Here is a 137,860-nt window from a genome sequence, read left to right on the forward strand (position 1 = left end):
GAAGGAAACCTGTCCCAGAGCCCACCCGGTGCGTTGAGGCGCAGGCCCCTGGGCTGGCGCATGTTGGGGGGTGGCTCTCGGCAGCCGGTGGGTCCCCTGGGGGGCGTGGACAGCAGCATGGCCACGCTCATCTGAGAGCCTGCCTCTGCTGGGAGGCCAGGCCAGCATCGGCCACAGTGGGGGCTTCTGCACACACCTGGCCAGATGTCAGAGAACTGTCCACAGCTGCCTGCTCGTTCCCGTGTTCATGTCCAGGGCCCCACCCCACCCCCAACACACACACACACGTCCGCTGCCGGCCATCTTCTGTCCACTGAATGACTCAGAGGAGGTGACCTTCAGGGTCCATGCGCAGAACCCACACCTTGCCATCACTGTGTCCTGGAGGCCTGGCAGCGTGGCTCTCCTGAAAGGCTGCGTACAAGTGCTTCCCAAGATGCATTTCCAGCCATGGTGCACAACTGAGACACGGGCTTCAAAAATGTCCAGGCCATGACCAAAAGGCTGCATGCTGCACGATGGACACCATTTATGGGACGTTCTGGAAAATAACGTAGGGATTGGGAGTGACCGTGCTGCAGGGGCAGGGCTGGGGGGAGGATGGATCTCTGTCCCGCTGTTCTATTCACGTTGGGCAGGACCATGGAACTCTGCCCAGAAATGGTGAGTCTGATTATGTGCACCTGACACCTCAATTAACAGTCGACCAACCAATAAATGTGTGCCTGTATACACACACAGATATATGCACATGCACATGCACACACACACATACATATAAACACACATTATAAAACATACACAGAGAGACAGACACACGCATATACGCAGACACACACATACACATACACACAAGCATGCACACACATGCACGCAATACCAAGACACACACACACACGGATACACACATATATAAACTTGAAACTTAGAGACTTAACATTTTATTAGCTGAAGAGATTAAAACCGTAGACTAGGTAGAAAATGATGATGTTGAGAAAGCACCCAGAAGAGACTGGCCCGAGAGGCGAGACCAGAGCTGTCCCGGAGGGACCCCCACCTGGTGGTCGCACTTGGGGGAAGACGTTTCAGGGGCAGAGAACCCAGGAGTGGGAGCCTTGGCTGCAGCTCTGTTCCAGGCCTGTCCGTCAAGCCTGTCCACATCTGCCTCAGGGTCTTGTGTGGACAGAGTGGAGCTTCGGGGTCCTTCCCTGCTCTGTGAACCCCGGGGGCCTCTGATGACTGAGGGTCCCCAGGCTGTCAGGTTCCAGCCCTGCCCTAGCGGAGCGGAGCAAGAGACCCTGTCCCACATCACTGGCCAGCATCCTGCTTCGCTGGGAGGCCCCAGACTGTCCTCATCTCTGCTCAGACCAGACAAGGAGCTCCAGCCGATGTGGTATTTCCTGCGGCCTGGGAATGTCTAGAAAATTCCAAGACAAGACCAAAAAGGGGGAGAGAAAGCAGAGGAGGCACAGTGAGGAAGGACAACGCTGTGGTGATTTACAGGTAGGAAAGTTCCTTGTGAACTGGAGACCCAGCCGTTATGACAGAACCCAGAATTCTGCCGGGCGGTGGGTTCCTAAGCAAATACATCTGCACCAGTCACCGTGTGTCTTGGTTTTGTGTTTACATATCAACATAGTTGCAAGATCTGTTACAACGGTAACAAGAAATGTGGACATATACAAACAAACTTCATGAACAATCCCTCTGGAACCTGGATGAAAAGACTGGACACCATAAAGGTGCCAGTTCTCAGCAAAATTATTTATAGATCTGGTGTCTTTTCTTTTCTTTTTTTTTTTTTTAAGATTTTATTTATTCAAGAGAGAGAGCCAGAGATAGTGAGAGAGAGAGCACAGGCAGGGAGAAGAGGGAGAAGCAGGCTTCCCACGGAGCAGGGAGCCCAATGCAGGGCTCCATCCCAGGACCCAGAGATCATGACCTGAGCCGAAGGCAGACACTTGACCGACTGAGCCACCCAGATGCCTGATCTGGCGCCTTTTCAACAAAAGCATAAATGCATTGGGGGAAAGTTCCCCAAATAGTTTACATATTCATCTTGAGCAAACATGCAATGGACAGAAGGCGCCCAGAAAATACTGAACGGGACTGGGTGGAGGAGGGGGTAGGGCTCCCATCTCCATCTGTCCTGGAGAGCATCCCCTGCCTGGACAGCCTCCAGAGCACCCAGAAGAACCCCCGGAGGTTGTCCAGGAATGAGGTGTGGCCAGGTGGGCCTGCAGGTGTGAGACCTTGGTCCCTGCTGTTCCCCCTGCACTATGGGAGTGGAGGTGGGGAAGCAAGGGGGGGGTGCAGAAAGGAGTCCTCAGCATCCAACACCCTGGATCTTTCTTTCCTCCTGTGCTCGCTTTGCCCTAATATCTAACTTCTTATTCCTCCTCATTAACAGAGCCCCCAAACGTCAGCAGGCACATTTCCCAGCCTTCTTCATGGGCAGGTGTGGCCATATGACTAAGTTCTGGCTAATGGGGCAAACAAATGTATTGTGTGTGGCTTCTGAGTTGTGCTCTTGGGAGTGGGGGCTAATCGCCCTTCTCTGGATGCCTCTTTCTACTGCTGGAATGTAACTGTGATGACTGGACCAGGAACAGCTATCATGGACCAAGAGGTAAGTGAGTAGAAATTACACAGAGCTGATCCCTGATCTTCTTTAAGTCATTACTCAGATACCATCTTTTCCTGGGGGCATCCTGGACACCCCATTCATAGTTTCACTTCACTAGACCCCTTCTTTGTTTGCTTCTTTATCACAGCTCTTATCTCTGCCTCTCTTCTAGAATGCATGCTTCAAAGAGGCAGGGATTTCTGTCTCCTCTGTTACCTGCATGGCCTGGCATAGCTAGGCACTAGTGAATATTTGTTGAACAAATGAATGTGCAAAAGATGTTGAATATTGTAAAGTGCTATACCAAAAACATGAAGTGGTAGCAATATTAACACAAAATTAACACGGGGCTGGTACATGTGTTGCCAGTGCCCATAAACGGAGTAGGCTAGCTCTTGCCCACATTTCCTATCTGGTGCATTGCTCCCGAACCTCCCGGTCTCACTCCCCTCCTTCCTGACTTCTGCTCCAACCAGGTAGAAGTCTGAGGCTGAGACCAGCGGCCTGACCTCCTGGGCCAAGTGCTGAACACCTAATGGTCAAGAGGCCAGAGTTGGGGGATGGGAGGATGCCAGGCCAGGGTGTCCCTCCCCCGGACCCCATGGTCCAGGAGGTCTCCACCGTCCTCACTCCAGGAAACTCTGGCACCCACTCCTTGTGACTGGTCCCTGGCTGCCATTCGGCCGCTGGGGGTGGTCGCTGTCCCAGACCAGAGAGGTCTCCAGCATCCGCTGGCAGGCTTGTCCCAGGCCCTGGCACTGACCCCTGCCGCCTGGGTCCGGGGAGGGGTGTCTTCAAGGTCTTGCAGCGGGATCCCCCAAGGCGCTGCTGTTCTGAAGGGACACTCCGGCTGGGAAATCGAGGCTGCCGTGCCTCACGGAGGGAATGTGCCCCTTTCCCGAGTGACCGAGTCCCCAGGCACACGCTCCTACTTGTCCCGGCCGCCGCCTCCGCGCTCCCCGCCGGGTCTCCTCTTCGCGCTCCATGGCCCCCTCCCGGGTCCTTGCAACGCTGGGTTCCTGAGGCGGGCTCTGCCCCCGCGCCAGCCCCGCCCCCGCCCCCGCCCCGCCCCCGCCCTCCCAGCGCAGACCCGGGCCCCGCCCTCGGCCGCACCGGCCCGGCTCAGCCCCGCAGCTTTGGCGGCGGCCGGGGACCTGGAGGCTGGGGCTGGCGCTCGGGCCACCATGTCCCAGCGCTTCGTGGTGACCCCCGCGGCGAGCGGGGCGGGGGACGCGGGGCTCAGGCCCGAGGGCGGCGGCAGCCAGCTCCCCAGCCCCGGCCGGGCCCCGGATCGCGACCCCGCGGCCGCCCCCGAGACGCCGAGGGTGGACGCGCTGCCCATCCTGCGCTACTGCCGCGAGCCGAGCCGCTACGGTAGGTGCGGGCCACGCGGGGACGCCCAGCGAGGGCGCGCGGCCACCCCGTCTGCGCGGCGGAGCCGGGCGGGCGCGCACCCGGAGGGTCGCAGACGAGGCCCCAGGGCGCCGGGCCGGCGGGAGCGCTGCCCGGGCGCTGGCCTCGGCGACGGCCGCGGTGGCTGCGTCGTCAGCGCCGGGGTGAGCTGGTGTGGCGCGTGCCCTGCGGGCTCCTCTGGGGACCGCGGCGGGCTCGGCCCCGACGCCCCCGCTTTCTGCCCAGTCCTTCGCCCTGGAGGGGGATGCGAGTCCCTGGGCCCTTGTGAAAGCTCCCGGGCACCCTCTGACCTCACTGCCCCTGGAGCGCAGGGCGTGCAGTGCAAGTCAGGGTGCAAGTGTGCGGGAGTGGTGGGTGCTCAGAGCCCACGGCGGCAACGCCGCCGTTCCTCCTGTCTGGGTGAAGACACCCAGGGGTCAGCGAGGCCCGCCGGGGCCTGGACAGCGCTCTGGTCAGTTACTTGGTTTGTGCCCCCAGTGGACTCCCCACCCCCTCGCCTTTAATCATCAAACTTCTGCCAGCAACTTTCCTTTGGTTTTGAGGATTGTGGTCTGAAGGCCCTGAGAAGTGCAGGTGGGCAGCTCAGTGATCCCTGCCCTGACCGGGTGTACTGGGGAGACCTTGCTGCATGGACCGCGGCCTCTCGCTCAGGCCGGCGCCCCACAGCCCTGGGTGGGGGAGGGTGCAAACAGGCAAAGGCGGGTTCCCAGCAGCTCTGGGTCTGACTGGGTTCTGAGAGGCCCTTGCCCTCTAGCCTCAGGCGGCTCCTGGGGGCAGATGGTCCTGCGGCTGCCCTTGGTCTGTGATTTGCCTGCCCCTTTGGGAGCCAGAGCTTCCACCTCTGGGCTGATGTCTGAACAACCTGCAGCTTCTCAGGAGCCCAGGCGTTTCCTGCAGGTCAGCAGGGGGAGGTGGGTCTCTGGACAGAGGGGCCTCAGTCTGCGACGCCCCCAACATAGGGGGCTCAGTGCACGCAGTGAGAGCTGAGAGTGCCAGGGGTTTTGAACTCTTTCCCACAAGGCCTTTATTGACTTACTCGGGAAATTCTTTGACACGGAGATGAACTCTGAGCCGTGCCTCCCTCATAAGCTCAGGCGTTCTGAGGCGCTGGGTGCGTGTGTGCGCGCACGAGCACACGCACACATGTGCACGTGCCCTCTCTCAAGGACTGCATTGGTCCAGACAGGTGGTGGGCAGTGGGGTGTGTGTCCACAGGTTCCGCTCTGAGCCTAGCTGTCACCTGGGGGCAGCCGGTTCTCGGGTCCTGCTCCCCGCCCATCGCCCTCTTAACCTTGGGGGCCATTGTTTGCGCTCCAGGAGGCGTAGTGGCCGTGGGCAAGGCAGAGGGGCACCCTCCCGCCTGTGCCCCTGCTTACCCGGGAGCACCCTCCTCTCGTTTGCTCTGTGAGCAGTGATTCTGCTGTTAATCGATTTCTATGAGTCAGAACAACTAATTATTTCTGGGACTGCCGGCTCCTGTGTTCTGAGGGAAATCGCTTTGACAAAAGGGGTCAATAGAGACTTCTTGGAGACCGTGGATGAGAAAAGAGCCCCTGGCCGGGGCAGGTGGTCCTCCTGACGTGTGGCTGGCAGCAGGGAGAGAGCGGCCTCTCCACTGCCCGTCCTGGGAGACCCCGAGGCCCCAGCCTGGGCTTGCTGGCCCTGCCATGGTCTTCCCCCCAGGAACTGGGGCCTCAGAGGCCGTGGCCTTGCCTCTTGGCAGGAACATGGACTCTCAGTGGGCCCTGTCCTGGCGTGGAGCTGTTCTGCCCAGCAGCGTGCAGGTCCCGGCTCCCCAGGACTGGCCCTCCAGGTCCTCCTCAAACCTCGTCCCCTCTCCTGGCCCCCTCTGCCCCGCTTGTGCTGGGCCCCTAGCATGCTGGCCTGTCCCACTCGGGAAAGGGTCTGGTGCCGGGAGACACGCTCCGGTCTCAGCTTGTCCTCTGCCCTCCGAGCTCCTGGTATGTTCATCCTCATGCTGACGAGGCGAAGGGCATGGCTCCAGAGTCCTCGAGGTGGTAGATGGGAGACAGGGGGCTGTTTGGGGCCAGGGAAGCTCTCCCGACCCTACAGCCCCCCCACTCCCACCTTCACCTCTTCTCGTGGGCCTGCCGTCCAGGTGGTTAGACCTCCCTCCCCCCCCATCCGGCCGCGCCAGCCCTCGGGTGTGGGGCGATTCTGAGCCGGGGCCTCGCTGTGCTCTTGCCCCTGGCTGACGCGGTTGCCGATACACCACCGGGCTCCAGTGGGGCGGCAGTTATAGGGGCGCGGTTCCAACCAGCAATCAGTCAGCTGATAGTGTGCCCTGCCCGCTGCAGGAGAACAAAAGACTGATTATTTGACGAGACGCTGCCGATAAGACAACGTGCACCAAGTTTAAAGAGCAATTCGGGTTCTGTGGAGCACCTTTGCATGGTGGGGCACCCGCCCTGCATTGCCCTCCCGGAGACTTCTGTGTACTAATGAGGGGGCTTTCGAACCCAGGACGACGCGCAGCCTCTTGGCGCGGAGACGCCTCGTGCTGTGTCAGGACCCCGCCGGCTCCGAATCGGCCAGGCCAAGCACCCGACTTTGCCCTTCGACCAGCTCCCCTCCAGTGAGTCTGCTTGTTGTGCATTTGTGTATGACAGGTGCTTCGAGTGGGGGGACGCTTCTCTCTGCCGAGGGACCGGACATGATCCCAGCTCCTGGCGCCCCCATCCCTGTGTCCCTGCGAGCCGGTGTTTCCTGGGCACACACCGGTCTGCTGCGCACTGTGCCGAGTCCCGTTCCTTCGTCGAGGGTGGCAGGGTTTGTGCTGGGGGTGAGGGGAGGCTTCTTCACCCCAGGAGGCGGGGGTGCTGTCGCCAGGCCACCTGCCTGCCCTTCCTGGCTGCACCACGGGTCTGCATGTGCCAGGCGGGAGGGAGATGAGCTCGGGAGCGTGCAACTGGGCAGGGATGGGCTGCCATAGCACCGCCACTTTGGGAGGTGCCAGAGGTGAGGTGGCTGAACTGGGGCTGCCCCCCACCCCATTCCCAGGAAAGCTGCCAGTGCCGTTCCTTTGTGGGATCGCAGTGGGGGCCCCAGATCCAGAGTCAAGACGTGGAGGACCTGCCCTGCCCGCCCAGCCTGCCCTGCAGGAAGGGCAGGGACAGAGGGAGCCTGGCCTGAAAGGAGGCCGCCCTGAGGCCACAGCCACCCACCTGCCCCTGCAACGCAGGGCCACACTCCTCGGAGCTCGGCTCCCCAGAGGCCCGACTCCCCTCAGCCCCCTCCCCGTCTCAGGTCTGGGCAGGTTGGGGGGGGCATCAGACAGAGGCTTGACCCTGAGACAGGTCCTCCGGCCCCTGCTGTCTCCGCGGGCGCTCTGAGCCCGTGCTCCTGGGGAGGCCAGGGCAGCCCCTCGCTGAGGCAGGTGGACCCTCACGCGGCTCCTGGTTTCCGCCCTGCACTGGGGTGGAGGCCCGTTTCCAGCCCCTGTTGCAAGGTCGACTTTCTGTTTCTCTGAAGGTGCCTTGGGGGGGAGGCCTCAGAGTCCCACAGACGCTCAGATGACACCTGGGGGGCTGGTCGCGCAGGCCTGTTGTTCAGAACGTTCGAGTGGGTTTGCACGTGCGTCTGTGTGCATCTGTGTCCACGTGCGTGTGCCTGTGAGTGTCTCTTGTCGTGTCGGGGCGTGACCGCATGTGTGGCTCTTCGCTGCTGGAGGGGGAGGTGAGGCTGAGCCTGAGAACCTGCTTGGCCAGAGGGGCATCGTGTGTCTGAAGGGGGACGCTCCCTCAAGAGCCGGGACCCGGGAACCTGGGAACACGGGACGAGGCTGGGAGCCGTCATCCAGCACGCGGCTGGCCCCCCACACTGCTGTCCCCGGGGAACGGGCCCCCCCGCTCACCGTCTGAGCCAGGCCCTCCGCGCAGTCTGTGAGCCCCAGGAGAGCCCCCCTCCCCACCCGGACCCTGCGTCTGCACTTCTTGCGACTTCACAAGTGGGTCATAGGTTTCTGCTTCGGGTTTGTGTCAGGGGCACGTCCCGGTCCCCCGACCGATGTTGGTGCTTTCTCGTCAGGTAGGAGGCTCAGCCCCGCTCCTGGCTGCCCAGGAAGCCATGAGCCCGAGTCCAGGGTGTGGGCTGCCCAGCTCTGGTGTCAGAGAACCCGCCACCCCGCTGGGCAGACTCTGTTCTCTTTTTACTTAAATATTTCATGGGTGCAGCCCTCGTGTTGGTTCTTATGGAGCAGCTCTGTCCAGAGCACACTCCCGGGCTCTGTCAGTCGGCCGGGGAGCTCTCCCCTTGGTGGTTTCTAGCTCGCTGACAAAAACACTTGAGGGCACGTCCCTCACTTCCCTCCTTGCTACTTCTGCTCCCTTTGGCGTCCTTTTCATGGGGTGGTGTCGTGGTTTTGGAGGCACTAACTCCCATTAAACATCAGAATGACACTGTGTCTGTGTTCAACTGGCCACACCGCCGTCCTTAACCCACGGGGGCTGCGCGTGGGCAGGCCCAGGACCCCGGCAGGAGTCCTGTGTGCCGTGCCTACCCGGGGCCCCGAGTGGCCCTGCATGCGCCTCCTCCCACCTGGGCCTCTGGCCCCGTGAGCAAGGGCTGCACTGTACAAACATGGGCTCGGGCTGGGGGTCCCAGACGTGTGTCCGCGGATGTTGGCTACCATACAAGTGTGGCAGAAAGGTGGACCGAAGATGTGGTCCTGCCACGCGCTGGAGTATTGTCCCGCCTTCCAAAGGAGGGACGGACGTCCTGACACCTGTTACAGCAGAGACGGACTTGAGGACACTGCTCAGTGAGACCGGGCTGTCACGGGGGACACAGGGCCCCTCACCGGAGGCCCCCGGAGGAGTCCCGTCCACAGAGACACAGGGGAGGGCCCGGGGGCTACAGGCGGGCTGGGAGAGAGGGTTTCACGAGGACAGAAGTTCAGGAGAGGGGAGGTGGGGATGGCTGCACAACGCTGCACGTGCTGAGTTCCACTGTATACAGAATGGCTTTAGGTCAGATCTGTTTTACCACAATCAAAAGAGCGAACAGGAGAGAGGGTGAGTGGAAACCGAATTCGTCCCCTCCCTGACCCGCTGCTACCGGCAGGCAGGCCAGCAGTGTCTGGTTTTCCGGGGGAGGGGGAGGTCACTTTGATTAAATCCCTTCTCCCCGGTGGGGCTCTCGCCAGGGTCCTTTTCATCTAAATTACTCTCTGCAAAAGGTGCGAGTTCAGGCCTTTTGCAGGAGATGTTTTTGTCCAGGGACCTTCCTGCTTCAAGCAGGCGCTGGTGTGGCCTTTCCGGGCTGGTCCTGGAGTAGGAGAGGGGCGGCAGGCTCGCAGTGCTGGGGTCGGGGAGGGGCTCGGGCGTGGCTGAAGGCCTGGGAGACCCCTCCTCGCCCTATCCCCCTGAGCCTGCTTCTGCAGGGACCAAGAAGGAGCTCTAGGCCTCAGCCACCCGGCTGGGAAGGCCCCTTCTCCCTGGACACCCCAGGGACAGCCCGTCCTGGCCGCTGGGCCCGTGGCCCCCCTCACCCAGGAGCAGGAGGCCGAGTTCTCCGGTGGGAAGGAAGGGCAGGTGCAGGGCACTGGGGTGGCCCCTCCAGCCGCCGGGTCCTCCCTCACCAGGGGCTGCTGGGTCTGCCCTTTGCTCGGCATGCTGGCCGGTCCCTAGAAATGGGGACAGCGCTGCGGGCTGCACTTCTACCTTCCAGATGCAGCACAGAGGGGCTTTTTGCCCGAGTTGGCCTTGGGGGGTGGGGGGTGGGGACCCAGCCTCCTGCCCCTGGAGAGACCTGAGCCCCGCACAGGGGGCAAGACGGGCCGTGGCCCCAGACGGCCCCCTGGGTTGTCTGGCCGTGTCTCAGCCACAGGCAGGATCGGGTGTGTGCGTGCGTGTGAGTCCTTCCTGCCTGCAGAGCCAGGGGACAGGGCTTGCCCCCTGGTGGAGACTGCTTCTGCATGATGTCATCAGGAGTCAGGCAGGGGCACCTGGGAGGCTCCGTCGGTCAAGCCTCCGACTCTTGATTTCGGCTCGGGTCATGACCTCAGGGTCGTGGGGTCGAGCCCTGTGTAGGGCTCCGCGCTGGGTATGAAGCCTGCTTGGGATTCTCCCTCTCCCTCTTGTGCCCCATGCCCCTGCTTGCCCTCTCTCTCTTTCCCTCCCCTCCCCCCTCAGGCCCACGTGGCCCCCAGTCCTCGCTGGTCACAGGGAGCCTGAGCTCTTCCTTCTGCCGCAGCCCTGGGCCTGGTGCCACCCCCCAGTGGGCAGAGTGGGTGCCTCAGGGCATCGGGTGCTGGGAGAGGTTCCCTGGAAGCTGTGATAGAGCCATGATGCTCACCTGAGAAAATGTGGACAGTGTTGTATTCCGGGGCCCCAGAGAAGTGGAGCCAGCAGGATGTGTGCGTGGAGAGAGAGCGATTCCAAGGATTGGAGTAGTACGTGCAGCCGTGGTTTAGTGTGTCCAAAGTCTGCAGGGTGGGCCAGCAGGCAGGAGACGCGGGGAAGGCTGCAGTGCCCACGGGCCGCCTGCCGGCAGGGTTCCTTCCTGCCTGGGGAGGTTCCCTGTTCTGCCAGGCCGTCAACTGATGGGACGAGGCCCACCTGTGTCAGGGAGGACTCAGAGCTCATCACTTTCAATGTTAATCTCATCCAAAGCATCTTCACAGAAACACCCGGAATGTGTGACCTCGTACTGGGCACCGAGGCCCAGGCAAGCTGACACGCACAGTGAACCGTCACAATAATGGAAAGAAAACATGCTCAGAAGTAGTTCCTGTGAAAAAGCCTCTTCTGGGCTGTGTCTGCGTGTCCACAGTCACGTGGCTGCATCCTCATGGTGTACCTGCTCTTTCCAACTTTACCTCTTAATGTATTGGAAATGCTTTTTCTGAATAAAAATGCCTTTATTCTTTTTATTCTTTGGCTCTGGCTTTTAGAGGACGGCATTAGAAACCAACAGAACACAAAGCTCAAGGCAGTAAGACTTCTCGCTTTCGGTGAGTCTACCTCAAAGCTGGCTGTTTAGTTGCCAGTCCTTCTGGGTGTTTTAGGTTTTTTCCAAAACCTGTGCTGCTGGCTACTCCTTTTAGGGCTGTGGAGAAACACACCTGTGTCGCATCTCAGCGGCCGCTGTTCGGGAGGGACCCGCTTCCCACACCGTGACCCCTGCAGAGGGGTGCTCCCACGTGTCCCCAGCCGCTGGCCGAGACCTGTGGCCGCCGTGGACACAGCAGAGCAGGCTTTGTGGGAGTGGGGCTCGCCCGTGGCCGTGGCAGGTGTGCCCTGGCGGTGGTGGGGCCGGGTGTCCCTGACCCATCATGTTTGTGGCTGACGCTAGTCCCATGGGCTCTGTGTCAAGGGCTGAACGGATACCTTAGTATTCGTTCGTGAGCTTGGAAAGTCTGTTACCTTCAGAGGCTCAGAGAGGAGACACGGCCTGGGGGTGGCAGTGAGGTTGCCTCAGATGGCAGGGAAGGGCGGCAGGTGGGAGGCTGGGACCCAGGGCCTGTTTTTCCTGTTTACTCAGATGGTCACTTCTGAAATACCGTTGCAGCAACTTGCCGCGTGTCTCCGTCGGGAGTTAAGTGCCCCCCCTCCCACCGTGACCCGTGCACACACTGGGTGGTGAGCTTTTGCACTTAACTGACGGTGCGGGGCTGTGGCGTCTGCTCCCTGGGCGACATTTGGCAGTTGCCCACGGGCAGTCGGCCTGCCCTCCACCCCTGCGCAGTTGGGGCTGGACTCACGTCTCTCTCTGGTTCAATCCCTGGGACACCGGTGCTCAGACCCAGGCAGGCTGGGCTGGGGAGGGCCTGGCTGGGAGGCCATTTAAAGTCGGGTTGGAATGGGTGACGCCAGCGGGTCACAGGGCCCAGGTGGCCGAAGACGCCCCTGCACTGGCCTGGGGGCCAAGGAGACGTGGAGCCGGTGGGACCGGGCGTCTCCCTTGCCGCCGCCCGCACCCCTTGACTGCCCTCGGTGGAGGCTGGCGGGCCTTTTCGGATGCTCTCTGTGAGGACAAGTGGGGTTCGGCCTGCCTGAGCTCAGGACGCAGGTTCAGGGCACCGTCCGTGGAAAAGCCAGGATGTCAGGGAGAACCCCACAAAACCAACGGAGCTCACATAGGCTACTTACCTCAAAGCGTCTCCTGTTTTCATTTGAGAGGAATGCCATGGAATGTTCTGGAGCTCCAAAGGCTTACCTTCCCGGGCTGTGGGAGACTCTGCCGTCCAGAAGTCGCTTCCAGGGCACGTGTGTCCCCCGCGCGGCTGTCTTCTGACCGCACCCCCCACCCTGCTTCGGTGCCTTCCTCTGCCCTGTCCCCAGCCTCACCGAGCTCGCGCACGGAAGTGGAGAATGGGCCGGGTGAGGTCCGTTGTAGGCTTCCGTTGTCCGTGTGCTTTTATGTGTTCTGAACTCCGCACACGTGGCCCAACGAGCAGGAGCCGCCGGAAGAGTTGGGGGTGTGGGGGGGCCGTGGTAACCCCTCCGGGTCGGTGGTCCGTGTGCGGCAGGCGGTGCTGTGGGCCGTGAGCTCAGTGGCGGGGAGGGGAGACAGAGCTGGAGATGAGGAGGGGACGGCGGTGACTTCCGTCTCCCCGTGGGGTCGTCCCTGCCTGGGGAGGGTGTGGAGGCCGCTCAGGCTGGCAGCGTGGCGTGGCCCATCCTCGGGTGGCCAGCAGGGCCCAGGGGCTGGGAGGCCGGGCCAGGTGCGGCTCGGGAGGGACACGGTGGGCATGCTCGCGTGGCTGGGCAGTGCCTTCTTTCGGGCGCGGGGAGCGGTGGTCTCTCCAGGGTGACACAGTCCACGACTCCTTCATGCTCCAGCAGGACTCGCGTGGTCGCGCCACAGCATCCAAAGAACAGACTCAGAACAAAGCTCCTTTCTCTCCTGCCACGTGGCGCCAGAGCCCCGTTCCTTCCTTCAGTCATTCCCTGGCTCACTCATTCCTCCATCCTCGGGGCCTGAGCTGTCCCACACACCCATGCTATATCCCCTATGGCAGCTGCCAGCCACGGGTGGCCGTGGAGCTCGTGGAATGTGGCTGGTGCAACTAAGAACTGGATTTAAATCTTTTGAATTTTTAACTAATTCGAATTTAAACTCAACCAACCGCCTGTGCTCGGTGGCTGCTGAATTGCACGGCATGGGCCTGGTGCTGGGGGCGGAGGGGAGCACATGCCCAAGCCCGCAGCTCCAGGAGCTTGCACTCCAGGCCACGGCCCGTGAGCAGGGGCGCGGGGAGGTGGTGCGGCCCAGATGGCCGACGGCTCTGGGGGTCCTGGCCCCGGCATCTCAGAGTGGGACTGCGCTTGGAGATGGTCTTTAAAGAGGTGATGAACAGAGCCACGGAGGGGCGACCACATGAGGACACAGGCCACGGACAGAGGCCTCGGGAGTAACAGCCTCCAGGATGTGAGACCACGCAGGAGGGTTGTCTGTGCCCCCAGCCGGGGCTGTCCGTTCTGCTGCTGCAGCTAAGATAACACGTGGGCTCTGGTAGCCAGTGCACGCCCCCTCCCCCGTTCCCCCAGCGGGGGCTGAGTCGGCTCAGCCTCCTCCGCCATGAAGCTCCCGCGAGCAGCCTCCCGCTGTGGTCCACCATGAGGTCACTGAGCCCATCAGAGCCAGCGCAGGGACCCTGCCTCACCTGGACCAAGCTCCCTTCCCTGCTCCACCTGCATCGGGCTCCCCTCCCCCTCCCCCCCCATGGCCACCTGAGCCCTCCCCAGGGCCCGGCTCCTCCTCACTGCCTCTTGTTGCTTGGAGACCTGAGAGTTCTTGTCCCGCTAGACTACAGAGCAGAGGGTGGCGAGGGCCAGCTACGCCGGTGGTCAGGCACACTGGTCAGCCCCCACCCGCCTCCCTGGGGGGCTGCTGGGAGGGGCTTGAGGGGAGCAGGTGATGCCAGCAGCCCTCCTCCATCCCATGCACCTGTGCCCACCAGGCCTGGGGACGCTGATGACCTGAGGGATAACCAGACACAGAGCTGCCCAGGGATGCAGATCAGTGGTCAGCATCACCCTTTGGAGACTCCAGGGCCCCCCACCCCGCCCGATGCCACCACCTGGGGAAAACTGGCCAAGATCAGGGGCTGCCTCCTCCGGACAGCAGCCTGCCTGAACTCACACAGACCTGTGGCTCCCTACCCCTGGGTGGGGGCTGTAGGGTCCTGTGGGTCTGGGTGTCCCCTTAGAGCCATCACAAGGTCACGTCCCAGACGGCTGTGGACAAGGCCCCCCACGTTGGGCCGTAGGAAGTATGGACCTGCTCCCACGCACACACCTCTCTGCAGGGTTCAGAGCCACCCGTGAATCCGGCCTAGGCTGAGGGACCCCTGGGAGCTCGCCAGTCAGCTACAGACATGGGCCCCTGGTCCACACAGCCAGGCCCTGGTCGAGAGCTGTGTTTCCCGAGGGTCTGCTGAGGATGGCTCCTTCGGGGGTGCTGACCGATGCAGAGAAGCAGTGAACCCCTTGCCCCACCCCCCCTCGAGCACCCTGGCCCAAAACTGCTCCTCTGGCGTTAAGCCTGTCCCATGCCTAGGATGCACGGGGACTCAGCGATGTTCTGGGAGGCAGAGGGCATATTCTGGCATGCCCGGCACCTGTGGCCAGAGGCTCCGCTGAGCCCTTCCTGGGACTGGTGACCCGAGTCATATGCGTCAGAAACTGCTTTAGGGACGTGGAGAAATTGCTCTGGTTGCTTCAGAGCCCACCTAGGTGTTCCAGAGGGTAGGAATGAGATGCGCCCTAGGACAGAGCGGGAAGGGGGCTCACAGGACCCCACCCCCCAAAGGCAAGCAGGCCTGCTGGTGGGAGGGGGCAGGGTTGCAGAAACGGCTGCCCGAGGGGCCAAGCAAGGCCATGCTGTCTGCTGTGGGCAGGGGGCTGAGAGTGGATGCCTGCCGAGGACTGTTGGGGTTTGCTGAGCCCCCCTCTCCTCTGTGCCCACCCTCCAGGGACCACCTCTTTCAGGCTGGGCTGGGCCTCGCTGTCCCCTGCTCTCGGCTGGGGGCTGGGACCTCCTGAGGATGAGGTTGCCTTCCTGCCCTGCCCCCTCCTGCCTCCCCGTGTGCTGCCTTCAGCCCCCGCTCTGTGTGTGGGCCCATGGGTCACCGTCCCGGCTCCCCTCTGTGGGAAGCCTTGCCAGCCTCCTGCCAAGGCCCAGGAAGGCCCCCCTTCCCCTCCTCCTGCCTGTGGACTGTGAGTGGGAGACAGGACTGGCCCAGAGGGAGAGAATGGAGCCTGGCTTGTGGGACCATCGGGGGTCCCAGAATGCACCTGCTGTGGCCTGAGCCCCTCCAGCCCAGCAGCCCTTCCAAACTGGGGACCTCAGCTGTCCCCCTTTGAAAGGCCAGACGGTGGGTGGGGGCCCACTAGGGACAGGGCACAGTGGATCTCTTGCCTGGGAGCTGCTCCCTTGAGGACACATGTTTTATGACCAGAACTGTGAGAATGTGGCAGAAAGCCCAGCATTCCAGGTGAGATCATGGCAACCGGGGTTTACCAGCCCATCCCACAGTCCGAGATGGTCCCACTCTGTGCACAAGGCTGCAGAGGAGCTTTGGGGAATGATCCTCCTTGAGCCCCCTCCCTGGGAACCAAGTTTTTCCAGGTTTGGGCCTTATCCTGCGTTAGTTTTGAGGCTGGTGGTAGGCTGAATGGTGGCCCCCCAAAGATATGTCCACATCCTAACTCCTGGCTCCTGTAAATGGGACCTGATTTGGGAAAAGTGTCCTTGCAAACGGGATTAGGTTAGGGACATGGGGGTGAGAGGTCATCCCGGGTTATCTGGTGGTTCTGAGTCCAACAACCAACGTCCGTAAAAGAGACCCAGAGGAAGACACAGACGCACCGGGGAGAGACCACCTGAGGAGGAGACAGAGGTCGGAGTGCTGGGCCACCAGGCAGAGGCAGGAGGGACCATCCCCTGCGGCCTCCCGAGGGAGTGGGGCCCTGCGACACCTGGCTGTCGGACGTGTGGCCCCAGGGCCCTGAGAGCCAGCCTCGCGGTCTGTGGCTCTGCGTTACAGCCGCCCCAAGGTACTGGTCCAGGCTCTCAGTGGTGCTGGAGGGGCTGTTTGGGTTCACCTGGGAGCTGTTTCTGGAATGCTCCTGGGCTCTGGGGATGCGGGTGCAGAAGGAGAGCAGAAGAAAGTCCTGGCCCTCCCTCCCCGGACCCTCAGCGTGCCCCAGTCCGTGGCATCTTTGTGGCCGGCACAGGGGCTCCTGCAGGTGCTCCTTCTCTGGGGATTGGGCTCGGGCCCCACTGCATCTGCAGGAATGGAGGGGAGCCAAGGGCGAGCAGCCCCCAGCCCATCCTGGAGCACCCACCCTCGGCCCGGGAGCTGGGCAATCCTCCCGAGTGCCAAGCCCACGGAGGCACCTTCTCTCAGGCTTCGTGGGGCCTCAGCCAGCAGTCCCTGGAGGGGGAGGCTGGACCCCAGCAGGGAAGTGACAGCTGTGTCCCAGAGCAAGTGGCCAGTGAAGAGGGCTGAGGGGCACTGGAGGGGCCTGCGGAGGCTGGGACCCGACCCTGAAGTGCAGGCCGCTCTCCAGCCTCCTAGGAAACCCCGGAGCAGGTTCCTCTGCCGCCGAGGCCGCGGGGACCCCTGTGTCCCCTTCCACCAGAGCCCCTCCCTGCGCAGACCCCACAGGACCCCGCGGTGGGGTCCCCTGCAGAACCAACGTGGCCGGCCCTGCCTGCCCCTCACGCGCATCTGCACGGACGTGCCGCGGAACACGGGCCTGCACGGGCCTCGGCCAGCGCCCCAGGGAAGCCGGGCAGGCTCCTAAGTCAGTGACCGCCTTTACAGACACAGAGGCTGCTCCTCTCCCCGTGCTCCCTGTGCCCCCCCCCCCCAGGGTGGCCCGGCTGTGCTTTATCACCAAGAGTCGTTTGACCTTCGCTGACACGGGGTGACCTGCGCTGCTTGGAAGCCAGGCTGTGACTGTGGCATCGAGCCCCTGGTGAGCTCCCCGTGGGGACGCTGGTGTGGAGCCTGCAGCAGAACCCGAGTGGGACGAAGGATTCGGGGTGCTGGCGGGGGCCAGGAGGGGCTGTGCTGCCGGCCACCTGTCCTTTCGTACCTGTGTGCACACAGCCCAGTTCCGTGTGCAGGTGCCTGGGGGTGAGACCGCTGCACAAAGCAGGTGTGGGGGTTTCGGACAGGAAGGGCCCAGCAGGCTGTGTACGTCTCTCTCACTTTATGTGCAGGCAGGGTATTTGTGGGCTTGGGGCACCGGCGTACATTTTAGCTGCCGTGTGCTGGCTTGGTGCTTTCCCCTTCCTGCCGGGCTGACCGTGGCAGAGCGCCAAGGGCAACCCCATTGAGGTGTGGACTTGCCCAGTTCCGGGGACACGTCCGGTTGTGCACTGCATGCTGTTGTCTTGGGAGGGGGTCGCACACCCGCGAGGGGCTCCCAGTCCACTTTGCAGAGGGTGGCACCTGGACGGGCCCCCCAGGCCGAGGGGGGGTGCAGGAGAGGCCACTGCAGGTGCAGGATAGCCGGGGGCAGCGTGGCAGGTGGTCTGAGGAGTCTGGGCAGGGCTGGGGGACGAGGGCACGGCAGCAGGGCCTTGGGGCTGGCTGAGGCCCCGGCGCGCACCCACCACCCTGGGGCTGGGCGGGTCCGGGTTGCAGCGTCAGGTGTGGGGCACGGCTTGGAGAACGGGGCTGGGGCTTCTCCCCATGAACGGCGTTCTGCACAGGTTTTCTCAGCCCCAACGTGATGATAGTCACCCAACCCAAGTGAAGGATGTGTGGCTTTAGTGATCATGGGAAATGGCCCAGCAGAATGCACTCTGTGGTCTCAGAAACGTGTGTGTCCCCTACCAAGGGTCAGGCCCTGAACCAGATGCGAGGGGGGCAGGCCTGGCTCAGATCCAGGCGTGAGGAGCCGCCTCCCTCTCAGCCCTGACTGTGAGTTCAGATGATGCGCTGGAGCGAGCAGGAAGGGCCTTGAGTGCAAAGGCCGCTTCCGGGAAGAGGTGCCCTAAGCTGCCCAGATGTCTAGCCCAAGGGCAGCAGTGCAAAGGTCCTGGGGCAGTGCTGATGTCAGGATGGGGCCTTGGATGTGAAGAACACCTGGGGTGGCCACTGGCAGAGCATGCTGTGGGGAGGGGGTGGTCCATCACCTGTAGGGCACACGGGCCCAGGCAGGCCGGGGAATGGGAGAGCGTCACGGCAGAGAGGGGGTTTCGGTCCGCTCGGGATGTGGGGGTAGTGCGGCGGAGCCAGAGACAAGGAGCCAGCCTCCTGTGTGGTTGGTTAGGCGATCGAGTGGTCGGTCCTGAGTTGGATGTGGGGCAGTCACTGACCAAGTCTTGACCGTCTGGACTGATCGCTGCCAAGGTTGTGGGCAGGGTCCCGTCGTCCGTTTCTGTGTGGTGAGGGGAGCAGGCTCTGGGTCATTCCTGGACTCGGACTTCTGTTTGCTTGTTTGTTTTCAGGTTTCTGAGACGTGGGTGGACAGCCCTTGCAGTGGAGGGGAGGGACACAGCGGCCTCGAGGTGACCGGTGGAAAGTGGCTGGCCGTGAACCATGGGGCACATCCGCCACAGTCCCCGAGAAGTACTTTCTCCAAGAGCAAAGGCCCTGTGGCCGCCAGTGTGGGGCATGGTTTGCAGGTGGAGGCTGACTCCTGAGAATGGAGGCCTCAGTGCTCGGCAGGAGACACCGGAGGGCAGTGCGGAGGGCTCACTCTCCAGGTTTGGGGGGTTCTTCCTCCCTACCCCATGCGCTGGCAGAATGAGAAAACAAGCAGACAGACAAGGGCCTGCTGGTTTCTTTCCCTCTCTGGGCCCCAGTGGCCTCCCTCTCGGCTCCCTGGTGGGGGGGGGGTTCTGTTCTGAGGAAAGGTCCCGCGGATGCTGAGTCCTGGGCGGGGTGACTGGCCCGCGGCTCCGCGGCCACGACTGTGGCCTGTCCTTCGCACCTGGAGCCTGCCCGGGAAGCGTTCTGCTGGGGGCACCCTTGCCTGTCTTGCAGGAGATCCTGTTGACTCTAAAACATGAGGAAAACATGCGCGTAATTGCTAGTCCAGGCCGCACCGGGCTCTTGCCTAATTCCCTCCCGGGGACCTGCAGGGCAGGGTGTCCAGGGAGTCCTTGAAAATCTTCCGCTCCCTGGGAGAGGCAGGCTGGCGGGGACCCTGAGGCCGCCACACCTCAGAAGGCCGAGCCTGTCCACCTGCGCGCCCACCTGATGCCCTGAGCACGGGGTGGCCAGACCCAGCAACCAGCCGCGCAGGCGGGACCCGTGACACTCCCGTTTCAGTAGACACAAGTAATTCTTGGCACAAGCAAGATGCGGGACCGACCTCACCCAAGCAAAGCTCAGTATTTATCTGAAATTCCAGTTTGGCCCAGTGCCCTGTGTCGGTCTCACAACCCCCGTGGGGAGCCCTCCGAGCACGAGGTTCTTGTAGAGCTGGCTGGTTTCAGGGCTGGTGATGGCCCTGGGTCCTGAAGGGGAGGAGGCTGGGAGCCCGCGTAGTGAACGCGACCTGGACTTGTGTGGATGTTGGGACAGGCCCAGCCGGCAAGCGTGGGCTCCAGGGCCGGTCCCGAGAGACGGTGAGGGCTCCTCACGTGGGGGGGTCACCGCAGAAGGGCAAGATAGGGGCAGGAGCTGGTGCCGTTGACGCAGGGGGTTCGGGGCCCTGAGTCCAGTGTCGCTTTTGGGGGTCGGCTCCTGGGGTCACACTGCCCATCTCCCCGGAGACCGGGGCTGTGCGGAGAGGAGACCGTGGGCCTGGCCCGCTCTGCTGCCCCCCGGGACCTGTGGTGATGGCCCACAGGGGGCTATGCGGGGCCCTGCGGGCCTGTGTGTATCCCAGGCTGGCGAGATGCGGAGTTTCCGGAACCTTCTGCGCGCAGTGGGGACACTTGGCTCTCTAGGGCAGGCTCCGTGGAGGTGGGAGGTTTCTGAAACTGGAGGGCAGCGCCGGGCCCGGCAGGCGAGTACCAGGGCGACCAGTAGGGGTCAGGCGAGCACCGCGGGAGGAGGGGTCAAAGTCAGCCCTGTGTCCTGTGGCCCGGCCGCCTTGTCCTTGGGTCACCTCTGAGAACTTGTCTGCACACCAGACCCCTTGTTCATCTGAGATCCTGCCGGGAGGCCAGGGGTCCAGGGAGGAGTTCCAGAAAGTTCCAGGCCAGGCTCCCACCCCTCCCCCAGCAGGGCTCGGGCCTCTCCCCACCCTGCGAATCCAGCCCCACCACCCTCCCTGGTCAGGGTCCTGCCAGGGTCTGGGGCGCTGCCCCTGAAGCCGTGGAGGCTCTGGCCCAGGACACTCACCTGGGGACCCCGCCCCAGGCTGGAGCAAGTGCTGTGGCCTCCAAAGGTTCTGAGGGTCCTGGAGCTGCCCATGGTGGCAGCCTCGAGGGGACAGCTGGGTGGTCACCACGGCAGCCTCGTGTGCACCAAACAAATGCAGTTTCAGGTGGTTTTCTGCGTATTTTCTCAACTAGATCCAGAGATAAAGTCATGGAGGGGGGTTTGCTAACTTCCTTCTTTGGGACAGAGGTGGGGTGTGTGCGGGGCTGACCCTGCGTGGACGCCCCACCCCCGCACGTCCGACCCGGGCCCGTGGGCTCTGCGGTGGCACTGGCACGGGAACCTGAGGACCGGGTGACCACGGGCAGCACAGGACCTCCCACCTCTGACCTAGCAGCTTTTCCTCTTGCAGCCCCAGGTCTGCGCAGGGCTCCGCGGGATCTGTGAGCACCACCGCCCAGAACCTTCTGTTCCCGTGGAACACCCACCGGGGTCCAGGCTGGGGCTCTGCCCTGGGGCAACGTCCCTGTCGCTGGCTCCTGGGGGCCTGCAGGTTCACCCGTGTGGGGCTTGGAGGCTCTGGCCAGGCCCCTGGTCAAGGCCGGTGGGACCCTGGGGGCCCTGCGGCTTCTCCTACTCTGGTGGGGCCTGGTACCCCAGGGGGGGCTGGAGGGCAGAGCAGGAAGCCCCAGAAATCCCTGGGGTCTCGGGCTGACCCTGCATGGTCCCTAGGTGACTCTCCTGATGGCCTGGGGCAGGTGCAGGGGCTTCACGGGACCCCGCCCCCCGGGGAGGAGAGGTGTCAGGTGCCCCTGTGTGCTCCGGCTTTCACTGCAGGGGCCCGAGGCCCTGCCCAGCCTGGCAACTCTCCCCACGCTCAGACTTGCTTAGTTGGAACTACACGGACTTCCAACATTTAGTCTTCAATTGCGGCAAAATACACAAAGCGCACTCATGCCCGGCCCTGCGTGTCCGTGGCCCCCTCCCCACCTCACCGTCCCCCGGCTGACCCTCCTCCACACAAAGGCTGGGGCTGCTCCTTGGACCGGGGGTCCAGTGTCCCTGCCCGGCCACTGGTGTGGTACATGTGGCCACAGAGCCCAGCGTGGGTGTATTTGCTCAGACAGAGCTGTTTACTTTCCAAACACTCGCAGCCCCACCTGGTGCCACCCGGGCGTGTCCAAGCTGGATACAGAGGCAGGAGGCAAGGCTTTCCCTGAAGCCGTGAGGTGCCTAGGTGGATGCCACATCCGGCCTGTGCCACGTACCCCGGGAATGCACAGGGGGGCAGCAGGATGGCCTCGTGGTGGCTGGAGGAGGGCCCTTGGACGGTGCCCTGACGTCCAGAAGACATGGCTGTATGCCAGGAAGGGCAGAGCCCTGGGTGGACCCGCTCACACATGCTCACCCGCACACGCACACACGCGGGGATGGATGAAAACCAGGCAGGCTGCCTCCCACCCCCCACCTCCCACCTCTGGCAGAAACAGTCTTGGTTAGCCAAGCTCAGTGGTTGGCAAATAATCGTTGAGCACCGTTGGGTGAGACACACTTCCTGCATCTGAGAATTAATTCTAGAACCTTCCATCAACAGGGTGAGGAAGAAAGAAACTACCGTCCTGGGCCTCCACGCGTGGGCGTGGCTCAGGGCATCGGGAGACCGGGTGGATGGGGACCAGCCTGAGGCGCAGGCCTCCCTGATTGGTTGGTGGTCGGCTGGGCGCTTGTTTGCAGTTGATTTCTCGGAGACATGGTGTCGGGTCTCCACGGCCCCTCTCGGACCGAGGGGTTCTGCGTAAGAGCTGCACCGTCCTGCAGGTCTTATTTCTCGTGCTGCGGGACAACAAAGGCTTTATCTAGGCAACTGGGACCAGCTGACCTTGATTCACTGGACTCCGGGTACCGCTAACTTCCTGCCCCACACGACCAGTTGGCTCTGTAGCAGCAGCACCTGCAGCCTCGAGCCCGAGCGCACCCCTGCCACCACCGTCCCTGCCCGTCCCTCCCGGGGACACATACTTTTTTTTTTAGATTTTATTTATTTGAGAGAGAGAGAGTGAGCATGAGTGGGGGGAGCAGAGGGAGAGGGCCAAGCAGACCCCTGATGAGCGCAGAGCCTGATGCTGGGCTCAAACCACGACCTTGAGATCACCATCTGAGCCGAAACCAAGAGTCAGAGGCTTAGCTGACTGAGCCACCCAGGCGTCCCTGGACACATCCGTTTTTAAGTAAACTTGTACCGACAGGTAACACAGGTAGTCAGGAATACACAAATCCTGCTTTTACTTCTTCTTGAATGAGCATAGGTGCTCATAGATCACCTATGAGCAATAGGTGATCTCTTGAGAAACCATCCCTTGGGATAAAAATAGAACGTTGAGCCCCTGCAGTTAATAGCGTTGTAGATGTTTTCACGGGGTGTAGTTCGTCTCATCGCGGTTTCATCTTTCGGTTCCTTGATGACAAACGTTGATTTGACAAAACGAGTTAGGCAATATTCCTTCGTTTTTTTTTAACTGGAGGAGTTTACTCTAATTGGCGTTATTTCTTAAGTGTTTGGAAAATCAGCAGCGCTGCTGTCTGGGGGGAGTGTATGCGTGCGTGCGTGTGTGCGTGCGCGTGTGTGCGCGTGTGCGTGTGTGCGCGTGTGCGTGTGTGCGTATGGGTTTGACTCTTCTCATGAGATATCGCACTATCCAGAGCTGCTATTTCTTCTTGTGAAAATTTGGGCAGAGCATGTTTCCCAAAGAACTGGTGTATGTCATGTACAATTTCAAAATGCTTCCGGGGAAGTGACTCCTAACATCTCCTGACGATCAGCAGCTATGTCCTGAGGCTGCTATAACAAATCATCGCAAACCCGTGGCTTCAGACAACAGCAGGTTCCCCTCTGACCTTCCGGGAGCGACAGGGCCTGAGTAAGGTGTGGGCGCTCCCTCCAGAGGCTCCAGGGGGTCTCGCCTGGATTCTTCCAGCTTCCCGTGGCTCTGGGGCATCCCCAGGCTCTGGCAGTGCAGCCACGAGCCCGCCTCTGTGCCCCTCCGCATTTTCAAGCATCTCTCTCTCCTTTCAGCACCACCAGCCATACTGGCTCGGGGCCTGCATACCCCAGTGTGACCTTGCCTTAAATTGATCACTTCTGCAAAGACCCTGGGTCTAAGTCCATGTTCCCAGCTTGGCAGGGGAGTGAGATTTGCCTGTGGTGCGCGCTTGGCTGTGCGTGCGTCTCTGGCATCTGTCAGTTAGGTCACTTGCATTACATGTGTGGTGCAGAGCTACTTTATCTTCACTGGTTTTTTTTTTTTTTTCCCTCGTCCACTTGTTCTATCAGTTCCTGAGAGGCGTGTCTGAAACCCCTATTGGCGTGGACGCTCTGTCCGCGTCTGCGGCCACGGCGCAGAGCGATGCCCTTAGAAGGGCTGGTCTGTGGCGTGCTCACCCGGTGAGTCGGCGCAGGGCCCTCTCTTGCCTTCTTTGGTATGAAGCGTGTATTTTCGATATTCCGTTTTCTCCCTCCACGGGCTCCCTGTTCTCCTGTCTCGGGTGTGTGGCTCATTGGGGTGTGTGAGTGAGCGCGGCAGCCAGGAAGCCTCTCGGGCCCGTGTCGCCAAGGAGCTTCGTTCAACACCTGGACTGCATGTTTTGTGCATGAGAGTGCCACGCCATGTGGCCACTGCTGTGCGCGCCCTGACCCCACACCAATGTCCTACCTCCCTGCTGAGGCTGCATCTCTGGGCTTCTACCCGGAGCCATTTGCCTTCAGCTGGGGAAGAGGTTCTGTCTCCCGGAAATGCCATCGTGTTGCCCCGTGTTTAAGGACTGTGTTTGGTGGCGTGGGCATCGACGTGGGCATCAACGTGGGCAGCCGTTTTCCTTGCGCATTTCACTGAAGTGGCAGATCTTCCTGTTCTGCCCTTTTAATGTGTGGGTCCTTTCTCCCCAGAAGCTGAGATTGGCAACCAGATGCTCTCCATCAGCCTGTGTTTTATCGCCTTTCTCCATGCGCGTCACCCGCGCGCACGTTCTTGGCCTGTGATGTCGGCTCTGGGAGGACCTGACTCCTGCCAGGGTGGACAGACTCCGGGGTGCTGAGCTGCCAGGCCCAAGTGGCCTTGGTATACTTCAGCAGCAGTCAAGCTTATTTTTAAAATGTATTTTTTAACTCACTGCCCTGAGAAAATAGAAATTAATGACTTGTGGTATTTACACAAAAAGTAGTTCTCCGTAGACCCCAGCCAGGCTCGCTAGCGCTTTCCTCCATCGGGTCCCACTGATTTGAGCCAAATAGTTAATGTTTGAACGAGGTACTCAAGCCCTGAGATGGTTATCTAACTCAAACTGTGGCTCACACACCCTGCCCCTTCCCTCTCCTCCTGCGGGAACAGAAGAAAGTAAAAAAAAAAGCTGTGGATTTTGGTTCAGGTTGCCGAGCAGAACTGGCCGTGTCAGCTTGAGGCCCCCCAGCTGGAAACCGTCCGGCAGAACCAAGTGCTGGGCCTCCGCAGGCCCTCGGCCCCGGCTCCACGGGGTCCACCACCTGCAGGCCCTGGGTGGGCCGAGTGGCTCTGTCAGCCCGTGGTGGGGGGCGGCCTCTGCTCGGGCCTTGTCTTCGGCCTCGTGGCCTTTCTGTGCGGGGGGCCGGGGACGCGCTGGCCGGGAGGCTTTATTCATTTAGGTGGAGGGTTCTTCTGCCTCGATTCCCGAGGCCAGCGATCAGGGGCGTGGCGGCTGGTGTGGTCCCCAGGGTGCCGGGGCCCACCCCCAGTGCAGACCCCTCCTCGGGCTGGGGTCTGAGCAGTCACCCCCCACCCTCCCCCAGACAGAATCCAAAAGCCCTGGGCAGGTCCCCACCTTCCTGGCCTGGTAGGTGTGACCTTGAGGGAGGCCGTTGGCCACCTTATCTCCTGTGGATAATAATAGGATAGAAATCACCGCCCCGGGCGCCTGAGTGTGACCTGCTTATCTCTGGGCAGCCGCTGTTTAATTGAAATGGTGGTGAAGTATTTTTGTCTCGGCATCGCTGGCTCTGGCCACCAAAGCAGAAGGTGCTGGGAGCGTCTCCGTCCAGTCCCGTCTCCTCCCAGAGGGCTTGCGTGGTGTGGGATGCCTTACAGACACGGCGATGTACTTTCGATGCCTTGTCTCTTACTTAAATGTATTCTCTGGAAACTGTTACACCTCACTCCATACAGGGGAATCCTATTAGTGAAGCAAACACCACTCCCGGTAGCCAGAAGGTAGAAACAACCCCAGCGCCCATCGACGGACGATTGGGTCAACAAATGTGGTCCATCGGCATGCTGGAGTATCGTTCAGCCTTAAGAAGGAAACGGACAAGTACTACACGATTCCTGTCTGTGAGGTGCTCAGATTGCCGCCGCCAGAGACAGAAAGGAGGACGTGGTTTCCAGGGGCTGGGGGCCGGGGTGAGTGTTCCCTGGGGACAGAGCTTCCATCTAGCAAGATGGAAAGCCTTCCGGAGACGGACGGTGGCGACAGTTTGCACAGCAACGTGTTGAGAGGCACACTGAGGCACATCACAATTTTTACTTTTTCAAGAGTTCGTCTGAGCAAACCTCGGCTGGGCAGAAGCGGCTGGGGGTGTCCCCGGGAGCGGGAGACGGGCGATGATCTGATCCGCCGTGGTGTGGGTGGCTGTGCGCAGGCCTGCTTTCCCCCAGGCTTCAGAGCCCACCCCACCCCGCGGCCTCCTCAGTTGTGCTAGGGAGCGCCCCTAAGCCACTGAACTACACAGTTAAATATGGTTAAAACAGCCAATTTAATATTCTGTATGTTTTACCACAATTAAACAAAGTCAGTTTTTTGGAAAGGGAAAGAAAGGTCAAAACGAGTGACATTTTTGTCAAGTCCCTGAGGTTGGTGGAGGAGGCCCAGTGACCCACAGCACGAGGACTCAGCACCCTCAACCGCAGGGCTGTGCGTCCCGCAGACGTCACGGCGCGGCAGTGGATGGCCTTCACCCCCACCGGCTGCGTTGTCTGAGGTCCCAGGGCTTGGCGGGTTTGGAAGCTGCCCCCTCCCGAAAAAGTTTGACCCCGTTGTCACCACAGCCCTGTGAGTGGGGGTCCTGTGCTCAGAGGGGACGCTGGTCTGGTCATGGGGACTCTAGGGTGACCCAGTGACCATCGCCATGGGACTTGGGGACTGCGGGGTCACCACCGGCTCCCATGGACAACAGCCAAAGGATGGCACAGCCCCGCCCAGGCCCTAGGCCTCGGTGCCCCACCCTTGGCCTTCCCCAAGACCCCTCAGGAGCGACAAGCTCGCAGGAGCGGGGTGCCGTCACTGTGGACCTGCGGGCGAAGCTGGTGTGGCAAAGCAGTCTCCAAGGTGGTGCCCTCAGTCCGGGGCTGCCTGGAGACCCCGGGACAGTTTGGCACTCCCTGAGTACCGCGAGCCCAAAGAAGGAACTGGCTGGGGGTGGGGGCGGTTCCCACTGCGCCTGCCCAGGGGGGATTCCTGTGGATGGTCCCCTGGGGGTGGCTGTGCAGTGGCTTCCGGGGCCATACTCAGCCTCCCGGGGATGAGAGTCCAGGGAGCAGACCCCCGAGTGACCAGCCGAGACACCTGGAGCAGATCCTGGCCCCAGAGAAGGCAGCTGTCCCCTAGGACAGGGCCCTGTCCACCCACCTCCTATCTAGCTCCTTATGCCATGGTCTGATCAGGGGTGACACCTGAAGTCAGCTCCGCTTGGCCTGGTCCCCAAGGTGGCACCCCTGCAGGCCCGTGGCCAGGGCCTCCTTCCCCCAAGTGCCTGCGCCTCGAAGCACTATGCATAGTCCATCTCCCTCCCCAAGGCCTGGAGACCTCGTCTCCTACGCAGAGAAAGCCTGGGATGTGGGACCCACTTTGCCCCACTTTGTGTGTCCAAGGATGGCCACAGTTCCTGGCACAGTGATGCTCGGGGATGGAGCCTTGAGCCCGTGGAGGAACTGGTCAGTGAAGGAGCTGATCTGCCCTGGGGTCCACATGACCCCTACCCTCGCCCTGCCTGTCGGGACCCCACCGCCTGAGGGCCACAGGACGAAGCTGCTGCCCGTTCCTGGGAGAGCCTGCACCAACTCCTGAGGGTAGCCTGTAGACGGGCGTCCGGGGCTCCGCACTGCGGGGCCTAGGCTAGGTGTGGGTGGGCAGGGGGCTTGAGTCCCAGGAAAGGCAGAGCTCCATCTGGACACACCCAGCTTTTGCTGCCACCTCCTGTCCCAGCCCCACCACTGTGCTGGGTGGTGTCTGGCATGCCACATAGCTTCTCCCACAGAATGGAGGTCATTATTGTGCCTACAGATGGCTGTCTTTTTCTTTCTCCATGACTACTTTTCACAGAAAAAGATCCCGAGTAGTGCCTGCCATATAGTGAGTATTGGGGTAGTCCCCACCCTGGGGCTTGGGGTCAGGATGAGGGAAATGGGCAAGAGGGGCCTGGACGTTGGCCTCCCTTCCCCCACGAGGCTCTGGGCCACTTGAGGGAGCAGATGCAGGTGCTTAGGCTCTCCTGTTGGCCTTGGTGCAGGCCCCTGTCAGGGCCAAATATCCATGGGGCTGACAGCCCATCACCCACCCACCAGTGGGAATCCCCTCTGCCACCTCCAAGCCTTGGGACCTTGTGGGGCCCTTGTTGGTAGAGGTCGTGAGAGGCACGGCCCAGGTGGCCCCCTGCCCGGGAAACGAGGGATTCAGGCAGGGTGAAGGTGCGTCGGGGCTCATGTGCATGCTGCCCCATCCGCGGGCATCAGGCGGAGCTATGCTTTCTTTCTCCCACGAGGTGTAGCCTGCAGTGAGAAGCACTCATGGGGCTACACTGGTGAGTTCTGTGCTCTGGGCCCCAGCAGGCGCCCCTGGAGCTGCCGTCCTGACGTCTGGCCTGGACTGGCCCTGTCCGACCCGAGCTGCCGGTGGCCAGGGTCACACAGCCTCCTTTACCGACGCGGTGAGGGGCTGGCCAGCCGTGCACGTGGTTGGCACCTCTCATGGACGCTGCCGTCCCTCTGCCCGTTGTGTTGATGGGCTTGTGGGCTGTCTCCGGTGTGGCCCACACGAATGTCCTGCTCCGAGCGTCCTGGTGCATGTCCTTGGTGCCCGTGACTCCTTGCAGGGAGGGGGCTTGGGGCTCCTGGCCAAGGCGAGTGTGGGTCTCCCAACGTGGCTGCACACTTTCCACGCCCGCGCTTAGCCTGAAGTGCGGCCGTGGGCTGGGGTCCTTGCCGGCGGCCGGGCGACCTCGGTCCTGCCGCTGCCTTCTCTTTACTGATCTGAGGGCTGTCCTTTCAGAATCCGGACACGCCTGGCCGGCCGCGTGGCTCACAACTGTCTTGACACCCTGGGGCCCTCTTCTCCACTCTGCATGGAGCTCTGTGAGGAGCAGAGACCACTTAGGCACTTTCTCTTTCAGGAAGAGCACCTTCGAGGCCACAAGGGAATGCCACATCCACCATTTTTAGCGTAAATCTCTGTCTCGTGGCCCCTGACTCTAGGCTGTGCTCCTGCAAGCTCGGGGGCTCCCTGATGGCGTCACCTCACATGCAGGCCCAGCCCAGCGTGGGGGCCCCGTAGCATGTCCCGTGAGCCTGCCAGGGGGCTCCATGGCAGGCTGAGGGGTGGACCCCGACCAGCCCCGTCAGCAGAAAGATCCTGAGTGGACCGGAACCTGGAGTCACACGTGAGGCCTTCAGAGGGATGGGTGGCTGGAAACGGCCTGCGTGTGGGCCCCGGGGGGGACAACGAGGCGCTTGGGTCTGAAGCTTTTTGGGCACCAAAAGGCCCAAAGCCGGATGCTCCTGTCCCCACCTCGTCCATTCTCAGGAACTTCCTGGAGGAAGTCCAGGAGAACTGGGCACTCCTGGATCCTTGACAGCCTCTGGAGTAGGGTGGGGCCTGCCCTGCCCACGCCGGAGCCACGGAGCCAGGGCCTGGGCTGAGAGTGTGGGTGTAGGAGCCTGGTGTACAAGGGAGGGCCTGGCACAAAAGCCCTGTTGCCTGAAGGTTTCTGGTGCTCCTCACCACCAGCACTGTCGCCCCAGCTCCTGCAGGAGGGGCTGAGGCCGGGGCACTGGCCCGTGTGGGCCCTGGGACACTTGTTGTGGTGAGATGGGCAGGAATGGATGCAGAGGTCACGCGGAGGCTACGTGGCTTCAGACGTTTCTGGAGGGGGTTGCACTGCCGAGCTGATGGCCCTCAGGGGTCTGGGCAGTGCCGTGTGGGGGCAGGGAGGCAGAAGGGTCCCCGCCGGTGCCCGGTGCTGGCCTAGCGGCGAGGGTGCCCTGCGTCCAGGCCCCGGGAGGGGTCTGGCGAGAAGGTGGCGGTAGCCATCAGTGGCAAGCATGCTTTCAAACCCCACCTGTGTTGCAAGGGGCTTCTCGAATTTCCACCAAGATTTATTTGAAAAGAAGTGACATGTGAAACCAGAACAGGGTGTGAGGGCAAAGCAGTGTTCTGGAGTCTGAAGCTCTAAAGAAAGTGGGAAGGAAGCCTTTCTTTGTTCTGTAATCAGTGTCCTGACTGCGAGGTGGGAACAGGGGCACAGGGTTCCCACCCGCTCCCTGGAGAGGAGGTATGAAAGTCTCCGCCAGCCACCATGGGGTCCCCAGGGAGGGGGGCTTTGGCTGAAGTGGAGTCCCTCCGTGTTAAAGGATTATAAACCCTGTTTAGCACTCAAGTTCTATATGCTTTCTAACTTCTAGGTTCTCTTAACATGACTTTCTTATCTCAAAAAATAAAACCCAGCAAAGTCTCCAAGGAGCTCTGGCTTCCGATTCCTGGCTGCAGGCGCACCGCCTCGGCGGGAGCTGCCCCCCAGAGTGGGTGGCCCCAGAGTCCCCCACAGGACGTCCTGAGCTGGGGACTGACAGCGGCCATCCAGGGGGCACTGGAGGTCATGCAGAGGACAGGGTTTTTATGATCTGGCCATCTGTCCCTTCAAAACCAGGAGGTTTTCCTACAGCTATAAAATTGTCTTATTTTGAAAGATTTCCAACCTACAGAAAAGTGCAAGACGACTGTGACAGCCACACAACCCAGCCTGCCCCATAACGTCCTCCGCAGCTTTCCCTGGCCGGGCTGGCAGGTTCTCGCCTCTGTGTCCTCAGGTGACAGTGACGTTTTGGAGGAATCAGGCATTGTTTGCAGAACCCCAGAACCGGTCCAGTGCTCAGGGCGGAGAGCCTGCCCCGCCCTCCTCAGAGCCCGAGCTGTGTCCCCAGGGCAGGCTGCAGGGCTTGTGAGCCGGGAAGCCACCCAGACGCAGCCGTCACAGGGTGTGCGCCTGGGGCCTGGGGCCTGGGGCCTGGGGCCGAGGGCTCCTGCTGAGAGTCGGGGCCGGGGGAGGGGCAGACACCGAGTCTGGCCTGTGCCCGTCCACTGCCCGCCACCCCCCACTGCTGCAGCCCCCTTCCTGAGCCACAGCAGGAGGGCAGGAGCCATGGGATCTTGGGTGGTCCCCTCAGAGAGAATTCTCCCCGCCCTGCCAGCTAGGAGAGTCCAATTGCCACAGAGTCGTGAAAGGCTCCTGAAGTGACCTCTCCCCTCCTGGACTTCTGTCCCCTGCTGTCCTCACCTTGCCCCCTGCCAGATGGCTCACCACACACTGTTTGCTCTGAAGAAGTGACTTTGGTTTTAAGTAAAGGGGCCTCCCTCCCCTCCCCCTGCCTCTGGAGCATCTGGGGCTCCTTCTGCTCGCCCCTCTTCCTCCCCTCCTTTCTCCCCGCCCCCCATTTCCTCCCTCTCCCGTCTCCCTGCCCTCCCGCCCTCCCGGCGGGCTGGGCTTTCAGTCCAGTAGCCTTGTGGGGCATCTCCCTCTGTGGCAGGAGCTGACCTTTTCAGGACTGGCCCCAGGCCCACAGAGGTGAGCACCCGCGTGGGGGCCAGGCTCTTCCAGCCTAAAGGCGCCGACTTCCTGGGAGAGGTGGTCTTGGCCTCCTGGACCCGGGGCAGACAGCACCCCATCCCTCGCACATCCTCCCTGGTGGTTCCTGGACAGCAGGCTCCCAGCCCGGAAGGATGAGCTGAACTCTTGAGCCAGGAAAGTTGGAGGATCAGCCATGGCCTTTGAAAAAGGGAGAAGAGAGTCACCCCCCAGCCCCCTGTGAATGACCCTTCACCTCTGGACCTCAGTTCCTCATCTGTAAAGGCGTGGGTCCCACTGGTGAGCTCCTGTGGTCACCTGGCCCTGGTCACAGGCCACTTAGTCTTGCTCGAAAGCTCCCCACACCCCAGGGTCAATAGCTTTGGTGACCAGCGGTGAGTGCAGAGGCTCGGTTAGGGCCGGGCAAGCCGTTTCCACACTCCTACCCTTCAGCACCACACTCTGCAGCTTTGCTGAGCAACGCCCAGACTTCAACAAAGCCGACCCTTCCCTGAGAAGGACCCCTGGAAACCCTTCTATACTCTGGGGGGGGGCTTCTCCCCACCTTTCTTGCTGCTGCCCTAAGAAGGCAGCTGAAGGCACCTCCACCATCTGACACTCCTGACCCCTGCCACAGGATTCCGTATCTCTCTGTGGAAGCTGGGGTGTGAGGGTACACAAGGGCAGCCCTGGGCAGCCCACGGGCCCAGGTCCCCCCGGGGAAGCCGGTGCTGGTGCTGGTGCTGGGTGGGGCCGGGAGCCTGGGGACACCTGACCGACTTCTTTTGATTTTAATTGAGAATGGACTTTCTGAATTTGGTTTTATGTTGTTTGTTGTTAATATGAAAAAATGCAAAGAAAATGCAGATCTTTGTAATGCCAAGGCCCAGAGATAACCGCTGACCTTCCGGTGGACTGTTCCGGGCGCATTTTTCAGCTGTGATGGCCCCTCCTGGTGATCCGTTGCAGTGTCGTGACCTTGCTTGCCCTCCTGTGCTGCTGCTTCCTGGCTGTGAAACACAATCTGCTCAGGGCTCGTTGCACCTAGTCGCCATCACTGCTTGGATGTTGGAACTTATTTTCACTCTGATTAACATTTTATTGTTCTTTCCACGTGTCCTTTGTTCAGGAGCTGGAAGACGCAGGCCAGTGGCGGCCTGGGGGCTGCCTGGCTGGGGTCCGAGCTGCCCTCCCTGGCCCTTCCTTCCCTTGCCTGGCTGGCCCGGCAGGGCCCAGGCAAGGAAAGGGAGGGCTCCCCAGGGTACAGGCTGGGAATCACTCCCTTGAGCAGAGGGGAGAGGCCTGGGGTCCTCTGCGGGCCGGGGCCTGTCTCAGGCCCTTGGTAACTTGTCTGGGTTATGTCCCTTGAGGACGGAGCCCCCACAGCAGCCCCGACAGCTGCCCACACAGCGGCCTCCGCTCCCCACCCTGTGCCTTTGCTAAGCATGGCTCCCTCCGGTTGGAAACCCCTGCGCTGGGGGCGCCTGAGCCAGGCACGGAGGGAGAGCCGAGACCAGATCCCAACTTGGTCTGGTGGGTGGGTGGGGGCTACTGCTCTGTCCTCTAGGGATCCAGACTGCGTGTGGGGGGGACCCTGCGGGCAGGGGCCAGCTGGGGGCACGGTGGCGGGGAGGATAGGGCGGGCAAAGGCCTGCTCTGGGCGGGCTGGGTGACTCTGGGGGAGGGGGCGCCCTGAGGGCGCGGGAGGTCCCGGAGGGCAGGCTGGGGGAGGGGACCTCTGCGGAAGGCGCCCCGCCCCGTCCCGCTCCGCCCCGCCCCGCCCCGCCCCGCTGAGCGCAAACTTTCCCGGAGGCCGAAGGGACGGCAGGTGAGGTCACGTGGCCAGGGGGCGGGGCGAGCCAGGCCGGGGGCGGACCGCGCGGACCCCGCCCCTGCGCCCAAGTCCCGCGGCGCGTCGGCAGAGCGCGGGCCGGAGCGGAGACCGGAGCGCCATGCCCACCAACTTCACTGTGGTGCCGGTGCAGGCGGGGGCGGACGGCGGCCAGGACGAGGCGGCCGAGGGGGCCGAGGCGGCCGAGGCGGCCGAGGGGGCCGAGGCGCCGGGCCCCCCCGAGGGCGAGCCCGACTGCCAGAGCCCGGGTGAGCGCGGCCGCACCTGCCCGCCGGACAAAGGCGGAGCCGGGCTGCGCGGGGCCCGGGGACGGCCGGGAGGAGGGGCGGCCCCGGAGGGGGGCCGAGGGCGACCCGGGGGGCGCCCAGAGGAGGGGGACGCAGCGAGGTCGTCCCGAGGCAGCCTGCTTTCCGCGCACTCTCCCCAACCCCTTCCCTCCGGGGTCCCCCCAGCCCTTCCTCCCTCGCCACTACGTCTCACCTCCCACGAACCCCCTCTTGGCGCCCCCCGCACGCCTCTTGCCTGCAAAGTCCCCTCACCAGGCTTATCCCGGGGACGCAGGGCTCCTGCCGCGCCCAGTGCTCCCAGGGGCTGTGGGCTCAGCTTGGCTGCTCCGTGCCTGGCCCACCCCCATTGGGACACTGGAAGCACCTTCTGTCTCCCACTCTGGGTGGGACGCCCGGGGTAGCGATGGGAACGGGGAGAGGCCTCCCCCTCCGTGAGAAAATCCAGGCCCCCCAGGTCCCGGGCGGGTCGGGGTAGGGCCGCCAGAGTGCCTTCCTGCTTCCTTCCTGTTGCCTTTGCTCTTGCGCGCTGGGGCAAAGGGCCTCCGGTCCGATAAGCCCGGCTGAGAGCCCAGGTCTGCGCGCCGCCCGACTCGCCGAACCCGCTCTTTTGTGGGGTCATCCGCAGGAAGGTCGGCCGGTCCCCGGCGGGCTGGGGGAGGCGCCGCCCCATCCGCGCTGAGCTGTGCTCTGCCCCCGGGTCCTCCATACCCTCTTTGTTTCTGGACTCGGGAGGCGTCTAGCGCTTTCACTTTCTCTTGGGGGGATCCCCCAGGACTGCTCCCTCTGTCCTGCAGGCTCCAAACCCCAGGTCCCCTGGAGCAGATGAATGGGTCACCCCCAGTAGGTATCCTCTAGAATTGGGGGGTCCTCCGAGAACAGCCCACAGCCGCGGGTCTCACTCCACTGCGTTTGGGTAGCGGCTCCCTGCTCCCAGTGGCCCAGACCCCTGGGTCCAGGCCAGGCACCTTCTGAGAGCACCCACCGTCAGGTGCACCCCCTCCCTAGGTGTCCCCTCTGTCTGCGGGGTGAGGCCCCTGTCTAGCTTTCCTGTGCGTGTCCTGGGGCCTGGGACAGGTCACCAGACCAGGTGTCAGATGAAGGCAAGGTCTGTGCACCCAGCCTCCCCCTGGTTCTGAGCACGCTCTGGCATTGTCCTGGGTGAGCCGCGTCCTAGCGGCCAGCAGAAGTGCATCACATTTCCCCGGGGGGCCTCCATGCCTGCACATCCTGCTCCCCGCCGCTGGCCCCTTCTTGGGCGGACTGTGGTCCCTTCTTTCCAGACTTGGAGTGTGTCTTGTTTTGAAGCCGGGGTAATTTTCTTCCTGCTCGTTTCCTTGTCCCTCCACTTAGGAGCTCCACACGGTGGTCTTGGGCCCGTGGGCTCAAGAGTCAGGTGCTGCAGCTGCCAGGAGGGCTGGGCGTCCTGCCCATCTGGGCCGGTGGGAGGCCGGGGTCTTGAGCCCCCGCCCGCCCTCACTTGAGTGCTGCCCAGGGTCTTAACCTTCATCCCCCTTCTTTCCTGCCAGGGGCTTGCCTGGAATCTTAGGGCCTCGCGTGATCTCTGACTCCCGGAGTGTGGGCGGACGCAGACAAGGGTTTCATGCTCACCTTGTAATGACGCTTGCCGTCTGAGCTGAGCCAGCACAGAAGTTACCTGGGTCTTCGACATTTTGTGCTCTACACTCTTCCTTTTCTCTCGGAAAGAGACGGGGTAGCGTCCCCCGCGTGTCACTGTGTGGTTGTCTTTCGGGGATTCTGCTACGGTGGGCTTTGATGTTTCACATGAGGTTCTGGAGTGTAGTTGGTGCTCAGAGGTGCCATGTGACTGGCACCATGTCACCAGCCTGACGAGGGGGCTGTCAGGGAAGGTCCTTAGCGAGCTGGGAAGGCCAGACTGGAGCCCCTCCTGAAGGCCCACTTTGCGGTTCAGGGTGCAGGGTGCACGCCCTGAGGTCCCAGCAGTGGCCACGTCTGGCCCCATCACAGGATTGCTGGCACTCAGGCCAGTCCCCCCGGGGATGTTCCCGCCTTTCTGGGTGGACCTCCTGGTGGTGGTGAAGCATGGCTGGGGAGACCCTCCTGGGGTGTTTCTGGAAGCCCTGGGCTGTCTGGAAAGAGGAGGCCTGAGACCCCGTAGGTTGAGGGCCCAGGGTGTGCTGAGAGTGACTGGCAGGCCCGGAGGAGTGGCGCTCTCCTCAGCAGGCCGACCTGGCCTGGCAGAGCTCAGTGGGGCCGTGGGGTCTGCCCTGCCTCGGTGAGGGCCAGTGAACCGTGACCCAGGGCTGGAAGGAGCCTGAACGCATGCCCCTCCTCCCCCCCCGTTGCTGTTCCACACACCCCAGGCAGATGCTGGTGTCAAATGCCTCCTGAGGCCGGGGCTTGTCTCCCCCCACCCCCAGCTACAGGCCCTCAATGCGCAGGCCGGAGGAAGCCAAGCACTGACCTTAACTGGCCCGCCGCGTTACCCCTGGCCCTGCCCCTCCGGTAGGCCTCTGGCAGGTGCTTTAGAGCCAGGAGGACGGGGCTCTTGACCCAGCTGGTGCTCTGGGGAGGCCTGGGCCCAGGGAGGGTTGGCACAGGAGGTGGAGGCCAGGCTCAGCATCCTGCTGCGGACCCTCCCCACCCTCTGCCAGTGAGGTGGCGGTGTGTTCTGGAATGACAGTTTGCCTTGCTGGGGGTCCTGTGCCTTGTCAGGACATTTATTCTGTGTTTTCTTGTGATTGGAGCTTGCAGGTGGGCAGGATGGACTCTGTGTGTCTCTGTGGCGTTGGTGAGCTACCTCTCGGGGGGTGGCGAGGAGTAGGGTGCTTTCCTAAGTTCCAGGTGTGGGGTTTTTACCGACTTCAGGGAACCCAGGTGGCTGTTGGGCCTGGGTGGAGCCCCTCCTGGGCCTTGGGGGGGGGGGTCCCTGGATCAGGCAGGTGTGCATGTGAGGCATGGCCACAGGTTGTGGGCCCCCAACGGAGGTCGGGCTCAGCCCGTGGAGGGCTGATTGGACCGCTGCCCTGTGTCCCCGTCCCTGGCTGAGACTGTCCAGCTGCCTCGTCTCCTTGGTGAGTTCCGCTCTGCAGCTCAGCTCCTGCTGGGCACCCAGGGGTCTCTTCCCTTTAAGAGGCGGGAGTACTGTGCTTCCCGGAGGCACTCACCCGGACGGTCCCCGGGCAGCGTCACCCACGCTCTGCCAGGGCGTGTGGCGGGCTGGCCATCGGGCAGTGGGCCGCACTCTGAGGCCATGACCCCAGACCTCAAGCAGCGTTTCTGTTGGCGTGTGGCTGCTGACGGGCTGTGCAGGGGGATCCTGGAACAGGGTGGTCAAGGAGTGAGGACAACATGGCTTCCAGGTTTGGTTCAGGGCAGGAGGACGGTGTCGCGGTGGCTGTTTGAGTAGAAAGGACAGGCCATGCGGCTGTCCTGTTGACAGCGCCTCCGAGCACCGTCCTGGGGAGTAGCTGTTAGCAGTCCATGTGCTGTTCAGGGAGATGTCACAGTGTTAGACCCCGGGTGGGGGGCAGGGCTACCACACACGGTTCTGTGTGCGAGGAGCAAAGGGGAAGTTTACCGAGTAGTGTGCAGCTGAGTGCTTGATCACACAGCCTCTGTGCACCTTTTGACGTTCCCAGATGGTCTTCAGGGGACAGGCCCTCTTCTCGAATAAGTCCCCCTGCCGAGTCCATGTGTGTGTGCATGTTTGCGTCTGTGCGCACACGTGAGTCTGCATGTTTGCGTGTGCACACGTGTGAGCCTTGTTTGTATGTGTACACATGTGGGTCTTAGTGTATGTGGGTGTGTGCATGTTTGCACATGTGTACATGTGGGTCTCTGGGCACGTGTGCATGTTTGTGTGCATAAACACGGAGGCGGGTACAGGGGCTTGGTGGTCACGTGGTGTTGGGGTGTTCTTTCCCTCAGCCCCCAGCGGACCCCGGCTCATGAAGGGGGCTGGAGGTGCGCCTCCGGGGGTGCCAGCTGGGCTGTGGGAGCAGTGGTGAGACACGTCTGTGCCTCTGATCTGAGATCTGTTTCCGTGACCAGTACAAGGAGCCTTGCTACATAGAGCTAGGTCCGTGTTCAGGAAAGTTCCTCAGAAATCCTCAGTTTGATACCCACTGAGCTGGAGCAGGTATCTGAGCTGTGGACACCAGCGGTGGCGGTCACTGCTTGGGGAAGGGGGTTGTCCGCCATGAGGGGAACGAGGGACACCTCTGAGGGTCTGGCCCCCATGGCAGCCGCCCAGGGGTCCGCTGGGCGCTGGTCACCGGCAGCTGCCGTCCATCCTGTGAGACTGCATGTGTGCCACGCTGGTCCATCACGGCCTTGGGTGCGTCAGTGAGCAGAGCAGTCTGTGCCCCCCTTCTGGGCGCGCAGAGGCTGCAGGGACCGGCATGTGATGTATGGTGCCCTGGGGAGGATGGAGCGCCATGAGGTGATGGCTGTTGGCGTGGCCTCTCCTGAGGGGCGGTTGGGTGCTGGGCATGGCGGTGCCAGCAGTGAGAGTGGCCAGGAGGAGGGCTAAGCCCCTCCATGCGGAGACCGTGGGCTTTGGGGCCTCTTCAGTTCTGATGTCTCTGGCTGTGTGGCGTGTCGGAGCTCCCCGTGGCGTGGAGGCACCCTGGAGCCTGGAACTGGCCCCGCCTGGTGAACCCGCCAGCCACCAGCTGCTGTTCATAAGGTGGGCTGTGGCTGGGAGCAGGAAGCAGCTGGCCCCGCAGACTGACCCTCTGCCCCGCAGCGCTCTCCGGTGATGGGCACGGGGGGGCCTATGGCTGGCTGAGGGTGATGGGGACCAGTAGCCTGCCCCCCGCAATGCAGCCCCTGGCTGAACGTGAAAAGCGGCGGCCTGGGGGGTGAGCCTGGCCCCAGACAGAGAGGCGCGATGAGTCAGGGTTTGGACACTGAGATGGCCCAGGGGAATTCCGTGGAAGGGCCGGCGGGGGCGGGGGCGTGGCTGGAGGAGCACGTGTGGTGTGGGGTGTGCAGCTCCTGGGCCGCTGGGCCGTGTGCTCAGCTGCGCTCTCGAGCCTGTTTGCAGGGAGGAGTGGGCTCGGGGGGCTTCTGTGCTGTGTGTCCTTGGACGCCTTCACCCTCTCTCTCTGCTGGGCAGATCTGTGGGGCCTGGTGGGCCTGTGGACCCCCCATCACTGCCAGTGCCTCAGTGGGGCCGGTGCGTTGTGGGTGTTGTGGGCACTGTCGGAAAGCGGGAGCAGCCTCCTCACCCTTGCCGAGGGTCTGGGAGCCATGGTGGCATGGCCCACGCCTCCCGCTCTGTGGTTGAGGCTCACGCAAAGTTCAGGGTGTTTAAAGTAAATGGCCCCAAATATTTCGTACTTAGAGGTGTGTGGCAGGCTCACCGTGTGTCTCTGGGGGTGTGGACGGAGTTCTGGGGGGCGCTGTAGAGAGGGGTGCGGGCCCCGTGTGAGCACAGAGCTGGTCAGGGCTGAGGCCACACGGGAGCCGGGAAGGTGGCTGGCTCCGGGGTTGTCTTTGCTGCAGGTCAGTGTCCCACGGGGTGGCTGGAGTGGGTCCGAGGTGCGCGTGACTGCTGCCCCCCCCAGCCCCCTGGAGCCCCCTCTGTCAGGGTCACCGGCCCTGTGGCTCCCGGGTTGGCCCAGGCTCCTGCATCGGGACGGGTGAGCTTGGGCCAGGGACACCTTCCCCGGGCTGCTGTCCCTGCTCCTCACCACGGCACCTGTGGGGCGCTGGTCGGCAGGTGGGGAGGCCGAGGACGTGGGGCCTGCAGTCTGCTGGTTGTGTGTGTGCTGCCGGCCTGTGTCGGGGGTCTCCTGCTGCCCCCCACGTTAGGACATGAATTCAGTGTCAGCCGCTGCAGATGTGTGCCCAGAGGGCAAAGTTTGACGTTAGATATTAACTCCCGTTCACAGGGCCAGGCCAGGTGCTTTCCATCTGGTGGGCTTAGCCAGCTGAGCACTCCTCAGGGTCGCGTTCCCTGGTGCTGAGCAGGGCAGGGTCTCCCCGCGGCTCTGGGGTTGTGAGCCCGTGGGGGTGGTGGGAGGAAGGCCCCTCTGCTGTGGGGTGGGGGAGGCTTTGACGGGAACCCCGTGGGGCAGGTGTCCCAGGCTCTCAGGTCGCTAGCTGCGGCCTGCGGGGGGCCCTGGGGCAGTGGTGGCGGTGGAGATACGGCAGACGGTTAATATCCTTCTCTCAGGAGAAAGGGAAGTCCCCTCTTCAGAGAGAGGTCTGGTCTGTGCAGATAAGCCTGGCAGCTTCAGCAGAACCAAGACCAGGGACAGACGAAGTGAGGTCCCCACGCAGCTGCCCTGTCTGCACCACAGCTCGTGTGTCGGTGCTGCTGCTGTCATGTGGGTCCTTGAGCCTCCTGCCAGGAGACCCGGTGAGGGCCCCAACCACGCGGCCCCTGTGTCCTGGGGAGACGGGGGTGGTCTGCAAGGCTACGTCCCTGGTGGGGGGGGTAGGTGCTGGGGCCTTGGCCTGGGCCTGTGCAGGCTCTGGAGCCCTGGGGAGCCTTGGGCGTGTTCCCTTTCAGTTCTTGGGTGGTTTCTTCCTGGGGAACAATTGGGGGAGGAGGCCGAGGTCCTGTCCTGAGTCCTGTGTGGTCTGGGCTGAGTCGCCGAGGGGGGCATCCCGGGCGTGGTCAGCCTGTGTGGCTCTCGGCCACGTGCATCTCTGTGTGGGGGAGGAGAGCACACGGCCTCGGCCTGTTTGCCACTTAGAGTTGCTTGTTGCTTCCGATTCCACGAAGCGGGAGCTGCTCTGGGCTCTGTGCACAGCGGGAAGCTGAGCCTGTGTCCGTTCAGTGGCCGTGGCCTGGCGCTGCCTGCGAGGTGGGGGCGGCCGTGCGCTGGCGTGAGTGGGGGCTTCCCCTGTGGGCACGGGCCACCCCGCTCCCAGGGTGCGGCGGGGCCCTGAGGAGGGCTCCTCGTGCCTCAGTTTCCCCGTCCGGGAGCTGGCCTGGCCCAGAGGTGGCCCTGCCGTCCCTGCTCCGTCTGGCTGCGGCGCCCGCGGGCTGGCTGATTCCCAGGGAGGCTGGACAGTCACTGGGGAGGGATCGAGTGGGGCCGAAATCGGAGGAGCTGCAGGTCAGTCTTGGGTTCCCTCTTCCCTCTGCCGCGGGGTCTCGGTCGCCGCCAGACGGGAGCCGGTGTGGGTAACAGGAGCCACCCCAGGAGGCCGGTGAGGGCTCGGTGCCCCTGGCGGACTCTGGCCGCCCCCTCCTTGGGGCCCAGCTCACCAACTCCAGGTGCTGACTGAGGAGAAGTGGAGAGGTTGTGGGAGAGGTCAGAGCAGAATGGGCGCAGATGAGGGACTAATGGGGGTTGGGGGTCCCCCCGTTTCCCACGCTGGGGGCACACCCTTTAGGGGGAGAGGCTGGTGAGGCCTTCAGAGTGCAGGTCCCCAGAGATGCCCCGTGTGCACATGTGGGAGGAAACATGCGAACCTGTGTGCGTGCATCTGCGTGCACACAACGTGTGCAGTGTGAATGCTCGTGTGTGTCTAGCCGGCTGGGATTTTCCAGGCAGTGTTTCTGTGTTGCTGCCCCTCGGTAGCTGAGTGTCCCCTGGGACGTCCCCTCTTTTTCTGGACCAAGTCAGATTTAAAGAAAATGTGCTGCATGTGGGGTCTCTGTCTGGGCTTGGGGACCAAGGACCCTTTAAGTGGCAGTCATGAGTTCCTGTGGTGGCCTTGGTTTGGGTTGGAAGGTGGCTGTGTTTTTCCAGTGTCCAAAACCTTCCTGACCCCTTCAACCCAAAGGTCCCTGAGGTGTTTCCCAAGGGAACCTTCCCTCTGGAAGCATGGGGCAAGTGGAAGATGGGGGGAGCCTTGTGGGTTGTGCTGGTCGGTGGGGAGTGTGATGGGATGCACCTGGATGCAGCTGGGCTTGGAACCGAGGCCACGCCGCCCTCCGGCCATGAGGCTGCTCGTGGGGGTCGGCTGGTTCGGGTCACACCTGGTGTCACAGGAGTGTGCTGGGTCAGGATGCTTCTGATGCTTTACAAGTGAGGCTCTGTCCTTGAGGGGAGGCCTCTTGGAGCGGTAAGCAGGCCCAACTGCCCCTGCGGGCTGGACACACCCCTTCCGGGGTGCTGGGCTCCGTGAGATGCCATGCACACGTGGACGTCACTCATGTGGGTGGACCCCGGCGTTAGGGAACTCATGCCTCTGTCCTGCATCAGGGACCCCAGAGCAGAAGAGACGTGTGACGCGGCCTTAACGTACAGGGCCTTGAGTTTGGTGAGTGTACTGGGTGTGGGGGCAAAGGAAACCAGGCTTAATGTGCTGATGTGGAACCCAGGAAAGGTGACTCTGGCATCCGTCCCTTCCCTGTGACCCCAGTGGTGGCCCCGCAGGCCCAGGCAGGCAACCTTGGTGGGCACCAAGGAGGCCCTGGGATGGGCCAGTGCCGGGCAGGCAGGAAGGGCGTCCACTTTCCTGCAAGCCTGAGGCCCTCTGCTTCCTAGTGGGGCAGGCACGCTCCCAAGACGTCCTTCCTTCCGCATTCCCGGAGACCCAGGACGGGAAAGGCTAGTCCGTCCTCCCCACAGAGGATGTGCGAGGTGTCAGCGGCCGTCTCTGGCGTGGGGGCCCTGAGGGTTTGTCCTCATGATACTTCCTCTGATTTCAACACAGTGTTTCTGTGTTAGACAGAAATTTGCCGTGAAAGTCACGGGGACTCTGACCTCGAGCCTGGTCTTGGTTTTCTGGCCTGAACGCAGAATGCCGGTGCCACAGCCGCCGCAGGGCAAGTCCCACTGGCTCGGATTTCAGATTGCAGCGGAGGTCCTGGATGTGAAGCATTGAGGGTCAGCAGGGGCCGGGGGTCACGAGTCCACTTGTCAGGGTTGCGGAACCTAGAAACACTTCATTCCGGCCATAACCGTGTCAAAGAGATCTGGCCGCTGGGGCTGCACTGGGGGGGTCCCCCAGGGGGACGCCGTCCTGCTGGGCGGCAGGGAGAGGGGTGACCCGCCTCGGGAGCCATTCTTGGGGGGAGGTCAGTAACATCCTAGTTACACACGCAGAAGCGGAAGGAGCCAGGGAGTGATGTCTGGCACACTCCGGAGGAGGCAAGATGAGCTGATGGACGCTGTAACCTGAGAAGGGGCCCGGGTTGGGTGTGCCTGGGGCCACGTGGGGTTGCAGCCCTCTGCAGGAACGTGGGCTCTGAGCAGGCATCCAGGTCCAAGGTCGCCTCCCTGCCTCCATGAGCCCCCACCTCTCTCCCCCGGGGCCTTGCCGCCCACCCCTCATTAGGTTCTGCTGTGTTTGCTTGGGCATGACGGGGGTGCACGTGCTTGTTTCGGGGAGACGGAGCCAGGCCGTGCAGCAAGCGAGCCTGGAGTCTGGGGAGTAACCCAGTTAGGCTTGGGGGAGGGGCGCAGTCTGCCAGAATGAGCTTGTCCCTGGTCACATCTAACGTTCACGGACCTCGGGGTTACGTGTGCGTTCAGTGGGGTCCAAGTGGACGTCAGAACTGATGGGGGGCTTCCTGGACTCTGTGTCCCAGCGGGGTCAGGGACTCAGCCTTGGTCGCTGCTGTAAGCTCAGAGAGGCGTCTGGCAGAGCCCTGCTTGGATGTGTGCCCCACGCTGGGGGGCGCGGTGGCTTTCACAGAACGTGTGTTGAACGTTTTGTAATGGGGCGGCAAGGTGAAGCCACGGTCGTTCACCCGAAGCAGCCCTCGTGGGGACAAGGACGCAGTGACAGCGAGGGCCTCACAGCCCGTGCCCACCTGTGCCCCTTCCGGGCTCCAGTCCTTCCTGAAACTGGTTCTGGCCCAGCAGACGCCACACGTCTGGTCTGTCCCGGGAGGGCCCAACTGTGGCCTCTGGGTCCAGGGCCTGGATGGGGCCTGCTCACCGGTCGTGTGCCCTGTGATCAGGTGCCGAAGGTATGCTGCTGGGTCTTCCCTTAGAACCCGGGGAGACCAACAGTTGTGTGTGGTCACTGCGGCCCCTTCGGGGTGCAGAGAGGAGTGCTCCCCCGTGAAGCCCTGGTTTCCACAGATGTCTCTGAGCTAGGGGCTTTGAACAGGCTGATCCTCCCTGCTGTGAGGTGGAGCAGAGGCAGAGAGCTACTGAGGCTGGGAACATGCAGGGTGGGTGGCAGAAGGACGGTGGAAGGACGGCCACTTGCCTGCTTTGTGGCCTCCTGGAGAATGGCGGCAGACAGCTGTGTGTTGAGAACCTGCTGCTGGGCTCTGCGAGCCAAGGCCTGGCTGCTTGCTTTTTGTCAATAAAGTTTTATTGGCACACGGCCCTGCTGTTGGGCTTGTTCACACCTGATCTTTGGTGCTGCAAGTGCTTGTGATGGCACTGTGGCCTTTTACAGAGGAAGCTTGCTGGTCCCGTGTCTGGAACCTTCCTCCATGTCTGTCCTGCTATCAGCATGCTTGAAGGATGTGGGTCAGGAGTCTTTACTTGTAAAACGCTGCAGAATTTATATGTGGCGGTTTTCCTGGGGTGGTTTTCAGGAGAAATGCTTTGTAGCAGGAATGCCATAGGGTGTCCTGTCACTGTCTTACTGCCCAGGTGACCCCAGGCGACCCTGGTACCGGACATCTCCCCTTTGTCCTGAAGCTGTGGGGACCCACGTCTCTGCCTCTCACCCAGCAGCTACAGGGTCCTGTGGATTTTTGCCCCGAATTGCTTCACGTGGTGGTTACGTGGACACACGCACCCGCGTTCATGAATGGTGCCTGCCTGTCTGTGTCTTCCAGGCTTCAGTTCTTAAGTTTCCTCTTTGTGGTTTCTTTGAGATAAAAACTACCTCTTCATTTACTGGGTGAGCTTTATGTTTGGCACAGCTCTGGACTTGCGGCTACGCTCCCCAGCCCCGCGTGGCCTGCCCCCGAGTCCTCCCTGTGTCTCTTCTGCCCCAGGAGTCCTTGCGGCATCTTGGCCCGTGGCAGTTTCTCTGGCTTTGCTTCCTCATGAGGTTGTGGACTCGGACCTGAGTGCTCAGAGGGCCCATGGCCGTGGGGCAGTGGGTGAGCGTGGGCCGTGTGCTGCCGTGGGGCCCTTCAGCGTGCCATTCTGGGAAGGGGCTGCCTGGTCACAGAAAAGCAGGTCCAGTGTGGGAGCACCTGGAGTCCACAGCCAGCCGTGCGGTGGGACCCCCGAGAGCTGCAAACCCAGAGCCAGGCCGGGCGCTGCTGGTGTCTGGGGTTCGGCGCACAAGACCTGCCCCCCGTGGTGCTGCCCGCCTCAGGGCCCCCCCGCCCCCGGCAGTGCCGCCTGCCTCGGGGGCCCCCTGCTCCCTGGGGTGCTGATTGTGCTCTGCTCTGGCTTCAACATGCTCCGGGTCGCTGTGTCTCTCTCCGAAGGGATCGCGGGGCTCAGCTGAGTTGTGACATCGCTGCAAACAAGCATTTATAACAAACAGGTTTTAAAATGATTTCTGTAAATGGGAGGCGAGTGAGTGTTTTCCGTCCTTAGACGTGCAGGTGAGCCTGACGTGGGTTCCCTGTGGCAGAAAGTGGGAGAGGAGCTTGCCACAGACGGTGTGGGGATGAGTCCTGTGACCTCGTGCTGCGGCACTGGTGGACCCCCTGGCCGGCCCGGTGCGTTGTGTGTGTGTCTGTCCCTCCGCATGGTCCTGGCAGAGGCCACCTAGGGGAACCCGTCCCAGGAGGACGCGGTGGGGCCTGGTGGGGCCTGGCAGGGCCTGGCTGCCCTCTGCCCAGGCTTGTCGTTGGGCCCGTCATCAAGCGAGCAGAATCTTCAGACTCGTCGGGAAGGCAGGGGTCTTGGGAGCGCCCGACCCCCCAGGATGACGTGGCTTTCTTGGGTCGCGCCCGCGGAGTTGCTGTGGGGGTGGTGTGCCCCGCGCAGTTGGCAGGGTTCAGGTGAGATGCACGGGGGTCTTTGGGCGGCCGTCCAGGCCCGCGTGGCTAGCCTGGGCTTTCTCTTCAGGGAGGACTCTTCTAGAAGCGGTCTCCCCTCTGTTGGAATAGTTTCTATTTTTAAGCTTGGTTTTGCCTTAGCCGTGAGTTCGGAGGAGTTGTGAGCGCGGAGGAGTTGTGAGCGCTTCGAGGATCCTCGCGTACCCCGTTGACCCGAATTGCCTGATGTCGACGTTTGGCTACATTAGCTGTGTCTCTCCGTCTGCCGCCCTTCAGGGTGTCCCTGAGCCGCTGGGTGGGTGGCCGACAGGACGCATGGAGGTGACACAGCTGTCCTCTGGCTCAGCTGGCCCTGCCGTGTCCTTTATCAGAGGACGTGCTGCTCTGCTCTCCCTGTCTCCCACCTTCCAGAACCTTCCGCGCCTGTCTTTGTCCTCTGCGGTATCGCTTACCCGAGGGGCAGCTTCTCTCTGCGGTTGTCACACGCTTCCTCATGTCATGGCTGGCAGGAGTTTTCTCCCCTGGGTGTGACCCTGTTGTTAACCTTGACCTTGGTTAGGTCAGCGGGCGGCTTCTCCCCTGGGGTGTCCCTGCCTTGTGATGTGCAGCAGGTGCCGTGGGCCCGGGCCCTGTGTCCGCTGCTGTACACCTCAACTTGTGTCTGCTCGCGGGTCTGGTGCACGCGGCCATCAGTGGCCATCGTTCGGTGGCCTTTCCGTCTGTCCTCGGCTGGGTGTGGCTGCCCTTCCCCAGTCGTTCCTGGATCTGTACCATGACCTTTCATTCTGACTCTCAGTGTTTTGGAGGTGGCCAGCAGGAGCCCTGTCACTGGTGCCCTGTCGTCCTGATGCGGGTGTGTGGGTAGTGGTGAGCCCACCCCCCAACCGCCTGTCCCAGCAGCGAGGGTGCACTCACGTGACGCTCGGATGCGCACGGTGCGCTCGCAGACTCATGCTGGTTTTAGGAGTGCTCACCCGAATCTCTGGAAAGGGCACCCCCTCCCAGGGTCCCCAGTTTCCCGGAGTCTTCAGCACTGGATTTAGTCTCGGTACTTGGGCCGTTTCCTTGATCTCTGCGTGGGGTGATTAGTGTCCAGTTGAAATATGGTCGTTTGTGTTTTGTCCATCGTTTTTTTCTAAGTGTGGGAAACAGAGGGCACGGTTTCGGAAGCCGAGCAGGGAGGCGGTCCCCTGACAAGCGCCGTGTAGCACAGACTGCAGACCAGGCGGGCGAGCGATGGTTGTGGAGGTGTGGGGGGCTGGGTGCCATGAGCTGGGACCCTGAGGGTCTGGGGGGCCTTGCGCAGCTGGGTGTGCCATTCAGGAGCAGGGTCTGCCTGGATTTCAGGGGCTGCTCAGCTGACGGGGGGTGAGGGGGGTTCTCTACTGTGCCCATGGCGGCCCACTATCGCTACCCCTTGTCTCTTGAGCCACCACTGGGGACCTCCCCACCCCCACCCCCAAGCATCCGGGCAGGATGGGGACCAAATCCCGGCAGATGACAGGTCTTACCAGTGACCCTGCGGGCTGGGGACCGTGCAGTCCAGACGCAAGCGCAGTGTCCTCAGGTGACACTCCTGCACCCACCGTCCCCATGGTTATTCCTCACAGGAACCGTGACGCAAGCCTCCCCACTCACGAGGTGATTTTGGGGATCATTAGGAAGTTGGACCAACAGGACCTGCCGTGAATTCTCCCAGCGCCGGGGCCCTGGAGTCTCCGTGCTAGGAAGCCTTCCGTGTGGTGTTGGGTCATAGGTCAGAACACCAGGTGGCCTGAGCTGGTGCTGGTGGGCTTGAGGACCTCCTGCCTCACTAATCAGGAACAGACCTGGGGGGAGGTCCTCCTGCGTGCGAGTGTCCACGTCCGCACCCCTTGCGGCGTGCGCCGCCTTCCCTGCCGCGGCCTCCTGACTCTGGACATCCAGGCAGGAGCCCCCCCCTTGGGAGTGGTGACTCCCTGGCAGGGACGGTGTTGAGGGGACGCGAGTGGGTGCCGGTGAGGGGGCACGGCCCCTGGGCTGCTCATCTCACCCGACCCTGTCTGTGGCTTCTGCGTGTGGGGCGCCATCACCATCCCTGATGAGATGGGGCTGAGCTGGGGCTCCTGTCACCCAGGGCTTGTGGCTTTTCCCTACGCTTGGATTTGGAGCCCGTGATCGGGTGCTCAGTCTCGAGGTCTGGTACTGGATTGGGGCCTGAGGACTTTGTGCTCCTCCGTGACCTGGTGGCGTCAGTCTTCTGCGCGGCCTAGTGTGAGCACCCTTTCTTGTTAGGAATGGTTCTGGCCAGGCCGCGGCAGGGTCTGTCCAGATGTGTGTTCCGGGGAGGCGCCGCAGGACCCGAGGGGGGCAGCTTGGGACTTGAAGATCCCGAGTGGGCGGCCGCCCGTGGGGCCCTCTCACCCGACCCCCTGCAAATAGCGCCGGCGCTGCCCGTGAGCCCGGCACTGGGGGCTGGGCGCTGCTTGCTGCTCAGAGGCTGAACCCCCGTGATAGGACACATTCTGGTCCCTGCTTTTCTCCTGACATCCGTGGGCTTCGTTTGTGTCCACCGTTGCCCGGCATCTGAAATACGCGCAGGGCTTTATCGTGTATGGAGCCATGTCTAAACCCCAGTGCCCGGGAATGGGCCACGCGGGGGCAGAGGGTTTTTTCTGTTCTAACAAACGCAGGGTGTCTTGGTCTGGAGGTGTCTGGCTAACTGGGGGGGTCTGCAGACGTGGCTGTGGCATCTGAAAGCCCGTGCCAGTCTGGAACCACCTCAGCGAGCCGCACTGCTGGGACTGGAGCGCCTGCCCTCCCCTGCGCCCTGGCCCCTGCGCTCTTGCCAAGGATGGGGTGAAGTTGTGGTGCTGCTCTGTGAACACATCACATGTGAGGTTGACGTGTTTCGTGTGTGTTGGGCATGTGCATTCTTCTTAAGGCCTGTCTGAGAAATAGGGAGAAGTGGTGGCCGTCCCTGGCTTACTGGCCAAGGGCCTGGGCATGACCCCTGCCCACACGGAGGTCACCTCCTTCCTGACGTGGTCACTGGCACGGGGTGGTGGCTGTGCTGCGTCCAGGCTCTTGGTGGAGGGTTGATGGGATGCAGAATGGTTGGGGGGGGCCAGGGGGGCAACGGGCTGGGGCCGGGACCCTGGCTTCAGGGAACAAAGGTCAGAGGTCAGCAGCCCCTGGGCAGCGGGGCTCCGGCAGACCCTGTGGGTGCTTGTCTTGCACGAGGACACACCCCATGCCCATGTGTGGGCTGCTGCCCTCCTGCAGCCTCACCTCGGCCCAGCCCTGGGGCCTTTGTAGGGGCACCAGGGCCGCAAGGTGCAGCTCCCGCGAGGTGGACTATCTCCCTGCGGTCAGGCCACTGTCCGGGGGCTGGGGAGCTGTCCTGCTGGGGGTCCTGGGTGTTGTGTTAGCCGCCCCCAGTCCTGGCTTCCAGCTTGGGTCTCGGTGAGAGTCAGTGGGGGCTGAGCTTGACTTGGTGGGGAAGCACAGTTGGGGGGTGGGGGTCCTGCCTGTCGGTGGTGGGGGGTGGGGTCTTCCCTGCCAAGAGGGTGGTGGTGCTGCTGCAAGGGCCTGAACGTGCCAGACCTGGGACTGGCTCACAGGATGGTGTAACTTCCCCGTGTGGGGGTCTGATATCAGGGGGGCACTAGGGTCTGACTTGCTGGCCTGGACCCCAGGTCGGCAGGGATGGGGCCCTGACCCCTCTGCATTTGCTGAGGCCGCTCCGCTCCCCTGTGGGCCTGGGCTCACATCTGCACCTGGCCTCAGCTTGCCCTGGGCATGGCAGCCCTTCCCATCCTGCCCCATCAGCTCCACCTCTGTTACCTGCCCTCACTCTGTGTTCCTGAGTCTTGTCTCGTAGGTGGGGAAACTGAGGCGGGGAGGGCCGGGCTGCTCAGGCACAAACAGCTGTCCCAGCAGCCAGGGCTGCGACCTTGAGGAGCATTGCTGGCAGGGGTCCCAGGCACGGGGTGACAGCTGCAGGTGACATGCATGTCTGTGTTCTTGGAGCCCAGCGGCCTCCCCCGCTGCCCCGCGCCTGGCTGGGCGGAGCCGACGTCCTGGGGTTCCACAGGCCCCCCCCTCCCCAGGCCTGCAGGGGCGCCGGTCCTGTTCACAGCCACTTCTAGGAGTGACCTGAGCGGTTTCCCCTCCAGGAGATGGAAACCCTCGAGAGAACAGCCCGTTCATCAATCATGTGGAGGTGGAGCAGGAGAGCTTTGAAGGAAAGAACATGGCGCTTTTTGAGGTGACTTACACTTCCTCCTACGAGACGCGTGAGGGCGGTGACTTCAACGGACACGGCATGGGGGCTATGGCCCTGAGACCTGGGGGTCGGGCGGAGGGCTGCCTGCCTGACTGGACGCCGCGCACGGGGGGAGCCTCTTTGGCCACCACCTTCTCGGGAGGGGCCGTCGGGGAAACCCTGGACCCCTACTGAGTGGCTGGGAGCCCCGAGCTCTGCCCCTGGCCCCTGACCCCTGACTTGGGGCCTGGTGTGCACGTGTCGGGTGACGTGGGCCCATGTCAGCCCTGTGGACCTCGGATCTGGAGCTGGAGACACTGGCAGCTCCGCGGGGCGTTGCTCCCGTGGGTTTGGGGATCCAGGTCACTAACCACATCTTGGCCCCAAACAGGAGGAGATGGACAGCAACCCCATGGTGTCCTCCCTGCTCAACAAGCTGGCCAACTACACCAACCTGAGCCAGGGCGTGGTGGAGCATGAGGAGCACGAAGACGGCAGGAGGCGTGAGGTCAAGGTGCGCCGCCCCCGGCCCCTGCCCCCGTCCCCCCCCCCCCCCAGGCCCCAGCCCTTCCCCCTTCCTCCGTCTCTCTCTGCTCTCCTGCCCCACGCCCCCCCTACCCCGTCCCCCCATCCCCCTGCCGTCGTCCTCCCTGGGGCATTCCTCAAGTCCCAGTTAAACGTGACCCCTTTCCTCTCTGCTGCACGTGGCTCGGTTGCGGGTGAAAAGTGGCCTCTGCAGTGAGCGGGACAAAGGCAGCATGGGAAGTGCTGAGGTCGGAGTGCCTGGCCCCACGAGGGGGTCGGCGTTCCTGCGGGGCTCCCGCCATCGGGCGCAGTAGCGTGGAAGCCGGTGAAAGGCCTGGGTTTCCTGACAGCCGGCCCTTCCCCCTCTGTGTCCACCCTGCCTGGCAGCAGCCACGCGGCTGGGGTGCCAGGCCCCCTGCGTGCATGGAGGCCTGCCTGCTCCCCGAGCACCTGTGTCCAGCCTGACCTGGGCCATTAGGAAGTCTGGCCACAGAGGAGACTTCGTGTCGGAAATGCAGCAGGATAGATCCTGCTTTTCCTTGACACTCGGGGGTGTTTGTCCTGCGTTCTGCACGGAGCGGTAGACGTGGGGTGTGAGGGCTTCCTGGCCCAGCCTCGCTCTGGCCGCCCTCCTGGGGCAGAGGACAGTGGGGACAGCGGTCCCCGTGACACCGTGTGGACAGGCGACCGTCGTGGACGCTGTGGGATTGAGCGCCACGGGCCTTTTCTGTGCGGCCGGCACAGAGCTGTCGGTCTGTCTGTCCAGTGGAGCTTGTGTCCCAGGGTGCCATCCACTGCCTGCAGGACCGGGCTTTCCTGTGGTTGGCCCAGCTCTGCTTGCCTTGTGGAGCCCCCGCTGCCCCCCCGCTGGCCCCTCGCTGCCCCCCGCTGGCCCCCCGCTGGCCCCTCAATGTCTCCCCTGTCCCCTGCGGTCACAGGAGCGGCCAGCACAGTCATCCTGTAGACAGGTGGACGGGTTCTGGTTGGGATGAATCATCCGCCCCACTGGGGACTGATCAGGTCCTGGTGGTGTGGAGACTGCCCTGACGTCCACCGTGTCCCCCCGAGCACAGGAGGCTGTGTCCAGAGACCCAGCCCCCCTGCAGGGTGCCATTTCCAGGGCTCTGGACCTCACGTGCAGCTGGGCTGATCATCAAAGCTGCCTTTAGGAGAGAGTGGGAGGCCCTGCCCTTCCAGGGTGACTCGGGGTCTGCCCAGCCACTGCCTGCAGGACATCAGTGGACACCCTGCAGCGGCTGGGGATGGCTGCCTAGCGCGGGAATCGAACCGTGACCGAGAAGCCGCACCCTGCCTGGCACCACTGTCCCATTTCACACAACGGGGAAGTCCCTGGGGTGTTTGCCGGCCCTGTGACCACTCTGGGGGCCCTGTGGGTGGGTAGGGTGTGGGCTGGGGGCGCCACACAGGCCCTGCGTTAGAAGGGAGCTGAGTGTCCTGTCTGGACCCAGGGATTCCCTGTGCCTCAGAGTCTTTTCGGGGATCCCATGGGGCTCTGCGGCCCTGACCCCTCCCGGCTCACGGGGACGGGCGTTCCTGGGTGCACGCCAGTCCTTGGACCGAGAAGCCCGCCTGCCTCCCTGAATGTGGGTGCAGGCCAGCAGAGCCGCCTCCTGGGCCCTTGAACTCCCAGGCCCTTGTCTGCAGCCCCTCTACTCGCAGCAGATGTTTCCAAAGCAAATCTTCCCCAGTTGTGTGGATTCTTTTACTCACCTGAGTTTGAGATATTTTCCCGTTGAACATTGTTTTCAGTCAGTCTCGAGATCTCGAGTGTGCCCCTGACCGCGGTGTTCCGCCACCTGTGGGATGGGCTGGGACCCCAGCGGGGTCTGCCCTCTGTGCTGGCTTCTGGCCTGGTTGCCGGCCGCCTGCCCGCCCGGGTGGCGTGCTGAGCCCTGGTGGCCTCCAGGATTTCAGGGGACACCCCATCAGGCACCTCCCAGCGCTGCGTTCTCGGTCACCCTGGAGACAGCCCCCTGGGCTCACGCGGCCTCTTGTCCTGTCGGAACTTTCCGGCGGGTTTGACTGAGGCACTGCTGACTTTGCGGGGACTTCGGCGTGGTTAGGGGGCAGCCGCCCATCTGCCGCCTGCGTCAGTGGCCGCCTGGGCCTCCGGGACCCTAAGCTGCTGCCCGCCTGCTGGACAGGGCCTGGCTCGTCCTGCTCTCGGCTTCCCCGACATTGCCGTGGCTGTCCTCGTGGCACTGTCCCTGCTCCCTGGCAGCGACGTGGTCTCTGGTCCTCCCGAACCCGCCCTCTTGAGGATTCCTCCCAAAGCCTCCCTTCCAGGGGTGGCCTGGCTTCCTAGAGCCGTGCAGCCTGCACGGCCTCCCGTCTGCATCCGCCGTCCCCGGGTGGCTGCCGTGGCCGGCCCCCCGGAACTGCTGTGCTCTCTTTCAGAGCCCGCGCATGGGAACCTTCATTGGCGTCTACCTGCCGTGCCTCCAGAACATCCTCGGGGTGATCCTCTTTCTGCGACTGACGTGGATCGTGGGGGCGGCCGGCGTGCTGGAGTCCTTCCTTATTGTGTTCATGTGCTGCACCTGCGTGAGTGCTGAGGCCCCCCCCCGGGGCCCCGCCCAGGGCAGCCTCCTCGAGCGCTGCTGCCGCGGAGGGAAATCGGGGCTGGTGGGACTCCATCCCTGCGCCTGGGGGGAGGACGTGGCCGGGGGCTTTCGGGGGCACGGTCAGCATGCGTGAGGACCCGCGTTTTGACACGGTCCCTTCCAGTTCACAAGCGCCTGGGCTTCCTGTTGGAAGGAGGGGCCCATGCCAGTGGCTTGTCCAGCCCCAATCCTGGCTCCCCACCCCCGTGCGTCCCCAGGCGTCTGTGTCCAGTGGCGCTCAGTGAACCAGGCCCCCTTCCCACCACTCCTGGGTTGGCCGTGGCCCCCGCACGTCCTGGGCACCTGCTGTGGCAGCCTCAGGCTCGCCTGCCCCACTCTTGCTGTGGAGACCAGAACTCGGCTCCTCCCATCCGCCAGGTGTGAGTGCCCTGGCCCCAAGAATTCAGACAACGCGGGCTGTGCCCCCCGCGGCATCGCGGGCTGTGGCCTCACCTTCTAAACTGCGTCACGTCCTTCCTCCTGTGGCGTTTTTCACTGGGGAAATCCGGACGGATCTGGAGTAGTTGCCATAAAACCAGATAAAAATCAGGAGAAGGACCAGGGGCTTCTTCAAGTGGGACCTTCAGCCAAAGCTGTGCCCGGTGGGATCACGGTGACCATTGAGGCCCTAAGCTCTCCCGAGGCTGTTCCTTCTGGTCCTTCGGTTGCAGGCTGCCCCCCAGCCTGTAGTGCGGTCACTTCTGAGCTGTGCTGGGGGCACTGGAGGCAGACCCGCCTGGGACAGCTCTGGAGGTCCTGCATCCAGCCCCTAGGGCAGGCACCCAGACGGGGTCCCCCTTGTACCTCACGGCAGGCGGGCACCCAGATGGGGTCCCTCTTGCACCCCACGGCGGGTGAGCACCTAGGCAGGAGCTGGCCTTTCATTCCAGGTGGGGTCCTGAGTTGGGTATTTCTGGGTGGCCTGCAGGAGCTCAGCTTGGGGCATTGAGTGGGAGATTGGGGGCAGCCCTGAGCATCCTGGAGCCCGTGTGCCTGACTGCTCCGCAGCCCCTCTGCGATGGGGCCGGGTGTGGCCCCCGAGGTGCCCTCTCCTGTGAGAGGATCACCTGTGTCTTTGCAGACGATGCTGACAGCCATCTCCATGAGTGCCATCGCCACCAACGGTGTGGTCCCAGGTAAGGGTGCTGGGGCAGGCCGTGTGGGGTCCCGAGCTGAGCCCTGCCGGGGACCCCATCCAGGGCGGCCTCCGCCAAGGCGGGCAGCACTGCCCCACAGGGCCCCAGTGTGCATGTGCCCTTCCCTGCTTGGTGGCCAGCCTAGAGGACAGAGACCTCCACATCTGGTGGGCAGGCAGGCAGACTGGGGACAACCTCTGCACAGTCAGGCTCCCCCGGAAGCCATCAGCAGGGACCTTGCCTCCAGGCAGAGGTGCTCACGGGCTCCTGGCTCTCACCCGTGCACCGAGAGCTGGTGCCTGGTGTCCTGGGAGGCGTCTTGTGTCCCCTGAGGGCACCACGGGCTGTCCTGAGACCAAGGTGGGGCCCCTGCGCACACTTGTCCGCAGCGCCTGACACTGCGCTCAGGGTGCTGTGACATTGGGATTCTGCTCCCTGTGGGAACCTATGTGAACACTTCCCGAACTTTCTTAGGAAATCTTGCCTTTGATCTGTGGTTGGAGATACTGCCATTTTAGGAGCTGCTTCCTGCTTTTGGTTCTGGAGTTAATTTCTCCCAGACCCTCATTATCTGGAAATAAACCGAAGCGCCAGGGTGGGCAGCGCCTGCCGCTGGCACCGTGTGGCCGGCGTGGAGGCCTGGAGAGCGGAGGGGCTGTGGGGGCTCTGGGGATGGCCCTCGGTCTGGGCCGGGGGTGCTCGGCTGGGTGGGCAGGGGCCTCAGGCGAGGAGGGCCGGGAGGGACGCTGTGCTGCATCTCCAGGTCCTGGGGAGGCCGCCCGTCCCCAGAGGCTCCGTGCCCCGGCGCATGGCAGTGGTGTGGATGTGTGGAGCCACAGTGATGTGTCTTCATCCACCAGCCGGGTCTGGGGTCGGGCGTGCTCTGGTGCAGGACGGTGCTCCAGCAGCCACAGGTTTCCTCAGCCTTTCTGGGGCAAAGTGCACAGAATCGCGGTGTTGGGTCCAGCGTTGGCCTCACAGTAAACGGTGTGCCGCTGACCTGCAGCTTCTCTGTCCCGTTGGCAGCTGGTGGCTCGTACTACATGATCTCGCGGTCCCTGGGGCCTGAGTTCGGGGGCGCCGTTGGCCTCTGCTTCTACCTGGGCACGACCTTCGCCGGGGCCATGTATATTTTGGGGACCATTGAGATTTTTTTGGTAAGTGCCTTGTTTTGGGCTGGTTTTCCGGACGCCGAGGAGTCCCTCCCAAGGCACGTGGGCCCCCTCAGCCGGCCCCCTCACTCTGACGCCTGCCTCGGGCTCTCGGGGGCTCCGCCGTGGCTAGCGACCCTGCCCGTGCAGCAGTGACCCGTGTCCCCGGCTGCCCTTGGGCTCAGCCACCAAGGTTCTCGACAGGTCGACGTCTGTGTGACAGGCTGCAAACCTGAGCCCGGGGTCAGCCGTGCCTCCATGGCCTTCAGGGCCTCAGCTGTTGGAGGGGGAGGGCTGCCCAGGAATTGGTCCGTCCCGTCGTCCCCACTCAGTTTGTGTTGTGCGTGTTCAGTAGGGCCTCCCCCAGAGACGTTCTCACTCCCAGATTGTCAGGGCGTGGTGGCCCTCGGCCTGCAGGCTGAGCTGGGGGTGCTGTCCACAGGCCGGCTTCTACGACACTGACCCCAGGGCAGCGTCTCTCTGCAGTCTTTCCTCTCTGCTCTCATTTCTTGGCACCCCCGGGGCCTACTGTGAATGCGTTCTGGTGGTGGGGGGCCCCCAGCAGGGGAGGGAGCCCAGCACCAGCCCCTGCAGACAGAGGTGCCTCCCCGTGGGGCCACTTTCCAGGCAGGGGTGCTTGACGGCCCTTCCTGACCCCGTTCGTCCCCCGCAGACCTACATCTCCCCCAGTGCGGCCATCATCCAGGCAGAGACGGTGGAAGGTGAGGCCACGGCCATGTTGCACAACATGCGTGTGTACGGGACATGCACGCTGGTGCTCATGGCCATGGTGGTCTTCGTGGGCGTCAAGTATGTCAACAAGCTGGCCCTGGTGTTCCTGGCCTGCGTGGTGCTGTCCATCCTTGCCATCTATGCCGGTGTTATCAAGACCGCCTTCGACCCACCGGACATCCCGTGAGTCCTGGGCCTGCAGAGCTGGCCCGTCCTGCAAACCTTGTCTGTGCCCGTGACCACTTGCCTGGCTGGGGTGGCCGTGCCGTGGGACGCAGATGCCCCTGCTCTCGCTGGGCTCGGGGGTGAGCCCTCAGGATGCTCGTGCGGCTGCGCCATCTGCGTGGGTGGGGTGGGTCCGGTGAAGGTCTGGGGTGGACGGGGTGCTGCTGGCCCCAAGGATGGCAGCACTGAGCTCCTCCTTGGGTGGCTCAACCTCCATGCGCCCTATGCCCTGGCTCCCCGGCTCCCCTAGTCCATGCTCCCCCCCCGCCCCCAGTGGGTTTCTTTCTTGTTCTCTTACACACGTGGATGCCAAGTCCCAGGGAAGTGGCCCGAGGTCACAGCGAGTGAGCGAGCCGCGGTATGTCTGGCACATGGCCTGTCAGGCTGGCCAGGTGGGCCCAGCGCCCGCAGGGCTGGTCCAGGAGGGCCCTGACGGGCTGGGTGGCCACTGGTGTGAGCAGCAGCCACCGCTCACAGCCCATGCGGCACTCGCGTCGCCCAGGGTGGGGTGTCCAAAGCGGCTTAGCAGCCCCCAGCCTGGTCGCCCGAGGAGAGCAGGAGTAGGTGTTTCACAAGGCGCCCGCATGTGCTCACGCCAAACCCCCGCGCTAGGGTCTGTCTCCTGGGAAACCGCACCTTGTCAAGACGTGGCTTCGACGTCTGTGCCAAGTTTCACGCCGCCAACAACAGCACGACGCCCACCGCACTCTGGGGCCTCTTCTGCAACAGCTCCATGCCCAACGCCACCTGTGATGAGTACTTTGCCCAGAACAATGTCACAGAGATCCAGGGCATCCCCGGCGTGGCCAGTGGCGTCCTCCTGGGTGAGCGCCCCAGGGTCCACGTGGGACCGTGCCTGCCCTCCCCCATGGGGGCCCGCCAGGCGGCTGCCGCCCCTGGAGCTGGAGCCATGGTCAGCACCGGGTGGCAAAGCCTGCGGGTCAGCAGACCCTTTCTGGGGTTTGCTGCTGGGTACACATGGGGTCGTGGTTGGGGGTGACAGGGCTGGTCCGTCTGGTCGTCTTGGAGGAGAGGTTACACGTCCTTGTGTGAAGTTGGAGCCCATGGGGGCTGGTGAGCCCTCCACCCCCACCGCCTCTGCAGGGGCCTCCCTGATGGCAGGAGCCCGGCAGAAGGTTCTGGAACCTGTTACCGGCCTATTGTGTCCCGCAGATAACCTGTGGAGCACGTATGCAGACAAGGGGGCGTTTGTGGAGAGGAAGAGCACGCCGTCGGTCCCCGTGCCAGAGGAGAGCAGGGCCAGCAGCCTGCCCTACGTCCTCACTGACATCATGACCTACTTCACCATGCTGGTCGGGATCTACTTCCCCTCCGTGACCGGTGAGGCCCTGCCCTGTCCGTCACTGCACACACCTGCCCCAGCCCCCCCAGGAAACGAGCTGCAGGGTCTTTGCTCCCCTCAACGTGCTGATTGCGGTGTGGGAAGGAGCTCTGTCCCAAGCATTCCCGACTGACCAGCAGCCCTTGAGGTCACTGACCCTGGCGGCTGGGCGTGGACCCGAGGGCCATCCTCACACGACATTCATCTGACCTTCTGGCACTACTCTCGGCGCGCGCCAGTGCCTCAGCCCCTGCCAGGACACCCCTCAGTGGCCCGGTGCGCAGCAGGAGCCCCCAGCCCCCACCTTGGCCTGGCGCCGTTGGCACGTCCAGCCCTTGCCTGGGCGCTAGGCCGCCGCTCGGGCTTCCCCTTCACCAGCTGGAGCCCCACAGCTTGCAGGCGGGCGCGGGTTCCAGGCGCTTCTCTTCAGTCTCACGCTCTCCCTGTGTGTCGTGGCCAAGGGCGTGGCTGGTGGCGTTTTCTGGGTTTGTGGTAACTGGGGGCTCTCCTGGTGGTTCTGTAGGAATCATGGCGGGCTCAAACCGGTCCGGGGACCTCAGGGACGCCCAGAAGTCGATCCCCACAGGGACCATTTTGGCCATCGTGACGACGTCTTTTATCTGTATCCTCAAAGGGGCCGAGATGAGGGAGGCCCCAATGCTCTGACCGCTGCCGCCCAGGGGGGAGCCGGGCTGGCGTCTGCCTGACGAGGGAGAATGAGGGACGCCAGGTTGCTGAGCTCATGCCGGCTGCCTCCCAAGCCACTGTCCGTAAACTGCGTGTAGCACCTGCATCCTCACACGTGACAGGTGGTGGTGGCCCGTAACTGCGGGCGCGACACTCACAGCGTCCTCGTGCTGTCGCTGAGGTCTGTCCTTGCTGAGTGAGCCAGCGTCCCCTGCCTGGTGACCGTGGCGGTCATCGGCCGTGTGCAGCCTGACTCAGCTGGAACCAGGATGGGGCCGTGAGGAAGGCGCCGCCTTGAGGGCCGTGGGGTCACGGCGGGGAGGCGGGGAGTGGGGACTGGGCAGGCGGGGCGCAGGGCTGGTTCATGCCCACCCGCCACCAGACCCTGCCGATGACGTTTGGCCCGCCGCTTCCTTGACACAAGACACAGACCTGTCCTGCATTGTGCTCTTCGGGGCCTGCATCGAAGGCGTGATCTTACGAGATAAGTACGTTGGGTTTTGTTTTTTTTTTTTTTTTTAAGATTTTATTTACTTGAGAGAGAGAGAGCACATGAAAGGGGGGAGGGTCAGAGGGAGAAGCAAACGCCCCGCTGAGCAGGGAGCCTGATGTGGGACTTGATCCCGGGACTCCAGGATCATGACCTGAGCCGAAGGCAGTCGCTTAACCAACTGGGCCACCCAGGCATCCAAGTATGTTGGTTTTTGTTTGTGGCTTCTAGAAGCTTCCAGGTCAGCATCAGTTTTCTCGTGGATGGTGGTAGCGTTGATCTTGGGACCTCCCCCAGGGTTGAGCCCCACGGCTCCTCTCGGGGCGTTCTGCTCGGTCTGGTGTGTGGTCCTGTCCTGCCCCAGCCTGGAGCTGGGGAACTGCCGAGCAGTCTCCTGCCCGAGAGAGCGTGAGGGGTTCTGTGCGGTTTGGGACGGCGTGGCCATGCCGACGCCACGTCTCAGGAATGACTGGTTTCCCTGCGCCTGAGAAAGGAGTGAGGGTGGCAGTGGCCTCACTCCAGCTCAGAGCGTGGGAAGATGTTTATGTCTTCAGCTCACATTTGAAAGCCCACCCACCTGCCCCACAGGTTTGGGGAGGCCCTGCAGGGGAAGCTGGTCATTGGCATGCTGGCCTGGCCGTCTCCCTGGGTCATCGTCATCGGCTCCTTTTTCTCGACTTGTGGTGCTGGCCTGCAGAGCCTCACGGGGGCACCACGCCTGTTGCAGGCCATCGCCCGCGACGGCATCATCCCCTTCCTACAGGTGAGCGGGGCGGCTGCCCTTCTGAGAGCAGGGGGCCCCGCGGGAAGGGGTGTGTCTGTGAGGGTCCCTGAGGGTCTGCCCCCAGAGCACGATCTTCACGGTTACAGACCGTGAGACCCAGGTCCCCACCGCCAGCCTGGCAGCCTCGCCCTGGGTGGTCACGGTGCTGAGGGCGCAGGTACATGTTGGGGGCGGGGTGGCCCCTCACCGCCCTGGGCTGTGGGAACAGTTGAGAGGAGCAACCCGGGGAGCCTCCATCTTCTCAGGGCTGCTGTCTGTCCTGCTGGGCACAGCGTCTTCCCCGCACCACATGCCACAAGCTGGGGGTTCAGACAACACACGGGGATTTGCCCACACCGCTGGGGGCGGGAAGTCCCAGATGCGTGGGGCGGGGGGGGGCAAAGCTAGTTTGTCCTTGGTGTGTCACCACCTTCCCCAGCTTCCCCGAGTCCCCATGTGGCCTGCCTGTGCTTTTGTGTTCGTCTTTCTCACAAGGACACCGGTCACCTGGATTAGGGCCGCCCGTAAAGCTCACATCTGCAAATGTGGTCGAGTAGCCTTCTGAGGGGCCGGGGCCAGGGCTTCACTGTGGGGCTCAGGGGCGCACAGGGCCCCTCCGTGCGTGTTCATCGTCAGGGTTGGGGCTGGTCCTCCCCCCTCCAGAGCGCTGTCCTCGCCTTTGCTCCCCAGAAGGTTCCAGCACACTTCACAGCCCTGTCTGTTGGCTCGGCGCAGACAGGGTCCTGCTCTGGGGGTATTGCCATGTCCCCGGTGCCCCACCCCGGGTCTGTTTCTGGTGTCATTCCGCGTGTCTGCAGTGTCTGCAGGGTGCTCCGCACGTCTGTTCCCAGAGCCCCTGGGCAGCAGGGACTGTGCTAGAAGAGCATTGGAAGCTGGTGTCCGGAGGCAGCTGTGGCCTCCACGTGGTCCTGCCCTGTGTGGCTCTGGGCGAAGGGCCCTCACAGTTCTCCGTGCGCGTGTGCTGCGGGGGACCCTGCACCTGCCCCTGTGAGGCTGGCCTCAGGATGCCCCGGAGGCCCCCGTCCAGCGCATGGAGGGGTCACCTTCACCTCCGCCCCACGCTGTGAGGCCCAGGCCCGATGGTACCTCGGCCACTGTCTGCCTTCTCGGTTCTGGGTATCAGCTTTTCCTCCCAGAGCCAGGGAGGGTTCAGGACGGGTTGTGAAAGTCCGCTTCTGCCTCTGTCCCGTCCCTGAGCCCTTCTGGGGCTGCCCCTGGGAAGCTGGCCTTCTCACCGGGACGTGGGCTGTTGTCCTGTGGCCTCTGCCCCCCACGCTCGCAGCCCACCTGCCCTTTCCCTGCAGGTGTTTGGCCACGGGAAGGCCAATGGGGAGCCGACTTGGGCCCTGCTGCTCACGGCCCTCATCTGTGAGACCGGCATCCTGATCGCCTCCCTGGACAGCGTGGCCCCCATCCTGTCCATGTGAGTGGGGGCAGGCCTGGTGGGAGGGGTGTGGGGGCAGGCCCCGGAGATGGGGCTGCTGCTTGTGGACAGGGAGGCGAGTGTGCAGCCCCGCTCTGGGGTCAGCAGACACCCAGTCATGCGGGCCAGGTGGTCCTCGTGGAGCCGTGCCGTGGGTGGGGGTGGACGGGAGGGACGGTGCTGTAGTGGGGGGTGGGGAGGCCACGTGGGACCTGACCCCTGGCCCCTCTGGTCCTGTCCTTACGCCTGCAGGTTTTTCCTCATGTGCTACATGTTTGTGAACCTGGCCTGCGCGGTGCAGACCCTGCTGCGCACGCCCAACTGGCGGCCGCGTTTCCGATACTACCACTGGTGAGCACTCCCACCACCAGGACGGCCCCGGGTCCCCAGTGCATCTGCATGGCCGCTGCCGCCTGCGCCACAGCCGAGCCGGGCGGGCCTAGCACCTGTGTATGTCACCCAGGCCACCCAGGCATCACGGGGCACGTGGTCCCTGCCAGGGGGATGGCCTCCGTGTGTGACTGTGGCCGCATGGTCTCCATGCTGCCGGTGTGTGTGGTGGACGAGTGAAGCCTGTTGTGCTGTGTGGCCCGCGGGGTGCTTGATGGGCGTCCCACGTCCATGGGCGCGGAGACATGGCGGGCTTAGCCCTCAGGGGTTCAGTGTCCGGGGCGGGTTGGGGGGGGGCATCCGGTCACTGGCATCATGGCTGCTTTCTTGCTGTAGCTGAGAAGGGTCTTTGTTAAGGCGCCAGGAAGGTTTCCGGGGTTCTGGGCGTGGGAGGAATGTGAGTTTCGTGTTTCTCCAGGGCGCTGTCCTTCCTGGGCATGAGCCTGTGCCTCGCGCTCATGTTCATCTGCTCCTGGTACTACGCTCTCTTCGCCATGCTCATCGCTGGCTGCATCTACAAGTACATCGAGTACCGCGGGTGAGCTGCTGTGCGTGAGTTCGCCTGCCGGTGCTCCCTGCAGGGGTGTCTCCGTGGGGTCTGCATAGCCCAGTGCAGGGGTGGGGGTGGTCGCGGTGTGAGTCGGGCCCCCGTGTAGGGGCCCAGCTGGGCCCTGCTGTCTGGGCTTGCACACCGGCAGCATGACGGGTGGAGAGCTGTGTTTGCCACCTTGTATTGATTCCACGCCTGTGACACTTTTTTACTACGTGCTTTTTGAGAACTTTGAAGTCTATCCAGTGAAAGCAGTGATGTGTGAGGGATTTCACAATTTCCAAAGAGCGTGCTGCGTCCCAGAGCGCATCCCAGAGCACCGGTCCGTCCCTGGGGCCTGGCTCCCTCCAGGGGTGGGGTCTGAGGGGTCCTGGCCGCTGCCTGGAGGCCCCCTCCAGCTCTTCCCAGCTGGTGAAGAAGGCGCGTCAGGCGTGTGACCACTCCTGGTGAGGCCAGGCCCACCAAGCCTGCTGTGCTCATCAGTGTCTCCGACTCCAGGGTCTCACCCTGTCCTGTCACAGAAACCCCAGGCTGGCTTCTCAGGGAGACTGCCCCTGGAGGCCTGTGGTCCAGGGAAGCTTCAGGGCCCTGGCCTTAGGGTCCCTTCCCAGGCTCCTTAATGCTGCCCCTTTCTTGCAGGGCTGAGAAGGAGTGGGGTGATGGCATCAGGGGGCTGTCACTAAATGCAGCCCGCTACGCTCTGCTGCGTGTGGAGCACGGCCCCCCCCACACCAAGAACTGGAGGTGAGCCCCCCAGCCCACCCCGACCTGGCCTTACGCACTGAGTGCAGAGCGCCATCTCTAACCTCACACTTCAGAGACAGAAACAGTCGCGCTCTTTTTGGGGAGTGATTGTCTCGGAAGTTCTAGTACCTTCTCATTGCACGGTGGTCGGCCGTGGCGTGATCAGCCTGGTGGGTGGGGCATGGGGTGAGTGGACCTCCCTGGGGTCCTGCCGAGGATGGAGATAAGTGCGTGGACCACCAGCCGCACGTCTCCCCACTTCTGGGAGGTCAGGGATGTCCTCTGTGCTGAGAGCCCCCCAGCCTCCATCCCTCAGGCGCCCAGAGGTGTAGCCCTGGGCAGGCTCGCCTGGTGAGCGCGGTCTGTGGTGCAGGCCCCAGGTGCTGGTGATGCTGAGCCTGGATGAGGAGCAGCGTGTGAAACACCCCCGCCTATTATCCCTCACGACCCAGCTCAAGGCTGGCAAGGGCCTGACCATTGTGGGCTCCGTGCTGGAGGGCACCTACCTGGACAAGCACGTGGAGGCCCAGCGGGCCGAGGAGGTGGGCAGGCGCGGGCCGGGTCTGCGGGGTGGCGGGCAGAGACTGCGGTGGGCATGGAGGGGGTGGCTGGCGGCCGCGGGACAGAGGTCCGAGCAGGGAGCGCGGGCAGGGTGGGGACGGGTGGTGGGTGAAGCGGTCAAGGGGCAGGCCCGCCGCTTGCTGCCTGCCCTCTGCAGAAAGGTCGGATCAGCACGTTTTCCCTTGCTGCCGTCTGCGAGTGTGGTTTTGACTGAGGCTGCTGAAGGGACCTGGCAGGGGTGGGCGGGCTGAGACCTCATGGAGAGCGTGTGGGTTGGAGGCCGGTTCCGAGGCCGCTCGGTCCCAGCCTTGGAGACGTACCCCTGGCGCCCAGCTCCCCCGGCGCCCTCCATGGCTTGGCCTGGGCTCCGTCCCCTGCATGCTCCCAGTCTCGCATGGCGGCCTGAGGCCCATGTGTCCAGGGGCTCTGGCTGGAGGAGACGCTGACCTCGGCCTGCGTAGGTTGTCTCAGGCACACGTGGAAACGGCTGGTGTTGTGAGCGCCCGGGGGCTGCGTGTTTCCAGGCAGACCCACCAGGTCCTGTGCTTTTGTCTCTGACGGTCAGGGACTGTGTCCGAAGTGGGAGGCACGTCAGCGCTGGTTTCTGGGGGCGGCCTCCCTGCTTCCGCGCGTAGGTCTTCCCTTTCTCCACCGGTGCAGGTGGTGCGGCTCGGTCCCTTGCTCCAGGGTGGGTCCTTCTAACCCTTGGGCAGTCGGGCGGGTGGGGGAGGGGCCGCTGTGTCCCCGTGTCCGGGAGCACTGCGGCTGCATGTCCAAGCTGCGCCGCACCCAGAGGCTCATTCGCATTCAGAGCAGGGGTCGCAGATGCCAGCATCCGACCCTCCCCCCGCCTCCCTCAGCTAGACAAGCCAGCTCCGTGCTGTCGGCGGTTCGCAGGTTCCTCGCTCAGGGAAGGCAGCCGACGTGGTAGGTGCTGTCCCTGAGGCACCAGCAGCTCTCTTTCAGCAGGATCGTAAGCCCGTGGGCTCCAGCGTGGCAGTTGCTGGCCACGGCATGTGGATGTAGACAGTGCTGTCCTTGTGCACGCTGTTCTGTCTTTGGGCGGGACTGCCTCCCGTGGTGCTGACATGCTCGGCCCAGACCCGCCGCGTGGAAGGCAGCAGTCCGCAGCCATGGCCCGGGATGGTTGTGGCGTGGCCAGATCCCCCATCCTTGCCCCCTTGCCGACACCGGGGGCTGTTGTCATCTTGACACACGCGGTCCCGGACTTTCCCAGTTTCATTAACAAACCCAATCCTACAGAAGGTGTTTCACACGCTCTTGTTACTGTAAAAAGGTGGTTTTCCGTTTTAGGGCAGCGTGTGTCTGCATCAGCTTGGTGGTCCGTGTCGTGCGTGTGTTCGGTTTCTGTTCCTCGCTGCTGCTGTGCTTGTGTTTGGGGGTCTCGGTGTTTCTGTGTCCCGAGTGATACGGCGAGCGGTCCGTAGACATGTCTCGGCCCCCGTGGGGTCGTTTGTAGGAGGATGTCGTGGAGTCGGTGGTGGTGTGCACTTCCGAGGGTCTGGGCCAGGTTCCAGTGTTTTGGTCCACCTGCCAGTCTGCGTGAGCAACGTGGGGGACGGGGCCCCTCTGGCCCCGCTCTTCCGTCTCTTGGGGACGCAGCTGTGTGCTGGTGGCTTGGCCCCATCGCTGTGCTGGGAGGTGAAAGGGCTGAGTGTAGGTAACACAGCTGGGTTTTACCCCAGACGTACAGCCCAGTGGGGTACTCAGAGCCGTGGTAACCCTGAGGGGAGGGGACTGCCGTCCGTGGGGCTGGTGGAGCATGGCTGTTACCTCAGAGGACGAGGACCCAGGTCCCCTTGCACCGGGCTTGCTGCCGTGGCCTGACTCGTGAGCTGGCCAGGAGTGTCTCGGCCAGGTGGGGGCACGGCATTCACCTGGCTTCGTAAATGGAAGCGGCTGGTGCACCGCGACCTTGTCCTTCACCGTTCCTGCCTGTGTTCGTGTCTCGGCTCGTGGAGCGGAGGCCTCACTGGGGAAGGGCCGGGCTGGTTCCCACGGAGGGATGTGGCCTCCACAGAGTTGGCTCGTGGGCCGGCCAGGATGTGGGGAAGGGGGAGGCCCTCCGTCTCCCGGGAGAATGCGCGAGGATTCCCCGAGGAGGCACCGACCCAGCTCGTCTCCCCAGAACATCCGGTCTCTGATGGGCGTGGAGAAGACCAAGGGCTTCTGCCAGCTGGTGGTATCCTCCAGCCTGCGGGATGGCATGTCCCACCTGATCCAGTCGGCCGGCCTGGGGGGCATGAAGCACAACACGGTGCTCATGGCGTGGCCCGCGTCCTGGAAGCAGGAGGCCAACACTTTCTCCTGGAAGAACTTTGTCGGTGGGTGCTGTGCTCGGGCCCGTGGGTGGGGCTCACTGGCGTCCGAGTGTCCCACGTCCCGTGGGAAGGCACCCCACAGTGTGATCCCTCACTGCCGTTCCGGCCAGCCCTGCAGTGCAGTGATTCCTGGGAGCCCCACATCCCTTGGGCCGGTGGCACAGTGGCTGGCCGAACAAGCCTGCACTACCTTCAGCGTGGGCCCCGGGTGGAGCTTCCCGGGGACCCCGTGGCCTTGCCTGCCTCCCATGCTGGCTGGAGCCCGCGAGTCCATGGGGCAACCCGCCGCTGTCTCGCCACAGAAACCGTCCGAGACACCACGACAGCCCAGCAGGCCCTGCTGGTGGCCAAAAACGTGGACCTGTTTCCACAAAACCAGGAGCGCTTTGGCGACGGGGACATTGATGTGTGGTGGGTCGTGCACGACGGGGGCCTCCTCATGCTGTTGCCGTTCCTGCTGCGGCAGCACAAGGTGGGCCACGGGCGGGGTCCCACGGTGGGGGGTAGGGCTCGCCTGCCGCGTGCAGATGCCAGCCCCGTGGCCTGCCCGCCAGGTGTGGAGGAAGTGCCGGATGCGCATCTTCACGGTAGCCCAGGTGGACGACAACAGCATCCAGATGAAGAAGGACCTGCAGATGTTCCTGTACCACCTGAGGATCAGTGCCGAGGTGGAGGTGGTGGAGATGGTGAGGCAGTCTGGCATGGTCCTGGGCTCGGGCTCCCACCAGGGCCCATGCTGCCTCGGCTCCATGGGCTGTGGCAACTTTGCAGAGGTTTACCTTTGCCAGGCTCGGGGCTGGGCTGGTGGGTTTAGTGGTTTATGGGAGGGGGACCCCGATGTAACGCGGCTCCTCAGCATGTCCTGCGGGCGGACGTGACAGCGGGCTGTCAGAGGCCGTGCGCCCGCAGTCCAGGCTCCTCGCCTGCAGATCCCAGTGTTTCTGCCTGCAGACTCTGCCCGGGAGCAGATCCCTGGGGCAGGGGAGCATTCTTGTGCCCATGGCATCTCTCCCAGGGCTGCTGTTTGTGTCTCCCCTGGCCACGGCCAAGCCACGTGGACTCCCGCGATCTCCCCACGTCGGGGTTTACATGGGACCACACGGTGGTTCTGTTGCTCGCGCTGTTCCGCCGTGGCCACTCTGGTGTCTTCAAGGCGGCGCCCGTGTCCTGCCTGTCACCCTTGCCAGCCATTCCCGTCCGTGTTCAGGAACCTTACGTGACGTCAGGTCCCAGAAGCTGAACAGAACCGGGGTGGAAATGGTCGTGGGGTGCAGCGTGGCGGGATCGCGCCTTGAGGCGTGGACTCTCGTGGTTTGCAGTGACTGTACTTGCGTATCAAGGCTGCTAATTTCACTCAGTTTTCCAAGTAGGTGGTTGGTGCATTATGGTTAAAATCCGTGTCCCTGCTTGATTTCAGTCACAACTGCAAGTTCTGTTTCATTGGGAGTGGCGTTAGGGATGCAGTTGCATCTCTTCTGTGAGAGCGGGCCACTGTCCAGCCTTGCGTGGCCACGCACTCCGGTGTGGCCACGAGCAGACCGTGGCTGGAACCTGCTTAGCCAGTTCCTTCCATCAGGAGGTGGGCAGGGTCCCTGTGCTCCCTGCTGTACTTCTGGGCCATTGGCCAGGCCAGCCTCCACCCCGGGCCCAGCCCGCCAGCACAGCAAGCCCACCTCGTGGACAGCAAGGGCCCGGGGCACCGTCTCCAGGAGCCAGGGAGCCCCACGGCGGAAGGGGAGGCCAGAGTCAAAGGCCAACATTGAACAGCAAGAAGTCAGGGTCACTAACAAGGAGGGAGATGCTCCCAGCCAGCAAGGCTTAGAAAAGCCAGTCCAAGTGTTGAGCCTGGACGCGTAAGCAGGAAGGGTTGGGGGTTATCGTTAAGACGTGACTTTAAAGAGTAGACTTTATAGATTTTGTAACAAGTACCAGGGAGTAAGAGTGCGTATCTGGCCGGCAGAGTCAAAGACACCCGGCCAACAGCTAGCCCCCCACGAATGTCTCCGGAGGTCAGCGGTGAGCAGGCTGCCCACCTGTCTCCCTTTTCGGAAGCTGATGCTGGAGCTTAAGTGTTGGAAGCAAGGTGACGTTTGTGCAGATGTCGCTTAAATATCTGGAAAACCTGAGAAAATAATCAGAGTTCAGTAAGGTGGATTGACACAGAAACTGCGTCAGAACACATCTCCGCATGTTTGTGGGACAGGATCCAGCTTGCAGGAGCAGTGAGCAGGGCCTGTGGCCCTGCCGGACGATGGGAGAGCTCCACGGAGGGTCACAGGGTGCTCCCTGTCTTCGGGCCCAAGAGGCAGAGGACATGGTGCTCGCCTGATGCCAACCCCATCCTGGACCGGCGGGAGGACCCAGGGCTATATCTGCCAAGGGTCAGGCCAGGGGCTGGAGAAGATGCTGGCCCTGTTGTCACCGGGCGAGCTCCAGACACCTGTGCAGGACGCGGCGCGTGCTTGGTGTGGGGTTCCCCTGGGAGCAGGCATGGGAGCAGACATGGATTCAGCTGTGGCCACTGTTCCCACTCACGTGATCACCCCCACACACACCGTTCAGGGGCTGCTGGGGCTGAGGGCGCGAGCGTGGGGGCGGGGGGACAGGCGGCGTGCGGACGGCAGGTGTTGACTCGTGCGCTTCCCGCATTGTCTAGGTTGAAAACGACATCTCGGCGTTCACGTACGAGAAGACTCTGATGATGGAGCAGAGGTCCCAGATGCTGAAGCAGATGCAGCTGTCCAAGACGGAGCGGGAGAGGGAGGTGCGCGTGCGGGGAGCGGGCGGGCCCCTGGCAGCCCCACTTGCTCGGGGCAGTTGCCCTTGGGGTGTCCAGCCTCAGCTTGCTGGCCTGACCAGCAGGACCAGGTCTCGGCGGTCACAGAGCCGTCCGTCCCCACGCCTGGCTTTCTGAATGCCGGTGGCACGCTTCTGCCCTCACGGCCCGGGGTCCACACCCAGGCTGAGGTCGGGGCCGTGGGGACCCTGTCCGCACACATGGGTCTGCTCGGACCAGCGTCCTCTGGCCTCTTCCCAGCTCTGCTCCTGTCTGAACCACCGTAGCGGCCCCCACCTGGCCTCTCTCCTCCCTCCGTCCCTCGTCCGGCTGAGAGCCACAGTGGGTTGCAGAGAGCCAGCGTGCTGGCTCCTCCGGGCGCCACCCCTGCCCTCCCCTCACGTCACTGCGCGGGTTCTCGGCAGCACCCAGCTCTGCCCTGAGCCCTGTGGCCCCCTCAGGCCAGCTCCCTCTGGGCCTTGGTCGTGGTCCTGCTCCCACATGGCCTGTCCAGCCGGACTCGGGCAGCACTTGACTTCCTCATCCTGCGCCTGACCCGCCCCAAGGACATGGGCTCCCTGACACACTCTGTGCCGTTGACGAGTGAGGGGAGGGGGGTGGCACAGACGGGTGGACGGATAAACGGGGGATAAGGGAGTGAGGAGTGGATGGACCGATGGACAAGCGGGTGGGCTGGAGCTACGTCGAGTGCAGACTTCCGGGTGCATACATCCCCTCGTCCGCCCGGAGCTGTGGGCTGCTCTCAGTGGCCTTCAGAGCCGGGGCAGGAAGAGGGCCGAGTTGGGTCTGGATGCCCAGGAGGAAGGCCCTGGCCGGGGGTTGGGGTGGCATCAGGTCCCCCGCGAGGGGGGCTGGTCCCGGGGTCCCAGCTGCTCATCTGCACCTGATTCTTCTTGGGAGCATTTTGGAGGCGTGAGGTCACAGAATGGGTGCTGTTGACCGTGCCCTGCTCTCCCGCCAGGCTCAGCTAATCCACGACAGGAACACTGCGTCCCATTCCGTCGTGGCCACCAGGACCCAGGCCCCGTCCACCCCAGACAAAGTGCAGATGACCTGGACCAAGGAGAAGCTGATCGCAGAGAAGTACAAGAACAAGGAGGCGGGCATGTCCGGGTTCAAGGACCTCTTCAGCCTGAAGCCGTGAGTGCTGGCCGGGGGGCTGGGGGTGCTTCGTGGTCTGGTACTGGCCGCAGGCATGTCCCTGCTGATGCGCGGGCCCAAGGGCCACCGTTCACTGGGATCTGGGCGTCTGTGTTCTTGCTGGATCCCAGCAGCTGGAGGTCAGGGCTCGTGGGGGGCTGGGGACTCCCAGCTGGGACCCCGCTGCCCACGCAGGCTGCCTGCGGGGGCCCGGGTTCTGCCTGTGGCATTGGGCTGAGCACCGCCATCGCTGGCACAGGTGCCTGTCGGGGGCACGGTGCGGCTGGTCCTGGAGGGTCTTCAGTGAGGGGAGGGTCCGGGGATCAGACACCCTCGTGGAGAAGGACCAGGTGGGCTGGGGGAGTTCCTCATGGTCACTCTCGAAGTAACTCGTTCTTTGTGTTTTCTCTCCCATGTAGAGAATGGGGAAATCTGTAAGTCCTCTCACTTTATTTAGGATGCTTCTTAGACCTGTTACCATGCATGCTTGGCCTGTGCTGCCTTGTGAACCGTGTGTGCATGTGTGCACGTGTGGACAGCCCTGTGTGTGTGCACGTGCCCGCACGTGCTGCAGCCCCCCTCCGTCCAGACGGCTCAGGGCACACAGCTGAGCTTCCTCCTCGAGCAGCGCCAGGACTGCGCTGCAGGGAGGGCGGGTCCTGAGCCGCTGGAGCAGAGAGGAGCTGGCACTCAGTAGCTCTTAGCTGCTCCGTCCACATCCCTGGAGGCTGAGCGTTTGGACAGGTCTGCTCCCTGGCCTGGGTGCTCTTCACCCAGGAAGCTGCGGCCCGGGCGTGCAGAGGGGTGTGGACGGACCCTGTGCATGCTCCGACATGGGGGCACAGCTGGATGGGCCGCTGTGCACCCCTGCTCCCCCAGCACCTGCGGGTGTGTCCCCCGCGGAGGGGTGGCCGGGCGGCGTCCACAGCAGAGCGCCAAGGCCGGGGGTTGCTCTTCTGCAGCCCTTGGGTGTACACCACGGAGACGGGCAGGGGTTGGGCGTGGAGGGTGTAGAGCCTGTAGACATCAGGGATCCGCGGGGAGGTCCCCACGTAAAGTCACCGAAGACAACAAAAGCAGGGAGACACAGGAATATGGTTTCTCCCCAAAAACGCTGTGAGCTGTGGGCCTGCTGACCCTGTCCCCGGGGCTCTGGGGCGCCTCCTGGTTGAGGGTTAGGCTGGGAGAAGGTCAGCCTGTAGGTGGCAGGGGACTGAGTGACGGGTGGCTGGCTGTCCCCGGGGCGTTGGTGCGTGCAGGTGCTCGTCTGCTTGTGTTTGGTCCGTTGTCCGTGCCATGTGGCCCCCAGGAGCCCAGGGACCGGAACCCCAGTTTCCCCGCCATGCCGGCCACATGCTCATCGCTCACCTGCCCCTCCTCTGCCCCGGGCGGCCCACCACCCCCAGCCTCAGTGGAGGCTCTGCCCCACCAGATTCAGTATACGCATGACCGGTTCCCTTACTCTGTGCATTTACGGCCCACTGTGGGGAGCAAATGCAGGTTTCTACTGGCTTCCTGGAAACATGAGGGCCACACGTTGGCCGTCTCCGCGCCTCTGTGACCTCCACAAGGCATGTCACCCTGGAGCCCAGGGCCCTTCCAGCCAGACCCAAACCCCTGATTTTCAGATTATATGTGTTTTCAGACTTTCAGCCGTAAGGGATCCTTCAGTACCACACAGACGCTCATTTCTGGAGTGACTCTTGTCCCCAAACACTGGTAATTGTGCTCTGTCCAGGCAGCTAACTCATGGTTCTTGTGATGGAAGATCCCTGATTGTGCCGTGGACAGGTGCCCAGTCTGTAATTTTATCAGGTGAAACTGGACAGAAAGAGCCCCGGCTCCCTGTTTTTCTCCTGGGAATTGGTGGTTGTGATCTGGTGTATTTGGCTCGACGGCTGAGCTGGTGACAGGGCGTGGCCCGGAGGCGGCCCCAGCGGGCCCTCCCCTGACCCTGTGCCCTGGCCTCTGTCCCCCACCCCCACTGCGAGTCTGGGGCACGGTGCCTTGCTCTTGGCAGGGCTGCAGCCTACACAGCCGGCTGCCTGCGGATTCCATCGTGCAGGCCACCCGAGAACTGGCAGAGTTGCCAGGGTTATCCAGCTCAGGAGGATGGATGTCTTGGAGACGGTTAGCTCGCCCAGGCTGCCTCTCCTGAGTGTGCTTCCTGGGACACACTCAGCCCGTGGGGACCCATGGGGACCGTGGCCACCTGGTGCACATGGGGTAGATGAGGACGAGACCCCGTGTGAGCGCCGGGGAGTGCAGGCGGGCGGGCAGGAGTCTGCCCCGGATGCCTGGAGGACCATCAGTGCCCAGTGGAGCGCGCGGAGCCGGGTGGTTGCGAAGGACAAGGGGCAGGGGTTGGGTTGCTGAGCGTTGGAAGCGCTTGTCCATCGGCCATCTGCCAAGGGCAGCAGTGTCCAGGCTACCGAGCCTGGGGTGGACCTTGTAGCCTCGTTCTTGACCAGCATCTCCAGCCTGGGCACCAGGTGCCCAGGCCTCTCCCTGCACAGCATCTCTGGGCTCTCCTCTGCCCCCAGCCTGTCAGGACGAGTGAGATGCCATTGTGTGCTTGCTTGAGCAAGCTTAGCTCAAGGCCAGTGTGAAGCAGGGCTGGGCCATGACGCCGAGGCGCCCGGTTGGGGTGGGGTTAGAGCCTTTCACCTTCAACAGTGTGCTGTTTGCAGCGGGGGACATTGCTCGTAGATGGAAAAGCTCGGTTTTTAGAACGTTTGGAGACCAGAGCCGCCTTCTTGTTGGTGGGTAATGTCCCCGGTCAGTGCTCACCAGCCTCTCACATGGAGTACCCTCCCCCACGGGGTCTTTGGGGGAGGTGACGCCGTTTGAATCCTGATGTTTCGCCTTGGGACTGAGATGGGCTCAGGGCTGGCCTGGCGCCCAGAGCTGTGGGGCCAGAGCACCAAGTGGTCCTCTTCCCACAGGAACCAGTCCAACGTCAGGAGGATGCACACGGCTGTGAAGCTCAACGGTGTCGTCCTCAGCAGGTCCCGGGGCGCACAGCTTGTCCTGCTGAACATGCCGGGGCCCCCCAGAAACCGGCAGGGGGATGAGAACTGTATCCTTTGTGCGTGCAGCCCAGCAGGCTGGGGAGGCTGGGCCACTCCACCTCCCGGGGACAGGGCTGTCTTGCCCGGAGGATTCCTGGGTTGGGGGCAGGAGCAGTGGGGCCCCAAGCGTGGCTCCCGGTGCCAGAGCCTCCAGCCCCTGGGCTGAACCCACGCAGACCAGGCAGAGGGGCAGACTTGGCCCCCCCAGTCTGAGTGCCAGAAACTGGGGGCCCCAGGTGAATGGTTCTTGATTGGTTTGGGGCATCAGTGACTCTGAGGAAGCCGTAAATGTGGGGGGTATCCTGGGCAGCTCAGGCCCTCCGTGAAGAGCCTGGCACACACAGGAATTTGGACCACGGGTGAGACGAACACAGACACAGAGCCCCGGCCCCGAAACGCCTAGTGTGGGGGCAGTCACCACACCCCTAACCCAGACCCTGCTCGCCGTGGGTTCCGGTGCTGGCTCTGAGCTCCTGCCTGGCCCACTCCCGTGCTGGGCGTCTTCCTTGAGATGTGGGGGCACCGTGTACCCTCATCCCGGATGAGCTATAGCACAGGTGGTCCCCCACGTGCCTCCCAGCCCTTCGCAGCTTGTGCCCCTCCTGGTTGGCTGGAGGCTGCCAGGCCTGACCTCAGAGGTCACAAGTCAGCTCTACCATGAGCTGGGTTCGCACCCTTAACCGTGTGTCCTGTGATGGGGACTTGGGTGCCTAGTGGGTGTGCAGCCGGGGGGCTGCCCTCTGGGGTGTGGCCCCCGCCCTCCCCTCTGGCACTGGAATGCGGGTACTGGGGGTGGGGGTGGGGTTAGCAGGTGGCTCTTGGGCTTAAAAGTCTTGATCTAACCACAAGCTTGGGGACCCTGTGCTTGGTTGGTGACCAGACTGGGACTTGCGGGCCTGTTTGGCTTCTCGATGGACTCCTATCTGTGCCAGAGCCCCGGGGTGAGGGTGGGGCTCTGGTTCCCCGTCAGGCTGGCCGTGGGCGCGTGCTGGTCCTGAGTGTGCATCCGCCAGGCACCTGGCTGAGGCCTGTGTTGGGCCTCTGCCTGAAAACCGACCTCCCTCTGCCCGGGACTCCTGTGAGTGCAACCAGCTGTCCTTAACTCAGGTCACCCCAGATATGGAGTTCCTTGAGGTCCTGACCGAGGGGCTTGACAGGGTCCTTCTGGTCCGGGGCAGCGGCCGGGAGGTGGTTACCATCTACTCCTGATGCTCAGCCACCCAGGAACACGCTGGGCAGGCTGGGGATTATGCTACACGTGGCCTCCTATGGAAGTTTCCAGAATAGCCCCACAGCTCTCCCTCCAGGCGCAGAGCCAGCCCGCAGCTGCGGTGGTTTCCTCGCGTGGGGGGAGGCGTGGGTGCCCCTGAGGGAGGCTCGCGGTGACCCGGGAAGAGACCAGCGGCACTGGCCATGCACTCAGGCTGTGGGTTCCAGAAGCAGTTTCCCTGGCCAGACCTGTCTGGTTGTCAGGTTGCATGTCAGTTCTGCCTCGTCCAGGATGCTCACGAGAAACCCCCGCTCGAACTGAAGGTCACCTTGGGCCACAGGGATCCGTTCAGGAAGGTGGCCGAGGGCCTCAGCCCCTCGGTCAGCCTCTTCAGCGCCTGTCCCTGCAGCGTCCCTGTTTGTGTTCCTGTAAATTAAGGCCGAGGAGAGCCATCCACCCCGGACTCGCTAGGTGGCCTTGGTCAGCGTGCCTCAGCCTGCCTGCCTGGTGCAGGAATGTCTAGGAGGGGAACCCCAATTCCTTGGGGACGTGGACGTGGGTGGTCATCCCGGGTGGGCACATTCTGGGGGGTTCGGCTCCAGGAAGCTGCCTGAGGGGCAGAGGCCCAGGCGAGGGTCCTGCCACGCCTGGGCAGGGTTTGCAGCTGGGACGCCAGCCACGTCCTGCACAGGCGGCTGGGCCCCGTTTCTGAGAATTCACCCACAGTTCCCCGCCTGACGTGTGCGTACCGGTGGCCCTCGGTTTCCACGTGCCAGGCTCCATGGAGGGGGTGCCTGGGGCCTCAGCGGCCCTGAGTCAGCGAGCCGAAGCCCATGTGCCTGTCCCCTCCTGCCAGCGCATGGGGGACGGTGACAGCCACGCGCAGGGCACTGTGAGCTGTTTCAGTGGGCTGTGGACTTGCTTCGTGGTTGTGGTCCCGATCATGCCGCTGTAGCTTGCGGTGACCTGTGCCTCGTGTGTGCGGTGTATTTATTTATTTAAGCACCTGGGGATTTCAGTGGTAATTAGGGCATCAGTGAAGAGACTGCTTCTGCGAACGAGCCCCAAACGGCTGCGTCCTTGGCTTTCTCTGGCTTCCTCGGACCCCAAGGAAGTCACCTGGTCCACAGATTTCAGGTCAGGGCAGAGGCTAAACGTCCAGACGTTCAAGGAGCTGTTGGGCAGCACAGAGGGTCTGCGTCGTCAGAGTGATCACCGGCCAGAGCGTGTGCCAAACCGCTACAGCCAGGCCTGGGCATCTGTACTCTTCCCGCTGCGGTTCTGCACCAAGTGAAGCGGTGAAACCCAGCTCCCTGGCCCTCGGTCCCCCTCATGTGTCGGGAGCGGAGCCGTGTCCCCAGGGCCCCATGGCGCTGACACTACACTGCAGAAGGGCTGCATGGCAGGACCTCCCCCGTGCCCCCGACCCCTGTTCACACGGCGTAGACCTTAGCACAGCTGCAGTGAGAGGGCTCGGCTGCGTTCGTGCGCGCCCCCCTCCACACTGAACCCTGCGGGCAGCCGATTAAAGTTGGTTCCACATTGTTTCCTAGCTTCCTTGTCTTTATGATTTGTTGGTAGAAGAATAAATTGTATAAAAGCTGAGTACGTGGACGAGTCTCCGTGTCTCATTCAGCGTGAAGGTGGGACAGCTGGAGAAGCACCCTCCCTCCCTCCCCGTGGGCGTTCTGGTCTGATAGGCCACGGCACACAGGGTGGCTCACACATCACCTGCACTGCCCAAGAGGAGTAAAGAACAAAGCACGAGGACGTGATGCTGCCGGGTGCTGAAGTCGTAATTCCCAGAAGGGTGGGATCCGCAGGGAAAACCTGTCATTAGAGGGGACCCCTTGTTCCAGCATCCAGGCTCGCGGCGCGAGCACTTACCGCCCTACGGGAGAACAAGCGTGAGACCCCGGAGCCCTCCCATGTGGCTGGGGGGGAGCGAGGAGGTGCCACAGATCCTGAACCGCTAGACTGTGGCCTCCCAACCCACTCCCAGAGCCATAGCCAAGGGACCTTGTGTCCCCACGTGTTCACAGCAGCGAAACTGCGGGCGCCCAGTATCAGCCGCTGGTGAGTGGGAGACCACGGGGTCTCTGTCTTCCAGGGAATGAAATTCTAGCAGCCTTGAGGACGTGGGGCCACGCAGAAGCAGCCAGTCAGGGCACGTGTCCTATGCTAACATGTACACGGAATGCCCAGAAGGGACAAAGCCAGAGAGACGTTGTGCTGGTGACCACCCCCCGGGTGGGGTCGGGGGCAGGGAGAACCCGTGACCCTGGGCACAGGGCTGCTTTGGGGGTGACGGGGGTGTGCTACAGGGGTTGTGGAGTCTGCACCTCCTGAACAACTAAGACGCTCAGCATGGAGGCCGTGGCGGAGCCGTGTGGCCTGGGCGCGCACCCTGTGTCCTGGGGGCCTGGCTCGTGGCGGCTGCAGCACCATCAGGAGTGGCCCTCCTTCGGTCCTGCTGTGAGCGCTGGCTGGGCCCGAGGCACCCACACATGTGACTTGGAGCAGAGGCCTGGCCTTTAAGGCAGGGGACCCAGATGTCCCGGGCACAGAGGGCAAGGTGGGGCTCGCAGATGGAGCCGCACGGGGAGGACCTATAGCAGAATCCGAGGGTCCTGACTCAGCCACCGGTGCCCGGGGGGCCCATGGGGCAGGTTCTGTGAGCGAGCGAGCCTGGGCAGTGTGGGCAGCAGAGCCAAGAGGCCCCCGTGGGGCTTCAGACTCCGTGTCAAACCTCAGAGAAGTTTATCGAGTCCTATCACTGCCAGGAGGGATCCCGGCCCCCCATGGGCCTGAGCGGCGGCCGTGCCCTGACGTGCCCGAGACCCTTCTGCACAGCTGTGAGCCATCCATGCCTCGGCGAGGAGGCATTAGCCAGCACCAACACGCGTGTGGGGGGAGCTGTGACCGGATGACAGAGGAGAGACAGGGTCAGTTCTAGGCACGGGCAACGGCACGTGCCAAGGCCCCGAGGCAGGGACAGCCTGAGGGTGGGAGGGGCTCCCAGGTGGGGACCGGGCAGGGGACTAACTGTCAGAACAGCGGGAGCCGGGCCTCTGGTGTGGATGGTGGAGGCTGCGGAGCCGACAGCAGGGGGTGGGGGGCCAGGAGATGGGGGCCCTGCTGGAGAGGGAGGTGAGGGCAGGGCACAACAGCCCGCCTGTGGCCAGGGAGGCCCAGACTCCGGCATTGGGGTGACGGGGCCTCTGGGCACTGGGAGCAAGGCCCAGGAGATCTGCGAGCCCCGAGGAGCTCGAGGGCCCCGTGCTTTGGGCTGTCGCTCCAGGCTCCAGCCTTCAGCCTGCGGTTCCAAGCTGGTGGGAGGGGAAGGCCGTGAGGGTAGGGCAGGTTGGGGGACGCTGGCCTGGGAGTTGAATGAAGCCCTGTCTCACGCGCCGTGCACGTGGCCCAGCCGCCGGCATCGGGGACGTGGCTGTGTTCACTGTGCCACGGGCACGGCCCCACGGGGTGGGGGTGGTAAGGAAAGGGTTAAGTGGTGCTGGTGTTAGGTACTCCTCCCAGGTGGAGATGGTCACAGTAAGGTTCTGTCCTTGGTGAGACCATGGCGTTAGCAGCCCACATTCCCTCAGGATTCATGCTCAGCTGATGCGGGGACCCCAGGCGGACAGGCGCCCCCTCCTTGCAGGGCTGGGCTGGGCTGACTGCCTGCCTGGGGCTGCTACCTGCGCCTGGCACTGCCGGGGCCCCTTCCTCCCAGGCCCAGACCCTGCCTGCGGTCCTTGCTGGCACCCGTCCCTTGGCTCCTGCACCCAGGCCCCGGGGTCTGGCCCTGCTGGTGCCTCTCCTGGGGCGGCCGGGTGCCAGGCAGGTGCCCACCAGCTTCCTCCCGGGCTCCTTGCTTTCACCAGGACCTCACCGGGCGCTCAGGACAAGATGGTTTCTCTGGCTTTGCGTTTTTTTCTGCGGTGGGCTCCGTGCCCCGACGGAGAGACAGGGGTGAAGGTGAGGGGGACGGGAACCAAGAGGTCCCAGACAATTCCTCGCAGCATCTGCCCCCTCGCCGCTGACCGCTGGGTGGGGTCACGTGGACTTCTGCCTCAGAGCAGAGCAGCCCGTTGATCCCAGCCCTCATCCGGGGACGCCCTCTGCACAGCATCGCCTCCCTGACTGTCCTTCGCGAGTGGACAGCGTCTGGGGAAGCGTCTCGAGGAGCGTCCCCCTTTTCTCTCCTGGTTTCGGGTGGGAAACACTCCGCCAGCTCAGAGGCCATGAGCAGGGTGTGGCTCCAGTGGCCCTGCCTGCCACGGGTGGTCTGCCAGTGGGAGTGGCCCAGGCAGGCATGGCGGGCGGTGTGGATCTCCGTTCCGGGAGGCGCCCCACCGTGTGAGCCCCCCGTGGGTGCGTGCATGCCTTTGGTGCACCCCCGGGACGGGAGCTCCCACTCAGCATTTCCAGGGGCTCGCACCAGTGTGCACGCCCGCCCGCCCGCCAGCACCCCAGAGCATCCTTCACGTCGTATGTTCACCCGGAGTGGATCCGGGTTTTGGTCAGGGGACCATTTCTACGTGGGCACCCAGCCCGTGCTCCGTAGGGCCACCGTTGTCCCAAATGTAGTGGCTGTATTTGTAGGGGCTGCGTCTGGGCCTCCTGCCCTGCTCCGTGGCTCGCTTAGCCTGCCCTTGGCACGCCGAGTTCATTTTCGTGGCCGCAGCGTGTCCTGGCGATGGTCAGTGCCTTCACCTCGCTGCACATGTTCTCACCCCTTTGCATTTCCAGGCATTTTAGCATCAGGAATCTGGCTGAGATCTCAAGTGTGGGACCGCGTTGCTGCTTCGAGCTGCCTGTGTTGACCCACCCGTGCACATGCCCCTCCATTTAGATCTTTCCAGACGAGGCCCGATGAAGTTCATGGTGCCTGAGTTGAGATCTTGGCCATCCAGGCGTTTGGCATTGTGGGTGCTGTTGTAAGTGGTCTCTGCAGTAGTCAGGGTTCCCCAAAGAAACAGAAGCATAATACACAGAGATACAGGAATTGGGTCCCGTGATTACCGGGGCTGGGAGGCCCCGGCAAGTCCGTAGGGCTGAATCAGTCTGAGCCCTGAATCCTGAGATCCCAGAGCTCCCGGATGCCTGGGAACAGAAGGTGGATGCCCCAGCTCAAGGAGAGAGCGAGAATTTGCAGGACGGTCGCCCAGTCAGCCTGGACGGATGGGGGGGCAGCACTGCCCCAGCGGGCAGCTGGGAAGGAGACGCTGGGCTTCCTGTGGCTTCCTTAGATACTGGCCATGCCCCGGCTGGGGCTGAGGAAAGGACCCGGAGAAGGCAGCCGCTGCCTCAGGGAGGAGCAAATGCGGACAGGCCAGTCCCCCGCAGCGCACCTTCTCATCCCCAAGCCCCGGGTCTCAGTCTGGGGCCGATTCTGGCCAGCTGCGCTTCGGGCATCCCTGACAAACGCCTGGGCGCTTCCATGCCACCCGCCCCTGCCCACAGCCCCAACACGGAACCCTCAGGCTGTCCCCGGCACTGCCCACCTTCCCTGCCCTGTGGAACAGGGGCGCCAATTGCGCCTGACCCCATCGGGGCAGGGCTGGCCAGGCACCCGACTCCTGCCCGCCTTCCTGAGCAGCACCCAGGCCTCCTGCTTTCCCCTGACCTCCAGGCCCACTGTCCCTCCTGGCCTCCGTGGGCACTTCCCGCGGCAGGCCACACTGAGGCCAGAGGGGGCTCTGTTTGGAGCGAGGCTTCTCGGGAGCATGCACTCTGGGCTGACACTCCTGGCTCACTCATTCCTTCACCCTCCAGTGCCCACTAGGCTGCCCCTGTGTGTGGTGTTGTGCCTGGTACTGAGGACAAGGCGTGTGGCCTTGGAGCTCGTGGGTTGGCGCCCAGGAGCAGACAGGAACGAGGTTCCAGGTAGCAGGCATGGGTGAGGCTAGCGTGCTGGTGGGGACCCAGGTCTCCCCAAGTGCGGTGAGGAAACACAGCCGAGAACGGGCCCCTGGGATGAGGGTGGCGTGGGGGTCTCGCAGGGGCAGGCATGGCGTGCGGATGTTGGGGGGAGAGGACGGGGGCAGGTGCTGCTCTGGCCTCTCCAGCCGGAGTCCCGTTTACACACAGCCACTGTCTGTCAGCCTTGGTCCGCACGGCCCCAGATGCGGTGCCAAGTGTCCCGTTACCATGAGCCCAATTTGGGGCTTAGGTTTTGGGGTTTCTTGTTTGCTTATGCAGTAAAATGGGGGGAAAGCTTATCCATCAATACGGAATGTGCACGTACGTGTGCGTAAGAGACGGAGGCGGCTCTCCCACACACCCGGTGGGGCGGCCTGGTCCGCACACGTGTGCCCACACACTGCCGGTGCAGGTGGACAGAACATCTCTGAAATGCTTGTTTTACTACAAGGTATGACACGGTACAAAATGCACGTATTTTTATTGAGCCGGGGCGGGTGGCTTGCTCATGCCTCAACCACCGGGGCTTTCTCAACCATGGCGCCCAGAAGACAATGTGGAACCGCCGGCACAGACCTCAAGTTGCTGGCAGGTCAGCTTGCTCTTCTAGAGCGTCCTGCCTCCCGCTGCCCGCACCCCCGGGCCTTCCTGCTTGTCTGCAGCCCCTCTCTTGATGTCCCAGAGGGAATTCCGCTTTCCCAAAGGGGAGCTTCACGGAGGCTGTGCCCGAGTGTTTGGATGTTTGCGTGTGTGTGTCCACCAAGCATGAGAAGCCTGCCTGTTGTCCACGTCTCTGTCCACAGATGACGCTGGGAAGATGCTGAAGATGCTGTCCACTGATGACGCAGTCCACCTCCCGTGGGCCTCGACCCTGCCCCACTGTCTCCCGCCACGGTTCCCGATGGCTCTGTGTCCCGCAAGGCCGCCCGCCCTCTGTCCATCAGCGCATGGGGGCCGCATGCACCCTGAACACAGGCTGCCCCGACCCCACCCCTTCTGACTTCATAATGACCAAATTACAGGAAGGGCCGCCCAACAGGGAGCCCTCGCCACCCTGTGCGCCCCGAGCATGCGGCGTGCCCGAGCGGAGCCCCCAGCACCACGGGGCCTCGTTTGGAATCCGAGCAGATGCTCGTGTATTTTTCCGCACTTGGTTTTAAGGGTGACATGAAAGAGCTTCCTAACTGAGCCGCCAGTGACATCCCACATGTCCACGTGGGCCTGGCGTCTGTGTGGAGCCCAGAGGGGCGCACCTCCGTGGCGCACCTCCGTGGCGCACCTCCATGGCGGCCCCGCCCAGCCACGCGCTAGGATGCGTGGTGGTGGTGGTGGTGGTGGTGGTGCTCGTGGCGGTGGTGGTGCTCGTGGCGCTGGACCACGGGCACTGCATAGGCCTCCCCCACCAGCACTGGCGGCAAGTCCCGCACCACCTGGTGCTCCAGTGCCACAGGCTGGCCGAGCGCCACCTTGAGCGGCGAGTGGACTTCCCTGCTCTTTTGCCGGGACCGCCTGTGGCCATAGGGCTGTGGTGGGGGCTGTGGGAGGCGGTGGCTGTCCTGGGAGGCCTGGGGTGGGGCAGCCGGCGGGGCGTAGCCGAAGGCTCTCCCGGGCTTGCAGGCGCCTGGTGCCCCAGGTGGCCGCCCTGAGCCCCTGGGGGACTTGAGAAGCTGCTTCTCCTGCCCCTTCAACCGGGGCTGCACGTCCAGGGCCCTGACGGTGGGCTCTGTGGCCGGCAGTGGGTGGTCGGCCAGCACCTGGGACCTGCGCTGGAGGGCAGTGTGTGTGTCCGCCTCCTGGGAGCGGGACCTGCTTTGGGGGTGCACGGCCTTGCCCGGGTGCTCCTGCTTAGCCTGTGCCGATGGGGCCCCTGCAGAGACAGGGTGCCTGTGAGACCCACGGCGGGGCCCCTGCGGACACGGGGTGCCCAGGGCCCAGGACATCTCACCTTGGAGCAGGTACGACCCACACACCTGAACAGGGTGCCCACCTTTGGATGCAATACTGTAGTGTGATTCGTTGCAGGGACCCCAGGATGCTCAGGTGGGGCTCCTATTGCCGAGGTGTCTGTACCCAGGGCCTCATACCCAGGGTTGGTCTCCAGCACCTACCAGCTCCGAACTTAGATGTGTAGTTCTCGATCCCAGCCAGGTCCAGGTAATGATTTCTCCGCTCGGTGTTCTCGTCCACGCAGTACGGGCCGCGCTCGCAGCAGGGGTGGGGGGCGGCACCAGGCCTCCTGCATGCGCTGCAGGAATGAAGGCCTGAGCTCCTGGGGCCGCACGAGGCCAGAGCAGGGCACTTGGAGCGGAAGGGGTGCCTGCAGTGGGCGGTCTCAGGGTCCTGGGCAGGGGGCCCTGACCAGCACCCACTGCTCCAAAGGGCAACAGGAGGAAGGCCACCAAGGACAGCAAGGCCCCCAGACAGCCCCGGGGGCCCCCAACAAAACCCCAGCACCACCGTCGGGGATGCCCCACAGAACTCACGAGAGATGGACCGTTAGAGTCTGCGGCAGAGAGCGGGTCACCACGCCGGGCCCTCCACACTGCCCAGTGACACCCACAGGGCACCAGAGCGTGGCGATGGAGGGTCTCAAGGCCAACCCACCACAGCGCCTCAAAGCTCACCCGCCTCTCAGACACCAAGTGCACTCAGCCCCAGCCAGAGCGTCAGCCGCCACAGAGGCCCCAAGATGCTGCCCTCACCCTGACGGTGGGCCATGCCGAGGCCCCTTGGTCAGCATCCCGCCCTCTGCGCCAGGTGCCTGGCTTGGTGGCCCCGTCCTGAGGGGACAGCCCTGAGGCCTGCAAGTGGCAAGGGTGGGCGGGCTGCTCCCACTGAGGACAAGCCAGAGGACGGAGCCGGACCGCAGTCCCTCACCTGGCGTGTGCGGACGGCCTCTTGTCGGCCCCCCCGGGGTCCCCAGTGAGCTCGGCCTCCGTCCTGCAGCGAGTGGGCTCCCGGTCTGAAAGAGGGGCGGCGCATTCCCTGCTCATCCACTCACACACTCCTTTACCAGACAGGCGTTCCATCCTCGGAGGGTTGGGGCGCTGACCGGTAAATGGAGCTGACCAGTAACAAGAGGCTCGGGGAATGAGCGGTGAGCGCTGTGGGGACAGGGCTGCCGTCTCAAGCAGGGTCTCTGGGGTGTCTGAGCAGGGCAGCCCCTCACCCTGGCCTGTGGGGGGACTCTCCTTCCTCTTGCTGGGAGACTCGGGGCTGACGGTCAGCTTCACGCGGAGGGTCCTGCTGCTGCCAGACGAGTGGCTCACGGAGGCATCGACGGCCTCGTAGATGGTGTGCACCAGGCTGGACATGTCCTGAGGACGGCCCCGACGTCACTGACAGGCTGACTGGGTGGGGGGCCCTCGGCTGCCTCCAGGCGGCTTCCCACACACACGCCTGTCCCAGCGGCCTTTCTGCCCCCCTGCATCTAGCCCTGTGTGCACCCCGGGCAGCCTGGGGCAGCCCTGCTGGTACCGGGATCACATCTCGTGGATGCTTAAATCTGACCCCGAATCTATGTTCAGGGATTAGCAGTCGGTGTCACATTCTGCACACAGGCCAGCCGAGGAGAGTGCAGGGGGCCCCTGGTGCCCTTACCGCCCGCCCTGGGGAGTCGAACCCCAGACAGAGGCCCCCCCCAGCCCCGCCCCGCCTGCCTCCTGGGACGGGGGCAGCATCTGCCTGTCCAGGGCGGCCGGGTGCCTCACCTCCCTGGTGGCCTTGCCGCTGTGGTCGAAGCCGTAGAGCGTGAACGTCCACTCCTGGTGGCTGTCCCCCTCCATGGAGACGTCACACTGCAGCGCCTGCAGGGCACGTGGGGCAGAGGACGGCTGGCTCACCCTGGGCCCCGGGCCCCCTGCCCTCCTGGGAAGACCAGCCCCCCCACGGCCCCAGGCCGGTTTCTGTGTCCTTCACGCCCCGGAAGTGCCTCAAATTCTCTGGTGTCAGAGTGGTCAGTTTTGACTGAACTCACAGCAACACCCCCCCTCTGGAGCCCGCTGACCTTCACTGGAAGCACACTTGAGCTTTTAAACCACCTCCAGCCACCCGACCGCAGCCGCACCTGCCAGACTGCAGGGCCCACAGACGCCCATTGAGGGCCCACTGCGCCTGCCTGGAACCGATGCCTCCCGAGGGCAGCGCCCGCCCCGGCCCACGGCCTCCCGAGGGGCACGGGGAGCAAAGACCTACATCGATATTGAGGTGCTTCTTGCCCGGCCCTCGTGGGCCCTCCCGGCTTGCTGCTCTCTCTCCATCGACCACACTGGAGATCGGTCCTGTGCCCTCACGGCCCTCCGCCTTCTCCGGGGGGAGCGCCACTGGAGGGAGGAGAGGGTTGGGAAGGGTCCTTTCCGGGCCAGACGGGGACGGGGGCAGCGGGGTGCAGGAGGTGGGGCCGGGGAGCCTCAGAGTCCACGCCAACCTCTGATCCCTCCACCAAGGCCTGACCTGAGAGCCCGTCCTTCAGAACAAGGGGGCGTCAAGGGAGCCGTGCAGAGGGCGGGGCGGCCCTCCCCTGGGTCAGCCAGGGCCAGGTGTGTGGGCCCCCGCCCGGGCAGCGGGGGCCCGGGCACACAGGGTGAGGAGCAGGTGCCCGGCAGGCTGTGGCAGGGAGGTCCCGGCCTGACTGCCTCGCCCTGCGCCCCCTCCCCATCCACACAGTCCAGTTACCCCTGGACGCCAGGACCCAGGGGCATGTGTGTGTTGCGTGTCCGCTGGGCAGCCCCTCGTCCCCAGGCTCCGGGGACGGATGGACAACTGCACTTGTTTATTCTCCAGGATTGGAGCTCAGGCCCACCCCAGCTTAGCAGTGGCCGACACATGTTCGTGCCGGTGGAGTGGGGAACCTGCTCAGGCCTGAGTCCCCGGTGGCGAGGGTCTCGGAGCCCTGAAGGTGGCCTTCCGGTCAGCCTTCTCGCATCCCACACAACCCCCCACCCCGAGTGACGCACGTCTGATCGCCCGTCACACTCCGCGGCAGAAGCTCACGTGTGGCAGGGACTCCAGTTGGTCAGCAGTTGACACGCTGACCGTTTCAGGCGCCCAGACCTGACCCGCGGATTCGCCGAATGGCTTCCATACAAAGCCCTGCTGTCCCACCTGCGTGCACAGGCTCGTGGCGACTCCGAAGACATAAAAGCTCAGAGACTCCAACATTTGCTTCTCAGATCCCAAGATCCAAAACCCAAATCTCCTAATTCATGTAAGGGGCCCCAGAAGAAATGTATTTCCAAGTATATTTTAAGACCAAATTGCCTTTGAGAGCGGAGACCGTGGCCCGCCTGCGCTGGTCTGGGCTTGGTGGGACACGCTGAGGAGCGGGGCCCCCGTGGTCAGAGCTCTGAGGGCAGCTTCTGGCGTGTGCTCTGGGCACGGCTAGTTTATGAGGTTTGGGGAGGAAGGACGGCTTACCCTCGAGGGGACACTGGTCCTCCCAGAAAGGCCCCTCCTTCAGGTCCCCGCCAGGCGGCTCCTGCAGGGACAACAGGGAGGTTCAGCGGTGGAGACCCCGGCACGAGCCCCGGGCGGCCGCGCCGGACTCCAGGCCCCTGGGCTGTCAGGCACTCTCAGCCCAGAAGCGCGCCAACCCCTCCACGCCACGCTGAGCCTTGGAGTTTAGAAAGCAGCCCCCGCGCCCCCGTTGCCCAGCTCCCTCGGCACCGTGTCCAGAGGCCGTGGCCGCCTGTGACCACAGCAGCTGCTGCTAAGTGAGCCCTGCACACGCTGGCCGAGCGGCTCCGTCTGCTGAGCGAGACGGGCACAGGACAGGCTGTCCACGCGGGGCTCCCCAGCCACTGCCGGCCCTTCCTGCAAGAACAGGGCAGAGGGCATGGGCACGCTTGCCAGGCAGGAGCCCCTCGGCCTCCTCGGCCCATCTCAAGACCAGTTGCGGAAAAATGGGAAAGGATCGCCGCCCGCGTGGGGGGTGGTTTAGGGAGGGAAGCTGCAGAGTGGTTTGTGGCCTCCAAAATAATTCACAGACGTGAACAACGTGGACAAAGAAACAGCAATGATGTGATCAGGGAAGCCTCCCTGAATCAAAGGGTCCCCGGACGGCGTGGACACCGGCCTCCCCAGGAAGCAGAGCACCTCCCAGGGCGGCTCTCCGGCAGCCAGGCACCAGGGGCTACCTGGACATCTCCGGCTCCAAGCCCTGCAGAGGGTGGGAAGGAGAGGCCTCACTCCGTGGCTGGAGTCCTCCTGGGCCCTACTGCTGTATCATTTCTCCTGATGGGACACCCAGGCCACCCGGGCGCCCCTGCAGACCCTGGCCTGGCTTCCAAGTTGGCAAGGGGCCCTCGGGCTCATCCCCCAAGGGCACCCAACACCCCAGATGCTCTGGCTCAACAGGCAGCAGGCAGGGGGCATGGGGGTCCCACTGCCACCGCACTGCTTGGTTAGGATCCTGGCAAGGGATGGCGGAAGGTTTCCGACGGACCCACTGCCACCCCTAGGCTATGGGCAGGGGAGGGGACTGGACCCCGCTCCCATCCGCAAATGGGCCTGAAGCCAGCGCCACAGCGGGGGCACGTGGGGCCAGCTCTCCTCCTGCTCCCCAGACGGACTGGGGAATGAGCAGCATTCTCCCGGGGCGGTCAGACCTACAAGCTGCTGTCCAGGGCGTGTCGGCGGGCATCGGCGGCTCGGGGGCCAGCGATGGGAGGACAAGGCCACAGTCAGCCATGGAGCAGCCTCGTCCCCGGCCCCTCGGGGCTCGCCCAAACCATCCGGAGCCCCCCATCCTCCGGGGACAGCCTGGCAGCATCCTTGCACTGGCCCGGGGCCCACAGGGGACCACAGGGGCCTGCCCGAGGCGCTGGGCTCCACATGAAACAAACGGGGTGCTGTGCGTTGGATCTGCCTTCACGGCACCTGCCGTGTGCTCACAGGCCGCCCAGCGAGGGGCCTGGTGCTGCCAGCCCGACTCTCCCAGCACCCTCCTGACCATGCCCTCGAGGGTGGCCTGTGTCCACAGCAGGAGGAAAAGGGACCCAGGCCCTCTTCAAAGCCAGAATACGCACGTCAGGTGTTTAAAAAGCACAGCATCTCTAGCATGTTCTTTGTGCGTGCAAGGCTCAACAACCAACAAAACAAAAACCGTGAAAAAAAACTGGAACATTCACCCAAATGCACAAACTGATTGTTTTGCAGGAGGCATAAAGAGGAACATGAAATGTTCCTAATGTGCCTAAATACTCGGGCACAGGGAAACAGAGCCTATACACACACACCCAGCATCCTGGGCGCACGCTGCTCCCGGGGTTTGGTGAGGGCAAGCCCAGACGGCCCCTCCACCTGGAGAAGGGGGTCTCCCGGGAGGCATGACCCACGGAGCACTCCTGGCTCTCGGAAGATCTGCGGGCTGAGTGGGTGGGTCTGCAACAGGTGGGGCCCAGCAGCGAGGAGACGCCTGCCAGGAGGGAGCCTGCACCGGGCTCTGACGGGACAGGGCCGTGGGCGCCACCGCGGGTCCCTGGGCCCAGGAAGGGCTCTGGGGGGTCGGAGGAGGACCCCTGCCCGGCCGCCTCCGGAGCCCACACAGACTGCCCCTCCTGGCATCTCCCTCTTTCCCAGTCCCCACACGTCCACCCCAGGACCAGGCCGCTGTGAAGCTCCTTCTCGGAACGCCAGTGGGGAAGTACACTTGCACCCCTCATAACAGACAGACGCCCGGTTGTGCGGCCGCTGACATCGGCAGCTTTTGCTGCAGCGCTAAGGAGCCCCTCGGGGCGCACGGGGTCCTTGTGCCGCCGCAGGGGTTCCTGGGAGCACGCGGCCCGCTCTCCCCTGTGGGGGCAAGGCTGAGCTCTGTCCCCGGTGGACATTAAGAGAGAGACCCGGCACTTCCAAGTTTTTTCTGCAGAACAGAACAAGCCACGAGGCTGAGGTCCCCGCATCCGTGGGGAGCGAGGTGGCACCTGAGTCTCGGGATGTGGCCTGTGCAGGGTTGGCCTCCTCTGGGGAAGGACAGGGCACGGGAGGGTTATGTCCGCAGAACCTGAGAAAGAAGTCGTGGTCGGCTGAGGCCCAGGCCGGGAGGCCCCCAGGGGACACCCCATCAGACTTTCTCCACGGGACGCAGTTGCGTGGCCCGGAACCTGCCCGGTGAAAGGTCCCCAGGGCTCTGACCACCCCGCGCCACGCATCCCCCAGGGTCCCTGCCAGGCTAAGCGTCAGAGTGCTCAGATCCAGCAGGATTCTAGATGCTTCTGCCACGACCCAGCACTCTGCTCACCCCCTCTACAATCCCGGAAGTAAAAAGAGCAGCAGGACCCACGCCCCCGTGGATGTAAGGATGAGACCCAGATGTGCACAACTCTGCAGGAAGGCGCTGAGTCACCCCGAGACCCGCCTCCGTGCCCGTGCCCGAGCCCAGTGATGCTGGCGGAGCCGCTGGCTCCCGGGTGGGCAGTGGGGCCCGAGACCCGGAAGCGGGAGCACGGACCCTCGGCTGGTCTCCCACAGTAACGAGGCCGTAACCAGGATGCACGCGGTCAGCACAAGTGGGGCAGCGCCAACACGGGCGTGTGGCACGGGGTGGCAGGCCTGGCTTGGCCAGCTTCCGTGGCAGAACTCCAACCGCCCCGACCCAGGAGCACACGGGAACTGCCCCAGAGGCACAGAGGGGGTCAAACAGGGAAAAGGGGGTCATTTGTGGGGAAAAGTAACGATTCTGGTCCCTGAGACTGCCAACTCCAGACAAATTCGTCCCGGTCGCAAAGGTCACACAAAATGCCCTTCCATCTGTGCTGCTTTGGCTTACACCAAGGGCCGAGAGCTTTCTCTGGGACGGACCAAACCTACCACCACCCCTGGCCAGCCGCCGCCCGCCCTGCCCAGGAACCCAAGGGCCCGCCTCCCACAGCAGCGGCCCCCAGGCCCTTCGCTCCCCCCGGAGGAGTCCAGCCTCCTGCAGTGAACATGAAGCCCCTTGCCAGCCTCTCACTCCTTCGGCCGCTGCCCCCGCCCTCCCCCGCTGCCCCCGCCCTCCCCCGCTGCCCCCCGCCCTCCCCCGCTGCCCCCGCCCTCCCCCGCTGCCCCCCGCCCTCCCCCGCTGCCCCCGCCCTCCCCCGCTGCCCCCGCCCTCCCCGGCTGCCCCCCGCCCTCCCCCGCTGCCCCCGCCCTCCCCCGCTGCCCCTAACCCTCCCCCGCTGCCCCCGCCCTCCCCCGCTGCCCCCGCCCTCCCCCGCTGCCCCCGCCCTCCCCGGCTGCCCCCGCCCTCCCCCGCTGCCCCCGCCCTCCCCGGCTGCCCCCGCCCTCCTGGCTTTCCCAACACAAGGTCTCTGCACAGAGTCCTCCTTGCTCCCCACACTGGCGGTGGCTCTGTCCCTGCTGCAGGGGCCTCTTGGCGGCTCGGCCCACCCAGTGCTGGCCAGGCCTCCTGCTGACCCACGGGGCAGCTCCCTCCCGGACTACGCTCCCGCCTCTGGCTGCCAACCACACATCGTCCAGCCTCAGCCGGGCACTGCTGGCTGCCGGGGCAGGAGTACGAGCCACATTCGGTGGCTGTGGCCTCGGCCACCGTCCCCATGGTGCCATCCCTGTCCCTCTCACCCTCTGCAGGACTCAGAAGAGGCCATGTGGGCCCTTGGGCAGCTGTCCCAGAGGCCACCGTCCACATGTCTTCCTGAGACTCTGCCCTGAGCTCAGACCCCTTAGGTCCTCGTCCTCCCTACAAGCAGCCCCCAGCCTGGACCGGTCCTGGAGGAGCCCGGATTGCCCGGGTGAACCTGCCAGGCGCCCGCACAGCTGCCCGTGGGTGCAGAGGTGTTGGGAGTTTGGAAGAAAAATCTCAGCTCCTGGCCTGCCCTGAAGAGCCAGAAGGTCCAGTCACACGTTCCTACGGACCCCAGACCACAGACACTGCCCTTGGAGACACCCACGCCACCAGAACTGTACAATGCCAGCCATCCAGCCCGTGGCGGGAGGTCTGAGATCACACGCATCCCGGAGGAGGGCAGGGGACCGGCCCCTAACTAAGGCCAGGTGGGTGTGGGGGTGTTGAGGTTACGGGAAGGAGAAGCGTTTTGTGATGCAAACAATCCCCCCCCAGAAGGAGTGTGCTTTTCAAATTTCAATGTTCTAGCCTCCAGAATTCGGTGCATCTGTATTTCAGCAAACATACTCCCGGGTTTTGAGAGTGGTCTATTTTCCTTGGAAATCCATTTCCCCGACTCCTGGAAAGACCCCGAGGAAAAGTGCGTGGCACACGCACATGCCTTTCTAGGAACTCTTCCTTCTCAACCTGTTAGAGCGTCCGTTTCAAAACCTGCTCTCCACAGAGAACGCTGGGCACTCTGGAACGGGTCTGTTGTAAACGCAAGGCCCCCATGAGAGCATCCTGAATACAATGGGGAGATGGCTCCTGCCTCAAAGCCAGGCTACTAGCAAAAATGAGGGGACAGATCGCTGGAAGGGCAGCTGCGGGTTTGCTTCCAGAGACTCCAGGAGGACTCCCTGGGCTTTTCCAGAGAATTCGTTTTCCTGTCCAGAAACCTGCTGCGTGTTGAGTCCAGAGGAACAAGAGCAAGGATCCAAGGACATTCCACCGTGTCCCCATGGAGGGCTGGGCTGCAGGCACAGGGTGGGGACACGCCTCCCTCCACCACTGGGGAACCACCCTTGCCCAATGCCACTCTGTGAACTGCCCCTTCTTTTGCATTAAAAATGCAGAGGGGCCCCCTCATGACCTGGAGCCCCTGCGACCCCTAGGGTCCTGGAAATACTCTGGTTCCTTGAATGTAAGGGGCGGGCCTGGGAGAGGAGGCGGGCCGCGCTTCGGCAGGGAGTCCAGGCAGGGATGGGGGAAGAAGAGAGATGGGGGAGGGGAGGAGTAGAGGAGGGGAGGGGGCGCCCTGTGGAGCAGGGGACAGGGAGCTCGGGTGGGGGAGCAGGACGAGCCTCCCCAGGCGGGTGTGTTGCTGGCCGTTTTCCAGAACCAAATGCTCTCGATGATGTAACAGCCACCGGGGCCTCCCAGACCCTCAGGGGAGGGTGGCCCTTTAACAGGGACCCACCTAGAGCTGCTGTTCACCAAGTGTCCCCATGAAGTGGAAGACAGTGCTCCCGGATTCACAGAGCGCCTCTCCACGCCGTGCCCCCAGCTGCCCAGCACTCCGCCACCTCGGCCCTCACCGTGGGGGCTTCCGACGAGCCTGCCAGGGTTTCTGACCCTCAGGGATGTAGCCTAACCTCCCCTCCCTGTCCTGACAGGTGCAGCAGGTAGGTGGCTCTGCGTGGTTGCGTGGCAAGGACCCACGACAACCACCAGCCCTCGGCTTCTGCAGTCAGTACTGCCTGACCAGCCCCGAAACTCCCAGAAGCAAAGGGCGTCGGGAGCCCCTAGGACAACCTCTGCTGGGGCTGGTCCTGCTGGCAGTGGCAGCCCTGGGCGCCGGGTGCCAGGTGCTGGGTGGAGGGTTCCGGGTGCCGGGTGGAGGGTGCTGGGTGCTGGCTGCTGGCTGCCAGGTGCCAGGTGGAGGCTGGGGCAGGGAGCTGCCTGCAGGAGGTGGCGGAGTGACAGTGCAGGTGAGGGTCTGTGAGTCTTAGAGAGGAGGCCGAGGGCTGCAGAGGAGAGGCCCAGCCTGGGGGGTCCCCTAGGCGGTCCAACAGCAGGCTTGTGCTGCAAGTCACCAAGGCCACTTTGGGGCAGTTTGGGAAGTGCCTGGGCTCCTGCTCTGGTTGTCGGGGTGCAGGACATGGGTTGGGATTGATGTGGGGTGAGAGGTGGGGATTTGGGGTCAGCATGCAGAACTGGACCTTGTGGGGAAGGGCAGTGAGCAAGGCCGGGGTCCCCCAGAGGAGTGAGGATGAGTGCCAGGGCCAGCAGGGGCAAGGGTCAAGAGCGCAGGGCCAGGGCAGGAGGCAGGCAGGGGGCGGGCAGGACTGCAGGTGTAGGGAGGAGATGGGCAGGGGCCCCTCCAAGGAGAAGGCCGACTCCTGCCTGCCAGGAACCCGAGGCCATTTCCAAACGCCACCGGATTGAAGATTTGGGGCACATCTGCCCCCACACGTCTAAGGACGTGAAGGCAGGGCTCCTCACAGGGTCTGTTTTGACAAGAAACACCCGAGACGGAGGTGGAGGCTGCTGTCGGATGGAGTCGGACTTGGAGGCGACCCGCCAGCGCGTCTGTCTGGAAGCTCCATGGCGGCTTTGAAGTGCGCGGCTGTTTCCGCGGCTAAACAGTTTCAGATGTGCCAAAGCGGTTTGACAGGCTTGAGGATTCTGACACATGTGTGCTGAGCCCCGCAGGCCCCGCTCTGCCGCCCGAGGGCCGCCGGACTCCGGAGGCGGCGGAGGCCCGAGATCAAGGACCCCGAGACCACAGCCTCCTGCGGAGACGGGAGGGCAGGCTTCCCACGGGAGTGCACATGGTTTCCGGCTCTTTCTTTCAAAATTACAAGGCTTCAAGCCCCGATTTTGTCCGTCAGTACTTCTTGGTTAGGACTGTTTAATCAGACTTGGTAATCACCAAATTTGGAATTTATGTCTAGAAACGCAGTAATTTTGGGATCAAATGGTCTCCTGAAATAAATATGTCTGTCTCTTCACAGGCCAGCGCTCTGCTGGAGCTTAGTTCCCAAATGAGGTCGGGCAACTAAAAGTGTCCTGCCTCCACCTTTGTCCCCAGTGTGGTTTGCCATACTTTTGCTTGTTTTATTAAGAAAAGATATGGGATATATTACAAACCCCACTTACCCTGCTCTACAGAGATTAACAGCACCCATCCCCCCAAAACGCCCTGACCCCTGAGAGAGTCCCCGAGGACCCCACACACGGACCTAGCTGGGGGATGGCTGCCCAACGTGCGGCAGAATGGCTGAAAGCCCGCACGATGGGGGTCGGGAGTGCCCCCTGGGACCCGCGTGGGAGACTCAGCCGGCAGTCCACCCAAGCGCATCGTAATGAATTAGCGAGTGCGTGCATCCCCAGGGGTGGGCCCAGGCCGCGGCTGCAGGAATACCTGCCCCTAAGACGTCAGGGAAGACATCATCACCAGCGGTCAGTGAAAAGCCGGTGCAGACCCCTGGGGCCAGGACTCCCCCCGCCACACCTAGAGACAGGTGCTTGCGGCGCCTGTGAGCTACAGGGAGTGACACGACCGGGAAGAGAGCTGTCAGAGGCCCAGCCACAGACTGCATGCTTGTCGCCGGGCATCCACACCCCTCCCAGAGTCCCCGACCACATTCAGAAGGGGAGCAGGCTGCTGGGGGCGGGGGAGAAGTTTTCAGCACAGACGACACATGCATGTGAGTGTACGCACGTGTGTGATTGTATCTCATCTGCACACACACATGGCACAGGTATGCATGTGCACACACTATACACAAAGCACACACACACACATATGTGCAGACGCAGGTACACACAGCACATGCACACATACATGCAGGCAGAGGTACACACAGCACATGCACACACACACGTGCAGATGCAGGTCCACACAGCACATGCACACACACATATGTGCAGACGCAGGTACACACAGCACATGCACACATACATGCAGGCGGAGGTACACACAGCACATGCACACACACATATGTGCAGACGCAGGTACACACAGCACATGCACATGTACATATGTGCAGATGCAGGTACACACAGCCCATGCACACGCACATGGGTGCAGACACAGGTACACACAGCACATGCACACATACGTGCAGACACAGGTCCACACAGCACATGCACACACACATACGTGCAGACACAGGTCCACACAGCACATGCACACACACACACGTGCAGATGCAGGTCCACACAGCACACGCACATGCACATACGTGCAAACACAGGTACACAGCACATGCACACACATACGTGCAGACACAGGTCCACACAGCACATGCACACACACATACGTGCAGATGCAGGTCCACACAGCACGCGCACATGCACATACGTGCAAACACAGGTACACAGCACATGCACACACATACGTGCAGACGCAGGTACACACAGCACATGCACACATACATGCAGGCGGAGGTACACACAGCCCATGCACATGCACATACGTGCAGGTGCAGGTACATACAGCACACGAACACACATACATGCAGACGCAGGTACACACAGCACATGCACATGCACATACGTGCAGGCGCAGGTACAGGTACACACAGCACACGCACACACACATACGTGCAGATGCAGGTACACACAGCACAAGCACATACACACGTGCAGACGCAGGTACACACAGCACACGCACATACATGCAGATGCAGGTACACGCAGCACACGCACACACACATACGTGCAGATGCAGGTGCACACAGCACACTCACACACATACGTGCAGACACAGGTACACACTGCACATGCACATACGTGCAGACTCAGGTACACAGCACACGCACATGCACACACGTGCAGACGCAGGTACACACACACATTTCTACCCCCAGATAATTGAGACGGGACCATAAATATGTCAAAAACATCTTCAGTGACTTCAATTCTCAGCACACTGGAATTCTGTTTTCTGTTTAGCACTAAATGTTAGAGAATCCTTTTGCAGGTCATCTGCAGACTTGGTTTTCTTCTCCCAAACATGCCCGCTACTGTTTTGATCTTCAGAGCTAGTGATTCATAATTCCACAGAAAGGAAATCAAGGGTGACTGACCTAAATCCTGCTGCCGTCCTCTGAGCTTACTGGCCACAGAGACCACAGAGGCCACAGAACACAAACAGGACCCCTGTTCCCCAAAAGCCTGGGCCGTTCCCCACCCCCACCCTGTCCTGTGCAGAAGATGTTTAATGCACCGGGTGTCAAGTGCAGACCCAGAATCCAGCTCCCCTCCCTCTGAATCTCCCGCGGGAACCCCCTGGACTTCACTTTTCCTTTCATTTGTATTAAAGCCTTATGTTTCCATGTCAGAGGAAGACTAATTCCAACGCTGGAAAAGAACCCATGCATTTTAAGTTCGTTTTGGGGTTTTTTTGTTTGTTTGTTTGTTTTAATTTAGATGGTCCTGCACAGTGCGTACGCTGAGCAGAGATACTCAGGCTGGAAAGGTTGAAGGGCTCGGATCTGGTTACAGCAACAGGACCCCGAGGCCTGGGTTACTCGGGGAGAGGTGACAAGCCCTTTTTTTCCTTTGAAAGCACCTTCCTAGCGTCATGTGGAAACAACGGCATACAGCCCCACGCGGCTCTGCGGTTGTTACTGGAGGCTCCTGAGTTCAATGGGGAGCAGGCGCCCTGCTGCAGCGGGGCCCTCCTGCACCCTCCTGCCCCTCTCACACTTGGAGGAAACCTCACATGTCTTTGTTAAGCAAGGATCTTGACTCAGAAAAGAACCTGTGGGTGCCTAGGCCGGGCCCTGAGTGTGGGACACCCACGGTCACAACCTCTTCCTGTCGTTTGGAAGATGACACAGCACGGTGACTCCCTGGGTGAACACAGACGGATCCCACAGGGAGGCCTGGTCACACTGCCCTTTGACCCGGGACTGATGCCCCTGGCTTTCCCGGTGCCCCCCTAGCACAACAGGGGCTCCCTCGATTGCCCGCTGCCCCCGCTCCCTCCTGCCCTGCTCTCCTGCCATGACATTTACAAAGCTTTTTCCTCAGGCTGCCTTAACGTTTTTCTCCTTGTTACTGGCTTTAGCAATTTGATTGTCATCCATACAGCCTGACGTGGTTCTTTCTTTGTGTGCTTGGAATGCACGGAGTGTCTTGGGTCTGCGGTGGAGAGTTTTTATCAAATTTGAAAACTCGGGGCCAGATTTCCTCAAATTCTTCTTGGCTGCCTTCCTTCTACCCTCTGAGGCGCCGATGCTGTCCTGCGGCCCCTGTCCTCTCAGGGCTCCGTCCTGGGCCACGTGCGTGGCTCCGCCTTCCAGGCCACTAACCTCTCCTCCCGCCGCGTCCACCTGCCTGCAGGCCCATCGCGTGCTGCTCGGCCCGACGCTGTGTTTTCACGTCTAGAACTTGCATTTATGTTTCCTTCCATCTTCTCGCACTTGCTGTCTCCCTGTGACGTCTCCCTTCTTGAACACGTGCAGCGTGTTTCTAATCACGGCTTTACGTCTTTGTGGGCTATCCCCTCCGTCATGGTTCAGTCTGTGTTGATAGATTTTCTTCAGGTCACGGGTCACGATTTCTCAATTATTCACATGGCTGAACAAGTTTGCTTGTATGCTGGACATTTCCGTCTTGCGTTGTTTGGGCTGGATTTTGTTACATACAGTGTTGTATTTTGCGACAGTTTGCAGTTCTTTGGACTGGGGCTGCCTGGAAGCTCCGTGAGGGCAGGGCTGGGGCAGTTCTGGCCCCGCCCATAGGTGAAGCCCTCCGAGGACCCCGCCTGGTCGCGCAGGCCGATGGGAGCAGAGTGCCCACCCCTGTCTGGACCCCAGGAGTTGGGGTATCCACATGTTTCTAGCGGCTGCTTCCCAACTTCACCCGTGTGCAGATCAGCCCCCACCATGGACCTGCGGGGACCCCTGCACTGCCCCCCACTCTCTAGGCAGCCCCTCCTCTTTAGCGGCTCCCAAGACCCCAAGAGGTGTCTCTCCTTCCGTGCTGTGGCCCGGGAACTTCAAGCCGACTTCGACCTCTCAGGGATCATCGCCTTAACATCGTGGTGTCACGCACACTGTCCAGACTTGCTGCTGTGTGAGACGGGGTGCGGGGGGGCAGACCCGGTCCATCCATCCTGGCCGGAGCAGCCCGTCTGGCCAGCCCAGTTCGCAGGCCCGTGTGTGCGGCCCTCCGCACTGTGGCGTCTGGACCTGGGTGTCTCCCGTATAGGCAGTCTTCCCTCCTCATCCACAAGCTCAGGCACTTCTGACTCTACTAGGGACATTTTTACACAACGGTGTGGAAAGTGCCGTGGCACCAAAATGTTCGCCGATCCCAATTCCCTGTGTGTTCCCGCGGGTTGGATCCACCATGGACCATGGCCCGGGGTCACCACGGCTTCAACTTGCGGCGTGAGATGGATTTCTCTCAGGATGGGGCCGCGGAGATGGGCAAAGCATGGCACTGGCTGGAGAGAGGACGGCCCGTGCGCCAGGCTCACATTCACGCTCATTTACGATGCTTTTTCTCCTTCCAGGAGGCAAGGTGCGCATCATTCCGATGATGCTGAGAACGCACGTGCGTCCCACAAAGAGACAGGAAACACCAGTGTGAATAATCTGAGTTGCCTCTTACATCTGCAAGAGTGTCCGACAGTTTAAACAGCAAAACCTCCAGCACACTCAGCAGTGAAGAGGGGTTCCTACACCCCTGCAACACTCTGCTCTGATTTGGTTGACGATTCTATGAAACACAGGAAAACCACCTTCTCCACCTCCAGCCACAGAGGGACACTCGAGTGTTTGCTACACTTCAGATGGAGCTGTGCTGTCCACGTGGCAGCCATGGCCACGTGTGGCTATTTAAATTTAAATTTATTAAGATGGAACCACACTAGAAATCCGTTTCTCTGTTGCATCCACCACGTTTCAAGCACAGATGTGGTCAGCAGTGACCCTGTGGGCAGCATGGATACACACCGTGCCCCCTTCTACTGGACGGTATCTAGTCTCATGCCCCCACCTACAGATGGAGAAACTGAGGCCTCAAGCCATGCACTGACTTGCCAGGGCCACGGGGAAAGTCAGCCGGCCTCCAGCTCACAGGACAGTGCTTTGCAAGGGCCTCAGTGAGCTCCTTTGGGCTGGGGCGAGGTGGCCCCCACATCCCCAGCTCCTGGCCACACAGACAGCTTCCACATCCGGAGGCCCTGACGTCTGATCTGCTACAGGGCTGGCAGTGGACTGCTACTGGCCGTGCTGCACTAACCCTGACCTCAGTGCCCTCCGCAGGGCCTGCCTGGCACCCTCCCTGGATGCCCTGGGGGGCAGGCACCTGGCCCCTTGCTCCTCCTGAGCTGCACTGCACAGCCTGGGCCCATAGTGTTTGGATTTTTCGAGTCACACTGTGGTATGGGCCGTGCAACCTGGGCAAGGCAGGGGCCAGCAGGTGCTAGACATGGAGAGACCCCAGTGCCCATGGAGGGGGGCCAGTACACGGGCTGCAGAGGGTAGGAAGGGTGTCCACAGGGCGGCCCCACACTTTGCCCACCCACAGGCTCTCTATACCAGCAGCTAGCAGAGCAGTGTGGTGCGGGCCTGAATACCTGGCGGGTGACCCCACGGCAGAGGCTCACACCCATCCCCCACCGGGAAAGAGGTTTTCACCTGCAAACAAGCAAACAAGATTGCCAAAGAGCCAATTATGCTAATGTCCGTACAGCTACCAAAGTGTCCAGAAACCTAATGTGGGACATGCATGCCTCCTTCGGGGGACGCTGAACAGCGGACCTGTGGTCCCCATCACTGCCCTGGTCCCTGTCCCTGCCGGGGTCCCCACGTGACAGCGAGCAGGACAATGCTTCCAGTCCTCCGCCACTCTGTGGCAGGACTAGAGGGATATGGGACACTGCCATCCGGGGGAGGTCCTTTTCGTTCCGTGGGAGGGCTGCGTGGATGCGCACGCCAAAGATGGATGCAGGCTGGCTGGGGCATGACCTGGGCCGCTGAAGGCCCTGCCTCGCAAGAGACAGCTTTTAGCCGCCCCCTCACAAGGAGCAAGGACAGGGGGCAGGCAGTTAACAACCCACCCCAGACCTTGCACAGGAAGCCTGTGGCTGGTTCACATCACCTAGCAGAGCAGCTTTTGTCTGGTGCTCTTGTGGGGTTGGCTTCCAGCAGTTTACCCCATTTCCAGGGAATTTACCAAAACAAGTGTAGCTGTATTAAAATGTTTCTGGAAATCCTATTCCGTATCTGGAAAACCAGGCTCCAGGATTCCTGGGCAAATGAAGGCCAGTCCTGAAGTACCCCCCCACCCCCGTCCCCCAGCGCAAAGAGGATCACTCCACACCTATGTGCTTCCACTGGGCAAGGCTCTGCAGAGCGGCAGGGGCCCGGAAGGTTCTGTAGTCCAGCCTGCCCACAGGGGCCTGTGGCCAAGTGCAGAGAAGGAGCAGGTCTGAGGAGGCCCAGGATGAGTGGTGGAGGAATCTGTCCCACCAGGAGGGTACCCTGGTGAGCGCAGGGTGGGCAGGGAGGCAGTAGGGACCCCGGGAGGTACACAGGGCCCACGGAACCTCAGAAACCCAGCTCCGGCTGGGCCGGGGCGGTGGGGAACAGCCAGTTGGGTATTGGGAAGATGGGTTAAATGGGCAGGTGGGAGGGCAGGGGTCTGAAAGAGATAAGAGGAGATGGTCCAGGGGAGCAGCCTGAGGCCCCCTTGACAGCTGACATCCCCAGGCAGGGCAGGAAGACACACGTGAAACCCACAGACTGGGACAGCAGGCAGGCAGGAGGCCAGGTGGTGGGGGTCCGTGGCTACACATGGACTCCTGGGGGAGCAGGGTGGCTCCAGGTGGAGGGTTGCACTTACCCGGCCATGGGGGCAGCAAAGGGGCAGGGGCCCAGTGTGAAGCCAGCACTTGTGGGAACGGGCATGGCTTGGCCACGACAAGAGGTTCTCCACCTTGGATGGTCTGAGGGGTTGGCAGAACTGCTGCGTGATGGGGGTGGCAGGGAGGCCAGGGTGACCAGACCGCTGTCCCGGGCAGATGAGGGTGTGGGCACAGGGTTGGGGAGACAGCTCAGGAGTTTACTCCTGGCATGACCCTGGAGGACAAGACCAGTGGGCAGCTGGACAGACGCTCCTGGGCCGTGTGAGGCCGACACTGATGCCTGGCAGAGCTACCAAGGGGGTAGGAGGGCATCCCCTGAGAGTAGATGGGGACGGGGGACAGGCTGCCAGTCAGAAGGCCAGGTGCCCAGGATGGAACTGTGGCACGATCCTGCTCCACAACACTGAGCATGAAACCCTGACCTCACCTGTAGGAAGCAAAGAATGTGCTAGAATGTGCCACATTAGCCTATGGGCAGCATCTCGGCGGGTCTGGAGAGAGGTCAGTGCTACATGAAACCCTCCCATTACACCTGGGCAGGCCCACCTCAGGCCCCAAGGCTGTCTGCACAGCAGGTGGGCAGCAGGTGTGGGACGGGGAACAGGTGGGGGCTGGGAGCAGGTACAGGGATGGGGGAGCAAGTGTGAGGGTGAGGAGCAGGTGGGGGCTGGGAGCAGGTGGGGGTGCTGGGAGCAGGTGGGGGTGCTGGGAGCAAGGGTGGGGGTGGGGAGCAGGTGGGGGCAAGGAATAGGTGGGGGGCTGGGAGCAGGTGGGGGTGCTGGGAGCAAGGGTGGGGGCAAGGAATAGGTGGGGGGCTGGGAGCAGGTGGGGGTGCTGGGAGCAGGTGCAAGGGCAGGGAGCAGGCAAGCAGGGGCGCCTTCAAGGGAGGCTGTGGGTGGCAGGCTGCAGACCAGAGCATGTGGAGAGGAGCTTCTTTGGGGAGCCGGACGGTGGGGAGGTGCCTGGAGGAGGGCCAGGCTGCCTGGGCCCTGGAGAACAGGGAAGGAAGGACTGTGTCTGCTTCAGGGCGTCCTTCTGGAGAGTCAGGGTGAGGCAGAGAGAAGCCAAAGAGTGCTGCACCAGGCCTCCTCTGTCCCTGAGCTCCTGCAAGAGGCCAAGTCCCAGATGGACACAGACTTGGGACCTGAGAGCCATGGTTACAGGAAGGCCGAGGCCTGGGGAGGGTCCTGCCACCGCGGCAGGGGTGCCGGGACAAAGGCCGGCGGCCTCACCTTCCCCAGCAGGGGCAGGGAGGGCTGCTGAGTCCGGGCCGCAATCTGAATTCCCAACCTCCGAGATGCTGTACGGCGGCGCTAACATGTCTCCAGGTTCAGTTTCTGCGTTAGAGCATGCCCTGCTTCCTCCCTTCTCTGATTTTGGAGCTTAAAACTAGTTGTGCTTTCCTTGGAAGACACTGCAGAATGAAAGGAAAACAAATCTTTCCTGTTCCGGCTGCTCAGGGCTGCCTGTCGCCGGAGCAAACTGCGGCTGGCACCGCACGGGGGATTGAAGGCACTCAGTCTGAGCGGAGCCGGCGGGGTGCCCCTGAGGCTGCCGGGACATGGGTGGGGTCCCTGCGAGGCCCTGCAACCCACCCGTCCCACCCAGGCTTCTCTGCAGAGATGCAGCCCGGGGGAGGGTCCTGACAAAAGCCAGTGCTCTGCGCGTACAGGTCATGGTCAGCATGGTGGAGGGTCCAGAGCGAGGGAGGATGGCCCCCACCTTGAGTGGAAATTCGACAAGGCAGACTCAGAGCAACCCCACACGCCAGGGACCGCGCAGGTGCCGCTGGGTCAAGTTGCACAAATCAGGCAGAACGGAGTCTACGAAGGCCCACGGTCTCTCTGGGGAGCACCAGCCCAGCACCTGGGGGGGAAATGAGTGGGGAGGGTCTGAAGGTCCAGGCTGGGGTCTTTAAAGGCCTCCAGAGAGGTGACGCGTGAGTAGACACCTGGAGGAGGGGAGGTAGTGAGCCGAGCTGTGCGGACAGGCTTCCAGGCAGAGGGCAGCACACGCACAGGCCCTGGGGCAGGACCAGGAAGGAAGCAGGAGAAGAGTGGGTGCCACTGAGCAGGTTCAGAGGTGAGATGCAGGTGAGGGGTGTCAGCCTCCCAGACCTCCACTGAGGAGGCACTGGCATCAGCCCTGTGTCCCCAAGGCCCCCCCAGCTCCGAGGCGGGGGAGGCAGGTGGAGGAGGTCTGGCGGGAGGGGAGGGAGTGAGGAGTGGGTCACAGCGGAAGGGGGTGGAAATGGCTGGTTCGGCATCAAGAGCCCAAGTTGAGGGGCTTCCCGAGGACGGGGATGTGGGAGGGACAGGCTGGGGACAGAGGACCCGATGCTAACGTGGCTGACTCGGAGCACCCTTCAGAGTCAGCCCAGCGCAGGGCCTGCCCTGGTCTGCAGGGGCCTCCTAAGGCTTTTCCTGTTGAGTCAGGCAACTCAACGCCCTGAAACTGTCCTGAGCTCCTCACTGGGGTTCCAGATACAAGGCGACCGTGTCACGATCCTGCTTCCAACAGGCTCGGTGGGAGCGGCCCCTGCTAGCCGCCCTCCTTCCCAGGCTGGCCACGGAAGAACACTAAAGCTGACCCGGCTGGGGGCCCGCCACGCCTGGGAGCCAGGGGGGCATTTGGGGAGCACGGCCCTTGTGTCCCACACACCGACACCGGGCGCTTGTTTGCGTGCCCGGCTTAACAACGCTCTGCTTTCCCGAGCGGGGAACGGGAACGTGGAGATGCCTTCTGGGATCAGCAAACACCGGGATCGAGCTACTCCAGCTGCTGCTCGGTGGGGGTGTGGGGACGTCCTTGGGGCAGCCTCAGAATGAGGACCTCCGCTGACGCCTCGCTGTGCAGGCAGCCCCATCCTCCACAGAGAGCTTTGCTGCCCGTGGCTGTTAGTCCCTCAGAGGCCACACAACACAGAAAACAGGGCCTCTGCATGTCCACGGGTGACGCACCTGGCTGAACAGTGCCTCCCACAACCCATGCCTCACCAGAAGCTCGGAATGAGACCTTATTTGGAAACAGGGTCTTTGCATGCGTGCTCGGTTAGGATGGGGGTGGCGCTGGATTTGGGCAGACCCTAACCAGTGGCTGACATCCTTGTAAGAAGAGGGGGGACACACAGAGACACGGGAGGAGGCCACGTGTAGACCCAGGCTGAGATCAGGCAGGTGTGGCTGCAAGCCCAGGGGCTGAAGAGACAAGGAAGCACCCTCCTCTGGAGCTGTCAGGGAGAGCACAGCCCTGTGGACACCTTGATTTTGGACTTCTGGCCCCTAGAATCTTCACGGGATAAATGTCTGTGGTTTTAGGCAATTGTGGCAACACAGGCTGCTTTTTTAAGAGTCTCATGCTCTACCAACTGAGCTAGCCGGGCATCCCCTCAGGCTGCTTTTTTACATGATTATCTTCAGTACTTGATTCTAAGGCATTCCCGGCATGTGCTTACACTGATTAGCTGTTGATCGACTCCAGAAAGATGCACCGTCAAACGTACTGGGGCTGGTGCGCACAGAAGGGTCCAGCTTCCTTCACTGAAGAATCACCCAAACCCTCCTGGTGGGATCAGGAAAGGATCTGCCCCAAACTTCATCTGGGGACTCAGGGACCCTATGGTGGTGGCCAGCCCCTCTTGGGTTCAGCATGCACACGTGGATGTCCCCACAGACCCAGAGGACGCCGCACCCCAAGATGGTCAGGGTCAGCTGGCCAACCTCTCACAAACCCTAGAAAAAAGGAACCAGAGAGGGAGTGGAGGGGCAGGAGGAGCCGAGGGGTCTTCCCTGAGAAGAGCAGGGTGGCCAGACCCTCCGAACACGTGCGTGGGAAGCCCCAGCTGCTCGGTGGCCCCAGGGGGTCTGCACCCCATCGTGCAGGGGAAGCAAACCAGGTGTGCTGGTGGCAAACCCCTCTCTGGGCCCCACTCTCCCTACAAGACCCTATCCCCAGCTCACACTGGCTCAGGGATGCTGGCCCAGCCAGCCCCATGGCCACCCTGGCACGGCTGCACCCACCAGTGGGGCAGCAGGTCCCCACCAACCCCGACACCTGGAGTTTATGCGGCTCTGGCATTGGGCTTATGCCCCCGTGAAAGTTAACGAGGTCTGGTGGGTCCTAACCAGCAACCCTCCCAGAGCTATTCCAACCGCGGGAGCACCGCCTCCAGCAGAATGAAGGAGAGACAGGTGACGGAGCTACTTGAGTGTGGCACCCGCGTGTGCACGCAGCTAATCGCGCCCACGATGAGGGCCGTCGACGTCAGGCCTGCTCTGCTTCCGGAAGCCGTGGGTTCACCAGCAGCAAGCCTGGCTGTGTGAGCAGTGGCCCAGAGGCCTCTGCACACGGCCGGTCCTCCGCTCTGTGGGCAGGAGACCACAGCACTGTTTTCCCGAGTGTGGACGCTCCTGGTGCTTCCCGAATCCTCCATTTACACACCTGTCCCGCTTGCTTCAGGGCTTCTCTGAAGCCTGGCTGTGTGAGCAGTGGCCCAGAGGCCTCTGCACACGGCAGGTCCTCCGCTCTGTGGGCAGGAGACCACAGCACTGTTTTCCCGAGTGTGGACGCTCCTGGTGCTTCCTGAATCCTCCATTTACACACCTGTCCCGCTTGCTTCAGGGCTTCTCTGAAGCTGCCCCAAGTGTGCCCGTGGATATGGAGGCTCCATGCTCCCTAAAGCCACTGCCCGAGAGGGCACAGGCCGTCGCACACCTGAGTGTCCCCAGGGCGGGCGGCTGCACGCACTGTCCCCAACAGCTTCCTGGGAGCTTCTCCGGAGACCAGCATCTCAGTCATGACCACCGTCCTGGCATGGGGGAGAGGCCCTGCTCCCCAGGGGCAGCCTCTGGGCCCACCACGGCCCCGCCACAGCCCCGCCATGGCCCTGCCACGGCCAACACAGGTGGATCCTGTGCCCTAGCCCCAAGGCTGGCGTGCCGGCTGCAGCCTCGCCTGGTCAACCCCAGAGTCCTGGCCACACGACATAAGGGTGCCCGCACACACAAGAAGCGGGCACACACACTGCCCCCTGGCGGCCAAGTGGCCCCCACAGCAGCCCCACCGCCCTCCACAGGGACCTGACTGGGGTGGACACTGCATTCACGGCGTCCGGCCCTTCCAGGTGTCCCTCGGCCCCTCCGGAGTGTCTGATGCTGCAGGCCACAGACCACCCCAGCACCCAGGGGATGACCATGTGGGCATGGTGGGTCTCCCTCTCCTCAGGAGTCCCGCCTGCAGACTATACCCATCCACGCTTCCAGCTAGGCCGTGGGGCAAATTTTAGCCCCTCCACCACTGGAAACCACTCAGAGCAGCCAGCCCCTGCACAGGTGCTTGGGGCCATTCCGGTGGCTCCTCAGACGTGGACTAGCTATAGGATCACTGGGCTCATCCTTAGGCAGAATGGGGCCCTGGCTGGGGGGGGAGGCATTTGCAATTTCAGAAGCATGGGTAGGGGTGAGGGGCTGATGCCACCCGACCTTGGGGAGGGGTCCCCTGGGGCTCAGCGAAGCCTGGGTCCCCAGTATGACTACTGTTGGCTCCTCTGGACCTCGAACATCTGTGCCACCTTGCCACGTGGCAGGGCCATGTCTGAGGACACAGCCACAGTGCTGGTACCCAAGGGCCAGGCACACAGTGGGCACCCAAAGGAGAGCAGAGGGCTCCTGGCCCTGATACCAGACACCCCACAGGCCAGGACTCCAGGAGGTCACAGCATCCCCAGGGCATGGGTCACAGAAGACCCAAGGTCAGCCTGCGGAGCCCCAGCCACCTGTCCCACTGAGGGTCATACAGGGAAGTCCGCTCCTTCCACGAGGCCCGTGGCCCATGCAACAGCCCAATGGCATCGTCACGCTAGTCTCAGGACACACACTGTCCCGCAAGCGTGTGGTGTACTCCCCACACCAAGCTCTCTGCGTTGACTGCGGCCGGTGTGGGAAGAATTTCCCAGGAATCTCTAGAAGAAGCCACAGCCACTCCCCTGAGATGTGCCTGTCCCACTGCAGCCATGTCCTCTGGCCATGTGCTGAGCAGGCGGGCAGGTGAGTGGCGGCCAACGGGCCGGGGTGGACACTGCATTCCCCCACAGGTGGGGCAAGGGTGAAGCCTGTGGCAGGACCTGCAGGGTCCCAGGCCCTGGAGCCTGGTTCTGGGGAGGGCTCACCAGGAAGACATCACACGGTGCCACGGGGCTGAGCCCCCAGATTTCAGATGAACGCTTGCCTGTGGTTAAGATGCAATGTGCCGCGAGACACACGGCCTGTCCGGGGGGGACACACGTGTGTGGGACTGGCATGTGCGTCCTTGGAGCTAAGGTCTGCTCAAGATGGGCAGAGCCCTGGGGGCTCGACAGCCACATCCCGCGAGGCCAGCTCAAGGGTCCTATGCAGCAGTCTTGGCCACAACACGAGCGAGTGTCTGTTAAAATGCCACCTCTAGAGTTCCCGAGCTCGAGCTCGGAGTTAGGCGGAACATCCCCTTTTAGCTCACTTAAAGGAAATGTGTTCACTTGCAACAAAATTTCAATTGTTAGTGATTCTTGCCCTTTGAACATTTCCTGCCAGCCTCTGCGAACATTACAGAAATGACAAATCTGCAGGCAGATGGTGAGCAACTGTGCAGAGGGAAGGGCATGCTTCTAGGACAGGGCTGTCCCCACCTACAACCACAGCCCCGCTGACCACTGGCTGTCCCCACCTGTAACCCGGACCCTGCTGACTGCTGGCTGTCCCCACCTGCAACCAGGACTCTGCTGACCGCTGGCTGTCCCCACCTGTAACCCGGACCCTGCTGACTGTTGGCTGTCCCCACCTGCAACCAGGACTCTGCTGACCGCTGGCTGTCCCCACCTGTAACCCGGACCCTGCTGACCGCTGGCTGTCCCCACCTGCAACCAGGACCCTGCTGACCGCTGGCTGTCCCCACCTGTAACCCGGACCCTGCTGACCGCTGGCTGTCCCCACCTGCAACCAGGACCCTGCTGACCGCTGGCTGTCCCCACCTGTAACCCGGACCCTGCTGACCGCTGGCTGTCCCCACCTGCAACCAGGACCCTGCTGACCGCTGGCTGTCCCCACCTGTAACCCGGACCCTGCTGACCGCTGGCTGTCCCCACCTGCAACCCGGACCCTGCTGACCGCTGGCTGTCCCCACCTGCAACCAGGACCCTGCTGACCACTGGCTGTCCCCACCTGTAACCACGACCCTGCTGACCGCTGGCTGTCCCCACCTGCAACCAGGACCCTGCTGACCGCTGGCTGTCCCCACCTGCAACCCGGACCCTGCTGACTGCTGGCTGTCCCCACCTGCAACCAGGACCCTGCTGACCGCTGGCTGTCCCCACCTGTAACCCGGACCCTGCTGACCGCTGGCTGTCCCCACCTGCAACCCGGACCCTGCTGACCGCTGGCTGTCCCCACCTGCAACCAGGACCCTGCTGACCACTGGCTGTCCCCACCTGCAACCACGACCCTGCTGACTGCTGGCTGTCCCCTCCTCTAACCCGGACGCTGCGGACCGCTGGCTGTCCCCACCTGTGACCAGGACCCTGCTGACCACTGGCTGTCCCCACCTGTAACCCAGACCCTACTGACCGCTGGCTGTCCCCACCTGCAACCAGGACCCTGCTGACCACTGGCTGTCCCCACCTGTTACCAGACCCTGCTGCCCTCATTCCTCATAATTTTCATGCATGCACAACCTCAGTTACTCCCCTTCCAAGATCCTCCATGCCACACCTGCCAGCATCCCACATCACCCTAGCACAGCCCTGGCCCTTCAGGGGGCACTTGGCAAGGAAGTGATGCAGGTCCTGCCAAGATCAAACTGCAGCATTTCCCAGAATCAGCAAGGACGAGTATACTAGACCTCGAAGCAGGCAGTCCACCTGCCTAGAAAATGCTAATATCGGTGAGTGTTTCTGATGTGCACCAAGTAGGCGCCAGGAGCCAGCATTGCTGGCAAAACCAACCTCATTTCCTTTGTTTTGGGGGGGAAGAGGGCAGGTGACAGTAGGTGGACACACATTTGATTTCCACAAGGTCATCTGGCACCGTTCTTACTCAGCACAGGGCACCGCAGTCTGCATGGAGACAGAGTGGACCGTGTCCCTCCCGGGGGTGCTGCACCTTCCAGGCCGGCCTCTGCCAGGCACTGCCAGGGAGGACACAGCTCGGGACACCACACACGGAGAAGGCTGCAGGACGCTGGGCAGAAGGGACGTACGACCCAACCCCCCACTGTCCCTGACTGAGCAATTTCCCGGGGCAGAACCGGGAGCAGGGGTGTTGGACAGAGCTCGAGCTGGGCAGGAACCGCCCCAGGGTCGCTGGGTGACGGCAGCAAGGACACATGTGCATCCTGCCAGTGTGCGGCGAACCCGGGCCGGAGGTCAATGCCAGGCCGGTGCCTGGCTAGAGGCTCACACCCCCACAGCCGACTGCGGGAGACACGGTAGTCATGCTGCCATCTTCAGCTAGAATGTATCTAACGGAAGGGGCACCCTGTGTTCTGAGATTGTGCTCTTTCTGTAGCTTGGTGTTAAAAGCACCTTGTTTCCACATCAGCTTGGGCTACTCGGATGGCACAGGCTGGGGGGCTTAGGAACATGGCTATTTATTTCTCACAGTTTTGGAGACTGGAAGCCCGAGATCAGGCTGAGCGCAGATTCCGTGTCTGGTGAGGCCCCTTTCTGATTCTTAGATGGCGTGTTCCCGAGCGCCCTCACATGGCAGACGGAACAGGGACCCACCTCTCTGAGGCCTCTCGTAAGGGCACTAACCCTGCCATCGGTGCCCCACCCTCATGCCCGGATCCCCTCCCAAAGCCCCCAGCTCCCCAACACTGTCACCTAAGGGGTGAGGTTTCAACATCAGAATTTTAGAGGAACACAAACACTCAGACTGTAGCGGAGGGGACAAAATAGAAAGGGATACCCCACCCCACTCCTGAAAATGTCCCGAGAGTGTGGCATCCATCAGACGGAAACACTGTTCTGGCCCCAGCTGCTGACGCCTGGAGTGTCACGGCCATGTTCTGAACAAGTGAGGGCACTCACCCAGACACCGCCCAGGACCCAACGCACAGTGTCAGGCCCTGTACCCACGCGCCCAGGAGAAGGCCCCCCGGCCTGAGCACGATGTGAATGCACACGCAGATGATCTGATCACATGCAAAACCGAGCCTTTAACCCCATCCCCTTATCGACACGCCCCCTCCCTCTGGCAAAACAAACAGACAGACCTGGGCTGCTCCCTGGGGCCGTCCTGCCCTGGGCCCCCACACAGGGGAGCACACGTCCAGCCAACGTTGCTATGGTGTACCCAGAAAATGCTTTAAAAAGTATTTCCTACCTTCCCGGGTGCGCACAGAAACGTCACTTCCAGAAGGCATGAACCTTCTAACTCCAGCAAGTGTTCATTTCAGGGCATATTGGAGCCCTTCTCAGGACACTGCACAAGTGTCTGCAGACACACTTAGCATTTCTCTTTAGCAACCGGCCAGAAGGACGTCCTTCTAAAAAGGGAGCGGACATCCCCATGAGCTGGTGCACTCTGCTGCTGAGGGCTTCCGAAGGGGGCAAGCCAGCACGAGCAGGGGTCTCTGCCATCCCAACGGATCCAGTTCCCATGGACGCTGATAACCGTGTAAGGACCCCCTGGTCCTGCTTGGCACATATGTGTGGGTCTAGTTTACTCAATGTCCCTCTGGTACCCCAGGCTGGGCTGTTCTCTGCTTCTAGACCGATCGATCACCTTTCAAACCCACTCTCAGGGTCAACTGGGTCCTGAGCCAGACGCCGCAGCACCCACAGCCTGGGCCCCTCTGCAGGTTGGTGGTCACCCGGTCGCACGTGGGAGGCATGGTGGTCTCCAACCCCAGCCAGTGACCCTCACACATGGATGGCCAACCCTCCCCACCAAAGCCTCCAGCCTGGGAGACTGAGGCTTGCTGCCACGAGACCCTAGCCTGAGACTCAGAGGCCGGGGAGGGACAGGCTCTGGGTCCGGCTGGCATCGCTCTGGCATGCCCACTCGGGGGTCCCAGCGGGGTCACGACTCTGACCCCCGACTCCCTGGCCCACAGGCCTACCTGCTTGCTGCCGGTGTTGCGCTCTGCGTCCTCCGTGCCTTTGCGGCCACTCGCGAACGCGGACACCACGAAGCTGTCCCCTGCGGCACCGCGAGCCGACGCGCGGGAAACGAGCCACCGAGGAAGAAGGAGACGCGCCGTGAGCCCCAGACGCTGCGCCTGAGCCGTGTCCCACCCGCCCGGCGCGCGCATCCCATCTCCGCGCGCCCCGCGCTCAGGGCTCAGGTCCAGGGCCGGGCCGGGGTCCGGGTAGCGGGGGGACCCGCGCGCTCCCGGAGACCCCGCGGCATCGTCCCCACACCCCGCGGGCCCGAGGGCGGGACGCGGTAGGCTCCGGGCTCGGGGTCCCGGCCGGTGGCAGTTTCGCGCCTCGGCCGCCGCCCGGCACGCTCACCTTCGGGGCTCTCTCTCCGCTGGGGGGCTGCGGCGGCCGCGGCGCGGCCGGAGCGCGGGGGGGAGGCGGGGGAGAGTGAGTGGCCGCGCCCGCCCGCCGCCCGCCGCGCCCGCGTCTCACAGTGCTTGGAGTGACACTTCCCCATGCCGCCCCGGGGCTCCGCCGCCCGCGCGCCCGGCGCCGCGCTCAGAAGCGAGTCGAGGCTCCGGCGCCGGGACCGGGCGTCCGCGGGGGTCGCATGCACCGGGCGCCGGGCCGGAGCAACCGGGAGGCTGGGAGCGCCGGCGCAGCGGCGGGGACGCGGGCGAGCTCGGCCACGGCGGCGACAGCGGCGGTCCGACTCCCTCTGAGCGCGCGCGCCCGCTCCCGGGCTTTAAGTGCAGCCCCCGCAGCGCCCCCAGCGGCCGCCGCTCGCAGCGCACGGCGCCCGTGGACCCGCCCGCCCGCCCCCCACCAGCCCCGCGGGCCGACTCTGCCCGCGAGCCCTCGGGGGCGGGTGGGGGGGCTGCCAAATGGGGACGTGGCAGAACGGCGCCCGCCAGCGCGAGGCCCTGGGACAAGCCGCCATGAGGGTGGGCAGGGGCTGCAGTGGCCCGCGGTGTCGGGCGGATTCTTTTGGGGGCAGCTCCCGACCCCCCTCCTCATCAGGCCATCTCTGGTCGGGATCCCGCATTCTAGGGGAGACTAGAGCACCTCCTTTTGCAGGAGAGGACCCCGGGGCACCGCCCAGGACTTCAGAAACACAATCTGCACCGTAGCTGGTCGGGGGTGGGAGGCGAGCTGCTTGAGCGAGCCAGAGGATAGGAGGTCTGCGGGGAGAGACTTGGAGAGGGCGACCAAGGAGGGGTCTCCAGACAGCACCAACTCATAGTCCTGTCCTGGCTTCTATGAAGCCGTTGGCTTCTTCTCCAAAGGTCCAGCCCCACACTCTGCCTCCCATTAATCAAGGACAAGAAAGGACCAGCTCCCTGCGCGTGCTGGACACACCCTGCGTTCCCTCTCCTTTGGCCTTGGCTGGACTTCTGGGCAATGGTGGAGGGCATCAGCTGGCCCTGGGGTGCCACAGCCCTGGTCACCTGTACTCCGCCTCCTCCCCGTGAAGGACAGGGCCACCTGCACCCCTTTCCTCTGCTCTGCCTCCTTCCTAGAATCGTCCAGGTGCTCTGCTGACCCCTCCCTCATGCCCAGCCCCTCAGCACCCCATCTGTGCCCTTCCCTGCAGCCCTCGCCCTGGGAGGACCCCTCCCCTCCCCCTCTTCTCCACTTGCCTTCAGAAAAACCATCCTTCCTCACCTCTGCCCTGGACCCCAGCTTGCTGCTCCCACACGACTTTTCCCCTCACTTGGCCTCAGCGTTCCCTGCCCACCAAGCTCCTGTGTCTCCCAGAGCAGTTTCAGCTCTGCAGGTGCCTGTCACCCCGTGGTCACTCGCCCATTTCTGATCTCTGTGAATATCCTCACCATGACCCAGTGCCAGCTCCAAGCCTTGGAGATGGGCTGCTACGCCCAAGGTCCCTCACCTGCCCAGGCCTGGCCCACCTCTTCAATGTGGCTGGGACTCCCCAGCTTACCTCTGCAGCCCCCACTGCTGCCTGGACCCTCCCTACCCACCCCCCTACCCTGGGGCAACACGCACTGATGAGCTGACATCCAGCCAAGCCTCAGGGTGCTTTCCAAGCATCATTGTCTACTTCTCAGCCATCGAGGGGCGAGGGGCGAGGGGCGAGGGGCGGGTGCTAACCCCCCATTACAGCAGCCCGAAGGGCATAGCTCGTCAACCACAGACTGCGATCGAATCAGAGTCCCACTCCTGACCCCGGCAGACCCCCGCACCAACCGTCAGCCAGGACCCAGGCTGCACACAGGGCGCAAATACAGGCCATGTGAAGCGTGCCATGGGTAACCCTGGCTCCCGGCCATCCCGGCGATGCATGCCGAAGGAGCCCAGCTGAAGGCCGGCCGCGGACGTCCCAGGCACTGGGCTGGCAGAGGAGTGCCTTCCGTATGGCCCCCGGCCCCAGGGCTCAGGACCCTCCACCTCTGGGCAGCCCTCCCAGGCTCTCCCAGCCCCTCCTCAGCCTCCCATCCACCCATACAGCTTTTAATGCCCAACTTAGAGTCGGCCAACCTGTCATCTTCTGTGCTCCATGTGTCCTATTACTGTGTTTGCGACACCTTGGAAATGGAAGCCCTTCCAAACGCACATGTTTATAACCATCAGCAGACACCAGCTCAAGGGCAGGCGTGCGACTCCTGTGCAGATATGCTCGTGTGTGGAGCCGTGTGATGGAGATTCCTCTGTCCTCACTCACAGCTCAGCCCCGCAGACGCCGGGAAGCCCGCCACCCTGCCCTCCCACGGGGGGAGGGTGGCTGGGACGCCCGCCCAGGGGTGCTGGTGGGGCCTGCAGAGTCGCATTCCTTCTGGCTGAGGCTCTGGTCTTTGTCGAGGGCCGGGACGATGAGTGTGTGTCCTGGGAAGACAGGTGGAATGGGGGTGCCTCTGAAGCAGTCCTACAGTCCACTGCCCTCTTCCTCCTCCCCAAGGTGGCCCTGGACTGCTGGGGCCACACCTGAGGCCGGGCCCTGCTCTGGACAGCATCTGTCATCACATCTGCTTTGTCACACAGAGAGAGCCGGATTGTAAAGCAGAAATTTCACACATGGTCCATATTGACCTGGATTCCCCGGCCAAGGCTTTGCATTTCTTCTTTAGCAGCTTTACTGAGATGTAACTTATATACCCTACAACTCGCCCACTTGAAGTGTACAATTCACGGATTTTTAGGCTCTTCATAGATGCACACCACCATCACCAGTCAATTCTAGAAGATTCTCGTCACCTCATAAAGAAACTCTGTACCCTTAGCGCTTACCCCCAATCTCCCATTCACTCCCTGCTTCCTGTCTCCGTGGACCTCTGCGTTTTGGACATTTTGTGTGAACAGAACCATATGACATGTGGCTGTTCGTCCGCTTCTTTCATTCAGCCTAATATGTCCCAGAGTCCCTGCATGGTTGTCAAGGGTCAGCATTTCGTTCCTTCTTATGCCTGAATCATGTTCTGCTGTGTGGACAGACCCCATTCTTCTGCTGATGGACAGTGGGTTCTTTCTACTTTTTGGCTGCTGTGAGCATTCATGCACAGTCCTTATGGGAATGTGTTCTCAGTTCTCCTGGAGGAGTAATTGTGGGGTCATGTGGCAGCCCTTTGTTTATTCTCGTGAGGAGCCATCTGATGGTGGGTTTTCCACAGAGGACGCACCACTTCCTAGTGCCACCAGCCACACAGTGGCTCCCATGGCCTCCACAGCCGGCCCACCCTCGTTCCTGACTTTTTTATTCCAGCCAGCCCGGCGGGCGTGGCATGGTGTCTACCCATGTGCGTCTGCATTTCTGTGGTGGCTCATGACATCAAGCATGCTTTCGCTCACTTTCCTTGGAGAGATGTCTGTTCAGATCCTTCACCCTTTTTCTTGTGGAGTTGTAAAAGTTCTTACATATTGTGGATGCAAGTCGCTTCTGAAATACGTGATTTGCAGACATTCTTCCCCATTCTGTGGCTTGTCTTTTCACTTTCTGATGGTTTCCGTTGAAGCACGGGTTTTATTTTAACATAATCCAACTTACTTACTTTACCTTCTGCTGCTTCTGCTTTCCTTCGATGGCACACCTGGGAACTTTTTGGGTCTTAATGTTTAATTTTCTGCCCGTGTGGCCGCAGGTGGGGCACAGCACAGCCAGCCATTGGAGAAAGCCCCAAGAAACTTGACTCTGACTCACTGGGGTCCAAACAGGCTGGACCCAAGGGTGGGCAGAGGCGGGCCGACTGTAGGCAGCCGGGCAGGCCTCTCACCCACCAAGACATTTAGGGCCTTTTCAGCCAGATACCTCTGGATGGCCTCTGTGGGTGTAGAGATGCCCGCGTCAGCTCCTGGCAGCCCCACCCATACCCAGCAACGGGGAAGAAGCAAGACCAGCATCTTTCACTGGGAGGCTCCTGGGGACCGGCCGGGGTGCGGGGCAGGAAGACAGGGCAGTGTGGGCGGCCTGGTCACCCCTGTGCTAGCAGAAGAGAGTCATCTGGCCTGACTGGGACGATGGCCATCATCATCAGAGAATCCAAATTCACCCAGGAGAGAGGCATCACCATGCCCCCACCGGCCTCCGATTTGGGGACATACTTGCTGCTTGAGCTCAGGAGGCAGGTGAGGAATGCCGGCCTGGAAAAGATGTGTCCACTTGTCCTTCGCCCGAGGCCGCTCCCTGGGGGCATCCATCTCGAACTCCTACCTACTGGCATAGACCAGGTCTGCAGGCTCTCAGGGGCCCTGTGGGTGGCAGGCACTTTGGCTTTTGGAGGCCCCTCCTTCCATAAAAATACTAAAACTCGTATCTCGTAACTGGGCCAGTCCTGGTCCTGATGTTGAGCCTTCACGGGCCTCTCAGCCAAAGCACTGGGTGCCGGCTGACACAGTGGGGTCAGGCGACGGTGGCCACAGCTCCCGGCGAGGCCGAGGCCTCCTGCACGGACCCAGCTGCTGGGCCCCACAGGCCATCCATCCTTCAGGGGAAGCTGGTTCAAGCCGAGTCCTGTGTGTTGTGCGAACCCACGGCGCCCTGAGTGGGGTGCTGTGTGGCCCACCTCCCAGCCCCACAGGCTGCTGCAGGGTGGCCGCCAGACGCCTGGCCAGGCTGGGGCTCCCGAGAGACAGCACAGACAAGTCCTTTATCTGCTCCAAATACTGATCAGTTGCTTTAGTTCAAAGGAGGAGCCTCCAAGTGAGGAGTCTTTCAGGCTCCTCACAGACTGGCTGCCAGGGGCAGCGGTGCCAGAAATCTGACCACGTGCCAAGTCAGTGTCATTGGACACGGCTTCCACGGGGCACGTCCCATGCCCCGGACAACATCAGGGCAGGAAGTTGCCCTCCGTCGAAAGGGAGACATCGGTAGAAACAAGCAACTCCCATTACCGGGTGGAGGGGTGGTCCTCTAACTCAAAACCCGGGTGCCCAGGCGTGGACGCCTCCCTAGCTCCCCCCAGAAGCCCCGGGAGTCACGTGTGCCACTGCCCCAGCCTCACCGTGGCTGTGCCCAGAAGGATGTCACTCTCTGGTGCAGCAGGGGATGGGGTACCCCAGAGCTGAATCCAGAACCCTGCCCCCTACTTCGGACACCCTAGGCCGCCACCTCACCTCCACCCCTCTGCAGGCCCAGATCAAAGGATGGCCCTGAGATGCAGTGGCCCCCGATACCCTGGTGCCCGCCAGACTCCTCCTTTCTCTGACCGTCCGGCCTGGTGAGGCAGAGCCCGCCTGGGATCCTTCTAGAACCTGGGTCACCCGCTCCAGGGCCTTGCAAAGCTGCTGATTTGAGCATTCTAAGACTCAGACCTCGAGCGCACTGTGACCCTTCACAGCAAAATGTGGCCTCATCCCCTTTGTCATTCCCATCAGCAGGCGTATGCTAGGTGCTGGTCCAGGTGCCTGACATTCCCACTCTGGGGCGGCCCCTCCTTGCCGCCCTCCTGGTCCGCCAGCATCGTGTTTGTACTGGTGCTGCGTCCGTGACACTGACCACCACGTGCTCTCCGAGTGCTTCTCAGGCACGACCACATCAGCGGCCCCGGGACCCGGCGCGTGGGCATGGGAGGGTAGCTGGACTGTCCGTCCCACGCGTGCCAGTCTCCCCAGCGCAGCCTCGGGATGGGGCGGGCTGGCGGCCCCTTCATCCAAACGGGGACACTGCACCTTTGCCCACCGGCGGCTTGCGTGCCCGCCGCTCCTCCCCTTGGCCCTCCTGCCGGCGCCAGGGAGCGGAAGCCCCGGGCTGGGGCGTTGGGAGGCGAGTGTCTAGTGGACCAGCTTTGCACCGCGAGCCTTTGGAAGCAAAGTACAAACGTCCCACTGGAGCACACAGCCGTCCAGAGCGGTGGGCGTGTCAGCCCCTGTGGTTGTCATTGTTGGGGTGGTCACCGCCACCGTCCACCACCGCCTTTGAGGAGAAGCCACATGAGGGTCCATGGTGTGATGCGGCGTCCACCTCAGACCATAACCACACACTAGAAACTTTTTACAGAAAAGCGGTTGCCGGCTGTGGCCAGGGACCCTCCCCTCGAGCAGGCTGCCTCGTTCTGTGTGTGCAGAGCCAGACTTGAGCCCCAGGACCGACACGCGACACCTCCAGCGTCTCTGCCTCTTGGCAGAAAAGAAGCAGAAGGTGGGAAACGGGCAGCAGCCAAGGCTGGAGGGGTGTGTGCGGCCGGGAGCCGCCATCCTGTCCGCCTGTGAGCTGCATCTCAGCTCCCCTCACCTCCTGGCCACAGGAAGTTTCTGGAAGACACGGCAAGTTGTTGTCACAACGCAACGCAGATGGGCCTTGTTTGAAGAAACGTCTCTTTGCACAAAGCTTCAGTTCAAAGAACGCACGCGCTCAGGCGGGGCGCCCTTCCCTCGGAGTGCTCCGTCCACCGGTACAGGAAAAGGCCCCCGAGGCCAAAAGCAAAACCCGCATTCACACCCCCGCCGATGGGGCTTGCTAGGACAGACAGAGCCCACTAGGGAGCCCCCGGGCCAGTTTCCCTCCAGCGGGTGGCAGCCTGGACGCATCGGTCACACGCCCGAGGACAGTGTCAGAGTCTGAGCCACTCCTGTGGGGTGCGCTCCACGTTTCGTAAGCAGGCTGCTACGTTGTCAGGGGCATAGAATAACCCCAGAATGGCCCACAAACCCCCAGCCCCGAGTTCTCTGGTGCCCCCCCCTTGATGGATGGCCCAGAGGCGTGTGCTTGTGGGACACTGACTTAGGATGGCCTGCACGCTCCCCGTTCGCCAGGCAGACCAGTGCTTTTCGACATTTGGGTTCCTTCCTGGGCACCGGCTCACCGCGGCCAATGCAACACAGGGTCAAGCGTTTCAAACATGCTCCCCTCTCTCTTTTCAGGGTTCCCACGTGCAAGCTTGTTGTGAATCACAAACACACTGGGACAGCCTTTCTGGTGCGTCCCCATTAAAACCATCCAAGGGAAGTGGGTCCGAGGCTCTCACACCTGCGTCCTAATGCGCTTACATTTACGCCAACTCTCACTCACCCCGGCCGTTTCGGAGGTGTAACTATGCACCTCTCCAGGGAAGTCGCCCCCAAGAGACCGAGGCTGGTTTTGTGCTTTGGGTTGGGGGAGGAGACGCCACTCTCAGCTTCAGAGAAATACCTGTGCACATCTTTCCTGCAGACTTATGTGCTGGGATCCACCCCACCAAACAGACAGACGCACCCAATTCACAAAACACTTTCTCAAAAATATTCTCAGCATAATTTCATATGCATTGTTTTATGGGTTTCCCTGTTTGTTTTGTTTTAATCACAATCAAAACAGACTAAGGTGTGAGCAAGGGCTTTGTGAGCTCGGAGTCAGAGAGCAGGTGGAAGTCATGAGTGAGCCCGGGAGTCCCCGAGGTCAGAGCGTGCACCCACAGGCCATTGTAAGCACTTTGGCTGGAGTCGTCTTTGACGCAGGACAGATGGCAATGGCCCTGAGAAGCACCTTCCTGGAACCCGCCTGCTTAATTTTGAGAACAAGGCCCGACTCTGCACAGCGGTGAAGGAAGCGTGAGGGTCTCCGGGAGGCGGTGGATGCTGCGGCGCCGTGGATGTGCTCCGGTGACCAGGTCATGTGTCTCTGGTGTCCACCTGGGGGTTAGGAGCCCTCATTCTTCCCATTGCTGCGGGCTCTAATGTGGAGGGACGCCTCCCCGGTTTGCCACGAGGGTGGATCAGATGCGCGAGTTGCCAGTCTGGCTCCCCTCCCCCAGCTCTGAGTGTGGTTGGCTGCGCGGCGCCCAGGCCCCGAGGTGACCGAGCTGCCATGGACGGCTCAGGTGGCTACTGAGGCCAGTGTCAGCCGCAGCCACGGCCCATGTACCGGGCTTGTGCTGGAATTCCCCGAGGCACCGGGGAGCAGGAATGCAGCTGTCCACGTGACCAGCGTGGCTGTGCGGCTCCACGATAGCCTGGGTGGCGCGTTGTCCTGCAGCAGAGGGCAGCTCCTTGAGGCAGCTTGGACCGTCCCTGGGAAGCCTGGTATCTTCTCTTCCACATCTTTCAGCGTTTCCCCACTCAGGCTGTCGCTGCTTCCGGAAGGATCCGTGGGGCTGTCCATGGGTGGGCAGGGGAGAGAAGTGCTCTTGGGCAGGGAGGTTCCCACACACCTGGGCTTGGCACACTGCCTCTCCCACGGCCCCGAGGCACCTGTGTCTGGTGGGCCTCCTGTGCTCGTGTGCGGCCGCGTGGGCGGCCACTCAGCCAGGTGTTAGAAGATGCTGGTCTGAAAGCTGCGGAAGCACTGGGAAGGCTTGGGGGGACCCATCAGCCACCCCCCAGGTCAGGAAATGGAATTTCTATGTTCCCTTTCTGGGTGGAGGAGGCCATTTTGGGCATCTTCCTCCTCACCTCCTGTGGGGCAGAGCTTAGCACACTCCGTCCGGCCTCACGCATGTGGGTACGGTCCTCTGCCTGCAGGACCCCCATGCCCTGCTGGACCTCACAGGGAGTGGGGCAGCGCGATGGGGTCGCCCTACGGCTGCGCCGCAGAGACCTCAGGGCACAGACGCAGCCCGTCTCCTCTACACTCAGACCACCTGGCCTGCCATGCACGCTGTGAACGCCTCTTCCGGATCTCCTGCCCACAGCACTGCTGGGAGAGTGGTGAGAGTGGCCCTTCTCCCAACCTGGCCTTAATCAGTTCGCCATGAGCAGGAGAACGGTCAGCTCCAGGTCATGGACGTAGGCTCAAATCTGGAAAGGCCAGGCAATGGCTGGTCCTTCTAGAATGTTCTGCCATTGCATGACAGCCCACGGACAGCCACGTCTGCCCATGTCTGTTGCTGCGATGGTTCTCGCCACGGACGCCTTCCTCCATCCTGCCGGCGGCCCCGCCGAGGCTGAGAGCTCCTCTCTCCCACCCAGTCCCTGGGCCAGAGTGCATACAGAAGGTGCTCTGTGCCTGCTTCCCCATCAGCCGTGAGAATGGACCTCTGAGCCGCTGTGTCCACTCCTCCCCGTGGGGCTGCCAGGGTGACCTGAGACACAGATGCTCTCCCGTCTCAGAATCCCAGGGGCTTGTCAGACAAGTGCCTGCCTGCCCCTCTGGTGCACACACAGCCCCATGTCGTCTCCAGCGCCCAGTTAACAAGCCGTGCTGCCGGTGCGGGTCTGCTTCCACGGCCACCAGCCCATCGCAGGGGTCCCACACAGTGTGGGGCGAGTCAGTCCCAGGAGACCCGGGAGTGCAGTCAGAGACGTGGAGGGGGCGGCACCGCACACGGGCACATCAGTGCTCAACCCCTCCTTCCCATTGCCTGCCACAAAATGGGGTCCCACCCTCAGGATGGCTCTGAACTGCCCCCCACTAACACCTTTCCCTTTAAGACCCCTTCACAGATCACTGGGGTTCCTGCAGAAATGGGGAGATTCAGCCTCTGGAAACCCAAGAGGGCAAGGGGCCGCAGCTCTGTTGGCTCACACCCCACGGTGGGTCCCAGGCTGAATCCCCAGAAGCCCCCCAGAGTCCTGCAGAGAGATGGCCCTCGGCCCCAGTGTCCCAGTGGAGAACGAGGGCACAGCCTTGCTGGGGCCGGGGTTCCATCAGGCCAACGGCACCCATTTACTGGGTGGGTCAGCTGAGAAGAGCCAGGATCTGTGCAGGGACAAGGAGCTCCCAGGATGTGCCAGGAGGGGGTGGGGTGGGGGCAGCATCTGCCCAGAACATCTGGAAAAGCACTAAGTGAGGTGACCCACGGAGGGCTGAGCACAACCTGTGTAGTGGGGGCCCTGCAAACACTTGTCCTGGAGGGGAGCTTGGGGGAGGAAAGTGGTGTCTGGCTGGTGCAGAGCGAAGACCTCGGGGAGGGGGCTGGGCCCGGGCTGGAGGCAGCCGTAGAGTCCCAATCTGGGAGGAGACCTTCGGTCCGGGACATTACTCAGGCTGAGGGTGGGCAGGGGGCCGTGGCCCGCGCAGACTTGAGACAAAAGGCATATGAGGCTGTTGTGAGGCTGGACTCAGGTCTGGGCTCAGGACAGGTGGGTAATGTGGAGTCACTGAAGGTTCTAGACAAGGGAGCAGCCTGGCCAGTGGTGCTGGAGGGACAGAAGCGCGGGTGATGCCCGGAACGGGTGATGGTGGTGAAGGTGGTGAGGTGGTGGCAGGGTCTCTGGCCATGGGCCAGGCCCCGAGCAGGATGAGCCCCATGGTGTGTGTCAGGGCTTGACCTGACGTCCTTCCAGCCGCACGGTAGGGAGAGACTCACGGGACTGTGACAGACGTTGTGTCAGACCCCTTCGTGCCAAGGTGTGGGGACCAGCTGGAGCTCGGGCCACAGTGTGCAGCCCACGAGGGTGGGAGCCGGGGCCCAGATGCCCTGAAAGGGGCATGGGGGCACCAAGGGTGATAAGCCATGTGCATGTGGCCAGCCTGCGTGGAGAGACCGCAGGTCCCAGCCCCGGGAGGCTGACTGAGCCCCAATCCCGAGGGAAGTGTGTGGGCCACACATCGACGCCGTGTCCGCTCGTCCCTCCTGTGCAGACGGCTCCTGCCTCTATTGCTTGCCCCTCCAAGCCCCTACCCGGATTCTCCGCCTGGCAGAGGGCGTCTGACAGGGTGGGGGGCCCAAGGGCACCAAAGCCAACGTGCAGCCCTACTGTCACCCCCATTGCCCTCAACACCGACACCCCACCCACGGCCTCCAGAATGCGTCCATGTGGCCTCTGGCCTCGGTGGCAACCCCCAATTAAGAAAGCTCCAGATCTGAGGGCTTTAAGAGTCAGTGCCAACACTGAACCTTTCCCCAAACACACGGAAACAGAACCAAGACTATAATTCACGGCCACTGAACCTGAGTCAAGGAGACAGGACTTACTACCTGCTCCCCCAGAGCAAGGACAGAAGACCCTCACCCTCACCCATGGTCTGGAAAGGGGCAGAGAGCAGGAGATGGATTCTTCCCGAAGCCCTCCCAGCCCTCCAGGAGGGAACTGAGGCTGCCAGCTTTTTGACCCAACAAGGGGTTCTTGCAAAGGAGCAGGGCAATTACATCTGGCTCAGCGTGGGAGGGGTGCTGGCTTCAAGACCCCCCATCTGTCCCCCAGCAGGAGCCCAGAGGCAAAATGCGGCCACTCAGAGGTGGGGCTGGAGGAATGGAAGCTGGCAGGACCCTCCCTTCCCTTCTGCCCCATTCCTTCCCCTCGCCTCCCCTCTCTCCCCCTCCCTCTTCCCTTCTCCCCTCCCCCTCTTGACCCCAACCCTTTGGCCAGGCTTGTCTACCTCCCAGATGTGGGAGGAGCCAGGATGAGACCAGGTGTTTGTTTAGGGTTAGTAGCTGGGAGAGAGGAATCTCTCTCATTCCCAATGTGAATCTTGACACACCTGGGACCCACAGAGGGGAGCCTGTTTGCCTCCAGCATTTGAGCTGAATCCTGGCACCTTTGTCCTTTGGGGCTCTGGGGCACCAGCACCATCCCCCATTCTCTCCCCAGGAGTGGGGTCTCCGTGGGGAGAAGGGTGTCTTAATCGCTGAATGCTAGATGTGTGATAAACATCCAGTGTGTGAGGCACCTGGAAATACTTGGTTATTCATGAAAACTGCTAATCTGTGGAGTAATATCCAGGGTCACTGGGAACACCCAGCCTCGCCCTGGAGAAGGGGTGTTGACAGCAGGCATTTGGTAGGTTTTCCAGGGAACCTTGATGAGCAGGAGGAAAATAGGGCGATTTCCACATTCCAGAGGGAAAGCGCCCCAGGGAGCTGGAATGCAGGGAAGCCCACTCTGTACTCCCTTCCTGACACCACAGACCAGGTCAGTGGCTGAGCCCTGTTGCTCTGGACAGCAGGCCAACGAGCACCCCAGGAAATTAGCTGCTAGCATCCCCAGGTGACCGAGCATGACACAGGGAGATGGGCAGGGGCGGGGCCAGACGCTGGGAGAGGCGGGGCACCGAGGGGATGCGGCACGGGGGCGTGGCACAGAGGGGGCGTGGCGCGGAGATGGGCGTGGCGTCGGGTCGTCCCACGCGGGGGGCGTGGCGGGGAGGGCGGGGCGAGGGGCGTGTCAGGCACCCATCCTGCTCTCCCACAGCTTCCTAGGCGGAGAGGCGCGCTGGGCCTCCAGTATCCTCAGCGGTGACCCAGCCTGGTGGCCGGGAAGTTCCGTGCGCCCCCAGGTCTTCGAGGGGAGTCCCCAGGCCCTGCTCCAACCTCCCCGGGGAGAAGCGTCTGCTGGCTGTTTCTTGAGGGCTGCTCTGGCAGGGAGGAGCAGAGGGCCAGCCCCTCCTTGCCCTGGGCCCGCTTGTAGTCGCTGTGCGCTGCGGTCCTCAGCAGGAACCTTGCAAGGTCAAGTTGTCCAGTTTCCGGGAGTTACTTTGGTCGAGGTGCGCACTGTCACCCAAGGTCCCTCGTCCAGCTGGGGTGAGCTGTGACCTGGTGCTGAGGTTGGTGATGCCCACGGAGCAGCTCCCCCTCCTGGGTGTCCAGGGAGACCCTGCACAGGGTCCTTCCCACGCCTGTGCCCAGTGAGGTGGCCGGCAGGAAATGCCCTTCCCGGGGGGTGGATTGCAGCAAGGTGCCCCTGGCTGCCCCCCACAGCACTCCCCCCACCTCACCCTGGCTGGGCACTTTGGGGCCACACACACTGTCCCAGCTGAGGCTTGGGACCCTTAGGAGTGGGTCCACACTGCTCGGTGCCGCCAGAGTGGTCATCCTGCAAGCATCAGAAGAACAGTGTGTCACCGTTCATAGAGCACTAAGTACTGCTCCTCCCACACTCTCTTGGCTTCTCCGCTGCAGACACCGCATTTTCCCACCTTGGGAACCAGGCCCAGGCGGAGCACACCTGCGACTCAGGCCCATAGCCAGCAGCCCGAGGTTTTCTGCATGGGGAAAGGCTGCAGTGACACTCCAGGATTCAGAGGAACAGGGCCTGCCCAGAGCCAAGGCTGGGCTTGGGAGCCTTTGCTGCCAGAGCTGGGATCTGGGAGGAAGGGGTCAGACCTCAGAGAGTTTCCCTTCTTCTCCTTTGGACTGAGCTCAAGTCTGTGTGTCTATCAGGGGATCTGTGGTCCAGCAACTGGGTGCCAAGACCGTCGAGGGGGACAGTGTTGCTGGGCCTGTCCAGATGCGGGGAGATGGCACGGCCCATTGACGCTGTGTGCCCACGCAGCTTGTCTGCCCAGTGTCACCTTGGGTGCTCACTGTGTTTACAGGAAGAATCCTTTGGAATTGAGCTCCGTGTCACCATGGGGACAGGCTTTCCCTCGGCCTGGAGCCAGCGGGCCTGTCTGTGCTGCTGGTGTAGCTGCTGGAAGATCCCGCAAAAACGAATGTGGGATACTCAGAAAATTTCTTGACCAGCGGAGGAGGAAAACCTTGCATATTGGGTCACTGGTGTCAAATTCCGCTCTTGAGTGCTTTAAAAAGCACAGTTTGTCTCTGAAAGACATAAAATGTAAACAGCAAGCATGCTCACACATGACCGCTGGCTCTCACCAGGGGACATTGGCTCCAGGTTTCAGTGAATTATTCCCAGATGCATCCACCGCGTGGGTCACTGTGCTCTCTGTGCCCCCAGCCCCGGCCTTCTCATGACCCTGCTGCTGAGGAGCTCAGACCACGAGGCTACTGGGGTCCTGGGTGGCCCCGAGCGGGAGAGCCCCTGCCTGGGCCTCTGTGACCCCGGGGCCCAAGGACACATTCAGTGTGAGTTTGGGCCTGCCCCGGCTCCGCCGACTACCGGAGGGCTACGTCTTGGAGTCTCCGCTTACTCCAACTGCTGGGCCCAAGCCCATACAGACAGCCAGGCTGCCCCGAGGGACGGCGGGCCCCCAGCACGGTCTCTTGGACTGCACTGTCACAGATGCCCATTTTGGAGATGCAGCCTCTGAGCCCATCGCCCTCCTTGTGCGACCTGAGCGCCCTTCTGTCTTTTGGGGTCCATTGTGCCTGCCGGTCTCCCTTCTGTCTCTGAATTAGCTGCTCCAAACCCTCCCCGCACCTCTGTGCCCTGGGGAGCTGTGCGGGGTGCACGTCAGAGCGACGGTGAGGCTGGACTTGGGCCCAGTGGTTGTGTCCGGGGGACGACATGTGCACTGCATAGTCACCACTGCATCACTCACCAGGCCCAGAACCAGAGCACCTCCCGGGCTCGCTAGCGGGGAAGGAGGCACGTCCCCGGGGCGGTGGGGGGGGAGGGTGTCCGTGTCCAGGAAGATTCGTGTGTACAGCTGCCCACTAGTATTGACTGAGTGTCCACCCGTCCATGAAGGAGAGAGACCAGGCCGCCACCCGCCAAGCGGAGCGTCAGACCATAAACGCATAGATGAACACTATGCAGGGTTTGTGAAGAAAATAAAGTGGTGGAGAGAACAGGGTGTGTGCCTACTTGGGTTCAAAGGCGCTGTGTCAGTCAGGCCCCCGGCGTGACGCACGCCGCCCCACCAGGGGCTAAAGTAGCAATGATGTGCCATCGGCGCTCTCGTGTGCTGGCCCGGCCGGGCGGCTTGGCCAGAGCTGGGCTGCTCCATGGGCCTCTCAGCCGCCGCCTGGGACCCGCAGGCCTACACCTGTCCTCCTCATGGTAGAGGTACATGTGCACTCCCTAACTAAGGAGGCAGGGGGTGTGCCCCACACAGGGCCCCTGGCCCGCGGGAAGGGGCACACAGGGCTTTAGGGGCCCCAGATGGACTTGGCTCTCCACCAGGCAGGGGAGCCGTTCCCGGTGTGGGCCTCTGTGTGGGGTCCTCTTGGTAAAATGAAGATCTCTTCTGTGTCTTGCCATATTGGGTTGGAGTTGGATCTCTGTTGTAAAGTGCTGCCGACCCTATTAGAGCCTCTGTGCCCAGCCGCCGTGCTCCCACGCCATAGGCCCCGGCACCTTCGTGTTGAGGAAGTGTTGGCTCCGGAGCTGGTGAGCGCCCATGGGATCTGCAAGCAGTGTTTCCAGAGCCAAGCCCTCTGTGGTGTGGGAGCTCACACTGCTCGACCGGAGCGTCAGTGACTCCACTGCCTCGGGCCAGGGACGTGGCCTGCAGCTTCCTCCTGCCTATGCTGGGTGGCTCTGGGGACCCCCGCACACTGATGCAGGAAAGTCGGGCTGGGCCAGGCCAGTGTGGCCCTCTGCCCAGAATGTCCTTGCCACCTGGCTCCAGAAGCTGCCGCCAGCCAGCACGTGGGGGACCAGGTGTCCTAAGAGCCGACGAGAAGGCAGTGAGGGGGCCGAGTGGGGCCGAGCCAGTGATGAGCCTTGTTCTTGCCAGTTCACAGTCCGGCAGCAGCACATAGGCCAGGCCATCCCATTCCAAAACCAGGATGGACTAAGAACAGAAATCCTGGTTTGTTTCTGTATTTGTTTCTTCAGTTCTGGTCAAGGCTGACATGGGTGCTGAGTGTCTGCAGTTACATTTCTGCTTCTATTGAGGTGTTGTTCTTGTTGATGGGTAAGAGCTTTTCACATATGAAGGATGTTCTCCCCATTTCCTCTTAGGTTTGTTTAAGCTTTTCCTGATTTACAGAAGTTTAACGTTTCTTCTTTAATTGAACTGTGTTGGTTCTTGCAGCGTCTCTGCCCACTGGAGTGGGCTGCTTTACAGTTTGGGTGTGGACAGGCCCACCATGTCCCCAGGGCCACCAGCCCTGCTGGACCACCTGGGAGTCCAGCAGGGCTGCCCTGAAACGCAAGCCTCAGCAGGAGGGGAGGGGGGCCTGGACCTCAGGCCAAGAACAAGTCTGTAGCCCGCAGAGGATGTGTGCCTGCAGGGGTGGGTGAGTGCGTGCTGGGGGCCCCAGGGCTGGAGAAAGACCTTCTCCTGTGGGCCGTGCAAGGACCTTTGCTCTGGTGGCAGAGCTGACGTGGAGGGGCCCAGGATGGGCATCCAGAGGGGGGACACTGGGGTGGGCAGAGGCAGCCTCGAGCCCCTGCTCCCAGAGACCCCCACCCAGAGGAGGCGTGGAGGGAGGGGTGTTCTGTGCTTTTCCTGAGGCCCCCTCTCCCGGGGTTGGCCCAGGTCCCCCTAAGACTCCTTGGGGCACGCAGCCGCTCCATGATTCCAGGCTGAAGGTCCCCGAGGCCAGTTCTGACTTCCCTCCGGGGGGCCGTGGGACGTGGCAGGACACACCCTGGGCCAGTGGCCGCAGCTACGCTGGCAGAGGCCTCTCTGGGCCCTGTCCACGCGGTGCCCCTGGAGCCACTGGCAGGAGGCCGTTTCTCTGTCAGGCCCGGCTGGCGGCCAGAGGCGGGGGAGTGGCCACATCCCAGTCTCTGGAAGCCGCGGCTCCTGCGGTCTTCTCCCTGTGCTCCTGCCTGGACGGGCCCTGGCCCTTGGCCGCCGAGTCCATTCCTGGCGCCCAGGCCCACCCGACGGCCAGTGCCCCGCGTGTGTTCAACAAACAGCAGGATGGGCTCTTCGTCCCAAAAGCCCATGTGTGTAGCTCTCGCTGTGTCCCCCTGAAGGTCCGGGGGAATTGGAGGCCATCAAGTGTCCTCCATCCATGCCCCCTAAACATGTGTGTACAGCTGTATGCACACACTTATCTAGACAAGCACGGGCTGAATTTGCCGAGGACAGCACGGCAGATCGTGGTCCGGCTTTGAAGGGACGGCTCAGACAGGACCCTCCCAGACTGAACCGGCCTGTTTCAGGTGGTGTCCTCCGTTGGATCCAGTGCATACCAAGAAGGAGCATCCCCAGGCCACCCTGGTGCCCACAGCAAGTGGGGGGAGCGAGCCAGAGTGACATGTATGTGCAGAGGGCACAGCATGCTCAGAACGTCCCAGCCCAACCCCCGTGCCCCACAGTCTGCTGTCTCTCACCCTTCCCCAGCTGCTCCTGCCTCCCACACCCCACACCCAGCTCAGCACCAGTGAACCTCTTGGCTCCACCTCCAGAGCACGGAGTCCTCCAGCCACTCCTCGCCATGCCCGGCTGGGCCCAATGCTCCCCCAGCTTGGTCCACCCGGGCTACAGCCACAGCCTTGCCTGGGTCTCCCTGCTGCCCCCAGGGCTTCTCTGCTCAAAGCCCCAGGAGATCTCCCGTCTCCCTAGCAGTAACTGCCGAATGTCCACACTGGCCTCAGGGCCCTTGCACAGACTTCCCCATCTATACCCCTCTGACTCTACCCCCACCTTGCTGCCCCCGTGTCTCTTCTGCCTCGGCAGCACCAGCCTCGTGGCCATGTGGCAGTGTGCCAACCACGGTCCTGCCTCAGGGCCTTTGCATATGCAGCCCCTCTGCATGAAGGCTCCTTCCCCTCCTGCTCAGGGGCCATGCCACTGATCTGCAAAGCCTCCCTCTCCTTGTGTGTCTGTTTATTGCCCGTCCACACCCTCTGGCCACTGTAGGTTCCATAAAGCCTGGGCATTTGAGTGTCTGGGCTGCTGCCCAGCCCAGGGCAGGCACTCAGTACTTACCTGTTGAATGAATGAATGAATGAATGAATGAAAGAATGAAAAGCATGAGGAAGCTTTCAGAGTGACTTGTCTAAACCTGCATCCATGGATGACATCTAGAGAATCGGCTCTTCCTGCAGAATTGACAGATCCTGGAGGGGCTGTAATGCCTTCACCCTCTGGGGCGGCCACCACTGAGCACGGCAAGCTGGGCAGCTCGTCAACAGCAGACATTTGTTTCTCTCGGTCTGGGGGCCAGGGCGCCCCTTCTGGGTGTCCTCACGGGCAGAGGGGGAGCTGCGGAGACAAGCTCCCTCCTCCTGGGCTCCAGCTGTGACCTCCTGTGGCCTCAACGCCCAGAGGCCCAGCCTCCAGGTGTCACCACCCGGGGGGGTAGGGTTTGTGTATGAAACTGGGGATACAAACCTTCAGTCCGTAACATCTGCTCGAGGGAAATGTTATGAATTGCGCAGTCTGGATGCCTGGGGGGTGCTTTGGTCTCAGAGGACCGCCCCCCCAGGACCTTCCACACCCAGGTTAGAAGATAAGGTTGTACTACTTCATGGATGAGCATCCACGTCATGTCATGGTGGAAACGTGGCTCAGTCAGATTTATGTGCGTGAGGCACCCATGCCTGTGTCAGGAGCCTTATGGGTATGGTTGGGGTCTTCTGACTGTGGACAGCACTGCGTTCCCCTGTGCTCACCTCTGCTTTTTGGGGTGATGGACGGGGCTCCCCAGGGGCATGCGGCTCCAAGCACCACATTCCCTGGTCCAGACACCAGGAGGCCCTGATGGAGCCGTGGTCCTGGGAGGAAGGCTGGGCAGGGCCCTCGTGCCACACTGCTCTTTGTGGCTGTCAGAACGGCCCGGACAAGGGAGGGGGACAGTCCGAGCATCTGGACGTGTGGGGACGCTGTCAGGGGCGGCCCTTGTGGGTGAGAGGCCCTGTCACCCCTCGTCCTTCTTCATGGGGAAAGTGGGAAGAAGCTTCTCAGGAAAAGGACAGCCTTTCCGTGAACTCCCTGTGGCCTGGCCAAGAAACTTCCCTGGCACGACTTATCTCATGTTGACCACGGACCGAGGAGAACTTCATTACGGGCTCCTGCTGGCCTGGGGACCAGTTTCTGGGAAGCGCTGGTCAAGCGCCTCCCGAGAAGAATTTGCAAATAAAGGCAGAACAGAGAGGAAGGCTGACCGCAGGGCTGGCACTGCCGGGAGAGTCCTCCGTGGACCACACCGCATGGCCGGGCCGCCGTGGCGCCATGGTGCCCATCCCGTCTTTCCTGCGGGTGGCAGGGAAGCCAAGGTGACACTCAGGGCCAAGTCCGCTCGAGTTGCTGCCCCAGCCGGGTCCAGGCCGGGTCCCCGATGCTGCGGCGTGGGCTGGCAAAGACCCACCGAGTCTGCCCTGGGGGTTCTTGGGACCGATGACATGGTGTTGGGGTGACACGGGAGTCCGCCACTCAGGACCGAGGCTGGACCGAGTCTGGTTCTGTTTGTAACGTTGATGTCTGTTGGCCGGAACAGTGACGCCACATTCATGGAGACTTGTGCCAGGGCTGAGACGGGGAGGTAGATGGCCTTCCAGAAGCCCCTCAACCTCAGCCCGGCTCTGTTGACCGCCAGTGGCTCTGGGGGGGACTGTGTTGAGCCCAGCGCTAGCATGAGCTCACATGTGTAGTGATGGCTTGGATCATGGGCTGGTGCTAGACACAGTAGTGAGGAAGGAAGGGGCCTCTGGCCAGTGACCCGTTCTCGGGAGGCGAGGCTGTTGCTGGGGAATGCTTGAGCTGGGAGCACGGCACCTCTGAGGCACAGCTCAGCACTGAGACTGATGCAGGTCCTTCGGGCCAGGGCACCACTCACGGGAACTTTCCACAGATAGCCTCGTGTTGGCACGCGTCTTCACGTGTGTGTGTGTGTGTGTGACAGTGTTTGGGGGTGTGCCCTGCATGCAGAGAGATGAGATCACGGGAAACTCCGTAACTGTCACCAAAGGGAAATCGTGTGTGTCACACCCACCTGATGGACAGCTTACGCAGCTTGGAAACGTGGTCCAGGTCCACGCAGCCTCCCACGGGAGGACACCCGAGGCCACACGCTCTGCTGCGGTTCTCTGCACATGCCGGGCAAATGTCTGGACAGACGCACAGTAAATTGTTAGCAGAAGTTACTTTTATTAGAAGGAGGATGGAGGACTTTTCTTGTTTCAGCTCTGAATGTTAACTTTTTACAGGAAACATGTGCTTGTTGTAAAGATGGGGAAAGCTTGCAACAAGCACAAGTTTAAGGAGAGGCAGATGGCCGAGCGCTTGTGCGCTCACATGGAGGGACGCGCTCCGAGTTGATCCGGGGCCAGGGTCCTTCTCAGTCCTCTCAGAGGCCTGGTCAACTGGTTAAGTAGTCCTGAAGCTGTTCACTCTGGTTCTAAGGGACCGACGAGCTCCAGGCAGACGTCTCCGCCCGCAGGTGGAGGAAACGGAAATCCTTCTGAGAGGGAAGAGCTGGTTCTTGAGAACCGAGTTTCTGTGATTTAGGTTCTTTTATCATTCGTCCTGCTTTAAAGGAGCAGGAATCCGAAGTCCACGCTGAACGCTGACTAATGGTGTCCTGGCACGAGAGGCCGTGGGTTCGACCCCAGCAGTCGGGCAGCACGTACGAGGGCGCACACGGGGGCCGCCGCAGACCAGGATGGGGTCTCGGCCAGGACACCGGCGACAGCAGCTCGTTCGCTTTTGAAGGAGTTTTTACAAATCAGCTGTCACAGGACCTGTCACTTCTCCGGGAAAGCTGTGCTAGAAAACCTGTGTTTTCTTCTTTCAGGAAAGAAAAGGAAACACAGAACCTCCCTCTGGCTCTGAGAACACGAGGGCTCATGCTACAGAGAAGCTGAGGGAAAACGATTTTCCCTTTCTCCCTTTTACCCGAACCCTCCCTCAGGCCTGATGAGCTTAAGGATAGCAGGTAAATGGGGAGGGGACACTGGGAGCCTGACCCAGAGGACAAGGTCCCCCCCCGAGCCTGACCCTGAGGACAAGACCCCCCCCAGAGCCTGACCCAGAGGACAAGGTCCCCCCCCAGAGCCTGACCCAGAGGACAAGGTCCCCCCCAGAGCCTGACCCTGAGGACAAGACCCCCCCAGAGCCTGACCCTGAGGACAAGGTCCCCCCCAGAGCCTGACCCTGAGGACAAGCACCCCCAGGAGCCTGACCCAGAGGACAAGGTCCCCCCCAGAGCCTGACCCTGAGGACAAGCACCCCCCAGGAGCCTGACCCAGAGGACAAGGTCCCCCCCAGAGCCTGACCCTGAGGACAAGCACCCCCCAGGAGCCTGACCTAGGGAATAAGGTCCCCCCCCCGAGCCTGACCCTGAGGACAAGATCCCCCACCCCAGGAGCCTAACCTAAAGGACAAGGCCCTTGCATGGAAAGGTCCTGCGTGGCTTGGAAGGACACTGAAGGCAGAGACTGGGGGATGGTGTGAGCAGTCCTGCCAGCCTCTAGAGAAAAGGCAGGTTCTCTGTGAAGTCGCAGGAGGAAGGAAGACCAACTACACAATATCATCCCTGTCCCTGGGGAGGCTCTGGCTTTGGAAGAACAGCAAATGGCTCCCTTTGGCCTTGGGGGACCCAGGGAACCCCAGGTGGGTGGGTGGCCCATCTGTCCAGGAGGGTGCCTGGAAGAACGCCTCTTTTTTGTTCTGGGTCCTGCTTCCTGTGGGAAGAACTGCTGGGTGCTTTAGGGTTACCTACTTGGAGTCGAGAAAAGACGTGCATCCAATCTGGCCATCATGGAAGGGCAGCTTCTCTTACAATGTCCCACCTCCCCAAGAAGTCGCAGGGAGCTGCTTCTGCAGACACACTGGGCAGAGCAGGGGCATGTGGTGGAGCCCCGCATCTGGGATGAGAGGGGACAGATGTGAACGTGAGGAGAGGAGGAAGCACCGGGCGGGGTTGGCTGGCGATTTCCAGGAGCTGGTCTGCAGAGGGGAGGGCAGGTGGCAGGCATCGTTCAGAAACTGTGCATGAGGATCTGAAAACCCCGAAAGACCAAGAAAGAAGAGAGCATAGTCATCGTGGGGTGCACAGCAGGATGGCCCCTGCAGAGTGCGGGGACCCCACATTTAATAGAAGGACAGCTGGGGGCCTGCAGTGGGCTGGCGTGTCCTGCAGATGCCATGGGACAGGAGCTTTGCCACACGGTGGGACAGCACTAGGCACCGACGCTGGGAGGATTGCATGCTCTCGTGCTGATCCCGCAGATGCTGCATTTCACCAGGAGGGAGCTGTCCCTTGTGAAGAGCAGGGTGACCTCCAGGAAGACTCTACACAGCTGAGGAAGAACACCCAGCCTGTGACGCCACCTCCCTGCAGGCCGCCTGGGTCACTGCAATTGGTGCGACCTCTTGGAAGCGGACCATGTGTTTGAGCTCAGGCTCACTTGCCCCTCTGCTTACCCCAGGACCCTGCCCTCCTTGCAGCCCACCCACCCCTTCTCCCTTGCTCCCGTCAGCATCTCCCACCCTCACCAGGCCTCCAGAACCATTGGCTTCTGTGCCTTCTACCTACAGAGTTCAGCCCGCCTCTCAGGACTGTCCCTGAGCCCCTGCTGAACTGTGCTGTCCCCAACCTTGTGGACCAGCTGTCCCAGGGCCTCTCGCACTGGCTCTTCCCTCCCTGATGTACCATGGCCCACAGTCACTGGGCATGGGCCCACCCTGCTTTTCCAGCTCCTCACCCTTCTCATGGGGGAAATGTCAATAGTGTGTTGTCAGGCTCCTCCCACAGGCTTCAGGAGACCAGGAGGAGCAGGCCGACCTGGGGTCCTAGAGCAGTGTGGCCAGGAGCAGATGCTAGGCATGGTTCAGCATGTAAGCCCACATATGTGCACATACACCCCCACACACAGTGCACCCACCTACTTGTGCACATGCACACACAATACACTCACATATGTGCACACATGCACACACAATACACTCACATGTGTATACATGCACACAATACACTCACATCCATGCACACATACACACAATACACTCACATACATGCACACACATAATACATATGTGCACATATGGACACACACAATACTCACATATGTGCACATGGACACACAATACACTCACATATGTGCACACATGCACACACAATACACTCACGTATGTTTACACATGCACACACAATACACTCACATATGGGCACACATGATACACTCACATACGTGTACACACGCACACACAACGCACTCACATACATGCACACACAATAAAGTCACATATGTGCACATACATACATATGCACACACAATACACTCACATATGTGCACACATGCACACACACAATACACTCAATGTGTGTACACATGCACACACAATACACTCACATACACGCACACACGCACGCGCAATACTCATATATGTGCACACATGCACTCACAATACACTCACATATGTGCACACATGCACACTTTACACTCATGTATGTGCACACACGCACACACAATACACTCACATACATGCACACATGCACACACAATACATACGTGCACACACACTACACTTACAGGTGTACACACTTGCACATACAATACACTCAACACATGCACACATACACACACAATACTCACGTACATGCACACACACAATACACTCATAGATGTGCACACTTGCACACACTACACTCACATACATGCACACTCGCACACAAAATACACTCACGTGTACACACGCACACACAATACACTCACATATGTGTACACACGCACACACAATACACTCACATACTTGTACACATGTGCACACATGACACACAATACACTCGCATACGTGCACACACGTACACACACAATACACTCACATACGTGTACACACAACACACTCACATACTTGTACACATATGCACACATGTGCACACAATACACTCATATATGTATACACATGTACACGCACAATACACTTACATATGTGCACACGTTCACATACATGCATACACACAATAAACTCATATACATGTACACATGCACACACAATACACTCACATACGTGTACACATGCATACACAATACACTCACATACTTGTACACATGCGCACACATTACACTCACATGCGTGCACATGTTCACAATGCATTCACACAATACACTCACATACATGCACACGATACACTCACATATGTGCACACACCTACACACACTAACCCACATATGCACACATGCCTGCTAGCAGAGTCACATGGTGAGCAGGCCAAGCTGGGGAGGTGTAGGGTCTCTGGTCTGAAGGGGGCAGGCCCGAGGGACAGCCTCTCACAACGGCCAGCACAGCCCCTCTCCCGTGCTGACAACAAAATATCCAGGACAGCAGAGTGGACATGTGTGAGATTCAGGGCCACAAGGAGAGGTGTAAACGGGTTGACAGCAGAGAGTCATCAGTGCAAACCCCTTGCTTCCGGCCCCTCGGGGGGTAGGCTAGGCTGTCTCTGCAGACCAAGACCCCAGCCTTCTAGGGAAAATGCCACGTCTGGGGACGGGCCCTGGTCCTGATTGAAGAATAGCAGCCACATTCTGTCCCCCTGCCTCTCCAGGCCCTCTGTGCTGAAGGAAACCCCGGGAACTGTGGGCCATTTGTATCCTGAGGGGGAGCTTCCCACGGTTGCTGTGCCTCCCAGCTCTGGAGGCCACGTGTCCATGGTGTCTGACTGGGCTCGGCCTGGGTGTGCACTGGTCTAGACCTCCTGGAGGCTGCCAGGGATGTTCAGTGCCTTTCCCAGCTTCTCGGGAGCTGTCAGGCAGGAGCACAGGTGAGGATGGGCGTCTGAGCCCCGCCCCTCCCCAGGGAACAAGGGCCTGGGAGCCCAGGGGCCGCAGCTGTGGTCAGATTGGAAAACTGAGACTGACTGTGTCCCTGGGAACATTCTCACTTTGTGGTTTATTTCTCAGGGACTCTTCACCTGAGGGAACTGAACGAGCAGGGGCCTTGGAGATGCCAGACCCTGACCTCCTGGGGGCGCCGGCCCGGCCCAGACACATCTGCGGTCTGGCGCTCCAGGGAAGGGGAGGCTCACAGCGCGGATCTGTTCATCCCGAGAGAGATGGGAGAGTGTGATCACACCGCACCGCACACGTATCCACCCCCCAATCAAGATGGTGGCCTGGACGCCCCGCGGCTCCAAGGCTCGTGGCCACGGGCTCGCCTCCCTGTTCAGCCTCCCAGAGCAGAGCGGACATGGGGTGCTGGCCTCTGACCGCACCGCATGTGCAGCTGGTCCCGGGGGCAGGCTTGTGTCCAGCCGGCAGGCACTGTCCCCAGCCTCCCGCGCTCTTGTGCCTTCTGGGGCTGACCTTCCCCACACCTGCCACCTGCACCTAGGGGGTCCGCTCGGGGGTTCGTTGGTGCTTCCCCTGGCTGTTTGCCACGCAGAGCCCCTTCTCCTGCCCTTGCTGGTCACTGGGGCGTCCTTGCCTGGGGAGTGCTGGTTTGGCCTTTGGCCTGTTTTCGGGTCGCTGTCTATCTCCTTGGGGTTGGAGCCCCCGGCGTGCCCCAGTGGGGTCTTCGGATGGACGGGGCTCTTGATTTTAATGGAGTCGCATTAGTGCTTTCTCCGCCCGCCTGCAGAACCTACCCCTGGTCGTGAGCGTGGTTCCCGGCGCCTTGCAGAAGGCTTACCACTCTCATTCATGAGCTTCGCGCTCCATCTTATTTTTGTGCTTGATGTGAAGGATGGGTCAAGGTTCATTTTCCCTCCCGTGCAGATACACAGCTGACCCGGCACCACCTGCGAAGATGACCCAGTCGGCATGTTTGCAGCGAGCCTGGGCCGTGGGCGTGACGGCACCTGCTGGCCAGCACCATGCCACCCTCCCCAGGTGTGCGTGCCGCCCCAGTGCAGGGGTGAGCCAAGGAGCGGGGGTCTCAGAGAGGCTGCCCCACAGGCCCACCTCACCCTGGTGTGGGGCCCCAGCCACCGGGTTCCAGGATGAGGAGTCGGTGGTGTGAGGACACAGCAGAGGAGCCCCGGGCTGAGTGGGTGCTGCCCTAGCCCGGCCGCCCGCAGCCCTGGGCACCAGGCCCCACAGAGGGCCCTTTATGAGTTGCTGGTATGTCCAAAGAGCTCTCGGAAAGAAGAATGCATTGTTTTCCAGGAAAGCGTTTCATGAGACTCGCCAGCCAAGATGGAACAAGGGAAATAAATAAGGCACAATCAGATCTTTATTTTCGAGCATTCCCGAGTCTGGTGTTTTCAGACTGCGCTCTGGCACGGTTCTCCTCGCCGGCTCTCCGTTTGTTTCACGCTCCTCAGCGAGCCGCGGGCATTTCTCTTTGACTGCAGTGTTATTAAATATCGATTGCAGGCATAAGAAACGGTTTCTACTGAAGGCAGAGGACAGGAAAACAGACCAAGTAAACTAGAACTTTTTTGACTGGCTCCCGTCTTAAAAGGCAGTGCGAGGAATTTCTGCAGCGCCAACTGGCCGCTTGTGGAAACAAAGCTGACATTTGAAGTTCAGGCCGTGGCATCGCGGTTTCCGAGCTGCTGGCGGGCGAGGGGGTGGGGGGTGGTCTGATCGGACTCTACGTAGGTGAGAAAAGCCTCGGTGGCCCGTGGATAAACGTGTGAGAATAGGAAATCGAAAGCAAAGGCATAAAGGGAATCAGGCCCATGGACCAGCCATGGGACCCTGCGAGCAGCCGTCCACTGTGGGTCCCCGCGGGCCAGACGTGGCAAGTGGGGCCGACGGAATCTGTGCCAGGAGGGTGGACAGCTGGACCCAGCTTGTGCGTGGCCTGACACTGGCGTGTGGGGAGGGGGTGCCAGTCCTGATCCCGCTGGAGCTCCTGCCTCTGTGGGCCCTCCTTCCATGGCTAAGCTTGGCCCCTGCGATTCTCCCCAAACACGGCTGGATCTTTGGGAGGAGACACGTTTCCTGAGGGTGGGGATGTGGCTCCTCATACCTGAATCTGATGGTCTCTCATCCTGACCCACACCCCCGGCACAACCTTTGGGACAGCACGGGGGTCCCTTCTTGTCCTTGGTCCTGGGGGTGCTGCAGAAGGACAGGGTCCCGATCAGATGTGCTGTCCCCAGACGACCCCACCACGTGAGGAACAGCTGCTGCTGGAGGTGAGCACGTGGCCTCCCGCCCCTCGGAGCAGGTGGTGTTTCTGGAAGGAGGGCAGGTCCTGTGGAGGTGGCATCCCCTCCCTAGCCAGCCCAGCCCGGCAGAGCCCGCCGCTCTCAGAGAGCCTGCAAGGGGGCTCCCCGGGGAACGCGACTTGTCAGAAATGCGGTAGAGGGAAGGCCCTGTTCATGGTGCTTCAGAAAGCACACAGCCAGCTTCCTAAACTATTCAGTGAGGCAAACCCTAGAAGAGAAAGCCCCACTGAGCCCCGTGCAGGAAGGTAGGCATGCGTCATCATTCCAGGAGTTCTTGTTCAGCTGTACATTCTTCAAATCAGTCCATCAATTAAATCCCCATGGCAGCTTTTGGAAACTTATAAAAAAAATAATCCTTAAGTTCATTTGGAAAAAAGAATTCAATCATAACCAGGAACGTTCTGAGAAGAAAGAGTAGCTTTCCCTGTGAGCTCTGGGAGCATGGGGACCACGGATGGGACTACGGCAACATCACGGCAAAGTCTGCAGTGGATGCTGGGGTCCAGGGAGCCACCGTTGGTAGGACAGCATTCCGGAAGGGTCGTTTTCTATGTGGTTTGGGGAAAACTGACACTGATCCCCACTTCATCTCAAACACCAAGATACAAGCCATGTGCATGACCATGGAATAAAAGTATCCGTCAGTCTTTATTCTAATCCTCCATAGCTCCACCGCTGTATGTTTGTTTTACCGTTCAGCGCTCAGGTGCGGAGCGTCTCAGACTTCTCAGTCAGGACATGTGGCCATTCTCCTCTCGTCTGATCCTTGCTGGTTCAGTTACTCGCTTTATGTGCACCCCTGTCCCCCTGCCTGCTCTGATGGAGATGCCCCTGGGCGTGCGCAAATGTGCACACATAACGGCTGTTTCCAGGGGTGTGCATGAACACGCGCACACACGGTTGTTTCCTGAACGAGCCTGTAATGGGCACGGTTGACATCTGCTGTGGACCTCATTCCTGGCAGCCCCCTAACTCTGCATTCACGGCTGTGGCCCAGATGTGTGGTGTTGTCCACACACCCACTTGGCTGGTCCTCAAGCTGCCCTTGGAATGGTCTGGGGGTTTCAAAACAGACAGATGCCCGGCCCCAGCCCTGGAGACTGTGATTTTATCGATCTGAGGTAGAGCCGGGACATCACGGGTTTTACAAAAGTAGCCACATGGTTCCAGTGCGCATAGAGCTGGAGAAAGGGCGTGGCCTCTGACTTCACACCACGGCCTCCACCCTCCTCCCACAAAAATTACTGAAATGACTCTGCGGATGCCGCATCTCGCCCCCGGCCCTGGCTTACCGTGGGGGGCAACCCCGTGGGCCGACGAGACACGGCAGCTCCCGCTACCCTTCTCTGACCCACGAGGCCCTCGGAGGACAGGCCCTCCTGAGGGGGCTTCATGTTACTGCGGGAGCCTCAGGGCCTGGAGGAGCCCCTCCCCCAAGCAGGTGTTCAGGAAAGTGTCTGTTCTGTGCAGCCCCGGGGCGTCCGCTCAGACGGAGTGCAGAGGGAACACCGAGCACCCCCAGCCCTGCCAGGATGATGTGCCTGTCAGCACTCAGGGGCAGGTTTCCAGGGACCCGGGGAGCAAGGTCTGCCTTGCACGTGCCCCGGGCTAGATCTCAGAGAGGAGGCCGCGTGCCCCTGGAGAGCCGTCACTGGGCTCTGGAAACAGCCCCGAAGCTGCAGCCCCGGGCGGCACAACGCTCGGCAGTCTGATCAGCCGCTCCTTCCAGCTCAGCTCCCTCATATGGAAATAATATTGGGCCTCGTAAAAGATCCAGGTTCTTGTTTCAAATTATGAAATGAACATTCTCCTCGGATAATACCATGTGGGGCCACGAGTGAGGTTTTGAATTCCAACTTCAAGGGGAAGTTAAAATTAGTTCTAGACCATAGCATGTAAGTTGGTAACAAATTGGGTGCTGCATTCTGCTGCCAGTTTAAAGTAACTGTTGGATCCATTTCTTTGAATTATTTGAGTCTACGTGCATGTCACGCTCTCTACAAAGCCTTAAAGTCATGGGCAAAAGTATAAACTTCAGAAATAATTAATGCAATTTAATGACAAAAATAAACTTCAAAGCCCAAGAAACAGCAGAACTTCATCAAAGAGAAAAAATAAACATGTTTCCGGCTCAGATTTGAAACCCCACCAG

The 137,860-nt window shown here is 62.2% G+C and overlaps 2 protein-coding genes and 1 long non-coding RNA gene across 7 annotated transcripts; 1 reads left to right on the forward strand and 2 right to left on the reverse strand.

The window, feature by feature from the left end:
• The first annotated feature begins 3,788 nt into the window (after nucleotides 1-3,788).
• On the forward strand, nucleotides 3,789-74,887 carry SLC12A7 (solute carrier family 12 member 7). 5 transcript variants are annotated; one of them, XM_027605540.2, is made up of 25 exons: nucleotides 3,789-4,000; nucleotides 49,270-49,361; nucleotides 49,750-49,872; nucleotides 52,302-52,448; nucleotides 53,589-53,643; nucleotides 54,670-54,800; nucleotides 55,468-55,709; nucleotides 56,364-56,575; nucleotides 56,925-57,092; nucleotides 57,617-57,715; nucleotides 58,211-58,268; nucleotides 58,859-59,033; nucleotides 60,359-60,477; nucleotides 60,730-60,828; nucleotides 61,286-61,405; nucleotides 62,057-62,161; nucleotides 62,535-62,703; nucleotides 64,872-65,067; nucleotides 65,367-65,536; nucleotides 65,619-65,750; nucleotides 67,721-67,828; nucleotides 68,823-69,001; nucleotides 69,421-69,435; nucleotides 71,947-72,080; nucleotides 73,190-74,887. In XM_027605540.2, exons 1-25 carry the CDS (start codon nucleotides 3,811-3,813, stop codon nucleotides 73,279-73,281), a joined length of 3,330 nt encoding a protein of 1,109 aa, XP_027461341.1. In that variant the 5' UTR covers nucleotides 3,789-3,810; the 3' UTR covers nucleotides 73,282-74,887. The 5 variants fall into 5 exon arrangements, with proteins under 5 accessions (XP_027461341.1, XP_027461342.1, XP_027461343.1 ...); XM_027605542.2 differs by lacking the exon at nucleotides 3,789-4,000 and adding an exon at nucleotides 33,058-33,255; XM_027605541.2 differs by lacking the exon at nucleotides 69,421-69,435.
• Nucleotides 31,104-33,903, reverse strand: LOC113929028. Its single transcript, XR_003522066.2, has 3 exons — nucleotides 33,547-33,903; nucleotides 32,060-32,165; nucleotides 31,104-31,356 (listed from the first exon to the last, which is right to left on the reverse strand). It is a non-coding gene; the product is annotated as an uncharacterized LOC113929028 (long non-coding RNA).
• A 4,802-nt stretch (nucleotides 74,888-79,689) lies between the features above and the next one.
• On the reverse strand, nucleotides 79,690-110,308 carry NKD2 (NKD inhibitor of WNT signaling pathway 2). The gene is made up of 12 exons (XM_035727540.1): nucleotides 110,203-110,308; nucleotides 109,820-109,935; nucleotides 109,487-109,677; nucleotides 109,127-109,398; nucleotides 108,733-108,812; nucleotides 84,623-84,683; nucleotides 83,402-83,529; nucleotides 82,918-83,013; nucleotides 82,377-82,524; nucleotides 82,085-82,169; nucleotides 81,316-81,452; nucleotides 79,690-81,074 (listed from the first exon to the last, which is right to left on the reverse strand). The coding sequence occupies exons 1-12, from the start codon at nucleotides 110,306-110,308 to the stop codon at nucleotides 80,515-80,517; spliced, it is 1,980 nt and encodes a 659-aa protein (XP_035583433.1). The 3' UTR covers nucleotides 79,690-80,514.
• Between the last annotated feature and the right edge of the window lie 27,552 nt (nucleotides 110,309-137,860).

This window comes from Zalophus californianus, chromosome 5 (genome assembly GCF_009762305.2).
Source record: "Zalophus californianus isolate mZalCal1 chromosome 5, mZalCal1.pri.v2, whole genome shotgun sequence".
Lineage (NCBI taxonomy): Eukaryota > Metazoa > Chordata > Mammalia > Carnivora > Otariidae > Zalophus > Zalophus californianus.

Coding starts and splice junctions, on each gene's coding strand:
- NKD2 (XM_035727540.1), bottom strand. CDS start 110,308: ATGAGGGAGGGGTCAGCAGAGCACCTGGACGATTCTAGGAAGGAGGCA. Junction 108,813..109,126: donor GCGGAGAGAGAGCCCCGAAG/GTGAGCGTGCCG, acceptor GCGGTGCCGCAG/GGGACAGCTTCGTGGTGTCC. Junction 83,530..84,622: donor GGACCAGTGTCCCCTCGAGG/GTAAGCCGTCCT, acceptor TCCTCCCTCCAG/TGGCGCTCCCCCCGGAGAAG.
- SLC12A7 (XM_027605540.2), top strand. CDS start 3,811: ATGTCCCAGCGCTTCGTGGTGACCCCCGCGGCGAGCGGGGCGGGGGAC. Junction 58,269..58,858: donor GGCGTGATCTTACGAGATAA/GTACGTTGGGTT, acceptor CCTGCCCCACAG/GTTTGGGGAGGCCCTGCAGG. Junction 62,704..64,871: donor AGGCCCAGCGGGCCGAGGAG/GTGGGCAGGCGC, acceptor TCGTCTCCCCAG/AACATCCGGTCTCTGATGGG.